Source organism: Mobula birostris, chromosome 6, assembly GCF_030028105.1.
Source record: "Mobula birostris isolate sMobBir1 chromosome 6, sMobBir1.hap1, whole genome shotgun sequence".
In the NCBI taxonomy this organism is placed as follows: domain Eukaryota; kingdom Metazoa; phylum Chordata; class Chondrichthyes; order Myliobatiformes; family Myliobatidae; genus Mobula; species Mobula birostris.
This window is the reverse complement of record NC_092375.1, coordinates 24,875,139-25,019,317: the sequence shown is the minus strand read 5'-3', so window position 1 is coordinate 25,019,317 and position 144,179 is coordinate 24,875,139. Positions and strand designations below refer to the sequence as shown.

Here is a 144,179-nt window from a genome sequence, read left to right as displayed (position 1 = left end):
CAGTTTTGGTCCCCTAATCTGAGGAAAGACATCCTTGCCATAGAGGGAGTACAAAGAAGGTTCATCAGATAGATTCCTGGGATGGCAGGATTTTCATATGATGAAAGACTGGATCGACTAGGCTTATACTCGCTGGAATTTAGAAGATTGAAGAGGGATCTTATTGAAACGTATAAAATTCTAAAGGGATTGGACAGACTAGGTGCAGGAAGATTGTTCCCAATGTTGGAGGAGTCCAGAACGAGGGTTAAAGTTTAAGGATAAAGGGGAAGCCTTTTAGGACCGAGATGAGGAAAAACTTCTTCACACAGAGAGTGGTGAATCTGTGGAATTCTCTACCACAGGAAACAGTTGAGGCCAGTTCATTGGCTATATTTAAGAGGGAGTTAGGTATGGCCCTTGTGGCTAAAGGGATCAGGGGATATGGAGAGAAGGCAGGTATAGGATTCTGAGTTGGATGATCAGCCATGATCATACTGAGTGGCGGTGCAGGCTCAAAGGGCCAAATGGCCTATTCCTGCACCTATTTTCTATGTTTCTACGTTTCTATCTGGTTTGTCCCTGCATCTTTCTTAAATATAGACCCTACAGTCCTGATGAAGGGTCTCAGCCTGACACGTCGACTGTTTACTCCTTTCCATAGATGCTGCCTGGCCAGCTGAGTTCCTCCAGGATTTTGTGTGTGTTGCTTGGATTTCCAGCATCTACAGATACTCTTGTTTGCTGTTAAAGTATTCTGGTTAGACCATAGTTTTTATTCTGTCTTGTGGTCTAACGAGAATTTTGTATTATTTCAGCATTACTCCCATGCTTTTATAGTCAGTATTTCTGATGTCCAGAAGGCCATCATCTTTTCTGTTTGCTTTGTTATATACCCCTAGGGTTCATTTTTTCTGTGGACTATCACTTTAAAACGCTGAAAGAATGAGACTGTCTTTTGGACACTGCTGGATTTCTGCCAACTGCAAAATTGCTTGGTTACTATGGTGACAGAGGTGGAGTTATTTGATGGACAATGAATGTTTCTGGTTTCTCACGGCTTGTTTTGAATAAACAAGGCCAGATGATCTTCATACGGACACACACACAGAGAGTTGAGATGGTTTCAACCATGGGAAGACACCAGTGACAGGGGGGGTCGCTGGTTTAAACTTTCAGTAGCCCAAAGGGGTGAGTTGAGATCGATCCAGAGTATTGATAAACGACTCTCACAAAGTACTGCAACTAGAAGAAGGTTGCAGAGAAAGAGGCAGAAAGAGAAAGGTTTAAAACTGAAGAAACCTAGTGATAAAGATATCACTGTTTGGGCTCCCTTCTAAATAGCCCATAAGGGTGAGTTTGTTTCCATCTGAATACGAAAGTGTGACTGTCACATAGTCAATCCACAGGAGTGGGTTCTCTGGTGAGGAGAAAGCCTTGTGAATGCCACATGTGTATTTCCCCTTTGTCTGGATGTGGTAGTTCACTGGAAGAAGGCACCCCTGTGGCAAATCACTGTTGGAGTTATTTCGTATGTCATGGAACTGGGTAAGTGGCTATCACGTTGTGCGTGATTGGGGTATCCTTGTGGAATCTACCGGTGTGTCGACCCTTGCCATATTTAGAAACAATGACAACTTCTGGAATTTACTCTGTATTCTATAAAAAAAAACAGAACAATAAACTGCCTGGGGCTTTGACGTGTGGGGTGAGTCATGTCAACATCCTCCTGACTGCAAAACATTGGGCCAATTTCAACACCTCTCATTCTTAAGTAATTATTTTAAATCAAGCTGACTCCTCTACTGCAGTAAAATCAGCCTTGTCAAATGCATTTTTAAAATATAGATGGATTAGCGAGGGCTACTGAGGTGACTTTAAACTAGAATGGTTGGGGGGTGGGAATCAAATTAAGGAGGCTAGGCGTGAGGAGGTTAGTTCACAACAGGGGGATGGGAACCAGTGCAGAGAGACAGGGGGGTGTAAAGTGAGGGTAGAAGCAAAAAGTACTAAGGAGAGGAGTAAAAGTGGCAGGCCGACAAATCCAGGGCAAGCATTAAAAAGGACCACTTTTCAACATAATTGTATAAGGGCTAAGAGAGTTGTAAAAGAGCGCCTGAAGGCTTTGTGTGTCAATGCAAGGAGCATTTGTAATAAGGTGGATGAATTGAAAGTGCAGATTGTTATTAATGATTATGATATAGTTGGGATCACAGAGACATGGCTCCAGGGTGACCAAGGATGGGAGCTCAACGTTCAGGGATATTCAATATTCAGGAGGGATAGACATGAAGGGAGGGGAGGTGGGGTGGCGTTGCTGGTTAAAGAAGAGACTAACACAATAGAAAGGAAGGACATAAGCCGGGAAGATGTGGAATCGATATGGGTAGAGCTGCGTAACACTAAGGGGCAGAAGACGCTGGTGGGAGTTGTGTACAGGCCACTTAACAGTAGTAGTGAGGTCGGAGATGGTATTAAACAGGAAATTAGAAATGTGTGCAATAAAGGAACAGCAGTTATAATGGGTGACTTCAATCTACATGTAGATTGGGTGAACCAAATTGGTAAAGGTGCTGAGGAAGAGGATTTCTTGGAATGTATGCGGGATGGTTTTTTGAACCAACATGTTGAGGAACCAACTAGAGAGCAGGCTATTCTGGACTGGGTTTTGAGCAATGAGGAAGGGTTAATTAGCAATCTTGTCGTGAGAAGCCCCTTGGGTAAGAGTGACCATAATATGGTGGAATTCTTCATTAAGATGGAGAGTGACATAGTTAATTCAGAAACAAAGGTTCTGAACTTAAAGAGGGGTAACTTTGAAGGTATGAGACGTGAATTAGCTAAGATAGACTGGCAAACGACACTTAAAGGATTGACGGAGGATATGCAATGGCAAGCATTTAAAGGTTGCATGGATGAACTACAACAATTGTTCATCCCAGTTTGGCAAAAGAATAAATCAAGGAAGGTAGTGCACCCGTGGCTGACAAGAGAAATTAGGGATAGTATCAATTCCAAAGAAGCAACATACAAATTAGCCAGAGAAAGTGGCTCACCTGAGGACTGGGAGAAATTCAGAGTTCAGCAGAGGAGGACAAAGGGCTGACAAGAGAAATTAGGGATAGTATCAATTCCAAAGAAGCAGCATACAAATTAGCCAGAGAAAGTGGCTCACCTGAGGACTGGGAGAAATTCAGAGTTCAGCAGAGGAGGACAAAGGGCTTAATTAGGAAGGGGAAAAAAGATTATGAGAGAAAACTGGCAGGGAACATAAAAACTGACTGTAAAAGCTTTTATAGGTATGTAAAAAGGAAAAGACTGGTAAAGACAAATGTAGGTCCCCTACAGACAGAAACAGGTGAATTGATTATGGGGAGCAAGGACATGGCTGACCAATTGAATAATTGCTTTGGTTCTGTCTTCACTAAGGAGGACATAAATAATCTCCCAGAAATAGTAGGGGACAGAGGGTCCAGTGAGATGGAGGAACTGAGCGAAATACTTGTTAGTAGGGAAGTGGTGTTAGGTAAATTGAAGGGATTAAAGGCAGATAAATCCCCAGGGCCAGATGGTCTGCATCCTAGAGTGCTTAAGGAAGTAGCCCAAGAAATAGTGGATGCATTAGTGATAATTTTTCAAAACTCGTCAGATTCTGGACTAGTTCCTGAGGATTGGAGGGTGGCTAATGTAACCCCACTTTTTAAAAAAGGAGGGAGAGAGAAACCGGGGAATTATAGACTGGTTAGCCTAACGTCGGTGGTGGGGAAACTGCTGGAGTCAGTTACCAAAGATGTGATAACAGCACATTTGCAAAGCGGTGAAATCATCGGACAAAGTCAACATGGATTTGTGAAAGGAAAATCATGTCTGACGAAACTCATTGAATTTTTTGAGGATGTAACTAGTAGAGTGGATAGGGGAGAACCAGTGGATGTGGTATATTTGGATTTTCAAAAGGCTTTTGACAAGGTCCCACACAGGAGATTAGTGTGCAAACTTAAAGCACATGGTATTGGGGGTAAAGTATTGATGTGGATGGAGAATTGGTTAGCAGACAGGAAGCAAAGAGTGGGAATAAACAGGACCTTTTCAGAATGGCAGGCGGTGACTAGTGGGGTACCGCAAGGCTCAGTGCTGGGACCCCAGTTGTTTAGAATATATATTAATGACTTGGATGAGGGAATTAAATGCAGCATCTCCAAGTTTGCGGATGACACGAAGCTGGGTGGCAGTGTTAGCTGTGAGGAGGATGCTAAGAGGATGCAGAGTGACTTGGATAGGTTGGGTGAGTGGGCAAATTCATGGCAGGTGCAATTTAATGTGGATAAATGTGAAGTTATCCACTTTGGTGGCAAAAATAGGAAAACAGATTATTATCTGAATGGTGGCCGATTAGGAAAAGGGGACGTGCAACGAGACCTGGGTGTCACTATACACCAGTCATTGAAAGTGGGCATGCAGGTACAGCAGGCGGTGAAAAAGGCGAATGGTATGCTGGCATTCATAGCAAGAGGATTCGAGTACAGGAGCAGGGAGGTACTACTGCAGTTGTACAAGACCTTGGTGAGACCACACTTGGAGTATTGTGTGCAGTTTTGGTCCCCTAATCTGAGGAAAGACATCCTTGCCATAGAGGGAGTACAAAGAAGGTTCACCAGATAGATTCCTGGGATGGCAGGACTTTCATATGAAGAAAGACTGGATGAACTGGGCTTGTACTCGTTGGAATTTAGAAGATTGAGGGGGGATCTGATTGAAACGTATAAAATCCTAAAGGGATTGGACAGGCTAGATGCAGGAAGATTGTTCCCGATGTTGGGGAAGTCCAGAACAAGGGGTCACAGTTTGAGGATAAAGGGGAAGCCTTTTAGGACCGAGATTAGGAAAAACTTCTTCACTCAGAGAGTGGTGAATCTGTGGAATTCTCTGCCACGGGAAGCAGTTGAGGCCAGTACATTGGCTATATTTAAGAGGGAGTTAGATATGGCCCTTGTGGCTACGGGGATCAGGGGGTATGGAGGGAAGGCTGGGGCGGGGTTCTGAGTTGGATGATCAGCCATGATCATAATAAATGGCGGTGCAGGCTCGAAGGGCCGAATGGCCTACTCCTGCACTTATTTTCTATGTTTTTATGTTTCTATAACACTTAAAGCTTTCACTTCATTCATTTTGTAAAAATTTTTAAAAATCAGGTTAGTGAAACTTAATATGCTTTTTTCAAAGCTATCTAGTTGGCCACAGTTAACTCAAACCTCCCTTGAGTGCCTGTTACTTTTTCCAATGAGATTTCCTCTCAGTTTAATAAACTCAAGAGTGTACACTCTCATTAGCAAAGCTGCCATTCCTAGAACACAGATAGTGAACCTTTGCTACACCCTGTTTCTTGGAAAAGGGAGAATTAAAACAAAACGGGATGAGTGGCGGATAAGTTTAAATGGGTGATTGATGTACCATTAGTGTGTTCTTTCACCATGACTCCATGACACCAGTGCTGTGCACACTGCTCCACTCCCCAACACAATTGCACTAAGAATCCTTTACTCTTTATACCAATCCTCTTATAATGACTGCTAACATAACATTCACCTTCCTGTTCTCCTGTTACATCCACTCACTTTCAGTGACGTGTGCACAAGGACACCCAGCTTCCTTTGAACATTAGTATCATCCAGTCTCTAACTGTTTGCACAATACTCTGTATTTCTGTTTTGTGCACTAAAATAGATGACCTCACATTTTTCCACATTATAATGCATATTCTCATGCAAGCCACTCTACATCACATCAATACTCACAATCTCACCTTATTTTGTATCAATAAGAAAATTAGAAATTTGATATTTTGCCTTTTAGTCATTCACATAGATTGTGAAAAGCTGGAGTTCACATGCTCCGTGCGATATAACACTAGTCACAGACTGCAAATCTGAAGGGGCTCTGTTTATTCCCATTCTTTGCTTTCTATTCAATAATCAATATTCAATCCATATCAGCGCATTTCCTCCAATTCCATATTGTCCAGACTGTTTACCGACATCTTGTGTGGGACTATATCAAAATCCTCCAAGAATCTACATTCACTGCTTCTCCTTTATCTATTCTACTAAACATATCCCCAAAAGCATTTCAGTAGATTTAACAACATGATTTTCCTTTCTTAAATTCACACTGATTCTGGTCAGTTCCATTATAGTCAATTTGGCAAACATTTAATCTGGTTCCTTACTGGTTCAGGAATTTATATTCCCACAGTATGACTGTATCCTGCCAGGATATAAAAAGAGATTCTGAATAGGACATACACAAAATAAAACTTACAGAAAACTGCGGCGGTTAACATGATCCATTGTGGTATCGTGCATCCCATAGTGAAAAGGGCTGACTTCAGATTGTGATTTTTCTTACTATCTGAATGCCCAGAGCATCAGGCTTTCTTTGAAAAGTCTCTGAGCGACTTTTGTGTCTGTGTTGAGAGCTCTGAAGGTGTTCTTTAATAATGCAGGTTGGGAGGAAGTGACTGCATATGTCATGGACAAAGGTGCAAAACCAGTTTTCATCTTCTTGTGGATTATTTATAAATGGTTTCCCAATTTAAATATGAGTTCAAGAGCTGTCCTTTCAGATTTTTTTTTCTTCTGCATCAATGAATGCACAAATAATAAGCTGAACATTCATTGTAAACATATCCTTTGTAATAAATCTAAGTACAACTGCATTGGGACAATTGCTGGGGTTATCATTCCAACATATTGTGCTTGAAGTGGAGGTTGTTAGGTTCCTGATTAGTAAAGGCAACAAAGGTTACGAGGAGAAGACAGGATAATGGACTTGAGAGGGATAATAAATCAGCCATGATGGAATGGCAGAGCAGACTTTATGGGACGTATGGCCCAATTCTGCTTCTAAGTCTTATGGTCTATAGTCAAAATGAAGCTGATGTATAGATAGTGACCTGAGAATGGTGATAATTATCGCCACATTTTCTAAGTCTTACATGGCAATTCAAAGTAATCTAAAGATTATACACCACCTCATGCATCAACTGGAGGGAGAGCTGATACATTTCTTTTGAATGAGCCCCCGCAGAAAAAAAACCATCTCCAGCCTGGATCTAGGCCACCAGCACCTCCAGGTCGAGACTTTCCTCATTGCCTCTGGGCCTCTAGGTTCCCCTTTCCCAACCACCGCTCCCTAACCCCATGTCTCTCAGGTTCCACCATTACCTCCTGGGTTCTCGGAGCCTCTATCTTCCTCCCACCCCACCTTCCCTGAACATCCTAACCCTATCCCCTTCTCTGATGCCTCGAAATCTTGCCCCTTCAATCCCAGCTCTAATCCATAGGACCATAAGACCATAAGACAAAGGAGCAGAAGTAGGCCATTCGGCCCATTGAGTCTGCTCCGCCATTTTATCATGAGCTGATCCATTTTCTCCTATTTAGTCCCACTGCCCCGCCTTCTCACCATAACCTTTGATGCCCTGGCTACTCAGATACCTATCAATCTCTGCCTTAAATACACCCAATGACTTGGCCTCCACTGCTGCCCGTGGCAACAAATTCCATAGATTCACCACCCTCTGACTAAAAAAATTTTTTCGCATTTCTGTTCTGAAAGGGCGCCCTTCAATCCTGAAGTCATGCCTTCTCGTACTAGACTCCCCCATCATGGGAAACAACTTTGCCACATCCACTCTGTCCATGCCTTTTAACATTGGAAATGTTCCTATGAGGTCTTCCCTCATTCTTCTAATCCCTGCCATGTCTTCAACATTCCCAATGACCTTCCCCACTAACATGGGGTGTTGTCTCATAGAAACATAGAAACATAGAAAATAGGTGCAGGAGTAGGCCATTCGGCCCTTCGAGCCTGCACCGTCATTCAGTATGATCATGGCTGATCATCCGATTCAGAACCCTGTACCAGCCTTCCCTCCATATCTCTGATCCCTTTAGCCACAAGGGCTATATCTAACTCCCTCTTAAATATAGCCAATGAACTGGCCTCAACTGTTTCCTGTGGCAGAGAATTCCACAGATTCATCACTCTCTGTGTGAAGAAGTTTTTCCTAATCTCGGTCCTAAAAGGCTTCCACTTTATCCTCAAACTGTGACCCCTCGTTCTGGACTTCCCCAACATTGGGAACAATCTTCCTGCATCTAGCCTGTCCAATCCTTTTAGGATTTTATACGTTTCAATCAGATCCCCCCTCAATCTTCTAAATTCCAACGAGTATAAGCCTAGTTCATCCAGTCTTTCATCATATGAAAGTCCTGCCATCCCAGGAATCAATCTGGTGAACCTTCTTTGTACTCAACAAGGGTCTTACCTTTGTTCCCCTTCACCCACACCTCAGTGAGTTCCATGACTACCACGGTGCCTAGCTCTTCTTACATCGCCTCTGCCTCCAAGCCCACTTCTTTGGCAAGAATACACCACCTTGGACTGATGACCCCTTGGCCCATCTCCAACCTCCTTCTCTTCTTGGACATCCCACTCGGGTTCTTTGCCTGTCCCAGATCGTTACATCTCTAATTACTGATGAGACAGCAACAGCACTCCTCACTGCTCCTCAAACCTACCCCTTGAAGAGGACTCCTCTCTGGACCATCAGAAAACTGACTTCAAATTCATCTCTGACCTCATCAATTCCGGAGAACTCCCATCCACTGCCACCAAACTCATAGTCCCCTTACCCCACACTGCTCTCTTCTACCTCCTAAACAATATCCCCAATCTTGACTGTCCAGGTAAGCCCATTGTCTCTGCCTGCTCCTGCCATTCTATCCTCTTTGAATCAGTCTCTTCTCACCTACATCTGTGACACTTCTCATGGTCTTGATCTCCTCCCTTAGCCCTGACCGCCTCATTTTCATCATGGATGTCCAGTCCCTATACAATTCTATACCCCATCAAGAAGATCTTAAAACTCTCTGCTTCTTTCTCAATAAAAAAAAGCAGTTCCATTCTTCCACCAGCCTCCTCCATCTGGCAGAACTAGTCCTCACCTTCAACAGTTTCTCCTTCGGTTCCTCCCACATTCTGCAGACTCAAGTGGTAGTGATGGGCACTCACATGGGCCCCAGATATGTCTGCCTTTTCATTGGTTATGTAGAACAGTCCATATCCCAAGCCTTCCCCAGTAATTCTCCCCAACTCTTCTTCCACTACATTGTTGACTGCATTGGTGCTGATAAAGAGAAGATTAGCCTTACTTGTTACATACACATTAAAACATGCAGTGAAATGAGTCTGAGGGTATGCTGGGGGCAGTCCACCCGCTTCAAGCGCCAACATAACATGCCCAGAACTTACTAACCCTAACCAGTACACCTTTGAAATGTGGAAGGAAACCAAAGCACCCAAAGGAAACCCACACAATCACAGGGAGAACATATGATCTCCTTATAGACAGCGGTGGGAATTGACCCCCAATTACTGGCACTGTAAAGCAGTGTGCTAATGATGCTTTTCCCCAGTGAGTCAAGATAATGTCCAGATTTTTCAATCCGCTACACAGTGCACCATTTTAGGCTCCTAAAATCTGCACAATAATAGGAAAAACAGCCAGCAATTCTGCCAGCCAAAGCTGAAAAATTTGTCATAAATATCGGCTCAGATCTATTTCTACAGTCATACTGCATGAAAACTCATCCATGACAATAATGTAACCCCCGACTTAGCCCATGAACCTCTAAACTTCTCTTATCCATGTACATATCTAAATGCCTTTCAAATATTGCAAATGTGCTTGCCTCAACATTTAAAAGGCAGCTCCTTCCAAAATTGGGTGGCGCTGGTTTCGTTTCTTTAGAAATAGGCAGGGGGAGGAGAGAATTGTATAAGCAGCTTTTACATTAATGACTGTGGTTTAAAACACCAACTTTATACCAGCTCTCAAGAGCAAATAGGGTTGAGGCAATAAATATTGGTTGTGCTAGCAAAGTCTCATTCCATAAGTGTATAAAAGTAGTGAAATGACTCATACACTCAGTGGCCACTTTATTAGGTACACTGGCAGGCCTGCTCATTAAAGCAAATATCTGAGGGGAGGGAGCATGAGGGGAAACCTCTTCACTTAGAGGGTCATGAGAGTGTAGAATGAGCTGCCAGCACAAGTGCTGCATACAAGCTCGATTTCAAGGTTCAACAGAAGTTTGGATAGGTACATGGATGGAAGGGGTATGGAGGGCTATGGTCCCAGTGCAGGTCGATAGGTGTAGGCAGTTTAAATGGTTCAACACAGACTAGATGGGCCAAAGGGCCTATATCTGTGCTGTACTTTTCTATGACTCTGTCTAATCAGCCAATCACGTGGCAGCAACTCAACGCATAAAAGCATACAACATGGTCAAGCGGTTCAGTTGTCATTCATACCAACCATCAGAATGGGGAAGAAATATGACCTAAGTGACTTTGACCGTAGAATGATTGTTGCTGCCAGTCGGGGTGGTTTGAATATCTCAGAAACTATTAATCTTCTGAGGTTCCCATGCACAACAGTCTCTGGAGCTTATGGAGAATAGTGTGCAAAACAAAAACCATTCCGTGATTGGCAGTTCGGTGGAGAATTGTCTTCTTATTGAGCTATGAAGAGGATGCATCATAGATATATAGAATTACAAGATTGATACCTGGATCAAGTATTAAATTATAAATATACAAACCTGGGTTGTACTCACTGAAAAGTAAGGGCAATTGGGATGAAGTTTTAAAGATATTGAGAAGTATAAAGAGAGAATCTACTTGTGCTGGCTCGACGTCAGCCTGATCTTCAAACTAGGATTTCTTGGGGTAAGGTGATGAAATTCTTCTGCAAGTAAGTGTGTTGATCTCCAACAATAGCTAATATTTTATTAGTTAAGTTAAAATCTGAAATTCAAAGATTTTTATCGATCAAAGGTATTTAGAGATGGACATATACAAAATTAAGACGGCCATGAACAGAGTAATTAGAAATAAAGAACTGCACGTGTTGGAAATCTGAGATAAAAACAGAATATGTGGAAATATTCAGCATGTCAGGCAGCATCTGTGGTGAGAAAACATAGAGCAGTACAGGAGCAGGCTCTTTGCCCTACACTGCCTGTGCCAAACACAATGTTGATTTAAACTAACTAACTTCTGCTTGTACATGATGCATATCCCTCCATTCTCTGTATATTCATGCATCCCTCTAAAACTCCACTATCATATCTATTTACTTCACTATTCCTGACACCCCATTCCAAACTTCCGGCACTCTCAATGACTCTGTAGATAGATTGAGCGAGTAAGTGAAATCGCGGCATATAAAGTTTAATGTGCGAATGTGCAAGATTGTACTCTTTGTCGGAGAAACCAAGAAGCTGGTTGCCTAATTGGAAAGAGACTGCAAATCAGTAAAGAGTTGAGAAAATTAGGTGCTATTGTGTATGAATCACAGAGAGGTGCAGCAGATGATTAAGAGATCAAATAGCAAAGGATAGAGTTAAATAATAAGGAAGCTTTAATATAAAACAATACATGTTGGTGAGTCACAACTGCAGTACTGTACAATTTAAATCTGATTAACAAAGGATATTGTAACATTAGTGTTAGTTCACAAGAGATTCCCCAAGATTAATTACCTGGAATATGAAACCAAACTGATTGAGTAAATATTTCTTGGAATTTACACTTAGTAGCTACTTTATTAGGTACCCCCTGTACCTAATGAAGTGGTCACTGAGTGTATGTTTGTGGTCTTCTGCTACTGTTGTGCATTCAGAGGTGCTCTTCTGCACATCATTGTTGTGATACATAGTTATTTCAGTTACTGTCGCCTTCCTGTCAGCTTGAACCAGTCCGACCATTCTCCTTTGACCTTTCTCGTTAACAAGGCATTTTCACCCGCAGAACTGCTGCTCACCGAATGCCATTGTTTTTGTTTCTTGCACCGTTCTCTGTGAACCCTAGAGAATGTTCTGTGCAAAAATCCCAGGAGTTGCTGAGATACTCAAACCACCTTGTCTGGCACCAACCATCATTCCATGGTCAAAAATCACTTCGATCACATTTTTTCCCATTCAGATTTTTGGATCTGAGCAACAACTGAACCTCTTGACCACTTTGCATGCTTTTATGCTTTGAGTTGGTGCCACATGATTGGCTGATTAGATAACTGTATTAACAAGCAAGTGTGTAGGTGTACCTAATAAAGTTGCCACTGAGTGTAGAATAATGAGAAGCAATTGCAAAAAAGAACACTAGGTCCTGAGGGGGTATGCTGGTTGCTGTTGAAATATTTTGGCTGGTGGGAGAGTCTCCAGAGAGAGGATATTATTTTCAAATAAGCAGTCAACAGTTTACAACCAGGGTGCATAGAAAATTCTTCTCATGGAGAAGTTTTGGAACTCTTTGCCACAGAGAAGTGTGACGGACAGCTCATTGAAAGAATTTTGAATGGAGGTAAGGTATATTTTTGAACAATCAGGCATATTGAGGGCTGTGGAGATCTGGCACAGTGGAGAAGCTGAAGCCTGGGGCAGATCAGTCAAGATCCTACTGACAAACAAATAAAACAACAGACGCCAAATCTAATTCAAGTTCAAGTTTAATTATCATTCACACATACAAGAATATAGACAAATGAAACAGCTTTCCTCTGGAGCCAAGGTGCCAAACACATTACCAACAGCACATAGCACACAGCAGAAATAGCAACCTATGGTCATGATTACAGAAAAACAATCAGTCACAGAGAAAAATATATAATAACATAGCCCAAGTCCCTGAGTGGCATGACCTGTAAATTGATGGTAAGTTGCACTGGACTAGCTTGTTCTTCCACTAGAGGGCTGCACTGGCAGGAGAGGCCATCCCCCAACATACTGCAGATTCCCGTGCACCCATTGAGGCCTATGCTATCTGCCATAGCGCCTTTGGCATCTCCTCCACTGAGCAACTGCAGCAGGCGACCCCGCAGTGAGGTCCTTGTCCTCGCCACAACTGAGGCAAAGCAGTTCCCCCAACTTCAATCTTGCTAATGAGCCAGTGAACCAGACTTGCAATATTCTACATCTTTAATGACGGACAGGTCTTGCGATCATCGTAAAAATGACCAGTACAATCACTTCACTCAACTTCACCCGCCCCATCACTGTACTGCACTCATTTTGAAGGACTGTTCATCTATATTCTTGATATTTATTGCTTATTTATTTTTTTCTCTTTCCTTTTGTATTTGTATAATTTGTTGATTTTTTTGCACATTGATCATTGTCCATCTTGTTGGGCATAGACTTTCAGTGTTTCTATTGTTTTTCTTGTATTTACTATTATTTCCCATGAGAAATGAATTTCAGGGTTGTATAATGGTGACATTTTGTACTTTGATAATAAATTTATTTTGAACTTTGAACTTTGAACTTTGAGATGGTCTTTCTTCACTGATTCGAAAAGTACCTGTCCGATGCCCATACAACTGGGTTGGGTGCAAGGTTGGATCGCTCTAGACGCTGACAGAAGTTGAGGCCCTGGCAGAGGAGATTTGGTTCCCGTACAAATGTCTCTGTGCAAGGTTGAATTACTCTGGGTGCTGAGCTGATCTGAAGAGCTTTAGAGGGGCCTTGGTCTGTGTGGCAAAATCTGGGCCCCTGGACGGCATCAGACATCCCACCTCTCCCGGAAGTTCCGGGAGTCTCCCCCATATGAATAGTGTGCCCCTGATGCCCGCAAATTATATACAATATCACGGAAATCAATTTTTTTGAGAGCGAGCAAGAGAAAGCACGAGAGCAACCATGAGAGAGAGAGTGAGAGCAAGCAAGCGAGTGAGAGAGAAAGCAAGCGAGAGCGCGCGAGCGAGAGAGCAAGAGAGAGCATGAGAGATAAAGCAAGAGAGAGAGCGTGAGAGAGCAAGAGAGAAGGCAAGCAAGAGCGTGAGCGAGCAAGAGAGAAAGCAAGTGAGAGTGCTTGACAGCGCGCGAGCGACCACGAGAGAGAGAGAGAGCAAGCGAGGGCGTGCCATGGCAGAGTGTTCCAAAAAAAATATGAAATGTACATCACCCCAGACTACCCTAAAGTGTACCCCTGCCTAATAAGGGTCAAAATAATGACAGTGTTGTTCGCTGCACTATTTGCAACAGTGACTTTTCTATTGCCCATGGTGGGTTAAGACTGTAAAAGACGTGTTGAGGTGAGTTTAACAGGTGTCATTCGTTCATTAGCATAGCTAACGTTATTTAAACTAGCTGGCCGGCTGCTAAGGAGCTACTCTATTGCAGACATCCCACCTCTCCCGGAAGTCTCCCGCAAATTGATGCTGCTACCTCCCTGAAATGAGTTTTTGCAGGGTGGGATGTCTGCAGCATGGTCTAGGCCTGGAGCCTTTTGCTGCTGCCCGGTCCTAGTGTGAGGAATGATTCGCTGTTCAGACAATTTAAACACCAGCCCAGATTGGAGGCAAGAGCCATTTCTCTCACATTCCATGATCCTCACTCCTTTCTCCAGGGCGCCAGAGCATTTTGCTTTTCTGTTGTTTGGTCAATTTAAATGCTGGCACAGATAGACTGAAAAGACAGGGTGTTATGATCCAGGGCAAGAGCCAATTTCCCTCATTCTCCATGATGTTCACTTTTCTCCCCATATTGCTGAGACTATAAAGGATGCCCTGGCTGCTGTGCTCCATGGTGCTAGTGTCATGGACAGGTAAGCAAGGTTTTGGGCCTACTCCAGCTGCTCTGGGGTTCAGATCTGAGGACTCAGTTTTGGTTCAGAGTATTGTTGTTTGTTTCAATTGTTTGCATGATTTGTGTTTTCTTTGTTCTTTCTCTTGCACATTGGGTGTTATCTTTTACTTTTTTTCTTTAATTGGGTTCTTTCAGGTTTCTTGCTTTTTGGCTGCCTGTGAGCAAACACATTTCAAAGTTGTATAATTTATATATTCTTTGAGAATAAATGTACTTGAATCCTGAAACTATTGCCACAAGCCAACAGTCCCACTTCACTGATGTGTTCTTTGATCATTGATTTGCACTTCACTTTCCCAACATTTACGGTCCCATTGACAAACAACATGCGTTACTAATGGGGATGAATCAAAAAATATATGGAAAGTACTTTTATAAACTTTTGTCACCTGGACAAATTTTGACTACCATCCAATTACAGAAATCCCCTTTTGGTTGTCTCCACCAATCTGCACTTTAGAATGCACTTTTTTAAAACTTTTCTAATTCTGATATGATAACCCTATCTCTCTTCACTGATTTTCCCTGACATGCTGACATTTCCTGCTTTTACTTCAGTTGTCTGCAATCTGCAGTTTTCTTTTTGCATTTCAATTAAAATGCCTTTATATTAGCTTAACCCTCATGCTGGCTGGCAGCAATATTGGACTAAATGCATTTCCTTATGCTCATGAAAACATCTCTTCTTAGCTGCATGCTTTAAGTGAAACTGGAAAATTTGTTCTTCAGTTGCCCCTCACACGGAAACTTCACTCAGGTGAATCAAAGCATAAATCTATGACATTTTTCCTCACTCTTACATATTCCGTTACTGTTAGGTTTCTGTTTGCATGTCCTCACCTTGACATTCTCTTGCACACCAGAACAGAAAGAAACTCATAATGTTCATAAACATAAGATTCTGCAGATGCTAGAAATCTCAAACAGCACACACAAAATACTGGAGGATAAAGTCATAAAGAAATAAAAGCTGGAATACGAAGGTAAGTTAGCCAATAATATTAAAGAGGAGACCAAAAGTTTCTTCAGATACATGAAGTGTGAAAGAGAGATGGGAGTGGATATCGGAACACAGATAATGATGCTGGAGAGGGGATTAATGGGGACAAGGAAATAGCGAATGAACTAATTGAGTAATTTGCATCAGTCTTCAAGAGAATAGCAGCATGCTGGAAGTTCAAAATTCTAAGGGGAAGATGTGTGTGATGTTGTCATTCCCCAGGGAGAAGGTTTTAGAAGCAAAGAAACACAGAAAACCTACAGCACAATACAGGCCCTTCGGCCCACAAAGCTGTGCTGAACGTGTCCCTACCTTAGAACTACCTAGGCTTTAACCATAGCCCTCTATTTTTCTAAGCTCCATGTAGCCATCCTGGAGTCTCTTCAAAGATCCTATCGTTTCCGCCTCCACCACCCCTGCTGGCAGTCCATTCTACGCACTCACCACTCTCTGCGTAAAAAAAACTTACCCCAACATCTCCTCTGTGCCTACTTCCAAGCACCTTAAAACTATGCCCCCTCGTGCTAGCCATTTCAGCCCTGGGGAAAAGCCTCTGACTATCCACACGTCAATGCCTCTCATTATCTTGCACACCTCTATCAGGCCACCTCTCAACCTCTGTCGCTCCAAGGAGAAAAGGCCGAGTTCACTCAACCTATTCCCATAAGGCATGCTCCCCAATCCAGGCAACATCTTTGTAAATCTTCTCTGCACCCTTTCCACGTCCTTCCTGTAGTGAAGCGAAGCACAGTACTCCAAGTGGGGTCTGATCAGGGTCCTATATAGCTGCAACATTACCTCTCTGCTCTTAAACTCAATCCCACGATTGATGAAGGCCAACGCACCGAATGCCTTCTTAACCACAGAGTCAACCTGCGTAGCAGCTTTGAGTGTCCTATGGACTCAGACCCCAAGATCCCGCTGATTCTCCACACTGCCAAGAGTCTTACCATTTGGGAAACTGAAAGGTCTGAAGGTAGATAAATTGACAGGATCAGATGATATTCACCCCAAGATTCCGAACAAAGTGGCCAAAGAATATGGAGGAATTAGTAATGAGCTTTCAAGAATCAATTGATTCTGGCATGGTTCAGCAATATTGCAAATGTCACTCCACTCTTCAAGAAGGGAGAAAGGCAGAGGATAAGAAATTATTGGCCGGTTAGTCTGAGTTCAGTGCTTGGGGAGATGTTGGAGTCGATTATTAAGGATGAGCTCTCGGGATACTTGCAGGCACATAAAAAATGGGGCATAGTCAGCATGGTTTACTCAAGGGAAAATCTTGCCAGACAAATCTGTTGGAATTCTTTGAAGAAATAAAAAGCAGGATAGACAAGGTAGAATTAATAGATGTTGTTTACTTGGATTTTCAAAAGGCCTTTGACAAAGTGCCACACATGAGGCTGCTGAACAAGCTACGAACCCATGGTATTGCAAGAAATATACCAACATGGATACTGCAGTGTCCGATTGGTAGAAAGCAGAGAGTGGGAACAAAGGGAGCCTTTTCTGGTTGGTTGCCACAGGGGTCTGTGTTGGGATTGCTTGTTTTTACATTTTATGTCAATGACTTGGATGAAAGAATTGATGGCTTTGTGGCGAGGTTTGCAGATGATACAAAGATGCTACAAATGGACTCAGACAGATTAGGAGAATGGACAAATGGAATGCAGTATCGGGAAGAGTGTGGTTATGTACTTTGGCAAATGAACGTGCTTGGCTATGCCTGTACCAGCTTGAGCCGAGAAAAACAATAAAGATAACAACAATAAAAAGTGATCAATATCAAGAACATGGCATGAAGAGTCCTTGAAAGACAGTCAATAGGCTGTGGGAACAGATTAATGATGGGCAAGTGAAGCTGTGTGAAGTTATCCTCTATGGCTCAACAGCCTGATGGTTGAAGGTAGCTGTTCCTGAACCTGGTGGTGTGGGTCATTGTTAAAAAATGCTGCTGATTGCCACGTTCCAGGCTGCTGAAGGATGCATTGAAACCTGTAGCAGTGAGAAGAGAGCATGGCCTGGAAGGTGGGGGCCACAGATGATGGATATTGCCTTCCTGTGACGGTGCTCCATGTAGATGTGCTCAATGGTGAGGAGGGCTTCACCTGTGATGGACTGGGCCACATCCACTCCTTTCTGTTGGATTTTCCTTACAATCACATTGGTGTTTCCATATCAGACCGTGATGCAACCAGGCAATATACTCTCCACCACACATCTATAGAAGTTTGTCAAAGTTTTAGGTAACATGTCAAATCTTTGCGAACTTCTAAGAAAGTAGAGGTGCTGCCGTGCTTTCTTTGTAATGGCACTTACAGTACATGGTGGACCTAGGACAGATCTTCTGAAATGATAACACCGAGGAACTTGAAGTTGGTGACCCTCTCCACCACTGATCTCTCAATGAGCCGATGAGAACTAGATCATGGAGCTCTAGTTTTCCCTGCCTGAAGTCAATAATCTCCTTGGTCTTGTTGACATTGAGAGAGAGGTTGCTCTTGTGACAGTACTCAGCCCGAGTTTTAATCTCCCTCCTACAGGCTGATTTGTCACCAGCTTTGATTCAACAATAATAGTGGTGTTGTAGGCAAATTTGAGCTGTCATAAATATAAAGCAAATAGAGCAGGGAGCTAAGCGCACAGCCTTGAGGTGCGCCTGCGTTGCTGGAGTTTATTAAGGTGGTATTGCTGCCAATTCAAACTGACTGGGGTCTGCAAGTGAGGACATGAAGGATCCAGTATTGAGTCCTAGGACTTGAAGTTTATTGATTAGTTTTGAAGGATGAATGCCAAGCTGTAGTTAATAAAGGGCATCCTGACGTATGCATCTTCGCTGGCCAGGTGTTCCAAGGTTGAGTGAAGAGCCTATGAAATGGCATCTGACCTGTTGTTTGACAGTAGGCAAATTGGAGTGGATCCAGGTCATTTCTCATGTAGGGGTTGATATGCTTCATTACCAATCTCTCAAAGCAATTCATCACAGATGATATAATTACCATAATCCATGATTTGCACTTCACTTTCCCACAATCTACAGTCCCATTGACAAACTATGTGCATTTCTATTACATCTTTAATGTAGCAAAACTTCCCAAGTGTTGCACTGGAGTGTCAATCAGATGTAAATTAACAGTAAGTTCTATAAAGGCATTTTAAGGCAGATGCAAAAAAAAACCTCGTAAAAGATGAAGATTTTTAATGGAGACATAGCAAAAAATGTATGGAAAGTACTTTTATAAACTTCTGTCACCTGGACAATTTTTGAAGACTACCCTATTACAGAAATCCCCTTTTTGTCGTCTCCACCCATCAGCAATTTAGAATGCACTTTTCTTAAACTTTTCTAATTCTGATACGTTAACCCTATCTCTCTTCACTGATTTTCCCTGACATGCTAAGTATCACCAACATTTCCTGCTTTTACTTCAGTTGTCTGCAATCTGCAGTTTTCTTTTTGCATTTCAATTAAAATGCCTTCATATTAGCTTAACCCTCATGCTGGCGGGCAGGAATCTTGAACTAAATACATTTCCTAATGCTCATAAATACATCTCTTCTTAACCGCATGCTTTAAGTGAAAGTGGGAAATTTGTTTTGGTTTAGCCCCTCGCAATAAAACTCTCAGCTTTGAACTTCATTCAGCTGAATCAAAGCATAAATCCGTGACATATTTTGCCTCCCTTTTACATATTGCGTAAGTGTTGAGATTTTGTTTGCATGTCCTTATGTTGACATTCTCTTGCACACCATAACATAAAGAAACTCATAATGATCATAGACATGAGATTCTGCAGATGCTGGAAATCTTGAGCACCACACACAAAATGCTGGAGGATCTCGCCAAGTCAAGCAGCATCTATGGAGGGGAATAAACAATCAACATTTCAGGCCAAGACCCTTCATTGGGACTGGAAAGGAATGGGACAGAAGCCACAATGAGGACGAGGGAGGGGGAGGAGTGCAAACTGGCAGCTGGTAGGTGAGTCTAGGTCAGGAGGGTGAAGACAGCTTAAAGTAAAGGAACCCTTAGGGACCAGTGATCATAATCTTTTTGAGATTATGAGGGCGCGCAGTCCTCTTTTATTGTCATTTAGTAATGCATGCATTAAGAAATAATACAATGCTCCTCCAGTGTGATATCACAGAAACACAAGATAGACCAAGACTGAAAAACTGACAAAAAAACAAATAATTATAACATATAGTTACAACAGTGCAAGTAATACCGTAACTTGATGAAGAACAGGCCATGGGCACAGTAAAAAGTTCAAATTCTCTTGAAAGTCCCATCATCTCACGCAGACGGGAGAAGGAAGAAAACTCTCCCTGCCATGAGCTTCCAGCGCCGCAGACTTGACGATGCAGCATCCTGGAAGCACCCGACCACAGTCCGACTCTGAGTCGTCTGAAAACTTCGAGCCTCCGACCTGCTCTCTGACACCAAGCACCAAGCATCATCTCTGCCAAGCGCTTCGACCCCAGCCCCGACTGCCAGCAACAGGCAAAGCCAAGGATTTGGGGCCTTCCCCTCCGGAGATTCTCGATCGCACAGTAGCAGCGGCAGCGAACAGGGCATTTCAGAAGTTTCTCCAGATGTTCCTCAGTGCTTCTCACGTCTGTCTCCATCAAATCGGAATTGTGCACGGCCCCTATTTAACAAATACGATATCATTTCACCAGAGAGCTGCACGCGCGCTGCGTCGCGCCGCCATCTTCTTCTCCTGCTTAGAATTCGCCCTGCAATTTCAAAAGGAGAAGCTAATGTCAGATGTATCAGTATTACAATAGAGTAAAGAGAATTACAGAGGCATGAGTGGAGCTGACCAAAACTGATTAGAAAAGAACACCGGCAGGGATGACGGTAGAGCAGCAATGGCTGAAATTTCTGGATGCAATACAGAAGGCACAGGATATATACGACCCAAAGAGGAAGAAGTATTTTAAAGGCAAGATGACATAACTGTGGCTAACAAGAGAGTCAAAGCCAATATAAAAGCCAAAGAGGGGGCATGCATTCAAGCAAAATTGGTGGGAATTCAGAGGTTTGGGAAGCTTCTAAACAGAATGCAACTAAAAAAGTCATAAAGAAATAAAAGCTGGAATACGAAGGTAAGTTAGCCAATACTATTAAAGAGGATACCAAAAGTTTCTTCAGATACATAAAGTGTGAAAGAGAGATGGGAGTGGATATCAGAACACAGATAATGATGCTGGAGAGGAGAGTAATGGGGACAAGGAAATAGCGAATGAACTAATTGAGTATTTTGCATCAGCCTTCACTGTGCAAGACACTAGCAGCATGCCAGAAGATCAAAAGTGAAAGGGGAAGAAGTGTATTGTGCCAACTATGTAACCTACTCTGGAAACTGCCTGGAATTTCCCTAGTGCACAGCACTCTATTTTACGAAGCTCCATGTACCTATCTAAGAGTCCCTTAAAAGATCCTATTGTATCTGTGTCTACCACCACCACCGGCAGTGCATCCCACACACCCACCACTCTATGTAAAAACACTTACCTCTGACATCCCCTTTGTACCTACCTCCAAGCACCTTAAAACTATGCCCCCTAATGTTAGCCATTTGAGCCATGGGAAAAAGCCTCTGACTATCCACACGATCAATGCTTCTCATCGTCTTATACACCTCTGTCAGGTCACCTGTCATCCTCCTTCGCTCCAAGGAGAAAAGGCCCGATTCACTCAATTTATTCTCAAAAGGCATGCTCTCCAATCCAGACAACATCCTTGTAAATCTTCTTTGTATTCTCTCTATAGTATCCACATCCTTCCTATAGTAAGGTGACCAGAACTGAACACAGTACTCCAAGTGGTTCTAACTAAAATCTTATATAACTTTAACATTATCTCACAGTGCTTGAACTCAATCCCATGGTTGATGAGGGCCATCACACCACATGCCTTCTTAACAACACTGTCAACCTGCGCAGCAGCTTTGAGTGTCCTATGGACACAGACTCCAAGATTTTGGTGATCCTTCTACATTGCCAAGAGTCTTATAATCTGTCTTCAAATTTGACCTACCAAAATGAACGAGTTCACATTAATCAGGGTTGAATTCCTTCTGCCACCTCTCAGCCCAGTTCTGCATCCTATCGATGTCCCACTATAAACTTTGACAACCCTCCAGACTATCCACTACACCCCAAACTTTTGTGTCATCAGCAAATTTACTAACCCACCCTTCTACTTCCTCATCCATGTATAAAAATCACAAAGAGGAGGGGTCCCAGGATAGATCCCTGCAGAACACCACTGGTCACCATCCTCCATGCATCTACAATCACCCTTTACCTTCTGTGGGCAAGCTAACTCTGGATCCACAAAGCAAGGTCTCCTTGGATCCCATGCCTCATTACTTTTGATTGAGCCTCGCATGGGGAATCTTATCAAATGCCTTACTGAAATCCATATACACAACATCCACTGCTCTACCTTCATCAGTGTGTTTTGTTATATCCTCAAAGATTTCAAAGAGGCTTGTAAGGCACAACTTGCCCTTGACAAAGCATGCTGACTATCCCTAATCAGATTATGTCTCTCTAAATGCTCATAAATCATACCTCTCAGGATCTTCTCCAACAACTTTCCCAGTACTGAAGTAAGACTCACTGGTCTATAATTGCCTGGGTTAACTCTCTTCCTTTCTTGAACAAAGGAACAACATTTACAACCTTCCAATCCTCTGGCACTTCTTTATTGTTGATGCAAAGATCATCACCAGAGGTTCAGCAATCTCCTCCCTTGCTTCCCACAGTAGCCTGTGGTACATCTCATCTGGTCCTGGTGACTTATCTAACTTAATACCTTTCAAAAGCTCCAGCACATCCTCTTTCTTAATGTCTATACACTTAAGCATTTCAGTCTGCTGTAAGTCATCCAGACAATTGGTAAGGTATATACCCCAAGATTCTGAAAAAGTGGCTGAAGAGATTATGGAGGAATTGGTAATGAGCTTTCAAGAATCAATTGATCCTGGAATGGTTCTGGAGGAATGGAATATTGCAAACATCACTCCACTCTTCAAGAAGGGAGAAAGGCATAAGAAAGAAATCTACAGGCCAGTTAGTCTGACCTCAGAGGTTGGGAAGATGGAGTCGATTACTAAGGATGAGGTCTCAGGGTACTTGGACACACATGATAAAATAAGCAGTAGTCAGAATGATTTCTTCAAGAGAAAATCTTGCCAGACAAACCTGCTGGAGCTTTGAAGAAATAACAAGCACAAGTAGACAAAGGAGAAACTGTCGATGTGGTGTACTTGGACTTTCAAAGGGGTTTGACAAGATGCCACACATGAGGCTGCTTAACAAGCTATGGATAAAGCTGTGACTGATTGACAGGAGGCAAAGTGTAGGAACAAAGGGAGCCTTTTCTGGTTGGCTGCCAGTGATTGGTCGTGGTCCACAGGGGTCTGTGTTGGGATCGCTTCTTTTTACATTTTATGTCAATGACTTGGATAAGGGAATTGATGGCTTTGTGGCAAAGTTTTCGGATGATACAAGGATACATGGAAGCACAGGTAACTTTGAGCAAGTAGAGAGGCTACAAAAGGACTTAGACAGATTAGGAGAATGGGCAAAGAAATGGCAGATGGAATGCAGTATTGGGAAGTGTGTGGTCATGTAGTTTGGTAGCAGAAATAAAAGGTAGACTATTTTCTAAATGGAGAGAAAATTCAAAAATCTGAGGTGCAAAGGGACTTGGGAGTCCTTGTAATGCAACCATGAGGAAATCTGCAGATGCTGGAAATTCAAGCAACACACATAGAAGTTGCTGGTGAACGCAGCAGGCCAGGCAGCATCTCTAGGAAGAGGTACAGTCGACGTTTCGGGCCGAGACCCTTCGTCAGGACTACCTGCCTGCTGCGTTCACCAGCAACTTTTATGTGTTTTGCTTGGGAGTCCTTGTGTAGGATTTCCTAAAGGTTAATTTGCAGGTTTAATCGGTGGTGAGGAAGGCAAATGTGATGTTAGCATTCCTTTCAAGTGGACTAAAATATAAAAGCAAGAATGTGATGATGAGGTTTTATAAAGCACTGGTGAGGCCTCGCTAGAGTATTGTGAGCAGTTTGGCCCCCTTATCTAAGAAATGATGTGCTGACATTGGAGAGGAGGTTAATGAAAATTATTCCAGCACTGAAAGACTTATCATATGAAGAGTGTTTGATGGCTCTGGGGCTGTACTCATTGGAATTTAGAAGAATGACGGGTACCTCACTGAAAGTTGAAAGGACTCAGTGGGGCGGATGTGGAGAGGATGTTTCCTACAGTAGGGGAATTTAAGACCAGCTGACACAGCTTCATAATAGAGGGGCGTTCTTTAAGAAAGTTGCTGGCACAATATTTAAAACAGCAGAATACGAATAGTGTTATACCTGTAATTAAGGAAGGGGATACATTAGTGTCATCATCTAAAGAAATAAACAAAGTCTTTCAACAGTTCTATGAACATCTATATGCATCACCATTTAACCATGACCAGGAGGAGCTGAATCAGTTTTTTGCTAACATAAAATTGCCTACATTATCCCCACAACAAGCTGAGTCCTTGGATGCCCCAATTACTGAGGATGAGGTCAGACGGGCTAATGCGGCTATGAAAATGGGGAAATCTCCAGGTTTGGATGGCTTCCCAGCTGAATATTATAAGAAATTTCTGGACATATTGGCTCCTATTCTAACAAAAATCTATTCAGAAGCATTTAATTTGGAATGTTTACCTAATACATTTAATGAAGCATTAATATCGTTGATCCAAAAAAAAGACAGAGATGCAATAGATCCTTCCAATTATAGGCCTATAAGTTTAAATAACGTGGACTGTAAGATACTGACTAAAATACTGGCTTCGTGATTAGAGAAAGTATTGTAATCTATAATTAATACTGACCAGGTTGGCTTCATTAAAGGCAGATCCCCAACTGACAATTTAAGGAGATTATTGCACTTAACATGGCTGAACTCCTCAAGTAGTGTCCCAGTTGCTGCCATCTCCCTGGATGCCGGAAAGGCCTTTGACAGGGTTGAGTGGAGATTTTTAACCACAACCTTGTCATTCTTTGGGTTTAGCTCTATCTTTAAATCATGGATTAGAACTTTGTATAAAAACCCTAAGGCTGCAGTTATTACAAATGGTATCATATCCTCAATTTTCAACATTTCAAGGGGTACATGCCAAGGCTGCCCCCTGTTCCCACTGTTATTTACGATTTTTTTGGAACCGTTGGCAATCATAATTAGAGCAGATCCAAATATTAGAGGGGTGAAGGGAGGCAGAAAGGAGCATAAGCTGACGATATTTTATTACTGATTAGTGACCCTCCTAATTCCTTACCCCCACTAATGAAAGCAATTCAATTATATTTTGAGGTATCTGGTTATAAAATCAACTGCAATAAATCTGAGGCTATGCCAATGTCAAAATTGTGTTATTCAAATTCAGTATCTCAGTTTAATTTCAGATGGGTGCCAGTTGGAATGAAGTATCTAGGGGTCAAACTCAGTCAGAATTTGGATGAAATTATCACTTTATATTAAGATCCATTATTGAGTAGGATAAGAAATAATCTGGATAAGTGGGGGGAAATGAGACTGTCACTCTGGGGTAAAGTCAATGTAGTTAAAATGGTCATAGCACCTCAGTTTAACTATCTTTCTCTGATGCTTCCTTTAAATATATCAAATTTGATCTACAAGCAATACAACAAAATGATCAGTGATTTTCTATGGGATAAGAAGAAGCCCAGAATTAAAATGAGTAAGATGTGTATGTCCAGGGACATGGGTGGGCTCAGTCTACCAGACGTTAGGGCATATAAATTATCCTTTGAAATGACCAAATTAGCTAAGCATTGGGACAGGGCTGATGTTGATTTAGATTGGGTAATTATAGAACGGAACCTGACTGCACCACATTCTCCCCTCAACATCCTCTCACAACATGTGGAAAACAAGACTAATCTAAATCCGATACTGTTTCACTCAAGGAGTGTGTGGAGCACTTCATAAAGCCTGTAGAATGTCACATTTAAACCAGTTATACTCCTCGCTCTGGAATAACCCTGAGATATGCATTGGGAAAAGAATGGTGTACTGGAAAGAGTGGAAGATTAAAGGTGTAAATACAGTCGGTGATCTCGATGACAATGGGGTTTTTATGTCATATGTGGATTTGCAGAGGAAATATAACTTTGTAGATAAAGGGAATTTTTGGAATTATTTACAAATAAGACATTGTATTAGTAGCATATTCAAGAACGATGACCCACAAAATAACTCTTTAATTGAATATTTTACATTAGCACAGGAAGTTCATGAAGCATCAGTGTTTTACAAAATGTTCAAGCACTCTGTGGGCGAATCGTGTAACAATCTCAAAGCAGTATGGCAGAAGGATCTTGGAAGCGCTTTGAAGACAATGAGTGGTCAAATATTTTATCAAATGTGGGTAGACATATTAGGGAAGCAAGAGGGAAATTTATTCAATATAAGATAGTACACAGATATTATTGGACACCAACTAGACTGTACAAAATGGGGAATCATAATTTATGCTGGAAATGTAGAAATGAGGTGGGCACATATTTTCTCATGATTTGGGAGTGTTCCATGGTTCATTCATTTCAGTGTAAAGTTCTCAATCTGTTGGGGAATTGATTGGGTTCCACACTGCCCTTGTGCCCACGGCTTTGTCTCCTGGGTGATAGGACAATGATACCTAATGTAAACAATGACACATTTACTATTTTAAAGATGGGTCTCATCACAGTTGCAAGAATTATATTGCAAAACTAGAAAAAAACCCAGATATCCCACTGTGAAGGAATGGACTGAGGAAATGATTAAGGTTTCATCATATGAACACAAGTTGGGAAGAATTAACAGTGAGGGAAAAGTGCAAGACACGTGGGATCAATTTTGTTTGTATGTTAATTTAAACTTAAATTAGAACTTCTTTCTGTCTCTAAGTTTTATTTGTTTTCCTGTCATGGGATAGCTGTGTAAATATGCTGTATTGTATCTGCTGTATGATATGCTGTGCTGCTTTGTTAAATAAGAATAAATAATAATAAAAATTTGAATTAAAAAAAGAATGGTGATGAGGAAAAGTTTCTTTAGCCAGAGAGTGGTGAACCTGTGGACTGCAATGCCAGAGGCGGCTGTGGAGGCCAAGTCATTGGGTATATTTAAAGCAGAGATTGATGGATTCTTGATTAGTTGGGTCATGAAGGGAAAGGGAAGAAGGCAGAAGATGGCACTGAATGGGCAAATGGATCAGCCATGATGAAACACCAGAGCAGAACTGATGGACTAAATGGCCTAGTTCTGCTCCTATATCTTGTGGTCTTATGTTCTTAAGTATGAAGCTTGGAGGGATAGATGGAAGAAGTAGAGGATTGAATGAGAAGAAATCTAATAGGAGAAGACAATGGATCATGGAAGAAAGGGAGAGAGGAGGGTAACCAGGAGGTGGTTAATGAGATTGAAGATACCCAGACAGAATATGAGGCATTGCTCTTCCAACCTGAGCATGACCTCATCATGGGATTAGAGAAGGCCGTGGACAGACATGTCAGAATTTTCTCACTCCTCCCTTTTTTTCTTATTTTCCAGGTTCATCTCAACTTTACTGCAATGTGGCACAGCCAACAGCATTACTGTGTTAATCACAGAATTATTTTCCTTTGTAACACATTTGCAACAGCCTTTCGAGATTCACTTGATTCTGACTTGGTCTCAGTGGACTGGAAGATTGCAAATGTCACTCCACTCTTTAGCAAGGGGGGAAGACAAAAGAGAGGAAACTATAGGCCAGTTAGCCTAACCTCAGTGTTTGGGAAAGTGTTGGAGTCTGTTATTAAGGATGAGGTTTCGGGGTATTTCGAGACTAATGATAAAATAAGTCAAAGTCAGCATGGTTTCTGTAAAGATAAATCTTGTGTGACAAATCTGTTAGAGTTCTTTGACGAAGTAACAAGCAGGGTGGACAAAGGAGAGGTGGTGGATGTCATTTACTTGGATTTTCAGAAGCTGTTTGATAAGGTTCCTCACATGATGTTGCTTAAAAAGATAAAGTCATATAGTGTTATAGGAAATATACTGGCATAGATAGAGGAATGGCTGACAGGCAGGAGGCAGCGAATGGGAATAAAGGGGGCCTTTTCTGGTTGCTGCCAGTGACTAGTGGTGTTCCTCAGGGGTCAGTAATGGGTCTGCTATTTTTCACATTGTTTGTCAATGACTTACATATGGAAGTGATAGCTTTGTGGCACAGTGTGCGGGATGACACAAAGACAGGTGGGGGGATAGGTAGTGCTGAGGAAGCAATGTGAACGCTGCAGGAATTGGAAGAATAGGCAAAAAAGTGGCAGATGGAATACAGTTTTGGGAAATGTATGATAATATATTTTGGTAAAAGAAACAATAGTGAGGACTATTATCTAAATGGGGAGAAAATTCAAACATCTGCAAAGGGACTGAGGAGTCCTCGTGGAAGACACCTAGAAGATTAAGGACGTTGGTGTTTCCATACCAAACCGTGATGCAACCAGGCAATATACACACCACCACGCATCTATAGAAGTTTGTCAAAGTTTTAGATAACATGTCAAATCTTTGCAAACTTCTATGAAAGTAGAGGTGCTACCGTGCTTTCTTTGTAATGACACTTACAGTACATGGTGGACCTAGGACAGATCTTCTGAAATGATAACACCGAGGAATTTAAAGTTGCTGACCCTATCCACCCTGATTTCTCAAAGAGCCAAATGAGAACTGGCTCATGGACCTCTGGTTTCCTCCTCCTGAAGTCAATAATCTCCTTGGTCTTGTTGACATTGAGAGAGGTTGTTGTTGTGACAATGCTCTGTCAGATTTTCAGTCTCCCTCCTATGTTGGAGGAGAAGATTAGGAACGTCAATGGCACCTAATGGTGACTCCTTTGCCTGCATCTTCGGAAATAGCTCTATTTCTATCTTTAATATCTATTTTTTTCCTTTTCGGGGTTATTTTGAAGACCCTGACCTGAAGCTACACGCTGACTTCAGTTCTTTGTGGGAATGGGACCCACTCTCGGGGTTTCACAACTGGCCATTATTCGACATGCCAAGGACACGGCCTAAGAGCTTAGCTTGCCTTCGGAGTTCCGAGATCTCATGGCTCTGGAGACGGGCGGATCGAAGGTCGGCGTCCCAGAAAGAGATCAGTGTGTCGTGGGAACTGGAAGTTCTATGGCTGTGTGCCCAGAGACCTGAGATCTTTGGGCACGGAACTCAGAAAACGCGATGCAACGAAGTTTTAATATCATAAACCAATGAGTTGTTTGTTATGTCTCCCCGCTCATTATGAAACAGAGACACCTCTTTCTCCCTTATTAGGGAGAGAGGCTGTGTACGTCAAATACCAGGTGAACAAGTAGTTTTTGGGGTACTGCAAGTCTGTGTCTTTGCTGTTGCTTTGCTGCATGCTTCAGTACTCGGTGGTGGGTGCCAATGCATGTTTTTTTTGCTAGTGGGGGACGGGGGATCGTTGCCTGCTGCCGCTTACGTGCGAGAGGGAGAGGAGCTGGGGGGGGCGTACTTTGGGGTTCTAACATTTTACTGTCATTCATTCTTTGGGGCAGTCCTCCATTTTCGTGGATGGTTGCGAAGAGAAAGCATTTCAGGGTGTATATTGTATACATTTCTGTAACATTAAATGTACCTTTGAAACCTATATACTGATTCGGCACCATCTTTGATTCAGACAATGATAGTGGTATTGTGGGCAAATTTAAATATGGCATGGGAGCTGTGCTTAACCTCACTGTCGTAAATATAAAACAAGTAGAGCAGATCACTAAGCACACAGCCTTGAGGTGCGCCTGCACTGGTGGAGTTTGTCGAGGAGATACTGTTGCCAGTTCAAATTGACTCAGGTCTGTGAGTGAGAAAATAGATGATCCAGTTGCCCAAGGAGTTATTGAGGCCTAGGACATGAAGTTTATTGATTAGTTTTGAGAGGATGAATACCAAGCTGTAGTTAATAAAGGGCATAACCTTCGCTGTCCAGATGTTCCAGGATTGAGTGAAGAGCCAATGAAATGGTATCTGCTGTTGACCAGTTGTGACGGTAGGCAAATTACGATTATGATTATGAGGACACGCAGTCCCCTTTTATTGTCGTTTAGTAATACATGCATTAAGAAATGATAAAAATGTTTTTCCAGAATGATATCACGAAAACACATGACAAACCCACTTAAAAACTAACAAAAACCACATAATTACAACATATAGCTACAACAGTGCAAAGCAATTGCAGTGGATCCAAGGTGCTTCTCATGTAGGAGTTGATATGCTTCATCACCAATCTCTCAAAACATTTCATCACAGAGGATGTAATTACTGTGTATAAGTAACCTTAATGATCATCAGGGGAAGCTCCTACCATAGTGGGAAAAAGACAGTCACCATCTCTTTGCAGACTGTAGAAAGCTCGGAGAGTGTAGGAAAAGATGCATGGCCGCTTACCTCAGTCCATTCCAAGCACCTATGTATCTGAGCTCCGATCTATGGTCTGCTCTCAGGATTACACACCAAAGCAGACATCAATTGCTGCTGGAAGATCACCAACTCTTGTGAAAGTTAGCTTTCCATCTGCCTGAAACCTGTTGCTTTTCCAAGACAGTGATATGTCTGTTAGAGAATGCACACTCCAGGCTGTGGAACTACGTGCTGAAGAATGCATTCAAAGGTGGCGTAGCCAATGCTGAGGCTCTGTGAGGGAGAACCACAGTCCACTACAGGACATTGATGAGGAAACCCCTGAAATATTGAAAGGGTAATTTGCTGCCTGGGCCATAAGAGTGGCAATGGCCTTATTTTTGCCAAGTTTATTCCACTGAATGTAATGACCATGTATATAAAAATTGTGCACTGACATTTCTTTGTATGTACTGTATATCTAAAATTAAACAAGCACCTCCTATACAACAGGATGGTCACCCTATGGATTAATGGCAGGAAGATCCATCAGTACATTTGTCATTAGCAACTCTGAATGAGGGGTTGCATGACATGTCGAAACTTGAAATGGATGGGTTACAGCAGCAGAAGACCATAGTCATATGCAGCATCTACAGTTACAATCAAGCACAAACAGCCACAAGTTTTCATGGTGCATCAGAAGTTGTCCTGGAGCCACATTTCTGCAAGAACAAGCACACAGCAGTTCCTCATCTTGGGCTGGGTCCACCGCAGACATGGGCAATCCAGCTTGACTTCCAGGGAGACAGCACCACTGAGGGGAGAGCCAGCCTGCAGGGACCAGCCCACAGCCCAGCACGGGGGGATTTCAGAAGTAAGCTTTTTACACGGAGTGGCAGTTATGTGGAATACTCAGCCAGGAGTGATGGTAGAGCCAGATACCTGAGAAGCATTTAAGAAACTCTTAGACAGGCACATGGATGATAGAAAATGGAGGGCTATGGAGGAGGGAAGGGTTAGATTCATCTTAGGGTAGGCTAGAAAGTTGGCACAACATCATGGGCTGAAGAGCTTATAATGTACTGCGATGCTCCATGTTTTACATCCTGAGTTAGTTTCTTCTTCAATCCCTTATGCCTTCCTCCAATTACCCGAAAATTACATCCCTCATATTCGCCATTTCAACCCGGAATATTTGTACAAAATCTGAAAACACAGGGGATTCTGCACTACCCAGGACATGCTTCTTCTCATTGTTACCATCAGGAAGGAGGTGCAGAAGCCCGAAGGCACACTCTCAGTGATTCAAGAACAGATTCTTCCTCTCTGCCGTCTGATTTCTAAATGGGCGTTGGACTCATGAACGCTACTTCACTTTTTTTATTTTAGTTTTTCTTTGCTACTTATCTTAATTTAACAATTTAATATGTGTACTTATTGTAATTCAGTTTTTTTCTATATTGAATTGTACTGCTGCTGCAAAGTTAACAAATTTCCTGCCATATACTGTTGATATTAAACCTGGTTCTGATTCTGACAAAATACTGGAGAAACTCAGCAGGTCAGGCAGCACCTATGGAGGGGAATAAACAGTCAACGTTTCTGGCCGAGACCCTTTATCAGTCCTTATGAGGAGCTTCAGCCCAAATCATCCACTATTTTTTTTTGAGTAAGTTTATAAACAAGATGCAGGAACAGAAAATGTAAAACTAGTGCAATGAATTATGAATTTTGGGTGTGTTCAGACCGCTGCTGAAAAAGATGATTTACGCTGGACAATGAAACGAATGGTATAATAGATTCACTTCAGGTTCCTCCAGCGTTTTGTGTGTGTTGTTCACTTCAGGTAAAGCTGCCTAAACCCCAGAAGATGCAAAAGGAACAGTTCTGAGCATGGTGGATTACATAGTGACAGTATATCACCAGGGAGCAAGTAGATGGGACTCGGAGTCACTTCTTCCGGGGAGTCATATACAAATATTGGAAACAAATAAGCTTGTTAATGTAATAGAGCATATTTATCTTCCCAACTGCTTGGAATTGTGAGAATGCTCTGAGTTTAAGTGTTAAAGCTTTAATTCATTGAGGAAACATATTCATTAATTTTGATGTTCTGGCATTTTCTTAACAAAAATCCTCTTTTTAATTATTTGCTGAGCCTGAGTCTTCCAAAATGGTAATGAACGGACAGGAATGGAAACTTTCCTGTTTCAAGGAATGCAAATGTATGTTGTTGAAAAAGTATTGGTTTCCAAAATGTAAATAAACAAAGATCTCTGCCAAGTGCAGATTGGGCCATATGCTACAAATGTTGGGTTACTGGGTGTTGGCAATAGGTATTTTTCGATATGTTCATCCTGAAAACTTGTTGGTTTAAAATGGAATAAAATGACGTTTTTCAACAAAGGGAGTTGTGGAATAATAGTTAAAGATTATTGGGCGATTATCGGAAACAGTTGATTCTATATTGAATCCTGAAGGCACCATTTTTCCTCAGGAAAAGGCGAGGTTGTGTCCTGCAACCTTATATTGAGTTCATTAGAAAAAAGTGAAAGGCCCCGACAGCTGAGAATGGGAGCAGGATGGAAAGTTAAAGTGATAGGCAACTGAAAACTCTATGTTACTCTTCCTCTGATTGCAAAACCCTGTTGGGTATTGGTAACACAAAATACTGTACTGTGTCTGGTTCATTAGTTCAGCAGTGAGCCGGATGGCAGAGGAGCCATGTGGTCTCAGGTCGTTTTGCAGATCAGGCCCTCATGCTGCAGTGTCACCTGTTGGACCCACCCAGGCCAGAGCCGGTGTGAGAGAGGACAGGCATAATGGGTGTGCTGGATTTCGTGCTGGGCCATGGGCTGGCCCCTGCAGGCCAGCTCTCCCCTCAGTGGTGCTCTCTCCCTGGAAGTCAAGCTGGATTGCTCATGTCTATGGCGGACCCATTAGTGCACATGTGCCGGTCGTGCATGCTGCCTGTTACAGCCGTTCCAATCAGTATTCTTACTTTTTAACACGTTATTTTTTTGTAATTTTTTTTCCACGGTAACACGTTGAAGCTGCACCCTCCCTAACATGCTGGTAGAGAGAGTTTTATTTGGGTTTTTAGCGCTGGAAATAGTTACATTCCGACACGTCTCATTAGCGGGGCAGAAGCATGGTCGCATTGTTTATTCCAGGGACCAGCTGATTGAGCTTCTGCCGGCCGGTTTAGCGAGCAGAGCGGCGGACACCCCTGCTGAAATCTGGAGGAAAACACACAGAGGATGCAGAGGGGGATCACAAAGTCGAGGAAAGAGGACCAGGTCGAGACAACAGAGACTTATGGAGAGGAGGAGTTCGGTGGGTAATAAAATGGACAAGTTCACAGCGCTAGCCAGGTGTCAAAGAACATTTCGGGAGTGCAATGTTATGTGTTTCACTGGAACGGGGCTGCACAAGGACAAACCCGATCAAAACTTTTCCATGGACGGCTTCCAGACTGTTTGGGCTAACCGGAAGTGCACTGGGAGCGGTAAGCGTAAAGGAGTTAGGTGCTTACTGTTCTGGTTAACAACAGATGGTGCAATCCGGGTCATATTACGATCGAGGAACGTGTTTGTAGACCGGATATTGAACTTTTTACTGTTGGACTTTGGTCATATTTCACCGAGATACAACACTGGGCAGCACGGGAGGTCGTTCCTGCCTGTGGCCATCGAACTTGCAGCTCCTCCCGTGGAGGGTCAGACACCCTGAGCCAAAAGACTGGTCCTGGACTTATTTTCCATCTGGCATAGTTTGCATTTTGCTGTTTGATTGTTTGTGGTTTTTGTATTGCTATATTTATGCTCTATTCTTGGTTGGTGCGGCTGTAACGAAACCCAATTTCCCTCGGGATCAATAAAGTATATCTATCTATCAATCTATCTATCTATGTGCTGCGTGCTTGTTCTTGCAGAAACGTGGCTCCAGGACAACTTCTGATGCACCATGAAAACTTGTGGCCGTTTATGCTTGATTGTAACTGTATGTGCTGCATATGACTATGGTCTTCTGCTGCTGTAACCCATCCATTTCAAGTTACGACATGTCATGCATTCAGAAATGATCTTCTGTACACCACTGTAGTAATGCACATTGTGTTACTTTCACCTTCCTGTTCAGCTTGAACCCATATGGCCATTCTCCTCTGACCTCTCCCATTAACAAGCCTTTTTTTTTATCCACAGAACTGTTGCTCGCCAGATATTTTTTTCACTCTATATTCTGTAAACTCTGGCGAGAGTTGTGTGTCTGGAGATAGTTTGCTGACGACATCATTGTTGTGGGCTGTATCAAAGGGGTGATGAATCAGCACACAGGAGAAAGACTGAAAACTTGGCTGAGTGGTGTAATAACAACAACCTCTCACTCAATGTCAATAAGACCAGGGAACTGATAGTAAACTTGAGGAGAGGGAAACCAGAGGTTCATGAGCCAGTAATCATCGGGGGAGCAGAGGTGGAGAGGGTCAGTAACTTTAAATTCCTGAGTGTCACTATCTCAGGGGACCTGTTCTGGACCCATCATATAAATATTACTGCAAAGAAAGCACCACAGTGCCTCTACTTCCTAGGAGTCTGCAGAGGTTTGGCATGTCACATGCTCCAAATGCTCATATATCCTGTCTTTAAGAATTCTTTCCAAATGATTGCCACCTCTGATGTAAGACTCAGTGCTCTGTAATTCCCAGGGTTATCCCTGCTACCTTTCTTGAACAAAGGAATAAGTTCAAGTTTAATTGCTATTCAACCATAAACATGTAACAGCATTCCTCTGGGTCCAAGGTGGATAACACAGTACATATAATCACACATTGCACATATAGTTACGATAGCTCATACAATCACAAAAGAAGAAACAATAATAATAATTATAATAAAAGTAAGGGAGAAGACGGTGGCACGACGACAGTGTGCGCGGCCTCTCCGGTGATGAATATCTGTTAACTGTCAAGTAGGGGACCGTGCACAATTCTGATTTGATGGAGACAGATGTGAGTGCACAGTGGAACATCTGGAAAACTTCTGAAATGTCTGCTTTGCTACTGCTGCTGCTGTGTGGAAACCAGAGTCTCTGGAGCTGAAGGCCTCAAAATCCTCGGCTTTGCGTGTTTCAGCGGCCGGGGAGAGGTCGAAGGCGCTCGGCAGAGGATGGCGCTCGGGAGGCTGTATCGGAGAGGCTGCTCGGAAGCTCAGAGTTTTCGAACGGATGGACTCAGGGTCGGCTGTGGTTGGCTGCTTCCAAGGTATCGGCAAGTCGACGGTGCCTGGAGGTTTATGGCAGGGAGTTTCTCCCTTTTGACGCTGCTATCGGAGACTCGGGAGTCGATCGACTCGGGACTTTGAGACTATTTTTTTTACTGTGCCTATGGACTGTTCTTCATCAAATTATGGTATTGCTTTGCACTGCTGTAACTATATGTTATAATTATGTGGTTTTGTCAGTATTGGTCTTTGGTCTGTCTTGATTTTTGTGATACAGTATCACGCTGGAGAAACATTGTATCATTTCTTAATGCATGTATGCATTTCTAAATGACAATAAAAGAGGACAGAGTGTTCTCATAATCTAATCTAAAAAAATAATATTAACCCAAGCTCCTAGGTGGCATGGCCTGAAGTTTGATGGTGCTTGAGATGTTGTCCTGGAGCCATGTTTCTGTAGAACAAATATGCAGCAGTTCTCATTACATACTGGTGTAGCTGAAGATGAACACAATCCAGCTTGTCTGTATTTGCCGCCCTCCAGTTTTCTGGTATTACTCCTGTGGCAAGTGAGGAAGCAAAGATCAACGACAATGGGGCAGCAGTCTCGTCCCTTACTTCCTGCAGTAAGCTGGAATGTAAACATTTAGCTGATCCTGAGGCCACTCAGATCTAGGCTACAGCTTGGAGTGCACACCCGTGCACACAGACACACACAGTTGCATCATTTACTGCACCTGGGGTTGAGCTGAATGCAGTATGATCCTCCTGACATTTGTCCATGTGCAGATGCTTATGTTTCACCCTAGCATGAATTTCAGTTCCCGACAACATAGACCAGACTAATCTTCCAGCTTCTTGACCTTCATAACACAGAGCTGTATACACACCATTGATCACCCAGGAAGATTTTCTTATTGCATGAAGTCACCTGTTTCTCAAGGAAACAAAATCTTCCAGCCTTACCTGCTAGTGGTTTAAACATGGCACCAAACTACCAAAGTGATTGATTGACTTTTAAATTACTCAAGAGGATGCAGGGAGATACCTAAACTTACACAGGTTATACAAGCATTCAGCTTTTATTCAAAGAATATTTTATTTTATTTTTACACTGTAGGCTATAATGATCCGGAATGCTTTGAGACGAAGATGGTAGCAGTTTCAACAATAGTTTACAAAAGAGATTTGGATAAATACCTGAAAGGGGATTGCACGCAGGGCTGTGGGGCAAATGGCTCTTTGTGTGCAGTAACGTTTAATGGCCCATCCACCACGGTGCTGTAAAATCACCCCAAATGAAGTCTGAACAGACCAGTAGCAGGAGCACACCACATGCAAGGACAGATTTGAAACTGGTGGGGAAGGGTTCCTAGAGTTTTGGTTGAGAGAACTGGCTTGAGGTATAGACTGAATGGGTGGAAATTGGTGGGGTCCAGCGGTTGCTTGGTAGCTGTTGTCATTGGGCTCAGGATTTGTTCATAAGGCTAGGAGATGTATTCTTTGCTTACAGGTTATCTGGAACAAGTGTAACCTGAAATCCAGCCAACACAGCCATAAAAGAGAAAGAAGAAAAGAGAAAGAGACACTTATGTTTCTATAGGATTTGTCAAAATACTAGGATGCTTTTGAGTACTTTTGTCACTGTTATACCCACAGATAGCATAGTCAGGTGATTAATTTTGCAACATGAACTGGAGTTAAATGTTGGTCAAGATATTGATTAGAGCAGAGATCTGAAAGCTTGGTCAAAGACTTTAAATGAGTCGAGAGGGACAAAGATCCACAAGTTTATTGAGATAAAATGATAGGCCATGTAGTATTGAATGATGGAGCAGGCTCAGATATAGCTACTCCCACTACCGTTCTATGTTGACGAGGGACTTACACAATTTAGGACTTAGTAACAGTCTTTTGTATTGTGGGGCTCATGATGAGGATGTGGGTATCCCTAATCTGGCTGCACAAGTCCCCAATGAAATTATTAGAAAGTTAGAAACCTTTAGGTGTGCTCGCGACACATATTTATTGAGATACAGTGCGGTATAGGCTCTTCTAGCCCTTTAAGCCACACCGCCCGTCAATCCTCCAATTTCATCCTAGCCTAATGACCAATTGAGCTCCAACCAGTACATCTTTTGGATTGTGGGAGGAAACTAAGTCACCAGGAGGAAATCCATATGGTCACATGCAAAACTTGCAAACTCCTTTCCGGCAGTGGCAGCAATTGAACCCAGGTCACTTGCACTGTAAAGTGTTGTCCTAACCACTAAACTACTGTACCACCCCACAACCAGTAAATATACAGGAATTCACTTAGAGAATAAAATTTCCAGGGATAAGGGATTGTAATATCTGAGCGACCATTGCAAAAGGACATTTGATACACCCTTTTATGGCATGAGTAACAACAGGGTTGGGATTAATGTTACCTGGAGGGAGGAAGAATTCTTCCAATGGGGGAGCCTCTCAATGCAGGGAACTGCTGTTGCTTATTTAAAGGGAGATGCACCAATGAATGGGTTTAGAAGTTCAGGTTATTTTACAATGAGTTGAAGAGAGGTGAGTGTACGACTGTCAATGGTGAAGCAAGGAAAATGAAAGTCGGCACTGTATACAGGGCCAGGATTGCTGGAGTACAGTACAGAAATCCAATAAAGCAGTAGTGACGGGGAGAGGGAAGGTTTATCTGAATCCCTTTGTCCAAAACCACACTGAGAGAGGAGGATAACTGATAGGGTTTTCTACAACAGTCCTGGTCATGGCGTCCTTCCCGCATCATCCTGGTTACTGTTCCTACACGGTCAGTAGTTGTCGAAAGGCTGGTAGTCCGGACCAGTGGGCTGAGCAGAGAGGCTGCGGCCCCACCGGGTGTACACGGTCATCAGAACCGCAGATATCACCACAAGCGTCAGGCAGAGGAGAATTCCGAGGCCCACCACTGCCTTCAGTGCCACGATATTTTCATCCAACTCCACCACAGGTCTACCTTCTGTTGGAAGATGAAAACACAGATATCTTCAGCAGTTCAATAACACAGATATCAGATATCATTATGGACTAGAAAACTGTCCTTGAAGTAATAATGAGTTTACTGGGGCTACAGCGATGTATATATCAACGGTACAAGACTAGCATGGAATCAACACTTGGTTTGCGTGTGATAGTGGGAAGATTTTAAATATGGATTTGTTTGAACGTCCTGATTTTTCTCTGATCTTTAACATGTAAAATGTGTGTAGTGCTGGGCATAGGCAGACCTCTCCAGCGAAAGCATCTCCAAATGATGCCTGCTGTACCTTGTTTAGTCAAATGCTTCATTTCCACCAGAACTTTTCTCTAGTGACTTCATTAACACAACAACAATTCCAAATCTTTTTCCTCTTTTTCCCCATATAACAACAATAAACCAATTCCAATGGAAGCTCCTGCAGTTCCAGTCCAAGCACATTATTGCTGTGTCATGTCAGCATAATGTTTGACAGCAGCTCTTGCACATCAAGCCTGATATAATTGTATGGAGTTAGATGGAATCCTACTGAAGAAGTACATACTCCCTCAATTACGCCAAACAACGTACATCTCATTTTCTGACTGGCATTGGCGGCAGATGCCTTGGACTATTTTAGCAGCATTAAGTATCTAACTTGATCTGACAGCAAAGGTCATCATTGTCCTGCACTGTGTTCTGCCTTTCATTGGAATGTTTGCTTTGGGCAAAACAGCTTCTGACCCTTGGAAATCCACCATCACTTACCATTGCTGTATCTGCGATACAGGGGCCCGAGTGACACAGTCCTCTTTGCAACAACTTCAGCATCCTTGATCAAATGAGAGTCGCTGCATGACTGGTTAAAAAAGACAAACATAAAATTAATGAGAAGCAGCTCAGCTCCATTTGGGGAGCTTACCTCTATCTAGGACAGGTAGCATAAATGGGTAAGTATTCCCTCCACCACAGATGTACCATGGTCAAAGTATCCACAAATACACTGTGGCCATTTGCCACGACTACTCTGACAGCTCCTCCCAGACGCATAATCCTATCCACATTAGCATAGCACTAATACAGTGCCAGCGACACAGATTAAATCCCACCGCTGTCTGTAAGGAGTTTGTACGTTCTCCCCATGCCCATGTGTTTCCTTTGACTGTGCCGATTTCCTCCCACATTCCAAAGACGTGCAGGTTAGGTTTAGTGAATTGTGGGGCATGTTATGTTGGTGATGGAAGTGTAGTTGACACTTGCAGGCTGCCCAGCACAACTCTTGCCGATTTGATTTGAGACAAATGATGCATTTCACTGTATATTTCCAAGTACATTCGACAAATAAAGCTAAGGGGAGGGGAGGGGAGGAGAAGATGGCTGCGCGACGAAGCATGCTCGGCCGCTCCGAAATGATATCGTATTTGTTAAGTAGGTACCGTGCACAATCCCAATTGATGGAGATGGACGTGAGAAGCACAGAGGAACATCTGGAGAAACTTCTGAAATGCCTGCTTTGCTGCCATTGCTACTGTGAGATCGAGGATCTCCGGAGGGGAAGGCCCCAAATCCTCGGCTTTACCTATTGCCTGTTGCCGGGGCCGGGGTTGAAGCGCTCAGCAGAGATGGTGCTCGGTGTCAGAGGGCTGGTTGGAGGCTCGAAGTTTTCGGACGGACTCAAGAGTCGGCTGTGGTCGGGTGCTTCCAGGGTGCTGCATTGGCAAGTTTGTGGAGCTGGAAGCTTGTGGCAGGAAAAAAGTTTCTCTTCCTTCTACCGTCTGCGTGAGATGATGGGACTTTCGAGAGACTTTAAGACTTTTTTACCATGCCCATGGTCTGTTCCTTATCAAATTACAGTATTGCTCTGCACTGTTGAAACTATACGTTATAATTATGTGGTTTTTGTCAGTTTTTTTAGTCTTGGTTTGTCTTGTGTTTCTGTGATATCATTCTGGAGGAACATTGTATCATTTCTTAATGCATGCATTTCTAAATGACAATAAAAGAGGACTGCATATCCTCATAATCTAATCTAATCTAATCTTTAAAAAGATTAGATAGATAAATAAATACATTGATAAAAATAATTGCAAACGTACATAAATAAATGAACAAACAATCAGGCACAAGGACAAGGACAAGGACAGCAGGTACCTATGGCCTTAGCTATGGTTTCTCCCAAAGCCCCCTACAACTCTGACTGGAAATATATTATGAAAAGGGTAGAGGGGTGGGATTAGTGTGTTTCTTCAGAGCCTCTGGAGGTTTGTTGGACAGACTACCCTGCCAAAATTCTTTGACAATGATTGGCATCCATTTCACTAGTTTAATGCTTCACATTTCAACTTAGGTGCAAGAAGAAGAAGAATGCACTGCAGCAACACACCAAGCTGACTTCAACAGCCCCGCTAAATCTGCAGCTTTTCTTATTTCCAAGCACTTCTGGGGTCTGGAGTTGGAAATGGCGAGGAGAATCCAACACTTTCTTTGAAGAATATTAGTGAAAAGGTATGAATTTAAAAGTGCAAGCTGCTTGCCAAGTCAATTTTTTTTGGCATATGTACAACTACACGTATGTTCTTATGTATTCAAATTGCCAAGCCCAGTCATGATGCAACCAGTCAGGATTCTTTCAACATTCATCTGTAGAAGTTTGTTAGAGTGACATGTCAAATCTCAATTTTCTTCTCTGCTCCTCATTAGTGAGACTAGCTATGTTAGTCCCAGACTACTTAAATAATCTAAATTGAATTCTGTGAATGCAGTGGGATTTAAATTCATATCTTTAGTTTCTTTAGTCCAGACCTCTGAATTAATCGTCCATGTATTTAACTGTTCTGCTGCCACTCTCAAGTATGAAGATTTTCACGTGGAGAAGAACTCACTTTTGGATAGTAACTTCTATATCCAAAGGCTGTTCAGAGCCATTGACTTACTTTTGAAATCTTATCACATTTATACAGCTGCCAATTTACACCCAAGGCCCCTCAAGGAGTGATGAGTGGATTATAGTCTAGAAAATCAGCTGCTGAGGGAAGGATTTGTCCAGGGTCAATACGAGGAATGACAGCAACCACCTCATTATTGGTCCTCTGAAGTAAATTCGGTACCACCCAAGACTCAAATGGGCCAAAATTGTCCAAATGACAGGTGTGGTTTCAAAACAATCAAGCCCCAGTCTACGATAGCAACTGAGCAGCAAACATCAACTAATTCTAGTCTAACTTGGAGGCAAGATTGTGTATATTGTTCAACTGCAAGTAAAAGGCAATTTGATATTTCCAGAACGTGATCCCATGCAAAGAAATGGCCCAAGGAAACAAAGAACTAGACTTACCAGCTGGCAAATAGATCCATTTGCTTCCAAGCAGACATGAGTCTGGCAGTGTATATAGACAAAAGGCATGCTAATGAATGAAAATATTTTCAGAGTAAAATTTGCACTAGCGGAGTTTCCATTTTCAGACATTTTTATCTGTGATCCTGGAACTGGGCATCTGAAATGGGAAAAGGCAAGAGAATGTGTTTGGAATTAAGCAATTAAAATTTGTTAAATAAGACTCAGTGTTGGGCCTGGACCTCAGTTATTTAGCAAATTCATAAGTTCTGCAAGGGTGAAGAGGAGGAATTGCATCTTGTTATTTTTCATTGAAGAATAAATCACCTTGACATACAGGGATGAGAAAAGTCTTATCTACACCACCTGGTATGTGCCAAGTGGACTGATTACTGTGGCCATAAAATGATCCTATTTGCTCTCATTGCATAGAAGGAAAATAATAGATATTCCCTCCCATCAACATTATATTGATGATGTTCCCTGAACAGACAACCTGGATGGATGATTTAGTCAAAAAAGGGATCTGACATAGTTAGTCCTGACGAAGGGTCTCGGCCTGAAATGTCGACTGTACCTCTTCCTACAGATGCTGCCTGGCCTGCTGCGTTCACCAGCAACTTTGATGTGTGTTGCTGACATAGTTTAAGTCTTCCCCCAAAGGAGGAATATTGACAGTCCACACACACACTCACAAACTATCCGTTGGGCAAAATGCCCAACAGTCCACCTGTCCATCTGAATAATACTGCAAGGGACCTTTCCTGCACCAAGCAGGAGTAACTACCTTCAAGCTAGAAGAAGATGACTAGATCAGAACACAATAAATAAATTACATTTCAGAACATGAATTCAAACCTTGATTTAATAGATAAAAGGTAACCTTTGGTTTAATGTGGTCTTTCATATTAGTATACAAAACAGGCTACCTGGCATAATTTGAGCATTCCCCCATCTCCCATCCCAAACCTCAGCCAATATCATCCAATAATATCCATCTCTCTGTACACTTTTTGGCATCTGTCTCTTACCCTTTTTTGATAATACTGTGCAAAGAGTCGCTAGTTGTGTTGTTGCTTAGTGTTGCCCAGCACTCCGCGAGGACCAACTTGGCTCTGTTGTCTGATGTATCAATCGAAACTTGTATGGACACTTCATCGTCAGGATCTAGAAGAGGGTTCTCCAATAATGTTTGGTTCTGACTGAAGGTTTCAATGCTGGCTGTGTAGTTTCCAATTCCCTCCAGGCTCATGCTAATCCTCCTTGAAGCAGATAGTAAATTGTTAGGAGTCTACAAGTGAATATGAACTTTTTAAAAAGTGTTCTGGTTCTAAATTAATGTATGAAGTCAGCTGTATTTCAAAAGGACCACGAGGTAAAGGAGGTAAAGTCAAATTGACGCAAATCAAACTTGGCCTTAAGTTAGGAGCATTTCCTTCAGATGCCTTCAGTGATATTCTTACAATAATAAATGGATGGAATTAAATACAAAAAGGTGGAAGTTCAACCTGATTGGATATTGCTAAACATGGAGTTTATGAAAGACCGCTTTGAAATTTGAAGTCCATTGAACAAATACAATCGATATTACATCGAGCCATAGAGTCAGAGAACTTGACAATATGGAGAACAGACCCTTCAACACAACTGATCCATGCCAAATGAGTTCTCTAACTGAGAGAGCACCAGTTACAGTACCTGTATTTGGTCTATAACATATTCTATCCATGTACCTATCTAATTGTCTTTTAAACATTCTAAGTGCTTACTACAGATGATAAGGTTCTACTTTGGCTGTTTTGAGGATCTATCGCAGCTACTTATTGACTGTAGCTTTGTCTTCAATGCCATAATTCCAAGCAAACTCAATTCCAAACCACCAAACCTGACACTCAACAACTCGTTTGAAACTTGATCCTTAATTTCCTGATCAATAGATCATAATCTATAAAGATTAGTAGCAACACCTCCGCTATGATTATCCTCTACACTCATGCCCCACAAGACTGTGTCCTCTACTCAACTACCTGTACACTTACGACTGCAAAAGAGGTCAGGCATAATTTGTGTAAAGAAAAACCTTGTGTAAATAGCTTAGGTTTGTGATTTCCCATTTTACTCTACACGTAGTGCATGACCTGTTGAGTATTTCTACCACTGTGTTTCAATTAGGAAGATGGCGTCATTATGGACCAAATGCAAATAACTAGGAGTACTTTATACTTTATACATTATTGTCGCCAAACAATTGATACTAGAACATACAATCATCACAGCGATATTTGATTCTGTGCTTCCCACTCCCTGGATTACAAATCGATAGTAAATATTAAAAATTTAAATTATAAATCATAAATAGAAAGTAGAAAAATGGAAAGTAAGGTAGTGCAAAAAAACCGAGAGGCAGGTCTGGATATTTGGAGGGTACGGCCCAGATCCAGGTCAGGATCCGTTCAGCAGTCTTATCACAGTTGGAAAGAAGCTGTTCCCAAATCTGGCCGTACGAGTCTTCAAGCTCCTGAGCCTTCTCCCAGAGGGAAGAGGGATGAAAAGTGTGTTGGCTGGGTGGGTCATGTCCTTGATTATCCTGGCAGCACTGCTCCGACAGCGTGCGGTGTAAAGTGAGTCCAAGGACAGGAGATTGGTTTGAGCGATGTGCTGCGCCGTGTTCACGATCTTCTGCAGCTTCTTCCAGTCTTGGACAGGACAACTTCCATACCAGGTTGTGATGCACCCTAGAAGAATGCTTTCTACGGTGCATCTATAAAATTTAGTGAGGGCTTTAGGGGACAGGCCAAGTTTCTTTAGTTTTCACAGGAAGTAAAAGCACTGGTGGGCCTTCTTGGCAGTGGACTCTGCTTGGTTGGACCAAATCAGATCATTTGTGATATTGACCCCGAGAAACTTAAAGCTTTTGACCTGTTCCACTTGCGCACCACCGACGTAAATTGGGCCGTGCGGTCTGCTACTCCTTCTGAAGTCAACAACAAATTCCTTCGTCTTGCTGACGTTGAGGGATAGGTTATTGTCTTCGCACCATGCCACCTGGTTCTTAATTTCCTCTCTGTACTCAACCCATCATTACCCGAGTTACGGCCTAAAATTGTTGTGTCATCAGCAAACTTATATATTGAGATCGATGGAAACTTGGCTACATAATCATGGGTGTACAGTGAGTACAGCAGGGTGCTGGGTACACAGCCTTGTGGGGCACCAGTGCTCAGAGTGATTGTAGAGGAGAGCTTGTCCCCTATTTTTACAGCCTGGGTCCTGTCTGTGAGGAAGTTGAAGATCCAGCTGCAGATCTGAGTGCTAAGGCCCAGGTTCCGGGGCTTAGGAATCAGTTTATTTGGATTGATGGTATTAAAGGCAGAGCTGTAGTCAATGAAAAGGAGCCTTATGTATGTGTCTTTATTCTCCAGGTGTTCAAAGGAGGAACGTAGGGCCAGAGAGATGGCATCTGCCATTGACCTGTTGCTCCAGTGGCGAATTGCACAGCGTCGAGGTTGACCGGTAGGCTGTGGTTGATGTGTGCCATAACCAATCCCTCGAAGCACTTCATAGCAATTGATGTCAGAGCCACAGGTCGATAGTACCGATAAGCATAATGTTCACATTGCTATAATGACAAGCATGTACTATAATGAGAGACTGGACAAACCTGGGTCGTTTTCTCTGGAGCAGCAGGGGCTGGGGGCAGATCTGATAGAGGTTTACAAGATTATGAGAGGCATAGAAAGAGGAGATAGACAGTATCTTTGTCCTAGCATAGTAACATCTAATACAGGTGGAGTACCTCTTATCCAAAAAGCTTGGGGCTAGAAGTGTTTCCGATTTCAGATTTTGGAATATATAATGAGAATAGATTGGGATCACCATCATTTCCAACTCTGAATTTATGCACTACCGGTCTTACACTTGTTCATCACACGTATGTACTGATTCAACTGTTTGGTGTGTTAGATTTTCATCGGCGACTATCTTGGCAAACTCATCAATGAATCTCCCTGCTGCTTTGTGATCAGCAGACCCATTATCACCACAGATCTTTACAAATTTAATGCGGTGCCTTCTCCTAAATTTCTGCAATCAGCCTGCTGAATATTCACAATTACATTCAGTTTTCAGGCCTAAAACTCTATACCTTAGCAGCCAGTTATTTAATTCTAATGGGTAAAGCAGCAAAAGCAAAACTGGAGATGACTTTAACAAACCAGTCGAGATGGGGGTTTTGCTGAAAGGTAAACTCAGTTGGAATAAGTAGCCTACATCATTCACAAATGTCCTGGCATGTTGTAATGTCTTCTTCTGTGTGTCCAGCTAGTTTGGATTAGATGGGATGCCAGAGCAAAGAATACTGTAAGTTACAAGCTGTGTGCCGAGTCAAATTTTGGATTACTGTGACTCTTGACACCGTTAGTGAAAGACTCATAGAACACCACTGCCCTTCAGCCCATCTAGTCTGTGACAAACCATCATTCTGCCTAGTCCCAACAATCTGCACCCAGACCACCACGCCTCTCTCATCCATCTACCTATCCAAATTTCTCTTTAATATTGAAATTGAATTTGCTAGCAGTTCATTCCACATTCTCACCACTCTCTAAGTGACGACTTTAAATGAAGTTTGTGGAATACAGCACTTCCAACATGACTTATTAAGTTGTTAAGCAATCAAATGGACCGGCACAATGGCTCTGGGGAATTTTCTAGATAATCCCAACTCTCAAAGAAAAAAGAAATGAACCAAAACGGCTAATCCTGGAAATATTCAGCAGGTCAGATCACACCTATGAGGAGAGGAACAGAGTCAGCAACTCAGGAGGGGAGCCTTTTGACAGAGTTGGAAAGCAGACAAAAGAAGCTTGCTGAGCTCCAGGGAAGGAGGATGTCTCTGACTGGGTGTAAACATGTTAACCATGGAGATAAACTATAAACAGTTACGTGATCAACAAGTGAGTGATAACAGAGATTGGGAACGCACACAAAGGAATGTGGGAGTTACAAAATGTAGAGCAGGAGAACAAGCCCAACAGGTCAGGAACTACATTTCATTTTCCATCTGGAAATGCAGCAGCCTTTTCAATCCATTTTGAATTGTAAAACTTCAGGTATTTGACTTTTCAGTCTGAATCAATCATACATCTGTGATATTAGTTGATAATTTTTTCACCTCAACCCCTCCTCCACACTTTTTTCTTTTGTTTTCTTTCTGGGAGAGAAAGACATGCTGGGCCTAACCTGTTGAACATTTCACAGCTCCATTCTGTTTTTAAAAAGGTAAACACGAGGAATTCTGCAGATGTTGGAAATTCAAGCAACACACATCAAGGTTGCTGGTGAACACAGCAGGCCAGGCAGCATCTCTAGGAAGAGGTACGTCCTGACGAAGGGTCTCGGCCCGAAATGTCGACTGTACCTAGAGATGCTGCCTGGCCTGCTGCGTTCACCAGCAACTTTGATGTGTGTTGCTCCATTCTGATACCTGGATGATGCCCACTCTCTCAGTGTTGCTGTTCATTCACACCCAAGTAACCTGTTTACAGTTTATCCCCATGGTCATCCTAGTTTCACACTATCAGAGACATCATGCCCTATCAGAGACCATGAGCTGGCTGGTGGGGGTTAGGGCTCAGTCTTCCTGGTCCCAGAAAATGGTGGATACAGCCCAGTCCATCACAGACGAAGCCCTCACATTTACATGTATATTTACAGTGATTGAATGGCATTTTGACCAATCAGCTAGAAAGGATGTCGTGTTAATCCGGCCTACCAGTGACGTGACTGAAGTCACGCTGCCTGATAGGATAGGGACACCTGGACAGGTGGGGCCATGGCCAGTCCATATCTTTAGAGAAGGGGGGAATGTAGCTGAGGGTGAAGACTTCAAAGACAAGTTCTTCTCTTTTCTGCGAACTGGGGGAAAGGAGTTGTCTGAGGTGAAAGGTCTAGTGGACCCTGCAGCTGTTGAGTTAAGTTCTGAGCTGGTTTCGGCTATTACATCACTGGCTGATAAATGCCAAGATGCACCTGCGGAGAGCCACAGTTATCATAGGTGGAGAATATTCTCTGGAGTCAAGCCCACACTCAATGGGGAAGAAGAATATGAGGCCTGGGATGAGCAGATATCTCAGTTAGTGTATGAATGGCAGTGCTCAGATAATATGAAAAAACAGATAGTGGTGGAGTTTACGGGGGCTGGTGGCTGATATAGTGAGGTTCCTAAAGGTAAAAAGCCCGTTAGCCATGTCATTGACACAAACAATGCATTTCCCTTTGTGTTTCAAAGTACTGCACATGTGACAAATAAAGCAAATCTTTATTAATTGGAGACATGACAGTTTTTACCTGCCTGTTTGTACTCCTCTCCTCCCCTTACCTTTTTATTCTGGCTTCTGACCTCTCTCCTTCTAGTCTTGATGAAGGGTCTGGGCCCAAAACGTTAACTGTTTCTCCTCTCCTTAGGTACTGCCTCACCTGCTGAGTTCCTCCAGCATTTGTGCGTGATGAATAATATTATGGCAATTTATGATCTGTTGTCGTCTTTTCATCTAAGCTTCATGGAATTAAAGCCAATAAGCAAGCCTAAATTTAACACGAGTCCCTCAAATCAGATTGAAACAGGACACCTTACCCATTTGGAGCATAGCCATCAGGAAGCAAGAGGCTATTGTCAAATGTGCAATTTACAGGGACCTCGAGATTATCACCAGCAGAGACTGTACGTGAAACAATGTTCTGTAGTGTCGTTTTCACCACTGTGTGAGTGTCGTTCTGGAATAAATAAGCACAGTGATCAAACAGTTTCCCAGAAATTAAAGAATATCACTTCATTTAACACATTTGCGGAAATTAAATGTCAAAAGGCACAGTGGGAGAATTGTCACAGGGAATTTGATACCAACTTTTATAAGTGGAACAGATGTTCAATGGTTGAATCAAAAGGACATGATATAATCCAAGGAGCAGGGAATTTTAGGGGAATGGATTCTGGCATGTAGACGCTAAAGATCTGCAGCATGGATATTGGTGGTGGAACTAGGAATGTGCTAAATACCAGAATTATAGAAATCACAGGTTTTATAGCCCGTTAGCTGAACTGCTTGGAGACCAGAACAATGATAAGAATCTTGTTGAATTTCACACACATTCCAAACCAGCAACAATGTGATCCTACGCTTAGTCCCACAGTTAAAGAGGGTGCTGTGGTAGCCTGGTGGACTGACCTCTACCTTGCTGAGGCCCATCAGCAACTGTCAGACACCTCCTCTTACTTACTTCTTGAACAGGACCCCACTAAGGATCACCAGGCCATTGCCTCCTACACCATCACTGACCTAATTAGCTCTGGGGATCTCCCATCCGCTGCCACCAAACTCATTGGTCCCGCACTTCGCACCTCCAGTTTCTACCTCATACCCAAGATCCACAAACCCGCTTGTCCAGATAGACCCATTGTTTCAGGTTGTTCCTACCCCGCTGAACTCATATCTGCAGACCTCAACTCCGTTTTATACCCGCGGTTCAGTCTGTTCCTACCTATATCCATGACACTTCACATGCTCTGGATCTTTACAATGATTAAGTTCCCTGGCCTCCGTCATCTTATTTTCACTGTGGATGTCCAGTCCCTATACCTCCCCACCCACCCCCCATCCCCACCAGGAAGGCCTCAAAGCTCTCCGTTTCTTTCTGGACACCAGACCCAACCAGTTCCCCTCCACCACCACTTTCCTCCGCCTAGCTGAACTTGTCCTCACTCTCAATAGTTTCTCTTTTGTCTCCTCCCACTTCCTTCAAAAGGAAAGATGTAGCCGTGGGCTCTCACATGGGGCCAGCTATGCCTGTTTGTCGGCTACGTGGAACAGTCTATGTTCCAAGCCTACTCTAATGTCTGTCCCCTACTTTCCCTATGCTACATCGACGACTCCATTGGTGCTGCTTCCTGCACCCATGCGGAACTCATTGACTTCATCAACTTTGCCTCCAACTTCCACCCTACCCTCAAATTTACCTGGTCCATTTCCAACCCTCCCCTTTCTCAATCTCACTGTCACTGTCTCTGGAGACAGCTTATCTACTGATGTCTGTTATAAACCCATGGACTCTCATAGCAACCTGGACTATACCTCTTTCCACCCTGTTACTTGTAAAAGCACCACCACCTTCTCTCAATTTCTCTGTCTCCACTGCATCTGCTCTCAGGATGAGGCTTTTCATTTTAGAATGAAGGAGATGTCTTCCCTTGTCAAAGAAAGGGGCTTCCTTTCCTCTATCATTAAGGCTGCACTCAACTGCATCTCTTCCATTTCATGCACATCTGCTCTTATCCCATCCTCCGGTCACCCTACCAGGGATAGGGTTCCTCTTGTCCTCACCTACTATCCCACCAACCTCCGCATCCAGCACATATCTCTCTACGACTTCCGCCATCTCCAACGGGGTCTCACCACCAAGCACATCTTTCCCCCCTCCCCGCTTACTGCTTTCTGCAGGGATCGCTCCCTATGCGACTCTGTTGTCCTTTCGTCCCTCCCCACTGATCTCTCTGCTGGCACTTTTCTTTGCGCGCGGATGAAGGGCTACACCTGCCCCTACACCTCCACCCTCACTACCATTCAGGGTCCCAAATAGTCCTTCCAAGTGAGGTGATCCTTCACCTGTGAATCAGTTGGGATCATGTACTGTGTCCAGTGCTCCCAGTGTTGCCTGCTGTATATCGGAGAGACCCGACGTAGATTGGGAGACTATTTTGCTGAGCAGCTACGCTCCATCCGCCAGAACAAACGGGATCTCCCAGTGGTCACCCATTTTAATTCCACTTTCCATACCCGTTCTGATATGTCAATCCATGGCCTCCTCTACTGACACGATGAGGCCGCACTCAGGTTGGAGGAGCAACACCTTATATTCCGTCTGGATAGCCTCCAACCTGATGGCATGAACATCGAGTTCTCAAACTCCTAGTAATGGCCCCCATGCCCCTTTCCTTCACCATTCCCCATCCCCTTTTTCCTCTCTCACCTTATCTCCTTGCCTGCCCATCGCCTCCCCCTGGTGCTCCTCCCCCCTTTTCTTTTTTCCACGGCCTTCTGTCCTCTTCTATCAGACTCCCCCTTCTCCAGCTCTGTATCTCTTTCACCAATCAACTTCCTAGCTCTTTATTTCATCCCTCCCCCTCCAGGTTTCACCCATCACCTTGTACTTCTCTCTTTCCCGCCCCCAACTTTTAAATCTACTCCATTTTTTTTCTCCAGTCCTGCTGAAGGGTCTCGGCCCAAAATGTCGACTGTACGTTTTTTCCTTAGATGCTGCCTGGCACACTGAGTTCCTCCAGCATTTTGTTTGTGTTGCTTGGATTTCCAGCATCTGTATATTTTCTCTTGTTTGTGATTTGACTACGTTTGGTCTTATTCTCTCCCATTGTCTCATCTGTTCTGAATGAAGATTTTTAGCTCTGCCCATATCTGAATCTATGGAAAATTAACATTAGCAGATGTCAAAGAGAAGTTGAACCTTTGAATCTCCTTTTGGTTCCTTGACCAGTGACTACCATTGATGCCTTCTGCTCAAGTGGAGGCTGTAAGCCTGATTATGAATTTTAGATCATAATCAAGGATCAACTTTATTCACCAGATGCATTCTCGTGTTAGGAATTGTTACAGTATGTTGGCACAACATGCGACAGAAATAACAATATTCAACAATTATAAAGAATCACATCAAAATAATTATACATAAAATAGTCAATAAAGTTTGAGGTTAAAGGACAGATATGGAATAAAGTATGCATGAATAAATAAACACCAGCATGTATTTAAAATGTAAACAGCATTATAAAAGTGACTTAAATGTCTACAATGCAGTGTAGTCACAGGGGTAATAGATAGAATAGAGTGGGGTTGGGGGGAAGGTTGATCAGATTTTTAAGCTGTCATTAAGTTTTTGTTTTAATAGTGCTACAGTGCTTTCCAGAAGGGAGTTTTTGGATAAGGCAGTTTGCATGGTGCGTAGTGTCCACAATGATTTTTCCTGACCTTTTCTAATGACCTAAGTTTCCATGTACAGTATTGTGAGTGGATGCTGGACTGAAGTAAACAGTAGTGGCTGATGTGAGGATGTTCGCTAGGATGGCAGAAAAATATTTGTCAATGTAGAGATTACTTTGTGAAACTGGTAGTGACTACTAGACTTCTGTGCAAACTCAGTTTAACGTCAAATTCCCAAGCTGCTCCTGTGAATCATTCATTGCAATGTCAACATTATCAGACATGAATTCAATTATCAATTAAACCTGCAGCTAAATTCTTTGAAAATCGTGTTTGCAATTCCATAGAGATCCAAATGATTATGCAAGTGTTCTAAAGCATAAGCACTGCTTAGAAAACTTTATAGCCCAAACAAAATGTACTTTAATGCATGTTGTTTGTAATTTCAGAAAATGGAATATTCCAAAATCAAGGGAATTATGTTTTAAATGTTTGCTTTTGATACTTCACTTTCTATTTAGATTGAATGTATGTTTTATCTTCAGTTAATACTCTATCAAAAGATTTTGAAAATAAGTTTAAATCTACTTTTCCTTCCTATTATCGGTCTGAGAATTCTTCAATCTGGTTTGATACTTGTAGAGTGGGATGTCACAACATTTTCTTGAATTTTGCTAATAATAACGGATATTTCAAAAAGGGGAAATTCTCAATTTGATATCTTAGGGCCAAAAGGTTTTCTAAGCAGTATTTATGGCTTAAAAAATGATTCAATATTTAGACCATAAGAATTAGGCCATTTGGCCCATTGTGTCTGCTCCGCCATTCAATCATGCCTGATCCTTTTGTTTTATTTACTTGGATCTCAGGTCATCAATAACAAAATTTTCAGTTACAGAGATAAATAGACCTTGTCAAAAGACTTTCATCAAGAACCACCAGCAAGGGATATTACTTTGCCACTTAAATCAGTTCCTTAGCTCTTGTTGACATATAAGGTCTGATTTTCAGCAAATACCAAGGGAAAACTGTCTTTAGCACTTACATTTGAAATTTGAGTTCCACACTCAGTCCATCCGACCTTCAGGACAACGTGGGTCAAGTTTCCAAAGCTGCCATTGCAGTGCGTGTTGCCCAGGTAGAGTGACGAAACTGGTATGTGCCTTGCTTCCAGAAATGATCGCTCCATTATGACAGAGATCTCATGGAGGTTACAGTTTACCATGATTGATTCAGCAGCTGCTACAGTAGTGACAGGGCTGGCCACCATGGGTTCTAGGTTGAACGTTGGAAGGGGACATAGAAAATTAAAGATGCCTAGCAGAAGTATTTACACAGATATCACGTCAACTTCAAGCCTGGTTATGTTGTATGGAAATAGGTTGGCAATCTTCAAAGGCCTGGTGGTGTACCACGGAGATGGTGATGGATCCTTTGCTTATTTTATATATATTAATAATTTGGATAAGAATGAGTTTGCAAATGACACCAGTATCAGACGTGTAGTGGACACTGAAGCTTGTCTAGGATTACTACCACAAAGGAGGACAAGGGAATGGCAGACAACTGCAAAGCGATATATTTTGGGATTGTGGACTTCGTGAAGGGTAAGACGAAGGAACACATACCAATCCTCATAGAGGGATCAGAAGTGGAGAGAGTGAGCAGTTTTAAGTTCCTGGGTGTCAAGATCTCTGAGGATCTAACCTGGTCCCAACATATGGATGTAATTATAAAGAAGGCAAGACAGTGGCTATACTTTATTAGGAGTTTGAAGAGATTTGGCATGTCAACAAATACACTCAAAAACTTCTATGGAGAGTATTCTGACAGGCTGCATCACTGTCTGGTATTGGGGAGAGGAAGCTACTGCACAGGACTGAAAGAAGCTGCAGAAAGTTGTAAATCTAGTCAGCTCCATCTTGTGTACTAGCCTACAAAGGACCCAGGACATCTTCAGGGAGCTGTGTTTCAGAAAGGCAGCATCCATTATTAAGGATCTCCAGTACCCAGGGCATGCCCTTTTCTCACTGGTAGGAGATACAGGTAGAAGATACAGAAGCCTGAAGGCACACACTCAGCGATTCAGGAACAGCTTCTTCCCCTCCGCCATCTGATTCCTAAATGGACATTGAATCCTTGGACATTACCTCACTTTTTTAATATACAGTATTTCTGTTTTTTGCACTTTTTAAAAGTCTATTCAATATACGTATACCCTAATTGATTTACTTGTTTATTTATCATTATTATTTTTTTTCTATATTACAAATTGCACTGAACTGCTGCTGCTAAATTAACAAATTTCACATCACATGCCAGTGATAATAAAACTGATTCTGATTCTGAAGTTAAAAGGACCTGGTACAAGACAGAGAAGGAGATGCAGGGAATTTTAGGGAAATATTTCCAGAGTGTAGACTGTAGAGATCTGCAGCTTGGAGACCACTGGTGGAACTAGGAATGTGTTAAATATCAGAATTATAAAAATCACAAGTTTTATAAGACATTTTTAAGATGGTAGGAGCCTATTGGGTGAACTGCTTGTGGGCCAGAACCATGATGAGAAATGTGTTGGATTTCCCACACAATTCAAGCCAGCAGCAAAGTGTGTCAAAGCTTTGTATATTCTCTCCCATTGTCTCATCTGGGCACAGTGAATGGCAGGGCCCTGGGAGTGCTGCACAAAGAGGCCTTGGAGATCAAGTACATTGTTCCTTCTAAATAAGGTCGGTGAATAAGGTGGGCAACATGCTTGCCTTCATTGGCCAAGGCACTGGCATCGATCCCAAGTTTGGATGCTGTTGTTGTGGAGTTTTCCTGATCTCCCTGTGACCACATAGATTTCCTTTCACATTCCAGCATTTTTGTTAGTATATTAATTAAACGGTGAGAATTAGCCTTAATGTTTTGGTGCGTAATGCAGTCCCATTAAAAGTCCATCTGGGTTCAATAACTTCCACCAAGGGAGGAAGGAAGTTATTAAGAATAACTTGCAGGCAAATTAATGGTATGGATTGCTCTGAACTAGTCTATTAAACTTGATTGGATGAAATATATACCCTTACGCCAGAGACCAGTGTTAGTGGCATTGGAAAGGTCTATATAAACTGGACAGATTTTAACAACCATGATCCGAGGATATCTAAACCACAGAGATCTAAAAATTAATCTAGTATTTAAAAAGCGACCTTAATGGCGCTGCAGATGAGTTCAAAGATGGAACATATTGTAACACAAAAGTATCAAATAGGATCATCTCAAATTAGAGAGAACCTAATCATCTGCCTTTGATATTTCATGATACTAACATCACTGACCAATGTCCTGAAGGTTACCATTCATCAAGAACTCGATTGCACCAGCCACATTAATACTGTGGCTGTGAGAACAGGACAAAGGCAGGGTGTTCGATACTGACTAAATCACTTCCCAACATCCTATAGCATTTACATGAGCCAGAAGTCAGGAGCCAGACTGAATAACCTCCAAATGCCAGGATGTGTGCAGGCCGACAACACTCGAGAATCTTGCCACCATCCAAGGCAAAGTAGCTTGCCTGATTGCCACCCCTCCTCCCTCCAGCACCCTAGGCATTTCCATACTCATTCCCTTCACCGTCAACACATCACAGTCACCCTGCACTGATTTTGGTCACCCATACTACCCATAACACCATAAGACATAGGAGCAAAATTAGGCTATTCGGCCCATCAAATCTGCTCCATCATTTCAACATGGTTGAACCATTCCTCTCTCAACCCCATTCTCCCTGCACCATCTTCCAAATGGTGACTTCTATCACCAAAAGCTATGGCAGCAGCACTGAAAAACACTAGTATTGGCAGCTTCCTCCTACTCTGTTACATGGTACGGCCTAGAAATCATGGAATAATACAAGCTGGAAACAGGCCCTTTGGACATCTGGTCATGCCAACCACAGCATCTTCTCTGCTAGTTCCAGCTGCCCCTTTCATTCCATTACCCTCCAAGCACCTCTCTTCCAACTACCTATCCAATTGCCTCTTAAATGTTGCAAATGTATCCACCTTGGCTTCTTCCGGGTACACACCATCCTCTGTGCAAAGAATTCACTTCTCTTGTCTCTTTTACATCTCTCCCCTGTTCTCTTGCATCTACATTCTAGAGAGATGGACTTCTAAACTCTAGGGGAAAAGATGATGACCATCCATCTTATCCATACTCTATGTGGTTTCATAAACTTCAGTGAGGTCACCCTTCATTCTCCTGTGCTCCAGGGAATGAAGATCCAGCGTGGCCAATTTCTCCCTTTAACTCAGGCTCTCTAGTCCGGGCGACATCCTCATAAATCTATTCCGCATCCTCTCTAGTTGACAATACCTTTTCTAAAACAGAGTGACCTGAACTCTAAACAATACTCCAAATGTGGCCTCACCAATGACTTACAACTGCTATCCTTTCATGAACTAAAGTCTTGTAACGCTCTGCTCAAGAGCACTGTGAGTACAGCTCCCCACCCATTTCTTTCAGGGACATTCAGGGATGGAAAATAAAAGCTGCTCTTGCCAATGATGCTCAGGCACTGAAAAGAATATTAATCTTTAAAATAATTCACAAGGCAGAAACTGATGAACAATTTCCCCTCTCACAGCTGAGTAAAGTAGTCAACTTCAGTTGAAAGTGGTGATCAATAGCAGGGAAATTAAAATAAAACTGAAAGCCATATGTTTTTATTAACTTCTTTGAGGTCTCCCCTTAATCCCCTATGCTCCCGGGAATGAAGATACAGTATGGCCAACCTCTCCCAATAAAACAGGCCCTCTAATCCAGGGAACATCTCATAAATGTATCAGACGGATTTCCTGAAAGTTATTAAACCTGATGGATATTCAATGCCGATATTTGAGCTTCATGGATGACATTTCCAATACAAGCATTTAATTGCTGATTTAATTAATCACTAAGGGAAGGTGTAACACCTGCTCAGCTCCCCACCCCCCAATCAGGTTCACATGAAGACAAAGGAGCGTGTTCAGGTCGGTCATATGAGCAGTTGGTTCACATCACAGGTCCTGGTTATGCCACTGATGCCAGGCAGACTGTCTCTGAAAAGGTTTGCTAATGGCTGGGGTCACCGGTCTTGTGAGGATATCACCCAGATGAAGGCAATGGAAAAAAATTGCCAAGTGCAATCATGGTCATAAGACTATGATCATCTACATGATACGACATGCATGGCACTTGATGATGACGGTGATGGTGATGACTTAATCACATAAATTATGCATCAACTATCATGTGGGATGTGGCATCATGTTGTTACATCAATGGACTTCTGTGTAGTGGTCAAAGTGTAGTCTGCCTGCAATTATAAACAAAATGAAATGGCCATTTAGAAGTTAGAGAATCTCACTGTTTCTGGATTAAAAGATTTACCTCCACAGATTCTACCAGGGTGAGCAGGGTTGGCATCCACAAAACCATCAGAGCAACTGCAAGTGTAGGACCCCTCTGTGTTGATACACTTGGCATTGAATGAACAGTCGTTGTCTTCCAGTGAGGCACATTCATTGTAATCTATGTTAAAAAGAAGGCAAAAGGAAAATGATTACCAATTGTGCTCTTACACCTATAAAGTTATAGAAATAAATCTCTAGTCACAACAATGGTGGAAATACAGTGGAATTACATAGATTGTACTGAAATCAAGCTTAATCTGAGGGAAATTCATACCTCTGTGGATAGATCCCTATGTAGCCCCACGGCAAGCCTCAGGGTCGCTCAACTCACTGTCGTCTAGGGAAACAGCCCTCGGCCCCGCCAAACTGGGTAATTAAGTTTGTGTGGATGCTGTGTGATGTACCCCACCCCGCCAAATAACAGACCATATACGATTAAATGAATTTCAGTTTATAGATATTACTGGAACTATATAATTAATAGAGATAAAATATAAAAGGAAAATAAAAGGCGCCACACTTATCAAAGTTCAATCTCTTCATGCACAACAGTTGGAGCTCTAGTAATGATCCTCTCTTCACCATTCGATCCCCTCTGACCACCTCGACCTGCCGCCTGGGACCAACCACGGTGGTCGACCAGACGCTCCACACGAGTCTGTCTCTGTCTCCTCTCCTCACCGAAGACCCTGGACCGCGGATTCCTGCTCGGGGTCCGACCCTGTTAGCCGGCTCACAGCATCTTGCCCATTCTCCCTCTCTCCATCGCGCCTTCTCCCTAAAAACCCGCGCATCACAATAGCTTACAGACACACTAGAAGGAATAACATCTATCCCAATTGGTTTGTTCGCTCTCTTATCAATAATATAACCCAAACAAACTGCTAGCGGGAGAACTTTCTCAGCAGTTAACAGAACAAAGAAGCCATTTTAATTATAACATAACAAAGAAGCCATTTTAATTAGCCTACGCAGTAACATAAAAGAAGAAACCCCTTACACTTAAATTGACCTATGGGTTAAGATCGATTTGTGAGGTTATTTCCCTATCAAGGGAGCAAAATGGTTTCTAAATCAATTCCAGGACATCAGAGAACAGGTTTTCCCTTTCTCCACCATTGATGCTGCTTTCTCCTGCATCTCCTCCATTTCCAAGACTTCTTCACTGACCCCATCTTCTTGCTGCCTTAACAGTGATAGAGTTCTCTTGTCCTTACCTACCACCACATGAGCCTCCACACCCAACACATTGTTCTCCACCATCTCCATACACATCACCAAACACATCTTTATCTCCTCACTCTCCACAGGGATCACTCCCTCCGGGATTCCCTTGTCCAGTTATCCCTACCAGCACTTCCCTACAAGCAGCCACCTCCTCCCTCACTTCCATTCAGAGCCCCAAACAGTCCTTTCAGGTGAGGCACCATTTCACCTGCAAATCTGTTGAAGTTGGCTGTTGTGTCCAATGTTTGCGATATGGCCTCCTCTATAGGTAGGATCCATTGTAAATTGGGTGGTTGCTCCGCTACAGCCACCAAAAGTGGAACTTCCCAGAGGCCCAACATTTAATAAGGTTTCCCATTCCTGTTCCACATGGTGGTCAATAGCCTCCTCATGTGTCACGATGTGGCCACTCTCAGTTTTGAGGATCTGTACCTTCATCTGGTAGCCACCAACCTGATGACATGCATATCGATTTCTCCTTCCAGTAAAAAAAAATCCTTCCCCCCCCTTCCCTCTTCTTCTATTCCCCAGTCTGGCCTCTTACCTCTTCTCTACCAGCCTATCATCTTGCCTTCATGCCCCTTTCTCCTATGGTCCATTCTCCTCTCCTCTCAGATTCCTTCAACTTCAGTCCTTTTTTTATAACCTTTCCTACCCACCAGGCTTCACCTTCTAGCTATCCTTCCTCCCCTCCCCCCACCTTCTTATTCTGGCATCTTTCCCCATCCTTTCCAGTCCTGAAGAAGGATCTTGGCCTGAAACATCAAAAGTTTGTTCATTTTCATGGACCTTGCCTGACCTGCTAATCTCTTCCAGCATTTTGTATATGTATTCCAAATCCTAGGCCAAAATGCCTTCAAAGAAGCACTTCAGCTGTCTGGATTGTCACAGAGGGAACGGTTTTCATTCCTGGAAAACCAAAAAAAATCATAGAAATCAAATGAGAATCACTACTGGCTGGAAAACTAGTTTCCCAGCCAGAGATTCAGTGATAAGATCAGCAACTGAGATCATTTGGATTGTTTTCTATTATCTCTTTACGACTGTAAATATTTTGTATGGTATGTGGTTGGAGAGATTTTGGAGTTGATTGTTAAGGATGTTGTTTGGGGGTACCTGGAGGTACGTGATAAAATAAGCTGTAGTCAGCATGGTTTCCTCAAGGGAAAATCTTGCCTGACAAATCTGTTCGAATTCTTTGAAGAGATAACAAAGAGGATGGACACAGGAGATTTGGTTGATGTTGTATACTTGGATTTTCAGAAGGCCTTTGACAAGGCACCATGCATGAGGCTGCTTAACAAGCTATGAACCCATGGAATTACAGGAAAGATTCTGGCATGGATAAAGCAGTTTCTGATTGGCAGAAGGCAAACAGTGGGAATAAAGGGATCCTTTCCTGGTTGGCTGCCAGTGATTAGTGGTGTTCTACAGGGTTCTGTGTTGCGACTGATTCTTTTTACGTTAAATGTCAATGATTTAGATGATGGAATTGATGGCTTTGTTGCAAAGTTGCAGAAGATAGGAAGATAGGTGGAAGGACAGATAGATTTGAGGAAGTAGAGGGGCTACAGAAGGACTTAGACAGATTAGGAGAATGGGAAAAAAAATGGCTGATGCAATATTGTGCTGGGAAGTGTATGGTTATGCACTGTGGCAGAAGAAATCAAAGGGTTAACTAGTTTCTAAATAGTTCAAAAAATTGAGGGGCAAAAGGCCTTGGGAGTCCTTGTGCAGGATTCCCTAAAGGCTGAGTCTGTAGTGAAGAAGGCAAATGCAATGTTAGCATTCATTTCAAGAGGACTAGAATATAAAAGCAAAGCTGTAACGTTGAGACTTTATAAAGCACTGGTGTATTGTGAATGGTTTTGGGCCTCTTATCTTAGAAAAAATGTACTGAAGCTGGAGAAGGTTCAAAGAAGTTGCACAAAAATGATTCCAGATTTGAACGTCTTGTCATATGAAGAGCATTTGATGGCTCTAGGCCTATATTCACTAGAATTCAGAAGAATGAGGGGTGACCCCATTAAAACCTAATGAAATGTGAAAGAGTTGATAGAGTGGATGTGGAGAAGATGTGTCCTATGGTAGGAAAGTCTAAGACCAGAGAACACAACCTCCGATTAGAGGGATGCCCTTTTAGAACAGAGATGAGGGGGAACTTCTTTAGCCGAAGAGTGGTGAATCTGTGGAATTCTTTGCCACAGGCAGCTGTGCAGATCAAGTCCTTTTGTATATTTAAGGCAGAGGTTGATAGATTATTGATTGATTGGGGCAGGAAGGGATACAGGGAGAAGGCAGCAGATTGGGGCTGAGGGGAATGTTGGATCAACCATGATGAAATGGCACAGCAGACTCAATAGACCAAATGGCCTAATTCTGCTCCTATAATTTATGGTCTTATGGTATGTAATTTCTTCATTAGTTGGGAGATTGAGTTCAAGAGACATGATGTAATGCTGCAGCTCTCTATAACCCTGGATAGACCACACTTGGAGTGTTGTGTTCAGTTCCAGTCATCCCATTACAACTTTAAAGAGGATGCAGAGGAGATTCACTAGGACACTGCCTGGAACAGAGAGATTGCCTTATGAGGATAGGTTGAGTGAGCTAGGGCTTTTCTCTTTGGAGCGAAGGAGGATGAGAGGTGACTTGATAGAGGCATATAAGTTGATAAGAGGCGTGGATAGGCAGTGACTTTATCCCAGGGCAGATGTTTCTAATATAAGATGGCATAAAGTATAGGTGGAGGATGTTAGAGCTAGTTTTTTATTTACACAGAGAGTGGTCGGTCCATGGAATGTGCTGCCAGGAATGGTGGTAGAGGCAGATACATTACGACATTTAAGATACTCTTACATAGGCTCATGGATAAAAGAAAAGTGGAGGGCTCTTTGGGAGGGAACAGTTAGAAAGATCTTGGACTAGTTTAGAAGGTCAGCACTACACTGTGGGCCAAAGGCCCTGTACAGTGCTACACTGTCCTATGTTCCATCTACTCAGGTCACTAGACAGGATCTCTGCCAATAATTTCACTTGTGCATTCATTTCAGTTGATATTTTGTTTGTAAACTTAATAACAGATTTGTTTATAATTAACATAGTAACCAGGGTATTGTCAGTGTTCCCACTGCCATATCCCAGATTAATATGTCATGAAAGCATATTGTCAATTTGCTCATCACAAGACTAACTACTGCACAATTTTCCCCTTGTTTCCTGAACTACAAGAAGGCATGCATATCAAAAGTACTTAATTGACTGCAACATCCTGAGGGATGTCCTAATTTCACAATATAAAATGTGGGATATAAAAAAAACAAAAAAATTTCTTTCCTTTCTGTTGCAGTGAATGCTGTGGAGGCAAGCTGGATCTTGCTTTGAGTAGTCCAATCACACAAAACAAAATGCAGCATTTGATTGGTCCATCATATAAATGACTCACCTACAATAATAAAAGTTGTTTCACGTACAGGAAGATGAATTAATGAAGCTACAAATGGAATGGAGAGGTAGTGATTCAGTTCTAGGCACAGGTAATTGACACCAAACAGGCATCAGGTTAAGATTCTGTGTCCCAATTTGGCACCTCATCCTCACAGTTTAATGAAATGTTATCTCACCACAGATGCTGTCTGACACACTGACTATTTTCTGTTTCTTTCTGATTACCAACATTTGCTATTTTCTGCTTTTCAATTACCTGAAATCCCTGTGCTGTCAGGGTCAAAAATAAAATCTGTGTCATCCTCTAACGAAGCCACAAGTTCCGAGACAATTTTGGAAATATTTGTCGCCAGGTCTTCATCAAGGACCACTTGAAACTCCACATTCACACTTCCTTCTTGAAGTGATTTAATCACAATCTTCAATTTTTCAGAAGTTAAAAGGTTGGCAGTGTATTTGGGTAAAGATTTCAAGATCTGCAATCATAAATAAAATACTTTGATTCCAAAATCAATATTTTCTGCACTCCTACAAGTCTAGAATGTGGCCAATATAAATTCAAGTTTAAGTTTAATTGTCATTCAACCATACATGAATACCTATGAATACAGCCAAATGAAACAGCATTACTCTGGGGCCAAGGTACAAAACACAGTACCAACAGTCACACACAGGACAAGGCACATATAGCACATATAAGATTCAAATAAAATACAGTCAGACAAAAATATATAGTCCAAAACCCTATGAGTGTTGCAGAAATCTGAAATCAAACTCAATACAGCCTGTTGTCTGATGAGCGAACTTTGCTGGGCAACAGTGACTCCTGATTGGATGCTGCCACACCACCTCCAGTGGAGTGCCCTGACTCCAATGCCTCTTTCCTGGCTGTAAGCAGGTGACACTGAGGCTTGAGGACTAGTTCTTCCTTCGACCGATGCCACACACCTCCCCTGCCGTCTGCCCCAGCCGTCCGCCAATATATCAGTGAATCGGACTTGTAGCATTCCACATTAATAATGCCCAGCAGGATCTTGCAATCGCAAGAAAAGCAACTCATGGGATGGTTCTTAGTATTCAGTAGGGTCTTGCAATTATAGAAAATACATTTTAAAAAGCCAATAACTCCTTTGGCTGACCCCGTAGAAGCTATAGTGTCTGATCACACCACCGTGCTTTTGGAATCCCAATGAGACCGTGCTAAATTGTTTGACATATCATCTTCGCTTTCTGGTCTGCATTTATTATTCAATCAATTGATTATTTCATCATAACAACCTTGTGAGAGCTTGCTAAGTACAGATTGCCTATCCTACTTACTCAATGCACGTAATTAACTTTCTTGAAGGACACCCTTGAAGTGATTGGACTTCATTCTCTGTAAAGCTCTTCGAGAAGCCCTGTGGCTATCGGCCCAATCTCTTCCATCACTGCAATTGGGAATAGAGCTACACACATCAAAGTTGCTGGTGAACGCAGCAGGCCAAGCAGCATCTGCAGAATTCCTTTTGTTTAGGAATAGAGCTGTTCTTTTTCAGTCTGTTATCTGAAATAGTCTTTGCCAGTGAGGCCCAGCATGATAGTGAATGTGTTCAACTTCAAATTTATTGTCTTTCAACCGTATACATGTATACCACCAAATGAAACAATATTCCTCTGGACCAAGAGGAACAACACAGTTTATATAACACATAAAGTAAAATTACCCCAAGTAAATTAACAAATAATAAAATATATTCCAGGAGATTAACGTTTAGCATATGGTCCATTTACGGCACTTCATATGAAATGAGCCCTAGGTGGTGGCAGGGAGTTCAGTAGTCTTACAGCCTGGGGAAGAGGCTGTTTTCCACCCTAACAGTCTTTGCCCTAATGCTACGATACCGCCTGTCTGATGGTAGGGGTTCAAAGAGACTGTGGGATGGATGGGAGGGATCCTTTACAATGCTAAGGGCCCTGCACATAAAGTACTTCTTATAAATATCTCAAATAGGTGGTGCCCAGTTCCAGCTCATACCAATTCCACCTATTCATCCTGTATCCTCTGCTCAGTCTTCTAAAGAGAGTGCTAATTGGTATCAAGCTACCTGTAGCAGATGCTTCATCTCACTAATCATCCTTCTTCTGAGGTTAAACCTATAGTGTATTCAGAATATGAAAAAAGAAAATTCTTGTTTTCATACAGAATCTTTCATAACTTCAAGATGATAAAGTGCAAGTACAACAATTGAAGTACTATTGTAATGAGGTCAATTAATTATGGTCTCAAAAAGACTAGAAATCCAATAAGTGACCATAATAGTTTCAGCGATTTTGCGTGACGGATAAATTGGAAAATCCACATTGCACTTAATTCAGAAAGTGCCACAAGATCCTTTAAATCGACAAGAGAGGAAGGAACAAGACATCAGTCTGAGCCCAACTACAGAAACCTTTGGCCTGTCATGACTGCAGCAAACATCCACCTACATTAATCCTACTTTCCTTTCCACTTGCATCCCCATTAATTTCACCCCCACTCCCATTCTTCTGACACCCACCTTCACTAGAGAGAATTTGCAGTAATCAAACAGCACCTCTTTAGAAAGTGGGAGGAAAATAGAACTCCAGGGGTAGTGGGCACAGAGAAAACATGCAAACTCCACACTGGCAGTAAAAAGCAAATCCAGTACCAACAGACAACACTGCTGCAAATTGTCAGCATACCTGTGCAATGAATTGCTCCGTAAAGGCCTTGAACTGGTTGCTGCTGCTGTTTCTCCATCCTTCGTTGAATAGCAAGTTTATTATTCTCGCTCTTCCTTCCAAGATATGCGCAGCTGTAGTTTGGCACAAAAGTCAGTAAGTACTAGCAGTGCGGGCTCTCAGTTTACACTGGTTAGTTAAACAGAACATACAGTATGGTGAACAGTGAGGGAATGGATTTGGGGAACACAAAGGCAATAAGAGGATCCTCAAAAGCACACCTATAGGTTCAGAGTCAGAATCAGGCTCATTCTCACTGTCTTACTGTATACGATGTGAAATGTGGTGTTTTGTGGCAGCAATACAGAGCAAAGGCAAAAAAATTACTGTAACTTACAAAATAAGTTCATCGTGCAAATGAAATGGAATAACGGGTTAGCATTAATGGAGCGTACAGAAATCTAGTGGTGAGGGGAGAGAGCTGTTTCTGAATCATTTAGCCTGAGTTATCAGACTTCTGTGCCTCCTCCCTGATGGTAGAACGAGGAGAGGGCCCTTAGTGATGGACAGAGCCTTCCTGAGGCACTTCCGCTTAAAGATGTCCTCGATGGTAGGGAGGGCATCTCCAGTGTTGGAGGTGCCTGAGCCTACAACACTCTGCAGCCTCATGCAATCCTGTGCATCACAGGCTCCTTACCAGGCTGTGATGCCATCAGTCGGAATGCTTGCCACAGAACAGCTACAGAAATTTGCAAGTATTTTTGCTGTCATACCAAATCTCCTCAAACTCGTATGTCTTTCTCGTGACCGGCATGTCTTTCTCGTGACTGTATCGTTATGTTGAGCCCTGGACAGATTCTTGGGGTTGTTGACAGCCAGAAACTTGAAGCTATTCATCCTTTGTATCACATCAGAATGGGTAGATGAGGTCATTCAGGGAGAAAACAACTTGGGCTAAGGTCAGAGAAGGTCATGTGGAACTGTGTGGCACTAATTCAGCCAATCAGAGAGAGAAGTGTGTGTATTTCTGGTCTCAACAGTACAATAAGCGATGCAATAGAACTAGAGAGGGTACAATGAAGAAAGATGCAAGCAAAGATTTACTAGATTCTGGTTTCCTTTTTTAGAAACAAAAAGGCTGAGGGGGAAATTAATTGAGATATAATACATTCTAATTATGAGAAGTTCAGATTGCATCAATGAAAATTACTTATTTCTCCAAGGGAGGTGGAGGGGCAGGTATTTTTGAGCAAGCAGGGAGGCTGCACAACGGCTTAGTCAGATTAGGAGAATGGGCAAAGAAGTGGCAGATAGAATACTGTGTCAGAAAGTGAATGGTCATGCACTTTGGTAAAAGCATTAAAAGCATAAAGTATTGCCGAAACAGGAGAAAATTCACAAATCTGACATGCAAAAGGACTTGGGAGTCCTTGTGCAGGATGCCCTAAAGGTTAATTTGCAGATTGAGGTGGTGGTAAGAAAAGTAAGTGCAATGTCAGCATTCATTTTGAGAAGGCTAGAATATAAAAGCAAGGATGTAATGTTGAGGCTTTGTATTGTACTGGTGAGGCCTCACTTGGAGTATTGTGAGCCGTTTTGGGCCCCTTATCTAAGAAAGGATGTACTGACATTGGAGAGGGTTCACAGGAGGTTGACAAGAATGATTTTGGAAAAGAAAGGTTTATCGTATGAGAAGCATTTGGTGACTCTGAGCCTGTTGTTGTTGTTCATTTTCACATCTGATGGTGCATCAGGCGGCATTTTTTGCCATTTCCTCAGCATTTGCCTTGCACAGATAGGAAGTGTGCAAGGAGCCAGCTGGATTCAAACCTGGGACCATTGCTTGGCCTCTAAGTCCAGTGCTGATGCCACTACACCACCAGCCAGCTGACCTGGGCTGAACCCAACTGAATTTAGAAAAATGAGGGGGAGATGGATTTCATTGAAACCTATCAAATGTTGAAAGGCCTTGATCGAGTAGATGTAAAGAGGATGAAGAGGATGTTTCCTATGGTGGAGTTGTCTACGACCAGAGGGCACAGCCTCAGGATAGAGGGATGTCCATCTATAATGAGAGGAGGAGGAACGTCTTTAGCTAGAGGGCCGTGAATCTGCGGAATTCGTTGCCACAGGTGGTTGTAAAGGCCAGGTCATTGGGTGTACTTAAGTTGAGGTTGATAGGTTCTTAGGTGAAAATGGGTACAGGGAAAAGGCAAAAGAATGGGGTTGAAGGTGAAATGCATCAGGTGGAGCAAACTCAATAGGCCGAATGGCCTAATTCTGCTCCTGTTTTATGGTCTTAGGAATGGAAATTAGTGACAATTGGGTTCAGTGATTGAGGGAAGGGATTTATGGAGAAATAATGGAGAGATATCCGAAGGACCTTCAAAACAACAATCTGTTGGAATAACTTAGTATCCTGATGTAGGGTTCTGATCTGAAAGGTCAACAATGCCTTTCTGCCCACAGATACTACTCAACCCATTGAGTCCTCCCAGCAGATAGTTTGTTACTGCAGATTCCAGCATTTGCAGTCTCATGTCTCCGAAGTATCATTGAAGTTTGGAACTCACTGTAGGAAAGGGTAGTGAAGAGGGAAGCCACCATATCTGAAATCTATCCATCCCTGATTTTCAATACGACTTTGCCTGTAGAGAAGCATGTTGAATGTCTCAATGGGTTTCTCAGACTGTTATGGCCACAATGCACTAAATTGCCTCATTCTGTGGCACAAATGTCTACATGATTAGATCTGTCAAGATGTGGAAACCTAAGTGTTCTGATCAAAGAAAGTTAAAACTTTTGGTTTAATTCATTGGACCGAAGTCAGCCTAAAGTGAGACTGAACAAAAGCATAGCTATTTATGAACCAAAGGACTGTTTCCAAACCTACACAATTTCTCCCAAGTATGAAGGAACTAGAATTGAAAATTTTAAAAATGCAGACATTGGGTTGTATCTCTGGCAAAAAAAAGAATGAAGATCTGGAATGGCAATCCATCCTCACTGAATGAGTCTTCTGCTCATGACCTTGAATATCAGAATACAATCAGAAAAGATATTTAAGGAATTGGAAGGACAAAGAAATAATAACAGAGAAAACAATTCTATGGGAACGTAACACTTTATACCTGTTTTGATTTCTTGTACTTTGGCTTTGCCCTCTGTCCCACAGAGCCAAGAGACAACTCTCACAGTGTACAACATTCCTGCCTCCAAGTCTGACACGGTCCAGCTTTGTTCCTTGGTCTTTGCTTCAACCACTAGCTGTTCATCCTTCCACAGTTGTACAAGAAACTCTTGGTTGATTGCAGCATCGGCTTCCCAAATGACCTTTAGACTGTTGCTCGTGACATTAAGAACAATGACGCTTTTGATCAATGAAGGAACTAGAGGAAAAGTGGAAAGTGGTTTATTATTATCACAGGTCCTGAGATACAGGAAAAAGCTTTAGTCTGCATGTCTTCCAGACAGATCACTCCATACATTGAGGTAGCACAAGATGAATCATAACCGATCAATCATGCAGTGAATCGATTGGACCTCCTACGTGCAGAGGACTCTCTCTCGTTTGGGTGCGGACTTTTGAATGAGCACATTTTTCCATCTTGGTGTGCCCAGTTCATCACTCCTGCATTGAATGTTGACCAGTTTGTACTGTTACTAATATAACACAGTAAAAACATGTAATCATACCATTCTGCTGTCATCCTTGCTCCACACAAAAGGGGAAAGAAAGCAGAATGCGGAATATAGTTTTACAGTAACAGGGAAGGTGAAGTGCAGGTAGACAAAGTGCATGGGCCATGGATGACAAGGTAGTCTAGGAGAACAAGAGTTCTTTATTATCAGACAAAGAGGCCGGTTCAGGAGTCAGGATAGAAATATCCTTGAGCCTGGTGGTTTGTGTCCTCAAGCTTTCGTGGCTTCTGCCGATAGGAGAGGGGAGGAGAGTGAATGACTGGGATGGGAGGGGTCCTTGATTGTGATGGCATCTTTCCCGAGGCAGTGGGAAGGAGAGGAGACTGGCTTGTGTGATAGCAGAGCATGTTTACTGAAGTTAAAATTTATAATTGAAGATTTTTTAAAAATTCTCTAATAATTTATCTTAAGTTACAGCACCATGAAACATATTCAAATCTAAGTAATGGAAAAGAGCTGAGCTTACCACAAGTTGTAGATCTTTGTGTGGAAGGTGAAGTAAATGTTTGCACAGAACTGGACATGAACACATCCAAGTCATCAGATAAGGACATTCCTGTCACAGTCTTGGTTGGACTAAGAGCTGAAAAACCAGGAAGGCGATTAGTTCTGCAGCTCTAACATACAGTACAATTAGAGTCATAGAGGGTGGATAGAACATGTCATCCAGATACCTAATTTATGCTCCCTCCCAAACAGATCCTTTACTTCCAGTGAAAGGAAGGTCAACAAGCCCAAAGAGAACATCAAAATCAACCTGAAGAAATTCAACTTTACATCTAAAATGGAGGGAGACATTGCACTCAATAGATACACCTGGAGAAAATCCATTCTAGAGGGAGCAGTGCTACATGAGAACTTCCACTGTACTACAGAGAACAAGCAGCAGGTGCAAAAAGAGAAACTGTGTAACCAAAAGACCCAAAAATATAAATTTCATTAGTGATCTGGTACTTATAAAAACAAATTAAACACAGAAATGAAAATCAAACCCTGCAGGTGCTGGGGGTCTGAAGAAGAAGAAGTACTGAAAACACGCAGTAGGTCTGGAATGTGAAACAGAATTAACATATCAAGTCAAAAAACTGCCTCGAATTCCTTTCTGCCCGAAGTTCTGCAGCATTGACGTTCCTTTGTTTTCTCTCCAACTATCCACACCACATTACAAGTTCAGTCCTTTGTTTGTGGAGCTATTAATTTCCCTCCATTGATCTATCAACCAAATTGCCTCTAAGGATTATCCCACAGCAGCCCTGAGCACAGTGGATCAGAGATGCTCACCTTGTTCCACCTATCCTCCTCTCTGCAGGTTAAGACTAACCTGCTTTCTCACTTTTCCAGTTCAGGTTTAGAACATTAACTCAGCATTTCTCCCCCAGACATGCTTCCTGAACATTTTCAGAACAGCATTTTGCTCATTTCAAAATGATGACCATTGAATCAATTAGATCCCTTCATTGGTCTGTATATGATTCGAGACAAAATGTAGTTGATGGTCTCATACCCTCTGACCTGATAGACCATTCAGTTTAGCAATGGCCATTAGGTTGAAACAGAAGGACCACCTGGTATTGACCTTGGCACTTGTAAAACTCCTCTTCAAAAACATCAGCAAACAGGTATCAAATCCATATTCACCATACCACCTTCATCAATGTGCTTTGACACATCCTCAAAGAATTTATTTAGGTTCATGAGGCATGACCTGCCCCTCACAAATCTACGCTAATCAGGCTATGCTCCTCCAAATACTCATAAATCCTGTCTCTAAGAATCCTCTCCAAGAATTTACCCACCACTGAAGTATGACTCTCGGGTCTGTAGTTTCCAGGATTATCCCCACTCCCTCTCTTGAACAAAGGACTAACATTTGCCATCCTCCAACCATCTGGCACTGCTCCTATGGCCAACGAGGATGCAAAGATCATCGCTATGGCACAGTAACCTTTTCCCTCATTTTCTGTAGCAATATGGGGTATACACCATCAGGCCTTGGGAATATATCTATCTTAATGTTGTAAATGTTCTAGTATATCCTCTTTCTTAACATCCACATGTTCAAGCATATCAGCCTGTTTTACACTGACCTCATGGTCTCACAGATGAGCAATGAAGCAAAGCATTCATTAAGGACCTCCCCTAGCTCCTCTGACTCCTGGCAGATGCTTCCTCCATTATCCCTCATCAGTCCTACACTCACTCTGGCCATCCTCCAGTTCCTCACATACATGTAAAACATTCAGTGGTTTTTCCTTAATCCTACTCACCAAGGCCTTCTCATGCCTACTAGCTCTTCTAAGTCCATTCTTCAGCTCCTTCCTGACTACACTGTAACTCTCTAGGGCCCCACCTGATCCTTGCTTCTCAAACAGTAAGAAAATTTTTTTCTTCCTCTTGACTAGATGTTGCACATCTCTTGTCAACAATGGTTCCTTCACCATACCATCCTTTCCCATCTTCAGTGGGTCAAAACTATCCAGAACTGCCAGAAAGTGCTCCCTAAACAACCTTCACATTTTTGTTGTCCATTTTCCTGAGGACAACTATTCCCAATTTATGCTCCCCAATTCCTACCTAATCCTATTATGGTTCACCCTCCCTTAATTAAATACTTTTCCATACCATCTGCTCCTACCTCTCTCCAAGGCTATATGTGAAGCTACTTTGCTTTCCTTACTAAAGAGCTACAAGCTGTTCTAGATGTCAACTCGGTTCTTCTATAAAGCAGTAAGGAAAAGACAACAAACACTGCATGAACCAGCAATACTCAAATCACTAGGAAAATTAATAAATCTATATAAAAAAGTCCCATGGACAAGTTATTTGTGACAAAACCTGTGCTGCCAATCTGAGCTCCCCGGTTAATGACGCATCAGGTTTAAAACCAATATTTTTAAATGGCCGAGCAAGCACTTTGACATTGTTGGTTATCGATACCAAGAGAGGAGGACAGCCTCACCTCATCACCTATGGCAGAAAGCAATTCAGCATTGAACTGACCAAGCCCTGAAGATCTGGGTCAGTAATGAAGGGTGACTGTGTCACCATTGCAGATAATCAAACAATCAATGTTTTGGGACTCAAAACTTGACTGTTTGCAAGTTACATTTGTTTCAATGAGGTTGATTCAAATCTGGTTTCTGAGATGGCCTAGCCAAGCAGTTTTGTTCAAAGGTGATTATTGCTGGTCTTGAGTGAATGATTAAAATGAATCACAATCCAGTGTTATTACCTGTTCTCACATTCGTCTCTGCAGTAATGCTGTCTTGCTCACATACTCTGGACACCACAGTTACGATGTACTCAGTCCCAGGCTCGAGTCCTGATGCAACCCACTCCAGTTCCTGTGTCTCTGTCTCACGTACAATGATATTACCCTTCCGCACCTGCACCACATACGTCTGCTCTTCGATTGTGTCCGCTGTCCAAGTGACTTGAAAGCCACCACTGGTGACGCTGGATACAGCCAAGTCGGTGACCGCAGATGGAGCTGCAAATTAAAGAACTGGTTAATGTAGTGCCCTATTGGAACAACATTTATTGCCCATTCCCGACAGTTAGGATGCAGCAAGACCATAAAACATGGAGCCCCTAGAGTCTGCCCTACCATTTCATCATGGCTGATTTATTATCCATCTCAATCCCATTCTCCTGCCTTCTCTGCGTAACCTTTGATGTCATCAGTCACTGAAAGCAAGCATGCAAGTACAGCAAGCGGTGAAGAAAGCTAATGGCATGCTGGCCTTCATAACAAGGGGAATTGAGTATAAGAGCAAAGAGGTCCTTCTGCAGCTGTTCAGGGCCCTGGTGAGACCACACCTGGAGTACTGTGTGCAGTTTTGGTCTCCAAATTTGAGGAAGGACATTCTTGCTATTGAGGGAGTGCAGTGTAGGTTCACAAGGTTAATTCCCGGGATGGTGGGACTGTCATATGTCAAAAGATTGGAGTGACTGGGCTTGTATACTCTGGAATTTAGAAGGCTGAGAGGGGATCTTATTGAAACATATAAGATTATTAAGGGATTGGACATGCTGCAGGCAGGAAGCATGTTCTCGTTGATGGGTGAGTCCAGAACCAGAGGCCACAGTTTAAGAATTAGGGGTAGGCCATTTAGAACGGAGTTGAGGAAAAACTTTTTCACCCAGAGAGTGGTGGATATATGGAATGCTCTGCCCCAGAAGACTGTGGAGGCCAAGTCTCTGGATGCTTTCAAAAAAGAGATGGATAGAGCTCTTAAAGATAGTGGATTCAAAGGTTATGGGGATAAGGCAGGAACTGGATACTGATTGTGGATGATCAGCCATGATCACAGTGAATGGCGGTGCTGGCTCGAAGGGCCGAATGGCCTACTCCTGCACCAATTGTCTATTGTCTATTGTCTATTGTCTTGACTGGTCAAGAACCCATCAACCTCCACTTTAAATATACCCAATGGTTTGGCCTCCGCAGACGTCTGTGGCAATGAATTCCACAGATTCACCACCCTCTGGTTAAAGAAATTCCTCTACGTCTCTGTTCTTTAGGATGCCCTTCTATGCTGAATCTATGCCTTCTGGTGCTAGACTCTGCTACTCAGGGAAACAGCCTCTTCACATCCACTCCATATCAGCCTTTCAATATTGAATAGGTTTCAATGAGACCCCCCACCCATTCTCCTTAACTCAAGCGCAGGCACAGAGCCATCAAATGGTCTCATACATTAACCCTGGGAATATCCTCATGAACCTCCTCTGGACCCTCTCCAATGCCAGCACATCCTTTCTTAGATAAGGGTGTGGCCCAAAACTGCTCACAGCACTCCAAGCAACCTCATCATCATCATCAGGTGCCTTGCCCAGTTTGAGCTTTCACTGCCATGGCCCACACACTCCTGTTTCGGGTCAAGTGGATCAATTCATTGGTATTCATTTCCAGTTCGCTGGCTGCTGTCTCCATCATCATTTGTCTTTGCCTTCCTTTTGCTTTCTTCCCTTCAATCTTTCCCATAATTACCATGCATTCGAACTCCCCTTTCCTAATCACAGGTCCAAGCAACACACAAACAAAATGCAGGAAGAACTAAGCAAGCCAGGCAATATCTATAGAAATGAATAAAGAGTCGATGTTTTGGGTCAAGACCTTTCATCAGGACTGAAGAAAAAAGAAGAGAAGACAAAGTCAGAAGGTGGGGAGGGGAGGAAGAAATACGAGGTAGTAGGTGACATGTTGGAATGGGAATGGGAATGGGAAAGGGAAGTGGAATTAAAATGGGTGTCCACTGGGAGATCCCACTTGTTCTGGAGGACGGAGCATAGGTGCTCATGAAACGGTCTCCTAATCTATGTCAGGTCACACTGACATACAGGAGGCCACACCGTGAGCACCTGATACAGTGTATGACCCCCAACAGACTCACAGGTGAAGTGTCACCTCACCTGGAAGGACCGTTCGGGGCCCTGAATGGTAGTGAGGGAGGAGGAGTAGGAGCAGGTATAGCACTTGTTCCGTTTGAAAGAGTGTCAGAAGGGAGATCAGTGGGGAGGGACGAATGGACAAGCGTGTCGCATAGGGAGTGATCCCTGTGCAAAAGCAGGAAGTGGGGGGGGTGGAGGGAAAGATGTTTTTAGGTGGCCTCTTGTTCTCACCCACCACCCTACTAGCCTCCGCATCCAGCACATAATTCTCCATTAAGTTCCGCCATCTTCAACAGGATCCCACTTCCAAGCACATCTTTCCACCCCCCCCGACTTTCCACAACCATCGCTCCCTACACAATTCCTTTGTCCGCTCATTCCTCATCACTGATCTCCCTCCTACCACTTATCCTTGCAAGCGCAACAAGTGCTTCACCTGTCCCTACACCTCCTCCCTCACTACCATTCAGGGTCCTAAACAGTCCTTCCAGGTGAGACGACACTTAACCTGTGAGTCTGCCGGGGTCATATACTGTATCCAATGCTCCTGGTGTGTCCTCCTGGTCAGTCCACGGCTTCCCCTACTGCCGCAGTGAGGTCACACTCAAGTTGGAGGAGCAACACCTATTTTGTCTGGGTTCCCTCCAACTTGATGGCACGAACATCAATTTCTCGAACATCCAGTAATGGCCCCCGCCTTCACCATTCCCCATTCCCATTTCCCTCTCTCACCTTATCTCCTCACCTGCCCATCACCTCCCTCTGGTGCTCCTCCCCTTTCCCTTCCTTCCATGGCCTTCTGTCCTCTCCAGTCAGATCCCCCCCTTTTCCAACCCTTTATCTCTCTCACCAATTGACTTGCCACCTCTTTATTTCACCCCTCCTCTCCCAGTTTCATCTGTCACCTGCTACTTTGTATTTCTTCCTCCCTTCCACCCCACCTTCTTACTCTGATCTCATCTTTTTTCTCCAGTCCTGACGAAGGGGCTCAGCATCGACTGTTTACTCTTTTCCATAGATGCTGAATGGCCTGCTGAGCTCCTCCAGCATTTTGTGTGTGCTGCTCGGATTTCCAGCATCTGCAGGTTTTCTCTTGCTCGCAGTACACCAAGTGCAGTCTGACCAATGCTTTATAAAACCTCAGCGTTACCTCCTTGTCCTCTTGAAATGAATGCCAACATTCTATTTGCCTTCCTTAGCACCCACTCAACCTGCAAATTATCCTTAGGGAATTCTGCACAAGGACTCCCAAGTCCTTTTGCAGTAGTGAAGTGAGTTAGTTTCCTTAATTTGTTTAAGAGAAGGCCAGATTTATTACCCATTCCAATTTAACGTGTGACAATGGGGACATTTTCCTTCAGATATAGATAAAGCATTCCTATTGAAGACAAAGGAATGCTTGTATGGGTCCTGTGCAAACAGTGTTGACGTATGCAGAAATTTAATCCAATGGTGATAAGTAATTAAATTTATCTCAGATTACAGAAAGATTTAAGCTTTCTAAGAGCACCAAATGACCGACAGCAACCTTGAGATAAGAAACCACAACTTGCATAGCAACATTTTGGTATTGCATAGAAAGTGGTTAGCTCTGGAATGCACTGCCAGTGATAGTGGCGGAAGCAGCCGTTTTCAAAGTATTCAAAGGGGAGATGGATAAGTACTCAAAAGGAAAATAAAAATCAGCAAGTTTCTGGGGAGAGGGCAGGAGAGTGGGTTTCATTAATTGCTTAGAACTAAAACACACACTGGGCTTGCCAAATGGCCTCTTTGTATGCTGTTACTTTCCTGTGATATCTGTGAATGATGCAGGTTCCTTAAGTTTGTCATGACCGTGGGTGTTAATGGGGATAAACTCCCACTACCTATTAAATACTCCCAATGGCATGCATCTCAAATAGCCTCTGACAACCAGTCCAGTTCCTGGCCTTCATGTGTGGCTTAGTACAGAGCCTGGTGGAACAGTTTCTACTGACAGGAGATTGGACAAAGCTGGGTTACTGGTGCCTTAAAACCAGTCACTTCGGGCAGATGGGGCTCATCAGCCGTGGCTGGCAACTCATCTAGGAGAAAGAAAGCTCTGAGCTCAAACCTCCACTGCCTTCTGGCTATAGCCACACATGGGGGAGGCTTCAAGAGTAAACCCCAAGGATAAAGTCCAGAGCTGGCATCCATAAAGCAATCCTACTTTGATTTCATTGGATGACTGGCCTGTGCCTGCAACACTGCTGGTGCCAAACTATATTGGTCTCTGCCACTTCTGTGCATTCATCATCAGCGTGGAGAGGGGGAGCCTGTTGCATGGGCAACATCTTGCTCTCCATATCGTACTATCCTGGCTTGCATATCTAGATAGCTAGGATGCAACATCCATAGTTGACCTCTTCCAACGGAGGCCTCAAAAATGTGAATTATGCATGCATGGGTTTCCTAAAGCTGCCTCCAGGCAATAACAGCAAATCCTGTGACTAGAGGTGTGCCACAGGGATCATAGCTGGGTCCATTGTTATTTGTCATCTATATCAATGATCTGGATGATAACGTGGTAAACTGGATCAGCAAATTTGCTGATGATATAAAGAGTGGAGGTGTAGTAGACAGTGAGGAAGGTTTTCAAAGCTTGCAGAGGGATTTGGACCAGCTGGAAAAATGGGCTGAAAAATGGCAGATGGAGTTTAATACTGACAAGTGTGAGGTATTGCATGTTGGAAGGACAAACCAAGGTAGAACATACAGGGTAAATGGTAAGGCACTGAGGAGTGCAGTAGAACAGAAGGATCTGGGAATACAGATACAAAATTCCCTAAAAGTGGTGTCACAGGTAGCTAGGGTCGTAAAGAGAGCTTTTGGTACATTGGCCTTTATTAATCAAAGTATTGAGTACAAGAGCTGGAATGTTATGATGAGGTTGTATAAGGCATTGGTGAGGCCGAATCTGGAGTATTGTGTTCAGTTTTGGTCACCGAATTACAGGAATGATATTAATAAGATTGAAAGAGTGCAGAGAAGGTTTACAAGGATGTTGCCGGGACTGGAGAAACTCAGTTACAGAGAAAGGTTGAATTAGTTAGGACTTTATTCCCTGGAGCGTAGAAGAATGAGGGGAGATTTGATAGAGGTATATAAAATTATGATGGGTATAGATAGAGTGAATGCAAGCAGGCTTTTTCCACTGAGGCAAGGGGAGAAAAAAACCAGAGGACATGGGTTAAGGGTGAGGGGGAAAAAATTTAAAGGGAACATTATGGGGGGGGCTTCTTCACACAGGGAGTGGTGGGAGTGTGGAATGAGCTACCAGATGAGGTGGTAAATGCGGGTTCTTTTTTAACATTTGTGACAAGAATACACATAGATTAAGATGTAGCTGGCCTGGGCTGGCACCAGTGGGATCAGCAGTTGGTCTGCCACCTGTCTTCGGGAGAGAGAGAGATAAGGAAAACAATGGAGCAGCATTTGGAGATGTTAATGAAGGGGAAGGAGAGCTGTCAAGATCGGCTCCCCCTTTGAACCCTGAACTGTTTGAAGTGATGGGCAGGCGATACCCCAGCAGGGGGATAAAAAGGGACAGGTTCGCTAAGGCAGGACACACACGGCACCCGAGGTAACAAGACCCGGGGAGCGGTGCGTCTCTCACAAGTCGGTGGGAAGTACCGGGCCATAGACGCACAGGGTGGAAAGGCACGATCGGCGGGAACCTGGTGTGTGTCCACCCTTGCCTGGGTGCCAGGTTCACCGCAGGGAAACAATCGTATCTGGAAACGGAGGGGTCACGGTCGGTGACCTCAGATGACATCACAAAGGACTCGCCCGAAAGCTGACTGCGAAGGTCTGTGTGGAAGCCTTGAATATTCATTCGTTTTGCTCTCTCTCTCCTTCCCCCCACTGTCCATCACCACGGCAGCGATTACTGCGAACTGAACTGAACTAAATTGAACTGAACTTTGCGTCACTTTGAAACTGGTCATTTACCCCAGACAACGATAGAGCTTGATTGATCCTGTTATCTTAATTCTGTGTACATGTATGTTTATCATTGCTGAACTGTTGCATTCATTATTCTTTTGATTAGAGTACTGTGTTGCTTGTTTCTTTAATAAAACTTTCTTAGTTCTAGTAATCCAGACTCCAACTGAGTGATCCATTTCTGCTGGTTTGGCAACCCAGTTACGGGGTACGTAACACATTTAAGAATAAATTGGACAGATACATGGGTGGGAGGTGTATGGAGGGATATGGTCCGTGTGCAGGTCAGTGGGACTAGGCAGAAAATGGTTCGGCACAGCCAAGAAGGGCCAAAAGGCCTGCTTCTGTGCTGTAGCTTTTCTATGGTTTCTATACAGGCAACTTCACCACCATTACCACTGTAAAAAAGGTGAGCCACAGTACCAACATACCAACATAAACACAAGAGATTCTGCAGATGCTGGAAAACCAGAGCAACACACACAAGATGCTGGAGGAACTCAGTGAGTCAGGAGGCATCTATGGAGAGGAAAATACAGTTGATATTTCAGGTTGAGACGCTTCCTGAGGTCCTGACTTGCTGAGTTCCTCCAGCGTTTTGTGTGTGCTATTCTACAGCAACAATTATTATTCTCAAAACTAGCAAATGTTGTCACATCAGCACACACACAAAATGCTGGAGGAACTCAGCAGGCCAGGCAGTGCAGTACAGTACAGTTGAAGTTTCGGGCTGAGACCCTTCAGTAGGGCTGTTATCACATGACATTTTGAAGTTATTCTGTTTACATCTCAAAATCTAATAACACAAAAGCACACACAACTCCAGCACACTGTTACGCAATCAAAGAGAATCCATGCACCAGTGAAATTGATATGAAGAGACATACAGCATAAGGGCATGTCCGGATATGGAAAGTCCGTTGCAAATCCCGGCCTATTCAAGTAGACAGTCATTGGAGAGACAAAATCCATGGAAGACCGTTTTGATCTGATGTTTGTGGTTTCTGCTGAGCGAAAACATGAAGATTTACCATTCATTCCAAGGCAGGTGAGGGCAGACAAGGAGATTGGAATCAACCACGTTAACATTTATCGGGCTTGCACCCAATTCCTGACCACGGCATATTTATGAACATTCACACTTTTACCACCAGACAAGTTCAAGGGTCGTGCAAAAATACACAAATCCCATAAGTATGTAAAAAAAAACTTCATTTTAGCCATTCTATTATGTTATGCATAACTACGAATTTTACCTACCCCAGCCTGAACATAATTACTTAAAGTGTAAAACAGTCAATTACAGCTGAGGTAAGAAGAAGCAGGGCAGTGCAGATTAGATTGCCCTCTCACTGACTTTGTGGACATTTGGGCAGCCAGTTCAAAGATTCATTTCGTTATCAAAGTATGCATGTAGAATACAACTCTGAGATCCCTCTTCTCCAGCTAGCCATGAAATACACACAAGCTATGACTTTTCTCTTTGGAGTGAAGGAGGATGAGTGGTGACTTGATAAGGGTGTACAATACGCTAAGAGGCATAGATCTAGTGGATAGACAAAGATTGTTCTCCCCCCCCCAGGTGGAAATAGCTAATATGAGGGAGCAAAATCTGAGGGAAATTTTGAGGAAAGGTGGGGGGGGATTGTTAGAGGCAAGGTTTTTTTTAGAGTGTGGTGGGTGCAGATACATTAGGGACAGTTAAGAGACACTTAGACAGGCACATGGATAAAAGAGAAAATGGTGGTCTCCGTAGGATGAAATGGTCAGCTTGATCTTGAAGAATGTTAAAAGGCTGGCACAACGTTGTGGACTGAAGAGTCTGCAGTGTGCTGTAACATTCTATGTTCTAAGACTGTGTACGTTTGAGCAGCTGTTTTGCTTCTTGCAGCTCGTGATTTGTTTGTTTCGGATGAGAAGTGCTAATGCTGGGAGAAGGGAGGTTTTGTATGAGCCAGGCAGTGCAATAGAAACGTTAGCACAAAAATCCATGATACTACAGGAGGTGCTCAACCTATTTGTGGCCTGGCTGCTTAAAAATGAAATTTAAAGTAATCCCACTCCCTAGTTCTTGGTGCATAACACTGCAAATTATAACTGGCCAAATTCTCACAGTTGTGTTTTTTTTAAATCACGAGAAAGTCTGCAGATTCCAAAGCAAATGCTGGAGGAACTCAGCAAGTCAGGCAGCATCTATGGAAATAAATAAATTCTGCCCGATTTACTGAGTTCCTCCAGCATTTTGTGTGTGTTGCTTTTTTTTAATGTTGTTAAGACCTTTTTCCAGCACTTTGTTCAGGCATTTTTTCCCATTGCTATAGTTCCCTCATCCTCAAATTATAACTCCTCAAATGCTCACAAAGATACATTTTACAAAGATGGTAAGAGTTTCTTCCATCACCACCCTTTCAGGCAACCTTTCCAAGTTTTCTCATCATGACAGCATGCTCATACAATCTCTGCTCTTGTGCTATCAAAATCACAAATGATTATTTATTGCCCATTTAAACACCTTGTCAACGTGACTCAGCCCAGCAATGACTCATCGCATGCTCATAAACAGAAATTGTCCAATTAGCACATTGAAGACTTTGATAATGAGATTGCCAATTTGAGATTAACAGCAAATTATGGTGAACTAAATTCCATTTAATAACAATACCTGTTTTTACATTCAGTTCAGTAGCAATGCCATCTTGCTCACAAGACCTCGAGGCAATGCTCACAGTGTATTCAGTTCCAGGTTCCAGCTCTGATATTGTTAAACCCAGCTCCAGAGTTTCTGTTTCCTTCAGAACACTGTCATCCTTTAACAACTGGACAACAAATATCTGCTCTTCATAGTTATCTGTTGTCCAGGTAATGTGAAAGCTCTTCGTGGTGATATTAAAAACTGTCAAGTTTATAATGGACGATGGAGTTGCTGTAAAGATAAAAGGAAAGTTATTCCGTGACGTTAACAAATACCTGCCTGTCGGGAACGGAATGCATTTGAAAGAATACTATGAAAATATTTGAAGGCCTGCCTATAACTTTCCCCTAGAGAACAAACAGATAATTGCATCTCAAGTTATTGTAACAACACTAAGGCTACGTCCACACTAGACCGGATAAATACGTAACCGAAGCTTTTTCTCTTTGTTTTGACCCTCCTTCCACACTGAAATGGCGTTTTCCTCCCCCAAAAACAGAGCTTTTCAAAAATGGTCTCCAGAGAGAATAAATCCGAAAACGCCTAATGGCCGGTGTAGTGTGTACGGGGTAACCGGCTCTTTTTTAAAAACTCTGTCATGACGTGCCGGACCAGATGGTGGCGGCAGCGCGGCATTTCATTGTTTTCTTGAACACAACCTCCAACACCACAACAACAATGGCGGACGGCATCATGCGTGTGTTGTTTACTTTATTGTCTACGTTAGTTTCAACCCCCCACGCAACCTAACAATTTCAGAACAGACGGCAACGAGACTGAAGCCAGAAGAGTTAGAAATGTACTCACCAAATACTTTGACCCATAACTTACTGAATAAATAAGTATCCTGTCGCGTCCTTTTCAGGGCAGTTAGTCCACCTTTGGTCTCCACCTGGCACTCAGCTCTCACCTGTGGCTCCCCGTAGCTGTTTGCATGCCCCAGGCAACGGCTTCGACAAGCCGGCTAAACCAGGTGAAGGTAGCCGACAGGTCTCAAACCCTCGGTGAGAGAGGAAGTTGTCTATCCCAGCATGTGAAGACAGACTCTGGCAGATTGAGCGGACGAGACCAATGGAAGGTCCAACGGTCAAGAAGGCGGTCTCTGCAAGCGTCGTGGAACGTGTAGAGCAGGACAAGACACAGAAGACGTCCTGGTCATCCACTGCGCCTAGTCCCATCTCCAGCCATCTCGACTCTGTCTTGCCACTGGACCCAGATCGGAATTGGGAAGAGAGAGTGAGGCTGACGCTGCGCAACTCTCCCTCACTTAAATCCAAATTATGCGCTAGTCTCGACACCATCATTATGGTGTCGAGGTCCTCATCGATGTCAACGATGGACGAACAACAAACAAATAAGCATACTCACTTTGCCCTGTTTTCTGTCCTTGCTTGTATGGAGGTGGTTTACCTATTTATGCAAGTACTTCTCTGACAATAGATGTGTAACAGCCTAATGTAACATTGTATGGAAATACAAGATAACACTGATGCAGATACGTTTTATACACTTAACAAGGTGCTTTATTAATGTATTGCTTGTGCAAACATTCAATAGATGCAATTGTCACTACTTCCAAAATGTCACTTTTAAGTAGTAGCTTATGTTTGGCATAGACGTGAAAATGTTAAGGCCAAAAATGGAAAATTGTAAGTTTCTCTTTTACTCAGGTAAAAATGAAATCACTTTTGCCCGGTAACTCGTTTTATTGCACATGTTAAATACAGCAAAATAATACAGAAAGACATGGCAAAAGCAAAGGCAAACAAATGAGGTAACAGCAAATTTCACTTTTGCCCAGTAACAAACCTTATTACATTTAGTTGTAGCTGTCGTCCCTTTCACCGGTGAAGAGACTATGGCTGTAGGAAGTGTTTCCAGGGTAATCCTTCTGTGGGAGTGGGGAAGATGTTGGTGGGGCCACCGGGGGGGTCTGTGTGTCTGTATGTGTAGCTATTGTAGTGGCTGTGAGGCTGGTATTGTGGTGGTGAAAAGTACTGGGGGGAGGCATCATATTCCTCATCATTGCAAATTTGCAAATCCCTCTGCAACAGAGTTAGTCAGTTTTTCAATGATCGTCATCAGCCGGGTCATACTGTCCGTGAACTCCCTATTGGTTGCCTCCATATGCTCCAATATTTGTTTTTTAGTTTTAAGTCCTCCTGCACAAGAGCCAACAGCTGTCCATCGTCTGGCAATTTCCTTTTAAGTTTTTCTAGTCTGTAACTGGACAAACGTGCACCAAGTCTTTCACGGCAAGATTCCACACCAAACATGTTGCGGCCATCACCTGTTGCTTGGTCCAAACTGTCGGAGTTGGGCATACACGTTGAAGCGGGTGAATTCTGTAGATGTATCCTGCGCATGCCCAGTAGGAGGAGATTCGCCCAAATATCCGTTTTAACGTGGATGGAGGTATTTTCAAAAACGCCTAGTGTGGACGCCTATTGTTTTTACGCAAAACTGACGTTTTCAAAATTATCCAGTCTAGTGTGGATGCAGCATAATTGACAGCTAGTCAAAAATTACACCGTGGAGAATACAAAAAAATATAATTTTGCAACAATAAGTCAGCAAGTATAAATAAACGCCTTTTGTAGGATAACTATGTAGGGTGACCGACTAGCGTTTGGGAAGAAGAGATGCCCTCTGACCTCAGAGACACAACGATAATCGCCCTCTACAAAAATAAAAGTTCAAGGAATGACTGCAGGAACTACAGAGGCATCTCACTACTTTCCATTGCCGGAAAAATCCTCGCCCACATCATCCTCAACAGACTGATTCCAACAGTGTCAGAACAGAACCTTTCTGAGTCGCAATGCGGCTTTCGTCCCGAACGCAGCACCGTTGACGTGATCTTCGCAGTGAGACAGATACAGGGGAAATGCCTGGAACAGAGCATGACATTATACTCTGTTTTCATTGATCTGACGAAGGCGTTTGACATGGTCAACAGAAACTCACTGTGGATCATCCTTAGAAAGCTTGGCTGCCCGCAGAAATTCACTACACTCCGGAACTGCGTCTGCTTCTGTGGCTCAGAAGAGCAGGGGGAAGAAGAGGAGTGCGGCAGTGATAGAGGATTCACTGTTTCGGGGGGAGCAGACAGCAGATTCTGTGGATGTGAAAGAGGCACCCAAATGGTATGTTGTCTCCCAGATGCCATGGTCAGAGATGTCTCAGATATGGCCCACAGCATTCGAAACAGGGAGGCTAAGCAGCCAAAGGTCATGGTACATGTTGATTCCCTTTGACATAGGCAGGAAAAGGTATGAGGTTCCTAACATAGAATATCAGGATTTAGGTAGAAAGTTGAAAAGCAGCACCTCAAGGGTTGTAATCTCCTGAACTGCTGCCCATGTCATGCGTTGTGATGTAAGAATAGGATGATTTGGAAGGTGAACGTGTGGCTGAGGAACTGATTGAGGGTGCAGGGAAAGAAGATCAGTGCCTCTGCTTCCTCAGAAGGCTAAGGAAATTCTACATCTCCCCATTGATCCTCACCAATTTTTATTGATGCACCAGGGAAAGCATCCCATCCAGATGTTTCACAGACAGCATCCTATTCCAGCTGCGCCCAAGACCACAAGAAATTGCAGGAAGTTGTTGACACATCTCAGCACATCGCAGAAACCAGCTTCCCATGTGTATACTCTGTCTATACTTCCCTTTGACTTTGTAAAGCAACCAACATAATCAAAGACCCTCCGCTCCCCAGACGTTCTCTCCTTCTCCCTCTCTCATCATGCAGAAGACACAAAGACTAAAAATATGAACCAGCAGGCTCAAGGACATTTTCTATCCCACTGTCAGAAGATTTGTGAACAGACTTTAAGACAACAATGAACCCTTGACCTCACAATCTACCTAATCACAGCCTTTGCATCTTATTGTCCACCCACACTGCACTTTATCTGTGATTGTAACTGTAGCAATATATTCTGTATTCTGGTATTATTTTCCCAATGTACTTATGTTTTGAAAGTACCTGTACGAAAACCATGCAAAACAAAGTTTTTCTTCTGGACTTTGGTCCATGTGGCAGTAATAAACCAACTAGCAGATCAACGGCAAGATAGTTGATTGTTAAAGGTCTCCTCTAATGACCCCAGCATGCCACTCAGATTATGGGAAAATTTAGAGTGGGCAATAAAATATTCTATTTGCATAAAAGTCTACTAAACTAATCCCTTTTGCCTACACAAATGGATCCATACAAGTGTGTGTGTGTGTGTGTCTATTTTCCTAAGCTCCATGTACCTATCCAAAAGTCTCTTAAAAGACCCTATTGTATCCGCCTCCACCACCATTGCTGGCAGCCCATTCCATACACTCACCACTCTCTGAGTAAAAAACTTACCCCTGACATCTCCTCTGTACCTACTCCCCAGCACCTTAAACCTGTGTCCTCTTGTGGCAACCATTTCAGCCCTGGGGAAAAAAACCTCTGACTATCCACATGATCAATGCCTCTCATCATCTTACACCCCTATCAGGTCACCTCTCATCCTCCATCACTCCAAGGAGAAAAGGCCGAGTTCACTCAAGCTATTCTCATAAGGCATGCTCCCCAATCCAGGCAGCATCCTTGTAAACCTCCTCTGCATCCTTTCTATGGTTTCCACATCCTTCCTGGAGTGAGGTGACCAGAAATGAGCACACTGCTCCAAGTGGGGTCTGACCATAGAGCTAAACGAAACAATGTTCTTCTGGAACCAAGGTGAAAATCACAGTACATGTATCCCATATAGCACATAAAATAAGATTATACAATAATATCAACAGAAAATAAAATAATTCTGTAGATGCACAGATTAACATATTGACATAATGTACACATACAACATATAGTTAAGTATAGTTTTATACATGTATTATGTATGGTATGTATGTGTGTACACACATATATTGTATAATTATGTTTTATATACACACACACATACATCTTCCTATTTATGCAGCACAATCTTATTTCTTGATTAAATTATGTCCAGCATTCAACTCTCCAGCATTTTATTGATTGAGATTAACCTGCTTTATTTAGGTTAGCACGCAAGTCCTTTATTTTTATACCGGGGTGTTATAATAGTTTTGTGAAAGGCGGATTGTTGACTGAGAGCAGGTTTAGCTCTGAGAGTGGTGGCAAGGTTATCAATCAATGAGTATATAGAGAGCAAACCTTTGATAAACAGCTTTTTGCGAACTTCAATGGCCTCAGATTACACTGACGTTTTTATGTTCAATATCACTGCACCACCCCAAAGGGAAGGCAAATCAAGAAACTAGATTTCTACTGAAGATCTCTGAAGTAATAATAGCTCTGACCTTTAAAGAATTATTCCTCCACATTTCTATCGAACACATTCATTTTCTAAGTTTTTGATTTTCAGAGTAAATTTATTATCAAGGTACATATATGTCACCATATACACCCCTGAGATTCATTTTCTTCATGCATACTCAATAAATCCACAATAGAATGATAACCATAATAGAATCAATGAAACACTGCACCAACTTAGGCATTCAACCAATGTGCAAAATTGGTTGAATTTGTTATCTTTTGTGCAAAAGACAACAAACTGTGCAAATGCAGAAGGAAAGAAAAAAAAATAAAAACATATCTAGAACATCAGATGAAGCATCCTTAAAAATAAGTTGTGGCCATCCATTGTCAGCCATAGTTGGTGTGTAAGCTCTAGTGCGGATTGTGGACAAGAACTCCCTACGTAAATAGAATGGATGGTATTTGATCCTCACGTGTTTAAGGTTGGGGGAACACAAGTTTGACAAAACTACCACATCGGAGCACTACCGAGAGTTTATCATGAAACACATCTTTTGCCATAACTAAATCAACAGTTCAGTCCATCCTATGCATTGAGAAGCCTTCAGGTCTGATTGCCGCATCTGGTGTGCTGGGAGTAAGCCATGTCTCGGTCAAGCATAGAACACAACAATCTCTGATTTCACTTCAATACAGCAAGCTTTCCCTCAGGTGCTCCAATTCTGTGCTGCAGCGACTGCACATTTGTTAACAAGATTCTGGGTAGAGGGGGTCTTATTTCTCTATATTTCAGCCTGGCTTAGAGCACCACCCCACCCCCCTCACCCAGCCTTGCATCTGGTCATGGCGATGAACTTTCATCCACTTAAAGGTGCTGTACCTGCCTGCTTCAGAGTTAAGTCTGATGAATCCTTCAGAAAGTTGTGAAATCTGTAGTTCATTAAGTTGATTTAAAAGTCCATTGTTCAAAGGGAAATTTCATGCTGCAAATTCCAGTGAGAGTAATTCAAAAGAGACATGTTTAGAAGTATTGTATGTACCCTGCAGAATGTCACCTTGATTCATGTAAAAAATTACACCTTATTTATAGGAAAATACAGGTTGGTATTTGATGTGATAGTATTAAATACAGCTCTGACTTGAATTGGAATGCAAAAAGTGCATGCACAGAGAAACTGGAGCAAAAACAGAAGATGCAGAAAACGTAAACACGAGGAAATCTGCAGATGCTGGAACTTCAAGCAACACACACAAAAAATGCTGGTGAACGCAGCAGGCCAGGCAGCATCTATAGAAAGAGGTACAGTCGACGTTCTGGGCCGAGACCCTTTGTCAGGACTAACTGAAAGAAGAGATAGTAAGAGATTTGGAAGTGGGAGGGGGAGGGGGAGATCCGAAATGATAGGAGAAGACAGGAGGGGGAAGGATGGATCTTAGAGCTGGAAGGTTGATTGTCAAAAGGGATACGAGGCTGGAGAAGGGAGAGGATCATGGGACGGGAGGCCTAGGGAGAAAGAAAGGGAGAGGGAAGCCCAGAGGATGGGCAAGGAGTATAGTGAGAGGGGCAGAGTGAGAAAAAAGAGAGAAAATTTTTTACACATAATAATTAATTAATATATAGATAACTAACAGATGGGGTGCAAAGAGGAGGTGGCGCATTAACGGAAGTTAGAGAAGTCAATGTTCATGCCATCAGGTTGGAGGCTACCCAGATGGACTATAAGGTGTTGTTCCTCCAACCTGAGATGCAGAAAACACACACTATCTGTGAAAATTGAAGCATTTCAGGCTAACCGTGGACTCTGAGAAGCAGAAACTGTATTGTATCCACCTTTGCCATGTTATATTTACTACATGCTAATGTCTAATTAGATCACCTGCACACAAAAAACTATGGAATTCAATAAAATCCACTATGAAATTATTAGGATAGCTTGCCTTACACCTACAATTAAGCATTAAAGTGAGACACACAAAGCACTGGAGGAACTCAGTCATGCAGCTTCTATGGAGGGAAGTGGACAATTGGTGTTTTGGGTCAAGACCCTTCACAAGAAAAAGGATAGAGGAGTCCAGAGCCAGATATTGCAGCCGGCAGCACCAGAGGAGACAGGCTGAAAACCAAACTGCAGTTAACGAAGAGATAAAAGGGAGAACAGAAAGTTCAAAGAAAATTTATTATCAAAGTATACATATGTCATCATATATAAACCTAAGATTCATTTTCTTGTGGGCATTCACAGCGAAGAAGAAGAAGAAGAAGGAAATAAACATCGAGAATATGAAATGAAGAGATTTCAAAATTGAGTCCATAGGCTGTGGGAACAGTTCAGAATTTGGGTGAGTTCAGTTCTGTTCAAGAGCCTGATGATTGAGCAGTAATAACTGGTGGTGTGAGCCCTGAGTTTCCTGTACCTTCCTCCTCTTGCCAGCAGCAAGAAGTGAGCACAGCCGGGATGGTGGGAGACCTTGATATTGGTTGCTGCTTTCCTGCAACAGTGCTCCGTATAGATATGCTCAATGGTGGGGAAGGTTTTATTTGTGATAGACCGGGCCATATCCACTACTTTTTGCAGGCTCTTCCATACAAGGGCAATGTTGTTTCCATACCAGGCCATGATGCAACTAGTCAATATACTCTTCACATGCATCTATAGCAGTTTGTCAAAGATTTAGATGACATGCCAAATCTTCGCAAACTTCTAAAGAAATAGAGGCACTGCCGTGCTTTCTTTGCAATGGCACTTATGTGCTGGACTCTGGACAGGTCTTCTGAAATAATAACTCCAAGGAATTTAAAGTTGCTGACCCTCGCCAGCCCTAATCCCCCCAATGAGGACTGGCTGATGGACCCCTGGTTTCCTCCTCCTGAAGTCAATAATCATCTCCTTGGTCTTGCTGACACCGAGTGAGAGGTTGCTGTTGTGACACCGCTCAGCCGGATTTTCAATCTCCCTCCTATGTGCTGAGTCGTCACCAACTTGGATTCGGCCAACGACAGTGGTGTTGTAAGCAAACTTAAGGAGGGCATGGGAGCTGTGCTTAGCCACACAGTCATAACTCCAAAGCGAACAGAAAAGGAGTTAAACACACCGCTTTGTGGTGCACCTGTGCTGATGGAGATTGTGGAGGAAATGTTAATGCCAATCCCAACTGACTAGTGTTTGCGGCTCAGAAAGGGAACTAGAGCAGCACGTAAAATAAATAAGGCAACTAAAGGTGTTTACCCTGAAGATATTCATAATAATTTATGCCCAAAGATTGCCCGAGGGACAATGAAAACTGAGGCAAAAAGAAACCTGAGGTGCAATAACAGAAACGTTCAATGTAGGTCCACCTTGTGGCTGCAGTTCCAGCATCAGTAGTAAATGTTTATAGCAGACTTCTTCCAGTGTCCTTATTAACATCACAATCACCTTGACTCAGAGTTTACAAGACACAGATTGTGCTCGGGAAGCCCATTTAAGCTATACTACTGATCTGGTATCTGAAACAACTTCTAAACCACGTTGAAATTATTTGGAGACACAAGAGGCTGTAGATTCTAGAATGAAGGGGGGAAGAAAACTGCAGGGGGATCTCAGCTGGTCAAACAGCACCCGTGGAGACAAGATTTCAGGTCAGTCCTGACTCAAGTTCTCAACCCGAAAAGTCAATCATCCCTTTGCCTTCACAAAAGTTCCTTGACCCACTGGGTTCTTCTGAGTTTGTTTTTTATCCCGCTCTGAAATTATTCAGTTACAATGAATTATCTGAATCCCAATAATTTCCAATGCTCTTGTTCTCAGGTGAACAGGATTGCTGAGAATATCCATTACAATACCTTATAACACATTGTATTGTTAATGTCTGCTGTTCCATTAAGCCTCCCATCAATATCCAAAAGTTATCTTGACTACAGTGTCAATATAAGAAAATACTTAAATATTGTCAGAATAGAAAGTGTTTAACACTTACAGCATGGGGGATCTTCTGCATATGCAAAGCCCAGGGGGAATCCAGATGTGTTTGGATAGATGGTCATTGTAGATACAACAGCAGTACTAGTCTGTTGCGAACCGGATGTGTAGCTGAGAGCATCCAATAGGGCCTCTGTCAATGAAAATAAATAGGTACATATGAGTTACAAACACTAGCCTAATAAAGGTTTACCATCGAGCACTTTCATTAGTTACATATGATTTACTAAAATTAGCATACAGCATTCTGGCACTAAAATGAATTTCATCCCAGAGATAAAAGTTCAGGTCTCTAAAGATAATTACTTTTGATTTTTGATCTACATTCACTAGTCCAGTTGGTACGCTAGCCCTCAGGTAAAACAATCTCAGTATGTCTTCCACTTCATTTCCTTGCTACCCCAGCTTCTCTGAAGTACCTCCACTGTGGAAGTCATGTAATCCCATGGAATACATAAGGAAGATTGATATACTTCAGCCTCCATCTCCAATGAGCATTTCATCCAAATCCACGCATCTCAAACCCATGCCATCAAGATTCAAGATTCAAAGATTCTAAGCACATTTATTATCAAAGAATATATAAATTATAGACCTTGAAACTTGTCTGCTTACAGGCAGCCACAAAGCAAGAAACTCAAATAACCCACTTTTAAAAAAGAACAAAAACCACTGCACAGAGAAAGAGAAAAAAAAACACATCTTACAGACAACAGAAACAAGCCAACAGCATTCCAAACCAGACTGAGTCCCAGATCCACCCCCAGAGCAGCCTGAGTAGGCCCAAGCCAACCAGTGGTGCAGAAACACACTGTAGCCGGATCACTTCACAACCTCAGTGATGCAGAGAAGGAATGTACATTCGCAGGACAGCAAGTGAAACCAGCCCAACCTTCTCCTCCATTCCCAACACTCGGGCTTCCAGTCCACCTGGGCCGACATTTAAATTGTCCAATCACCAAGTAGTGCCACGTTCAAGGACCCGGATCCAGGCATCCCAATACACCTGGGTCGCCCTGGCCAAAGCCACTCTCGATCTCACCAAATCTGCTCAGTGCTTGACGCAATCCAACTTCACACCCGGATTAGGTAGATAGGCAACGACTCCTCTCCAAATCGTTCACTCCATCACCAGCAGCGATACAAACTCCATCTCCATCTGCAGCTTGACCACGCTGCATCTCACAATGCCCCATCGTGGCTCATCCCCTGAAACAGCCTCACCTCCACCTACCTCCTCACTGTCTACAGCGATAGTTCACCACAGTACACTTTATCAAAGATGTTTTAAGTGATGTTTTTAGTCAGATCTTTTGCCTTATGATTTACCAGTAAACTGTCACACATCTTCGGTAGCCATATCTTAAACCAAAAGCACCTGGGCAACCTCTTCCAGTTCGTCACCTCTTCTCATGTCTCTTTTTTGCTTTACAAGGTGGCTGGGGTCAGGTCAGAGTCTATGATCTACACCTGCGCTCAGACTACATTCTTCACAGGCAGTGGGTTCTCACTCTCGGAACTCGCCGAGCAGCCTGGTGTTTCGGCACCTCCAGGAACAGCCAGAAAGTCACGTGCGTTCCCGTAGATGACCCAGTTCCTCACCGATGTCACCAAATGAAGCGTGGCAGGATATTGAGACATCGAGACAGCAGGCACAGCTGCTGGAGGCCTCTGCGCTCGAGCGACCTCTCTCTCTCCCTCTCTCTCTCTCTCTCTCTCTCTCTCTCTCTCAATGGGGAGTATATCTGCTGGTTCTCGAGTCAGGGGAGCTCGAATAAGTGACGCTGCAAGATTGTAACCCTGAAACAGCAAGCTATTGGCCTCCCCTCTCACTGAGGCAGGAGCAATGTCTCATTAGTGAGAGGGAGAGTCTGTCTGGGATGTCAAAGTGTTGGGGTGGACAGTAGTTTTTGATGGACTCTAGGACATGATCTTTGGGGGCTTTACTATTGCTTGTATGGTGGTTGGGGGGGTTGCTAGTTGATGCTTTCTCTGCTGCTTGTGTGTGAGAGAGGGGAGGGGCTTTGGGGGTCTAATGATTTCACTCATACATTATTTGGACTTTTTGTTCTGTTTCATGGATGTCTGTGAAGTGTAAGTATTTCAGATTGTATGCTGTGTACATTCTCTGACATTAAATTGAACCAATAAAATTCCATGTTTAAAATTGTAAATACCTGTATCTAGTTCATCCCACATTTTCCTTTACCCAATGAAGAGCAATTTGTCTCCTAGAGTCTCCCATCACAACTACGCTGCAATCACATTTTTCACTCTGATCTGAATTTTCTCCAGCACACAGTCCATTTAAAAGTACAGAGCTCAAGATGATAGATATGCCATAACTTAAATCGGTGAAGATTTTTCCCTTGTTGAGTTATTTCTTATAATGTTTTAAAATGATTATAATGCTCCTCAAACAAATACCAGGGGAAAATCATTAGAAGCAACATACATAAAAGTTGCTGGTGAATGCAGCAGGCCAGGCAGCATCTCTAGGAAGAGGTACAGTCAACGTTTTGGGCCGAGACCCTTTGTCAGGACTAACTGACGGAAGAGTTAGTAAGAGATTTGAAAGTGGGAGGGGGAGGGGGAGATCTGAAATGATAGGAGAAGACGGGAGAGGGAGGGATGGAGCCAAGAGCTGGACAGATGATAGGCAAAAGGGATATGAGAGGATCATGGGACTGGAGGTCCGGGGAGAAAGACGGGGGTGGGGGGAACCCAGAGGATGGGCAAGGGGTATAGTGAGAGGGACAGAGGGAGAAAAAGGACAGAGAGAAAAATAAATAAATAAATAAATAAATAATAAAAAATATCTCCCAGGATCTCCCAGTCCCACACATTTTAATTCCACATCCCATTCCCATTCTGATATGTCTATCCACGGCCTCCTCTACTGTCAAGATGAAGCCACACTCAGGTTGGAGGAACAACACCTTATATTCCGTCTGGGTAGCCTCCAACCTGATGGCATGAACAATGACTTCTCTAGCTTCCATTAATGCCCCACCTCCCCTTCATACCTCATTCATTATTTATTTATTATTTTATTATTTTCTCTCTCTCTCTCTCTCCCTCTCTCTCCTTTTTCTCCCTCTGTCCCTCTCACTATACTCCTTGCCCATCCTCTGGACTTCCCCCCTCCCCCGTTCTTTCTCCCTAGGCCTCCTGTCCCATGATCCTTTCATATCCCTTTTGCCAATCACCTGTCCAGCTCTTGGCTCCATTTCTTCCTCCCCCCTGTCTTCTCCTATCACTTTGGATCTCCGCCTCCCCCTCCCACTTTCAAATCTCTTATTATCTCTTCTTTCAGTTAGTCCTGGCGAAGGGTCTGGGCCCGAAATATCGACTGTACCTCTTCTTATAGATGTTGCCTGGCCTGCTGCATTCACCAGCAATTTTTATGTGTGTTGCTTGAAATTCCAGCATCTGCAGATTTCCCCGTGTTTGCGTGGGAAAATCATTACAGAGGTTTTCCGTTAAAAGGGACATGTGTCCGCCCATGCATGACAAGGGAATCCCAGTAAGGAGTCCTGGATCCGGACAGCTGGCCCGTATCCCAGTATGGTGCATTTCCAATTGAATTAAGCTTCTCCATTGAAAAAAAAACTGCTCCAAGATTCCATTCTCTTTGGTAAGACTGCAATTTTCTAACTTCATGCAATATTTCTTTTGAAAATGGATATACACTGCATGGTTATGGGACTGAGTGACCAGAAAACGCTGATGGCTATTAAATATTCTGTGCGTGGCAATTCCACCTCCTTAGTGAGATGTTGGACTGCAGAGGTGCTCGGCAGCTCGGACTTACTGCGCACACCGTTGCCTGCTGCAGACCTCCATAAGTGACGCCGTAGGAAGAGGTGCACCAAAAAAAAAACAAAAAGGGGGGAAAGTACCGGAATCCGGGAACGACTTAGGTCAAAGCCCTTAAGGCCGGTTCTCCCTTTGTTCTTACTGGCAAACATCTGCTCACTTGAAGATAAACTGGACTACCTGCGCCCGAGACTGAACCACTGAGAGGAAAACATCTGCGCGCTCATTATCGCAGAGTCATGGCTTTGTGAATACACCCGAGACGCGGCCATCAGCGTGTTTCGGGCTAACCAGGATCCAGGATCATGATCCTTCTTTTAGATCGGGAGATGCGGCAGCTGTCAGGGAAGCAAGAACTGTGTTTTCCTGCTCCATCAGGAAGGCAAAATGGGAGCATCTGCAGAGCAGTTACAGCCACTTCTGCGATACCAGAGACACGAGGCGCATGTGGCCCTGGCCGGAGTCAACCCACGCAAAGCTGCAGAGCCCAATAATGTACCAGGACTGGTTCTGAAAGACTGCTCAGCCCAGTTGACAAAGGTGCTGACAGATATACTCAACATCTCTCTGGAACAATCCATTATCTCCTTGGTTTAAAAGGTAGCAACCATCATTCCAGTGCCAAAGAAGGCGACAGCAACCTGTCTAAATGACGATTGTCAACTGGCATAACAACAACCATTATGAAATGCTTTGAGTGGCTGTTCATGGAGCACATTAAAGCCTTTCCAGTTTGCTTATTGCTCAGATCGATTCGCAGATGATGCAGTAGCCTCTGCCCTCCACTCTGTCCTGTCCCACCTGGAAATTTGGGTCTCATATGCCAGACTGCTGTTTATAGACTTCATATCAGTGTTCAACACCATCATACCCCAGAAACTGGTGGGGAAATTGTCCTCGCTGGGTCTCAACATCTCCCTCTGCAATTGGATACTGGACTTCTTAACAGTAAGACCACAGTCAGCCCGTGTGGGCAGCAACATCTTTCGTTCCATTAAACTGAGCATTGGCGCTCCCCAAGGCTGTGTGCTCAACCCACTGTTGATGCATGACTGTGTAGCAGGATTCAGCTCAAACCGTGTCATCAAGTTTGGCCTCATCAAGAACAATGACGAGACAGAGTATGGAGAGGAAGTGGAGCAACTGGTGGATATGTGTGAGAAGAACAACCTAAGCCTGAATGTAGAGAAGACAGAAGAAATCATTTTGGACCTCAGGAAGATGCAGACAAACCATCCTGCCCTGCGAATATGAGGATCCTCCATAGACAGAGTTAAGTGCACCGAGTTTCTGGGAGTTCACACTATGGATGACCTCACCTGGTCCCTTAATATCACTCCCTAAACAGGAAGCACAACAGCACCTTCACTTCCTAAGAAGACTGAGCCAAGCAAAGTTCCCACCACCCCACTACATCCCCCCACCCCCCCCCCCCCCGTCTTACCTGCGTTTTACAGGAGCACCATTGAGAGTGTCTGGACAAGTTGCATCTCCTTCTGGTATTGGAGGAGTCCAGCATTGGACCAAAAGTCCCTACAAAAGACTCTGAGAATAGCTGGGAGGATCATAGGGATCTCCCTACCATCCACTGGGGACATTTATCAGGAGCACTGTGTACGCAATGCCCTTAATATTGTTAAGGATCCCACCCATCCAGCATCCTCTTTGACTTTCTACCATCAGGTAGGAGACTACGATGCATAAAAACAAGAATGGTCAGGATGAGAAACAGTTTCTTCCCCAAAGCTACTAGGCTTCTGAACTCCTGGCCAAATCGTATTCAAAGTGTCACTGGTTAATCTGTTCCGTACCTTACAATATTTAATATTAATGTACTTTAGTTTGTTATTTATGTGTGATTCATCTGTAGATTTTATCCTCACCTTCATAAGTTACCATGTGTTATGTGGCTTATGAGTACTATGGTGCTTTACATTTTGGTTTGAAGAAACGTCTTGTTTCTATATACATTTACATGGTTATATATGTTTTATATATATATGTTTATAGTTAAATGACAATAAACCTGACTTGAGAGGTTCTATATTACAGATGGGATAGAACAGATGTCAAGTGCTGAATGGGCCTCTATACTATAAGACTCAATTCAATTTATATCATCAATTTACATTAACCCCAATCACACTTTGAGTAGGATCTGTGCCTGAAGCTACCTTATTAGATGTGTATGTGAATTGTGACTTAGTTGACAGAACTTTCACATTTGAACCAAGATGTTCCAGGCTTAAGTCACACTCCCGAAACTGAAACACGGAAATCTCGGCTGATACTCCAGTCCTGTATTCAGGTACCATTGGAATTACCATCTTCTGGATAATTTCTAAAAAGAGCTCTATATTTTCTCTGACAAGTAGATAGAAAATATTCCCATGATGTCATTTTAATCTCGAGCAATTGAGTTCTATTGGGTATCACGAATGATACTTACACTTCAAATCTAATGCTTCTAAATAAAATGTTTTTTATTTTATTTAGAGATTCAACACAGATCAAGCCCTACACCCCCCACCCCCACCGCAATGAGCCACACTGCCCAGAAACCCACCTATTTAACCACAGCCTAATCACAGGCCAATTTACAATGACCAATTAACCTACTAACCATTACATCTTTGGAGTGTAGGAGGAAACCAGAGCACCTGGAGGAGACCCACGCTGTCACATGAAATGCATGTAAACTCCTTCCAGACAGCACTGGAAATGAACTCCAAATTCCGATGTCCCAAGCTGTAGTAGTGTCATGCTAAATGCTGTGCCCCGTGGCACCCATTTTGGCACATAAAGCACTCAGTGCCAGCCTTCCAACAACGTTGTGATTCTTCATCATGCAAAGAACTGCCCCTCCAAAGAATGTAGAATAAAATAATATCCAACAAACACAGGTAATAAGGTTGAAAGAAAATAAAGTAATGCAGTCTTTATGAAAGAATATGTCAGATGATTGAATGTCAAATATAGTTTTGATGATTATTTAAAATCTGGTATGATTTGCCTATTACCAGAACAGAGCAAGGTGAGCTGCCTCAATGACTATTGCTCAGGGGCACTCACATCTACTTTGTGCTTTGAGAGGCTGATCACAGCCAGAATCGACTCCTGTCTAAGTAAGGCCCTAGACTACTTCAATTTGCCTATCGGCTCAAGATGTCTACAGCAGATGCAATCTCACTGGCTCCCCACTCAGCCTCTCTCAGTTCTTCCATCTCTGCCATATCTGCATATGGGATGAGGCTTTTCATTCCAGAGCACTGAGATGTATACTTTCTTCAAAGAAAGGGGTTTCCCTTCCTCCACCATCAACACTACCCTCATCTGCAGCTCTTCCACTTCATTCATGTCTGTCCCCATCCTGCTGCCACCCCACCAGTGATAGATTCCTCTTGCGTCCGTGTCTAGCACGTAATTCTCCATTAAGTTCCACCATCTCCAATGGGATCCCACCTCCAAGCACACATTTCCCTCCTCCTCAACCCCCACTTTCCACTTTCAGCAGGGATCGCTCCCTACACAATTTTCTTGTCCACTCATTCTTCCCCACTGATATCCCTCCTGGCACTTATCCTTGCAAACAGAACAATTGCTATACCTACCCCTACACCTCTTCCCTCACTACCATTCAGGGCCCTAAACAGTCCTTCCAAGTGAGGCCGCACTTCACCTGGAGGTCTGGTGAGGTCATCTACTGTATTCGGTGCTCCTGGTGTGGCCTCCTGTATATTGGTGAGACCCAACGTAGATTGAGAGTCCACTTTGCCAAGCACCTTCAGTCTACCCACCACAAAAAGTGGGATCTCCTGGTGGCCACCCATTTCCCTATTCCAACATGTCAGTCCATAGCTTCCTCTACGGCCACATTGAGTCCACACTCAGGTTGGAGGAGCAATACCTTATATTTCATCTGGGTAGCCTCCAATCTGATAGCATAATATTAGTTTCTCGAATTTCTGGTATTTACCCACCCTTCTTTCCTTCACCAATCCCCATTCCTGTCTTCCTCTGTCATCTTATCTCCTTATCTGCACACCACCCCTCTCTGGTCCTCCTCCCTCTTTCTTTCCTTCCATTGTCTTCTGTCTTCTATTAGATTACCCCTTCTCCAATACTTTATCTCTTTCACTAATCAACTTCCCAGCTTTTTACTTCACTCCCTCTCTTCCCCAATAGTTTCGCATATCACTTGACACCTTGTACTTCTTCCTCCCTTCCCCCCAACTCCTTACTCTGATTTCTCCCCTTTCTTTCCAGTCCTGATGAAGGCTCTCAGCTCAAAACATCGACTGTTTACTCTTTGCCTGGCCTACTGAGTTTCTCCAGCATTTTGTGTGTGGTGCTTTAGATTTCCAGCATCTGCAGGTTTCCTCTTGTTTGTGAACTTAATCTTAATGTCCATTTTCCTATAAACGTTAATAAAAATATAATAATCACATATTTAGGTTAAAAGTTGATGTAGCATTGATTGCCATTTGTCAAAGAGTTTCAAACCTGGACCATGTGCTGAAGTGTTTTCTACCTTCCCTAAATAGCTGTAATTACTTAAGGTCATGACTTCTTGTCTTGGACCTTCCCAATCAGCAAAACTATTTGTCTGATTCAGTCAATCTTGTAAAATTCAATCAAACTATCCTTTCACTTGGGAAATTACAAGGAATTCAACCAAACTTCATGCAGTCTCTTCTCCCCATTTAATCCTAAGAGCCCAGGTATCAACCTGGTGAATCTCTGTTGTTCTTCAATTTAAGACTAGAACACAGAACACAGAATAGTGGAGCACAGCACAGGCCCTTTGGCCCACAATATTATGCTGACCTTATAATCTACTCCAACTCTTCCGTCCCACATACCCTCCATTTCCTTTGATAAATGTACCCATCTGAGAGTTCCCATCTTTTGAGTGTCCCTAATGTATCATCAGCCCAGCCTGTTCCAGACACCCACCACTCTGTGTAAAAAAACCTAACTCTGACACCCCTCTTATACTTTCTACCAATCACCTTAAAGTTATGCCCTCTTCAATTAGCCATTTCTGCCTTGGGAATAAGGTGCTGGCTGTCTACTCTAGCAACATTTCTTATCATTTTATACACCTCTAGCAAGTCAATTCTCATCCTACTTTTCTCCAAAGAGGAAATTCCTAGCTTGCTTAACCCTACTTCATAAAATATGCTCTCTAATCCAGGCAGCATCTTGGTAAATCTTCTCTGAACCCTGTCTAAACCTTCCACATCCATTCTATAATGAAGTGACCGGAGATGAACAGAATACTCCAAGAGTAGTCTAACTAGACTTTTGTAGAGCCGCAACATTACCTCCATAAGAGCATATGACATTTAGCCCATTGAGTCTGCTCTGCCAATTCAACATGACTGATCCATTTTCCCTCTGAACTCCATTCTCCTGCCTTTTCCCTGTAATCTTTCACACCCTAACTAATCTAGGGCCTCTCAGTCTCTGCCTTAAATACACCCAACGACTTGGCAACAAATTCCACAGATTCACCACTATCTGGCTAAAGAAATTCCTCCTCATCTCCATTGTAAGTAGTCGAACCCTCTATTCTCAGGCTGTGCCCCCTGATCCTAGATTCTCCCACTGTAGGAAACATCCAGTCATCTAGGTCTTTCAACATTTGATAGGTTTCAATGAGATCTTCTCACATTCTTCTAAACTCCAAAAAGTGCAGACACAAAGCCATCAAATGCTCCTATGATAAGCCTTTTATTCCCAGAATCGTTCTTATGGACCACCTCTGAACCCTCTCTAATATCAGTACACCTTTTCTTAGATAAGGGGCCCTAAAAGCTCGCAATACTCCAAGTGAGGCCTCACCAATAGCTTATAAGGCTTCAGCATTACGTTCTTTCTTTTATACTGTAGTGGACGTTAAATGAATGCCAATGTTTCATTTGCCTTCCTTACCACTTACTCAACCTGCAGGTTAACCAGGGAATCCTGCATAAGAAATCCCAAGTCCCTTTGCAACTCAGATTTTTCCTCCTCATTTAGAAAATAGTTTACACTTTTATTCCTTCTCCCAAAGTGCATGACCATATACTTCATGACAGTGTATTCCATCTGCCACTTCTTTTCCCATTCTCCTAATCTGTCTATGTCCTTCTGCAGCTGCCCTAGTTCCTCAACACTATCTTCCCTTCCTTCTATCTTTGTATTATCTGCAAGTTTGGCCACAAAGCCATCATTGACCAAATCATTTACGTAATATAAAAAAGTGATCCCAACACCAATTCACCAGTGGAACAACACAATTCACCAGTAGCCAACCAGAAAAGACTGCACTTTTTGTCTCCTGCCAATTGGCCAATCTTCTATCCATGCTAGTATCTTTCCTGTAATACCATAGGCTTTTATTGTGTTAAGCAGCCTCATGTGCAGCACCTTGTCAAAGACCTTCTGAAAATCCAAGTATACAACATCCACTGATCCTCCTTTATGTATCCTACTTGTTATTTCCTCAAAAAATTCCAACAGATTTATCAGGCAAGATTTACCTTCAAGGAAACCATGCTGATTTTGCCCTATTTTATACGTGCCTCCAAGTACCCTGAAACCTCACACTTAACAGCCAACTCCAACATCTTCCCAACCACTGAGTCAGCCTAACAGTCTAACTTCTTGAAGAGTAGAACGACAATTACAATTTTGCAGTCCCCAAAAACTATGCCAGAATATAGTGATTCTTGAAAGATCATTACTAATGCCTCCACGTGGCTCTTGAAATTAATCCCTGACTAATGAAGGCCATCCCAACAAATGCCTTCTAAACCACCTTATTGCACTGTAACTTTTGCTGTGGGCTCCAGTATCCCTCTGTATCTGCATACTGCTAAGAATCCTGCCATCAACCCTGTGCTCTGCTTTCAAGTGTGACCTTCCGTAGTAAATCACTTCACACTTTTCCGGATTGAACTTCATCTGCCACTTCTCAGCCCAGCTCTCTACCTTACTAACGTTCTGTTGTAACCTGTGATGACCTTCTACGCAATTCACAACAGCACCAACCTTTGTGTCATCTGCAAATTTACTAACCCACTCTTCCACTCCCACATCCGAGTCATTTATCAAAATCACAAAGGACAGGGGTTCCAGAACAGATTCCTGTGGATCGTCACTCAGACATCCCACCCTGCAAAAACTCATTTCAGGGAGATAGCACCACCATTTCATGGAGGTAGCAACTCCGCCCCCCGCAACCCCATATCCCCCCCCGCCCCCCCCCCCCCGTCAACCTCCAAGGGCGCATGTATACGGGACATTTAATTATGAAGGAACACAACAATTTATTTGACACATATTGAAACTATTTATACACACACACACACACATATATATTCCTTGTTGAGTATTTTGTTGGCAATTTCAATGCTAATGCAAATAGCTTTTCTATTTCTTTTGCAAACTTTCCTTGTTCTGTGATGTGGCTCTGCTGAAAAGAACTGTGAAATACTTGAGCAGCCTTCCCTGTGATTAGCCTCCCTAATGTGTTGTGGTCCCTAAAAGAAATAAAAGCATAAGGTGTATCCTTATTATATTGTCTTATGTAATACTTTGTTTAGTGATTTTATCTAATCTGTAAACCAATCTGTAATCCATAAACTGGGTTATGCAGAAAATGTGCCATTAAAATACTGTATGTACTTATATATTATCATGGATTCGTTTTTTAATTCTATTACAACTTTAAGCATGTCTACAGGGAGCTTGGCCTCATCACGTAGGACATCAATAGAGTAGCTCCTTAGCAGCTAGCCAGCTAGTTTAAATAATGTTAGCCATGCTAATGAACAAATGACACCTATTAAACTCAGCTCAACATGTCTTTTACAGTCCTAACCCACCATGGGCAATAGAAAAGTCACTGTTGCAAACAGTGCAGCGAGCAACACTGTCATTATTTTTGACCCCTATTAGGCAGGGGTACACTTTAGTGCAGTCTGGAGTGATGTGCATTTTATATTTTCTTTTTTTGAAACACTTTGCCATGGCAGTGCAGGACACTAAACTGAATTGATGGAGAGACAGAGGTTGACTGTAAAGCTCGCCCACAGAGAAAACTGATAGGTCTGCTTAGCACAAAGAGGGACCAATCAGGATTCTTGCTCTCGCTCCCATTCTCGCTCTCCCTCACCCTCTCATTTCCGGGATATTGTATATAATTTCCAGGCATCAGGGAGCTGCTATTAATATGCAGGAGACTCCCGGAACATCCGGGAGAGATGGGATGTCTGCATCACTGGTCACCGACCTCCATGTTGAATACTAATATATTCTTCCTTGAATGTGGTACCAGAAAGGTACACTTAGCTCCAGGAATGGTTTAACCAGATTTCGTACAGCTGTAATATTATTCCCACCCACCCTGTACTCAAGTAGATGTTTCCCAATTCTTTTGCTTCTACCTGTTTTTAAAGTCACTTCTGTGGCAGAACTCTCCTCTTCGCAGGCTCGGGAGGTTACGCTTACAGTGTACTCAGCCTCAGGTTCCAAACCCAACACTGTCCATTCCAGCTCCAGAGTCTCCATTTCCTTCACAATGCTCTCATTCCTCAACACCTGAATATTAAATGTCTGATCTTCGTACGTGTCTGTTGTCCACGTCAGGTGGAAACTGCCGGTGGTCACATTGGAAACAGTTAAGTTTATCACCGGTGTAGGATCTATTGGAAACGTGTTATTGAAAAAAAAGGTGAATAGCAAACAATTGTATATTAATCCAAGTGAGAACTCCTAGACACTTATACACGACAGGGATTCAATCAAGCATTCATACCACAGCATTATTGGTTAATACTAGTATTCATATAAAATTATTTTATCTATTGCTTTTTCTGGCATGCATTAGAATTGTGCAAGAGTTTTTAAACAAAAGGAAAAAGATTACTGAAAATTGGCAAAGGGTAAGAATAAGATGAAGAGAACTTTTTGCAGTTTAAAAGGTTGCAATGACATGGATTCCAGTATCATAACTGAGAAAGAATGAAGTTCTCTGCTTAAAACAGAAGATATTTCACAGATTTGATTTTCTCATGATATGGTTCATATATCAGATTAGATGAATAGCCTAACCAAATATGAAAAGGGAGTGGGGGATGTAAGTGACCAGTGATGTTCCAACCAGCTTGATGGAATAAATTTACAGAAAATTTTACTGAGACTTCCACATAAGAGAATGCTTGACCAACATTTAAATAAATAAAGCCATCAGCTCTTGCTCTTGTCAACCCCCGAAACCCAGATTCTAATGAAAATCCAATTAGCAGCAATACTTTGCAGCTACAAACAATTGCTTGTGCTGGGGGAGATTTGGGGCAAAGTTTTACAAATTGAGAAAGGGTCTAAGAGAGTAGCCCATATATACTGATATAGTTCAAAATTTAAAGGGGCAAGTGTCAGTACATACTTCACATGAACGGACTTTAGGAGGAATATTGACATTGATACCCTTGTACTGCTTTGAACGGGCTTGAAGTTTGGTGTGCATTAGATTTTTTGGGGAGTTCTCTTCATTAATTGTTGCAACTTTGTTGACATTTCTGGAGAAATATTTTTTTGTATGTGCAGTGGAAAATCAAGAGAAGCCCAAGTAAATTAAACTGTCAGTTATTACAGCTACTGTGTGACCAGGGACTGACTTTCATAAAAACTCTGCTGCACAGAATTTGGACATTTACCGTATTCTATACTGTCTTTTTGAAAAAGCACAATCCAATTAGTTCTATCTTTCCCCCAAAACCCCACAAAGTTATTTTCCTTTCTTGATATTGTGTCCAAGTCCCTGTTGTCATATTAACAAATTGGCTTTTGATATTTTCTTCCGGGAATGCACCCCACAGGACAGATAGAGTACACGAGCAGAGTAAACATACAGAGACATAGGAGACAACAAATACTGGGATCTGGAGTTAAAAGCAAGCTGATGGAGGAACTCGTTGGGTAAAAGTACAACTATTACATACAACATGGAGGAACGTCCGAATAGGGAAAGCCAGGTGAGAATGTAGAGCTGTTCAGATAGACGGCTACTGTTGAAATAGCTCCAATGCTGGAACGTGTTGAAGTCTCTATAGAAGCTGGTCCATAAATGATGGTACCTGTTTGGAAATAACAAATGACTGTAAGCTAATGATAGCAAATAATGAAAGCTGACTCAACTCCAGACTTGAGCATTCCAACATATTCCAAGCCACAGTGTTGTTTTACTCTCTGGAAACCAAGTCATCCAAACTCCTTCAGTCTTTGTATTGCTTCAAACATTCATTACTCCTGTACTTGCGAACCTGCAGTATGTGGGCCCCCAGTTAAGGAAAACCTCAAATTAAAACCCCAGTGCTCTCATTTCTTCCGATCTCTTGATGCCATCAGGCCCACAACCCTCAGAACTAACACTTCCTCTTTGAATGGAATTGTTTTCAGATAGCATGTCCCAAGTTCTAGAGCAGTCTTCCCAAAAGGCATCTCTCTACTTCTCCTTTCCCCTTCCAGTCAATCCTAATACCTTCTCCTTTCCCAAGCCTACAGTAATTTCCCTAATGTGACCTGGAAACTATTGATGATACCATCATGAGGCAATAAGAAACATATTGCTACGTTAAAAAAAGTTCGGAATAAATGGAGGTTGTTGAGATTATAGAGGAGCTATATACATTCAAACAGTTCAAATTAATATCAGAGAATGTATACAAGTATACAATCTGAAATTCTTACTCTTCACAGACATCCACGAAACAAGGAACCCCATAGAACATCAGAACACCGAAGCCCCTCCCCCATCACATAAGCAGGGGCCTATTTACTTACCACATGGAAGTAGGAGATTTAAGCCTTTCTAGTTTATGCTAGTTTACCCATTCCCCCACTAATTTTCCCATATTCTAATTAACACCTCCAGATTCTACCACTCACCTACAAGCAAGAGTCAATGGACAGTGGACAATCAGTCTGCAAGCCTGTGATAGCATGATAGCATCCATTAAGAAGGTCCTTGGCCATCTGGAACATCCTGCGCTTCATCACTGCAATCAGGGATGAGGTACAGGAGCCTTAAGACCCACACTCAACATTTCAGGAACAACTTCTTCCCTCTGCCACCAGATTTCTATATGGTCCAAGAACTCATGAAAACTAACTCATATTCCTCATTTGCATGAATTATTTATTATTGTAACTTATTGTAATTTGTCATGCCTGCATTGTACTGCTACCACAAAACAACAAAGTTCACATCTTTCTGCATGTCGGTGACAATCAACCTGATACTGATTTTTGAGATGTGGGAGGGAAATGTAGTGGTCACAGTTAGAAGGTGCAGATTCCCACTGGGGCTGCATCAGGAATCCGGTTTGAAACTTTCTCACTACAGCTGTGAAGGAGCAGCTCGTCCAGCTGTCCCTTTCAGCCACTGTGTGCTTGGATAATCTATAAAGAAACTGGATTATGACTTAAAATAACTTTGGCTGAAAATTCTTCAAATATATTTCATTTTTAGCATTATTTGCAAAAGGTAAACGGTTCTCAAGGGCAATTAAATGCTGTCCAGCCTGAGGCCCACACCCTTGAGTGAGTACAGAAGTCTGTTCCCCAGGATGGAAAATGCAGATCTCACAATTTTGAGTACAAAAGGCATTTTAAAATCTAGATAAAATGCAACGGAAGTGAAAGAAATTGATATCTATCAGATTATACATTCAGTGGCCACTTAATTAGGCACACCAGTACACCTGCTGTTGACGCAAAATCTAATCAGCCAATCATGTGCCAGCAACTCAATGCACAAAAGCATGCAGACATGGTCGAGAGGTTTAGTTGTTGCTCAGACCAAACATCAGAATGGGGGAAGTGACTTTGTGCTCTAAGTGACTTTGACCATGGAATGATTGTTAGTGCCAGACAGGGTGGTTCGAGTACCTCAGAAATGCTGATCTCCTGGGATGTGCACACACAACAGTCTCTAGAGTTTAGAGAATGGTGCAGAAAACAAAAAAACATCCAATGATGTGGTCAAAGATATCTTGTTAATGAGAAAGCCATGCTAATCAACATCCCTTTGATTCCTTTTCTCTTAATCTACACTCTGGGTGGTTTTACAGCAGCTAATTTATCTACTAGAACATATTGCACACAGGAAGAAACGAGAGTAAAACTGGTGAAAGCCCACAAGATCACAGAGAGAATGCAAAAACCCACACGGACAGCACCAGATATTAAAGTTGAACCTGGATCTCTTGAGCTATGAGGCTGCACCACTATACACTAACCACTGTACCACTACCCCCTGACATACACCCAACTGGGCTGTCGTGATCTTGACCCAATATCTCATTATAACCATTACTTTCGTGGTCTTGCACTGAAGTTTCAGCCAAAATTCTAGCAGCACAGTAGCATAGTGCTGAGTGCAATGCTTCACAGTACAGAAAAGGTGGTTTAAAGTGTTTACAGTGCAGTGACAGAGGTATAGATAGAGGAAGGTGGGATTGTCTGGAATCTGGTTGATCAGTTTAACAACCTCGGGGAAGAAACTTTCAAAATGGCATGAAGATTTTGTTTTAGTAACCCTATAGCACTTTCCAGAATGGAGCTTTTGGAAAAGGCAGCTTGCTGGGTGGGAGGTGTCCACAATGATGTTTCCTGCCCACTTCTTTGTCCTGCAGCCAATGACCTTCTCTGCTGACCTGAGAGTTTGCTGTAGTTTTCGTATATTGGGAAAGGATGCTGTATCAAATTGTGTTACATTTCCACAGAGCTCCATTACAATTACCCAGAAACATTTTCCAGCTGTTGTACTTTTACCTGTTTTCACTCTGAGCTTCGTGACAGTGCTGTCTTCTTCATGGGCTCTGCAGACAATGCTCAAGGTGTACTCAGTCTCCGGCTCCAGCCCTGACACGCTCCACTCCATTTCCAAGGTCTCTGCTTTACTCACAATGCTGTCATTTTTCAGGAGTTGCACAATAAATGTCTGCCCATAGGAGACCTCCGTCGCCCAAGTCACCAGGAAACTGGTGCCAGTGATCTCAGAGACAGTCAGGTTACTTACTGGAGAAGGAGCTGTCAGGGAAACAAATTAGAGAATGGCAGTCAATATAACTCAGCTAACTGATCAATAAGACCATAAGATACAGGAGCAGGATTCAGCCCATCGCGTCTGATTTATCAAACCCCTCAACCAAATCCTCCTGCCTTTTCCTCATAACCTTTGACATATTTACTAATCAAAACCTATCAACCACCCAATGACTTGTGGTCCATAGCCATCTGTGGCAATGAATTCCGCAGATTCACCACCCTCTGGCTTAAGAAATTCCTCCTCACCTCTGTTCTAAAGGGATGTCTTTGTATTCTGATCTGTGTCTTCTGGTCCTAGACTCCTCCCACTGTAGGAATGCAAGGCTTATATATCTCCCATTTTAATAATTGCCATTAGGAGCATATATTCACAAAAACGTACCTGGGAAAATATAGAGCTGAGCAGGAGTAAGATTCCCTCAAGCAATTATGACGAGAAGCAAAAGATGCCTCCCATCCTGCCTTAAAAAGTAGAATTTAATTACTTCCCAATTCACACACTATAAGGAATATCCAGCAGCCTGTAGGTGCTCAGATTATTAGTGGTTTTACCTGTAATTACTTTCAGCTCATTGGGTGTGCTTTCTTGTCCACAGTCTCTGGATACAACACTAATGATGTACTCAGTGCTGGGTTCCAGTCCCGAAGTGCTCCACTCCATTTCTTGTGACACAGTCTCATTCACTATGCTCTTGCCTTTTAACACCTGAACAATATATATCTGCTGCTTCGCAGTATCTGTGCTCCATGTCCCTTGAAAGCCTCTGCTAGTAACATTGGAAATGGTCAAATTGACAGCTGGGTAAGGACCTGTTCAAAAATGTGATAATGCATTAGTACATGACCAAAATATACCTGCAAGATTACCCCAGCTGAAAAAATATGACACACTTCACTGTATGTTTCAATATATAAATAATAAATGAATCTTGAATCTTGCAGGAAGGTAATTTATTATGAAAAAATGCAGTCATTATTGTATGGAATATTAGTAGTTTCAAGCAACCACTGGAGAAATAGTTTTAAACTGTGGTATGAATCTGTGGCTGTAGCCTTCAAGACCTAGGAAACTCCTCATTTCTGTGGCGTTTTCTGGTTTGCGAGCTTCCAATACTGCTCACACTCTCTCCTCAGTTGGTCCAATGCCTTTCGGCGACAAGAGAATTCCCATGTAAACTAGTCTGTCCATGTTGAACTGATGTTTCTCCAGGTTCAGTGTCAGTCCACACTCTGCGAGACACTTTATGACAGCGTGCAGTCTCTCATCCTGTGGTTTTTGGTTATGTGCATGTACAATCACATTGTCTGAGATGTTCTCAGCTCCTTCAATTCCAGCTAAGGCATTGCCCCCCATCCCAGTTTCACTCTGCCCCCTCCCCCAGCTGCCTATCACCTCCCTCATGGTTCCGACTCCTTCTACTACCCATTGTGTTTTCCCTTATTCCTTCTTCACCTTTCCTGCCTATCCCTTCCCTGCTTCCCCTCCCCCACCCCTTGATCTTTCCCCTTACTGGTTTTTCATCTGAAACCTACCAGCCTTCTCTTCCCACCCTCCCCCCACCTTCCTTATAGGGCCTCCGCCCCTTCCCTCTTCAGTCCTGACGAAGGGTTCCAGCCCGAAAGGTTGACTGATGGTTTCCACGGATGCTGCCCGACCTGCTGACTTCCTCCAGCGTGTTGTGAGTGTTGCTATCTCATGCTGGTACTGCTCACTAGCTGATGGCATTCCAGATATCAGACTCTTGCACCTGTACACCACATGATGCACAGCAAATACGATTATCCCTCTAGATTCTGGAGTTTGTTCTCGCTGGCGATAGCCCCATTTCAAGTCTAGTTTGCTGAACACCATTCATGCCCTGTAATATCTCATCTACAGTTGGAATGGGATGTCTCTCACTCACAATTGCTTCATTTGCCCTTCTCATGTCTCGGCACATTCTGATGTCCTTGTCGGGTTTTGGTAAAATGACTACCAGGTTAACCCAAGGAGTTAGGCCTTAATAATGTCCATTTTCATTAGCTGTTCAATTTTTTTTCTCAATAGCTTCCCTTAAGTTATAAGATATACATCTGTGGCTGAGCCACAGGTTTTACCTTTGGATCAATGTACAGATGATCTGCTTAGTTTCAGCTTTCCTACCCTGTCAAACACGTATGCATACTGCAGCTTAAGTGACGCATTAACATCAGTCACTACTGACACATTTCCTCCAATCTTTAACACACCCAGTTTTGTAGCTGTTTCTCTACCTAGGTATGGTTCACCATTGCCTTTTATCATGATAAACTCTGACTGGTCTGTTCTGTTTCCAAAATTTCTTTCACATTGAAACACCCCCTCGATCTCCAGTGACGTGTTGGATGAATATGGGTTCAGCTTCCTCTTCTGCTTTGAATATATGAATTGCACTTTATCTTCTCTGACAAGCTTTTCCCGCACATTTTCACCCAGTAAATTACTTCTGGCTCCTGATTCTACTAATATGCACAGATTTGCACCCCCTACACGAAAAGTAATTTTTTCAGATGACTCTGTTACATTAACAACAAACGTAAATTCTTTCTGTTCATCCTCAACGTTGTTCACTTATTGAGTCTTTAATCCTTTTGTCTGGCACATTTTTGCAAAGTGGTCCTTTCCAGTGCATTTTCTGCATGTCTGTCCACGAGCTGGGCACATTGAGTCTCTGCCCAGGTGATCTGCTGTGCTTCCACAGCTGTAGAGTTTCTTTTCATTTGTATTGGTAGACTTTCTTTTTCCCCTCTATCTTTTTGCCGTGTGTTGTGTCCTCACAGTGTGAAACATGGCGCACAGTCTCTGACTGGCTCCCTTGGAGTGACATGGCTGACAACTGTTCCTCTACTTTTTCACATTTTGCCGCTATTTCCAGTGTGTGGGCAAGCGTTAGATCCTGCATATTCTCCACTGGTTTTCTCCGCACATAGACTGAGTTACATTTTCCCACCATGGCATTCCTGACTTGTTTGTCTGTCTCCAATTGAAAATTACAGTCTTTTGCTGCCTGCCGAAGATGAGTAGAGAATTGGTGAAACGGTTCACCTTGCTTTTGGGCAGCTGATGAAAATACTGCCGGGCAAATGTTGTGCTGACCTGGGGAACAAAGTAAGCATTCAGCACATCCACTGCTGCCGCGTAGTCTGTGACTTGTCCCATGTTTGGTAGTGTTGAGAATATATCCTGCACATCTCTTCCTGCAAGGTGCAAAAGTAACGTTCTTCGTATTATCTGTTGCGTTATTGTTCATTATCAGTCCTTTACCATTGGCATAAAGTTCAAATGAGTTGAGCCACCATGTCTATCTCGGACCTAGTGTAGCTGGCTCCATAAAACATTGGAGGTATTGAATCCCACATTTCTCTATTCTCATCAACTAATGTTAAATCTACTTTCAAAATCCCATTTGATTAGGTAGCGCATATATCATGACTCAACGTTTCATGCTCTGATTGTGTCTTTATTTCCCATTCTCGCTTTCATGTTCCCACACATCACGTGTTGTTCTGCCCCAGACTGATGACAACATCACCATACTTGACAAGTGTCAAACTACATTAATTGACCTTACCATTTCAATACGTCACAATTGATAGGACAGGCAACCACCAGTAGTGTTCGTAGTGTTCAAATTTGTTCTGTTTTCATTTAAATACATAATGTGTTATTTAGGTACATAGTAGTTCGTCTTTTTTATAACTTCTCAACTATTTCCATGAAACTTTGACTAACTGGGGTAGCCACTTAATTGGGTCAAAATGGACTGATCATGATGGGTCCTATTTAACCAGAATCCACTGCGTGTGTGTGTGTGTGTGTGTGTGTGTGTGTGTGTATATATATATATATACACACACACATTCACTTACATAATTATTTATTTATCTATTTATTTGTACGTGTGTGTATGAGGATGTTCTACGAGTCTGTGGTGGCCAGTGCTATCATGTTTGCTGTTGTGTGCTGGGTCAGCAGGCTGAGGGTGACAGACACCAACAGGATCAACAAACTCATTCATAAGGCCAGCGATGTTCTGGGGATGGAACTGGTCTCTCTCACGGTGGTGCCTGAAAAGAGGATGCTGTCTAAGTTGCATGCCATCTTGGTCAATGTCTCCCATCCACTACATAATGTACTGGGTGGGCACAGGAGTACATTCAGCCAGAGACTCATTCCTCCGAGATGCAGCACAGAGCGTCATAGGAAATCATTCCTGCCTGTGGCTATCAAACTTTACAACTCCTCCCTTGGAGGGTCAGACATCCTGAGCCAAAAGGCTGGTCCTGGACTTATTTCGTAATTTACTGGCATAATTTACATATTACTATTTAACTATTTATGGTTCTATTACTATTTATTATTTATGGAGCAACTGTAATGAAAACCAATTTCCCCCGGGATTAATAAAGTATGACTATGACTAAATATCTTATTGTAACTTATAGTGTTCTTTATTATGTAATACACTATACTGCTGCCACTAAACAACAAATTTCACAACTTATCTCAGTGATAGTAAACCTGATTCTGATTTGCTTTTTCCAACTTCCCCACTACGTTGCATGGATCTTGAAGACTTTGTTACACAAATGCAGGTCTCTTTCTCTTGCATGATAAATGAAGCAAGTTTGAGTGACAGGGTGCATGTGGTGTGATGCAGACCAACAATGCTCCCAACCCACACGGTGAGCCATCAGTGAAAGACTTGCAGCCAAGGCGCATAGACGCCCTTTGAGTAACAGGACAGAGCAGTCTCCAGGATATTCTTGCACTGGAATGGGCCCATCTTCCTGGCTGATCTAGTGAGAGGAAGAGCAGAGTTTCTTCTGCCAGGATGCAGAGATCAGCGACAAGGCAAGGATAGAGCTGCTGTTTGAGAGTAGGTGGTGGTTAGCAAGCCTTTTGACTGCTGCAGTCTAGAGGATTCCCAAAGAACTGCTAGAAAGGGAGTTGCAGGATATTTGAATTGAATTGAATTGACTTTATTTCTTCCAACCTTCATGATGAGTAAAAAATCTTTACCTTACATCTCCATCTAAATGTGCAATGTACAATTTATAGTAATTTGTAATAAATAGTATGTACGAAAGACAGCCAATAGATTAGATTAGATTAGATTATGAGGACACGCAGTCCTCTTTTATTGTCATTTAGTAATGCATGCATTAAGAAATGATACAATATTCCTTCGGTGTGATATCACAAAACACAGGACAGACCAAGACTGAAAAAACTAACAAAACCACATAATTATAACATATAGTTACAGCAGTGCAACAATACCATAACTTGAAGAACAGTCCATGGTACAGTAAAACAGCTCAAAGTTTCTCGAAAGTCCCACATCTCCTGCAGACGGGAGAAGGAAGAAAACTCTCCCTGCCATGCCCGACCACAGTCTGACTCTGAGTCGTCCGAAAACTTCGAGCCTCCGATCAGCCCTCCGACACCGAATACCGAGCACCATCTCTATCCGAACGATTCGACCTCAGTCTCGGTCGCCAGCAGCAGGCAAAGCTGGGGATTTTGAGGCCTTCCCTCTGGAAGATTCTCGATCGCACAGTTACAGCGGCAGCAAACTGCGGTTTCAGAAATTTCTCCAGATGTTCCTCTGTGCTTTCACGTCTGTCTCCATCAAATCAGAATTGTCCACGGCCCCTATTTAATGGATACGATATCATTTTCACCAGAGAGCTGCGCGCGCACGGCGCACTGCTATTGCCTTCTTCCGCCGGAATATAGCATAGAAATACAATTGTATCAGTGTGAATTAATCTGTCTGATGGACTGGTGGAAGAAGCTGTCCTGGAGCCTGTTGGTCCTGGCATTTATGCTGCAGTATTGTTTCCCGGATGGTAGCAGCTGAAACAGTTTGTGGTTGGGGTGACCGAGGTGTACGTTTGCTACCGTTCTCTTCAACATTTTAGAAGGTACAGGTCATTGGTTTTTCTGCTTGGGGCTCACTTCTACCCACACAATAGAATGCAGCATTCTACGCTGTCTCCCTCCACCATCCCAATAACACCGTGTGACCTGTCAATTATGTTCAGTAACCAGCCGTAATCCTTTCTCCAGATCAGTTGTGAAACCCAGCCATTCAAATCAGCCATAATCCTAGAATCCACCGCCCTGATAACAGAGCGTAAGCTTTCAATTACCTTTGGACAAATCCTCAGGCTCATTGACCAGACATATCTGGAGCACCAAAACCCTCAGATTCCCAGCTTAGACTTATCATTGAACCTCTGCTGGTGAACACATCCTTCATTTACACTTCAAGTCTCTTACTGCGTGAAATGTATTGAAACAGAATTACATCTCCCCAATCAGCAGCAAGGAATTGGCATGGAGAAAATTCGCCTATACCGTACTTAAACACAACAGATGCTGGAAATCTTGAGTGTAATCAATTGAGCAAGGAAGGTATACAGTAATGTACATATTACATTAATAACTAATCACACAGAGACATCTTCATTTAAAATCATGGCAGTGTAGCGATTAGCACAACACTTCACCATACAGACAACTTGAGTTCAATTCCCACTGCTGCGTGTAAGGAGTTTGTACGTTCTCCCCACGACCGCGTGGGTTTCCTCCACTTTCATCCCACAGTCCAAAAACATGTGGGTTGGTAGGTTAAGTTACTGCTTGTAAATTGTCCTGTGATTAGGCTAGGATTAAATCAGGAGATTGCTGGGCAGCATGGCTCAAAGGGCCGGAAGGGCCTATTCCACGCTGTAACTCAAGAAATAATAAAATAAATAGATAATAAATGTGTGACTTACAGAGAGCATGAGCGTGAAGTGGAAGTGGGATTTGATTGTCAAGCATCTCATGCCTGCACCATGTTCAACCTTTGTGGTGAGACTCCTTCACTTTCATAGTCTGCCGAGCCCCATCTCATTATATCAGCCATTTTGCTTTGACTCTTTAGCATGGTTTTAAACTTACCTTTGTTAAAGCAGTTTGAAAACAATGAGTACTTTCCTGACAATACACTCAAAGCATGATTGCAACCTTCAAGTCTTTGCCAAAGGGCTAACTGTTGACAGCAAACAGTATTAATTAAACGATAAAGTATGTAGCCACAATGAGGATCACATACCACAGTGAGGAGCTTCTGAATATGGAAAACTGGCTGGAAATTCAAGGCCATTCACATAGGTGACCATTGCAGAGGGAAATACAGTAGAAGATTGTTCCTTAGCACTTGTAGGAGTTAGCACAGTGGTCGTACTTTCTGTCAAAAAGAGAAGTAATTTTTGTGTTTAGAATGTGGCTATTGCACATCCATCATTGTACTGGGAGGACAATGGTGGATTTTATTTTGAACTGCAGATGGCAGCAGTTTAATACCTTGAGCTGCAAATATAGGCAAATAAATAGTGGTCTATTAATATACCCTCCGTGGCCACTTTATCATGTACGCCTGCTTGTTAATGCAAATATTTAATCAGCCAGTTATGTAGCAGCAACTCAGTGCATAAAAGTGTGCAGACATGGTCCAAAGGTTTAGTTGGTTTGCAGACTAAACATCAGAATGGGGGAAAAATGTGATCTGGGGGAAAAATGTGATCTAGGAGACTTTGTCTGTGGAATGAATGTTAGTGCCAAAGGGGTGGTTTGAGAATTTCAGACACTGCTGACTCCTGAGTTTACAGAGATTGGTCGGGAAAACAAAAACACTCATTAGTGGCATTTCTGTGGGCAAAAACGCCATGTTAAGGAGGGAGGTCAGGGGAGAATGGCCGGACTGGTTCAAGCTGACAGGAAGGCGACAGTAACTCAAATAAACAATGCTACAACTGTGGTGTGCAGACGACCATCTCTGAACGCATGACATGCCAAACCTTGAAGTGGATGGGCTGCAGCAGCAGAAGACGACAATCTCAGTGGCCACTTTGTTAGGTACAGGAAGTAACTCATAATCTCATGTTTAAGAGTAACTTGTGTTTGCAAATCATAATGTGGCCAGTGTGTGTCTATACATCATTTCACTGTAGTCATGATTGATCAGTCTATTAAGAAAAAAAAAACATCTGAAGTTTCAGACCTCATCATTATCTGTTTAACCAACTGAGCATTTGAGGACACCCGGATACACCTGTTTCATATTTAATCTGCGTATTGATAGTTGACTAAAGTTAATCTCTGTGAGCAAGTGTACTTGAGTGTCTCTGTCCGGGTGGATTCAAATCCACACCTTCCAGTCTAACTAGCCTTCAGTCTTGGTGCAGGAGTAACGAAATAGTCACCTAGGTTCATTCCAGCAGTATTAAAAAAAAACAAATATGGACTGTTTAATAACAGGAAGATGGGTTTCAGTCTGCAGGACCCAATAACTAAGGGACAGGAATCCCAAATCCAAGGGCCAATAACCAGAACTTGGTTTCTTGGGCTCTATTCATAAAGGTCGAAGGGAGAGAAACAGTGGGTGTCCTAGAAATGAGCCTTGATCAGTTCCTTCCTATTGCAAACAAACATAATTGCGTGCCCTGGTCTACTTTTAAAATGGTTCAACTCTGAGGAATACCTTCACAGAATCTACCAGGCCAGGCTGGATGCATATCTCTGTAATTTTCGCTGCAGATACATGTATAGGATCCCACGTTGTTCTTACACTTTGCATGAGGCGAGCAGTCATTGTAAGTAGGAGAGGTGCATTCATTAACATCTGAAGGGACAGAAATGTATTAGCTAAGTAACACAATAGAATGTTAGTCTTACTACTAATTAAATATGACTAGCAAATGCGCACACATAAACGCATGTATACACCACACACACAATCAATCACAACCACCAGACAGAGGACGGTTGATCCTGGAGAGTATATAACAAAATAATCAGATTCTTATCATTGATTCCAGTAGAATTAAAAGAAATAAATCAAGATAGTTAATATAGTAAAATAACATTAGTATTAAATAAATCAAAAATCAGAACCCCTCTTTCTGTGCTATGACTGCAACACTAAGCATGTGGTAGAATTGTATCAGGCTTTATTGCCAAGTTCACTGTTTATATTCATAGTTGGGGAATGGCCAGCTGAGCCAGCTACGGCAACCAAACACCAGCACAGGACAAGCCCTCAGGCAAAAAAAAATGTGTGGCTGAGGGGTTGGAGCAGGGGGCGGGGATTCAGATTTCTGGATCATTGAGACCTCTTCTGGGGCAGGTGTGACCTGTACAAAAAGGATGGGTTGCATTTGAATCCAATGGGGACAAATATCCTGGCGGGAAGGTTTGCTAAAGCTATTGGGGAGAGTTTAAACTAGAATTGCCGGGGGGTGGGAACGGAACTGAAGTGACGGAGGAAAGGGAGGTTGGCTCACGAATAGAGAAAGTTTGCAGACAGTGCAAAAGGGAGGATAGGCAGCTGATAGAGAAGGGACGCGCTCAGAACGATGGTTTGAGGTGTGTCTATTTTAATGCAAGGACTATTATGAATAAAGCCGATGAGCTTAGAGCGTGGGTCAGCACTTGGAGCTATGATGTTGTGGCCATTACAGAGACTTGGATGGTGAAGGTGCAGGAATGGCTACTTCAAGTGCCAGGCTTTAAGATGTTTCAGAAAGGATAGGGAGGGAGGTAAAAGAGGTGAGGGCATGGCACTGTTGATCAAAGATAGTGTCACGGCTGCAGAAAAGGAGGAAGTCGTGGAGGAGTTGCCTACGGAGTCTCTGTGTGCGGAAGTTAAGAATAGGAAGGAGTCAATAACTCTGCTGGGTGTTTTTTATAGACCAGCCAATAGTGACAGGGACATCAAGAAGCAGATAGGGAGAGAGATTCTGGAAAGGTGCAATAATAACAGGGTTGTTGTGGTGGCAGATTTTAATTTCCCAAATATTGATTAGCATCTCCCTAGAGTGAGGAATTTAGATGGGGTAGAATTTGTTAGATGTGTTCAGGAAGGTTTCTTGACACAATATGTAGATAAACCTACAAGAGGAGAGGCTGCACTTGATCTGGTATTGGGAAATTAACCTGGTCAGGTGTCAGGTCTTTCAGTGGGAGAGCATTTTGGAGATAGTGATCACAACTCTATCTCCTTTACCATAGCATTGGAGAGGGATGGGAACAGACAAGTTAGGGAAATGTTTAATTGGAGTAAGGGGAAACATGGGGAAACAGGGAAAGAATGGCAGGGTACAAGATCCATGGTGCACAAAGGCTGTTGTAAATCTAGTCAAGAAGAAAAGAAGAGCTTACAAAAGGTTCAAAAAACTAGGTAATGATAGGAATCTAGAAGATTATAAGGCTAGTAGGAAGGAGCTTAAGAATGAAATTAAGAGAGCCAGAAGGGGCCATGAGAAGGCCTTGGCAGACAAGATTAAGGAAAACTCCAAGGCATTCTACAAGTATGTGAAGAGCAAGAGGATAAGACAAGAGAGAATAGGACCAATCAAGTGTGAGAGCGGAAAAGTGTGTATGGAATCGGAGGAAATAGCAGAGGTACTTAATGAATACTTTGCTTTAGTATTCACTATGGAAAAGGATCTTGGCGATTGTAGGGATGACTTACAGCGGACTGAAAAGCTTCAGCATGTAGATATTAAGGAAGAGGAGGTGCTGGAGCTTTCGGAAAGCATCAAGTTGGATAAGTCACCAGGACTGGACAGAATGTACCCCAGGCTACTCTGAGAAGCGAGGGAGGAGATTGCTGAGCCTCTGGCGATGATCTTTAAATCAATGAAGACGGGAGAGCTTCTGGAGGATTGGAGGTTTGCGGATGTTGTTCCTTTATTCAAGAAAGGGAGTAGAAAATTATAGGAAATTATAGACTAGTGAGTCTTACTTCAGTGGTTGGTAAGTTGATGAAGAACCTGAGAGACAGGATTTGTGAACATTTGGAGAGGTACAATATGATTGGGAATAGTCAGCATGGCTTTGTCAAAGGCAGGTTGTGCCTTACGAGCCTAATTGAATTTTTTGAGAATGTGACTAAACACATTGATGAAGGTAGAGCAGTAGATGTAGTGTATATAGATTTTAGCAAGGCATTTGATAAGGTACCCCATGAAAGGCTAATTGAGAAAGTAAGGAGGCATGGGATCCAAGGGGACATTGCTTTGTGTATCCAGAACTGACTTGCCCACAGAAGGCAAATAGTGATTGTAGATGGGTCATATTCTGCATGGAGGCCAGTGACCAGTGACCAGTGACCAGTGGTGTGCCTCAGGGATCTGTTCTGGGATGCCTACTCTTTGTGATCTTTATAAATGACCTGGATGAGTAAGTGGAGTGATAGGTTAGTAAATTTGCTGATGACACAAACGTCGGGGGTGTTGTGGATAGTGTGGAGGGCTGTCAGAGGTTACAACGGGGCATTGATAGGATACAAAACTGGGCTGAGAAGTGGCAGATGGAGTTTAACCCAGATAAGTGTGAGGTGGTTCATTTTGGTAGGTCAAATATGATGGTAGAATACAGCATTAATGGTAAGACTCTTGGCAGTGTGGAGGATCAGAGGGATCTTGGGGTCTGAGTCCATAGGACACTCAAAGCTGCTGCGCAGGTTGACTCTGTGGTTAAGAAAACGTACGGTGCATTGGCCTTCATCAATCGTGGGATTGAGTTTAAGAGCCGAGAGGTAATGTTGCAGCTTTATAGGATGCTGGTCAGACCCCACTTGGAGTACTGTGCTCATTTCTGGTCGTCTCACTACAGGAAGGATGCGGAAACCATAGAAAGTGCGCAGAGGAGATTTACAAGGATGTTGCCTGGATTGGGCAGCATGCCTTATGAGAATAGGTTGAGTGAACTCGGCCTTTTCTCCTTGGAGCAACGGAGGATGAGAGATGACCTGATAGAGGTGTTCAAGACAATGAGAGGCATTGATCATGTGGATAGACAATAGACAATAGACAATAGGTGCAGAAGTAGACCATTCGGCCCTTCGAGCCTGCACCACCATTCTGAGATCATGGCTGATCATCTACTATCAATACCCGGTTCCTGCCTTGTCCCCATAACCCTTGATTCCCCTATCCATAAGATACCTATCTAGCTCCTTCTTGAAAGCATCCAGAGAATTGGCCTCCACTGCCTTCTGAGGCAGTGCGCTCCACACCTCCACAACTCTCTGGGAGAAGAAGTTCCTCCTCAACTCTGTCCTAAATGACCTACCCCTTATTCTTAAACCATGCCCTCTGGTACTGGGCTCTCCCAGCATCTGGAACATATTTCCTGCCTCTATCTTGTCCAATCCCTTAATAATCTTATATGTCTCAATCGGATCCCCCCTCAATCTCCTTAATTCCAGCATGTACAAGCCCAGTCTCTCTAACCTCTCTGCGTAAGACAGTCCGGACATCCCAGGAATTAACCTAGTGAACCTACGCTGCACCTTCTCCACAGCCAGGATGTCCTTCCTTAACCCTGGAGACCAAGACTGCACACAATATTCCAGGTGCGGTCTCACCAGGGCCCTGTACAAATGTAAAAGTATTTCCTTGCTTTTGTACTCAATTCCCTTTGTAAAAAGGCCAACATTCCATTAGCCTTCTTCGCTGCCTGCTGCACTTGCTCATTCACCTTCAGAGACTGATGAACAAGTACTCCTAGATCTCTTTGTATTTCTCCCTTACCTAACTCCACAACGTTCAGATAATGATCTGCCTTCCTGTTCTTGCTCCCAAAGTGAATAACCTCACACTTATTCACATTAAATGCCATTTGCCAAGTTTCTGCCCACTCACCCAGCCTATCCAAGTCACCTTGAATTCTCCTAACATCCTCATCACATGTCACACTGCCACCCAGCTTAGTATCATCAGCAAACTTGCTGATGTTATTCACAATGCCTTCCTCTAAATCATTGACGTAAATCGTAAACAGCTGTGGTCCCAATACCGAGCCCTGTGGCACCCTACTAGTCACGACCTGCCATTCCGAGAAACACCCATTCACTGCTACCCTTTGCTTTCTATATGCCAACCAGTTTTCTATCCATGTCAATATCCTCCCCCCAATGCCATGAGCTCTGACTTTACCCACCAATCTCCTATGTGGTACTTTATCAAATGCCTTCTGAAAGTCAAGGTAACCACATCCACTGGATCTCCCACGTCTATCTTCCTGGTTACATCCTCGAAAAACTCCAATAGATTAGTCAAGCATGATTTGCCCTTGGTAAATCCATGCTGGTTCGGCCCAATCCTATCACTGCTATCAAGATATGCCGCTATTTCATCTTTAGTAATGGACTCCAGCATCTTCCCCACTACGGATGTTAGGCTAACAGGGTGATAGTTCTCTGTTTTCTCCCTTCCTCTTTTCTTAAAAAGTGGGATAACATTAGCCATTTGCCAATCCTCAGGAACTGATCCTGAATCTAAGGAACATTGGAAAATGATCACCAATGCATCCGCAATTTCCAGAGCCACCTCCTTTAGTACCCTAGGATGCAGACCATCTGGACCTGGGGATTTGTTAGCCTTCAGTCCCATCAGTCTACTCATCATCGTTTCCTTCCTAATGTCAATATGTTTCAGTTCCTCTGTTACCCTATGCCCTTGGCCCATCCATACATCTGGGAGATTGCTTGTGTCTTCCCTAGTGAAGACAGATCCAAAGTACTTATTAAATTCGTCTGCCATTTCTCTGTTTCCCATAACAATTTCTCCCAATTCATTCTTCAAGGGCCCAACATTGTTCTTAACTATCTTCCTTCTCTTCACATACCTAAAAAAACTTTTGCTATCCTCCTTTATATTCCTAGCTAGCTTGCGTTCATACCTCATTTTTTCTCCCCGTATAGCCTTTTTAGTTAAGTTCTGTTGCTCCTTAAAAATTTCCCAATCATCCGTCTTCCCACTCACCTTAGCTCTGTTATACTGCTTTTTTAATGCTATGCTATCTCTGACTTCCTTTGTCAACCACTGTGGCCACTTTCCCCTCTTTGAATCCTTCCTTCTCCGGGGGATGAACTGATTTTGCACCTTGTGCATTATTCCCAAGAATACCTGCCATTGCTGTTCCACTGCCTTTTCTGCTAGGATATCCGACCAGTCAACTTTGGCCAGCTTCTCCCTCATGGCTCCATAGTCTCCTTTGTTCAACAGCAATACTGACACTTCCGATCTGCCCTTATCCCTCTCAACTTGCAGATAAAAACTTATCATATTATGGTCACTACCTCCTAATGGCTCCTTTACTTCAAGATCACTTATCAAATCCTGTTCATTGCACAACACTAAATCCAGAATAGCCTTATCCCTGGTCGGCTCTCGTACAAGCTGCTCCAAAAATGCATCCCGTAGACACTCTACAAGCTCCCTATCCTGGGGTCCAGTACCAACCTGATTTTCCCAGTTCACCTGCATGTTGAAATCCCCCAAAACTACTGCGACATTTCCTTTGCCACATGCCATTGTTAACTCCCTATTCAACTTTCACCCAATATCCATGCTACTGTTTGGGAGCCTGTAGATAACACCCATTAGGGTCTTTTTGCCCTTACTGTTCCTCAGTTCTATCCACACTGACTCTACTTCTCCTGATTCTATATCCCCCCCTTGCAAGGGACTGAATCTCATTCCTCACCAACAGGGCCACCCCACCCCCTCTGCCCACCTTTCTGTCCCTTTTCCCCAGTCAGAGGCTTTTCCCTGGCGCTGAAATGGCTAGCATGAGAGGGCATAGTTTTAAGGTGCTTGGAAGTAGGTACAGAGGAGATGTCAGGGATAAGTTTTTTTACGCAGAAGGTGGTGCGTGTGTAGAATGGGATGCTGGCGGTGGTGGTGAAGGCAGAAACGATAGGGTATTTTAAGAGACTGCTGGATAGCTACATAGAGCTTAGAAAAATAGAGGGCTATAGGTAAAGCCTCAGTAGTTCTAAGGTAGGGACATGTTCGGAACAGCTTTGTGAACTGAAGGGCCTGTATTGTGCTGTAAGTCTTTTACGTTTCTATGTTCTAAGATTGTCTTTCATTTTCCCTGAGAGAAAACAGGGGTGGCGTCACAAAACAAAAATTCAAGTGAAAGCTGTGCTCAACCTGAAATGAAACAGAAAATGCCAGTAAGGCCTTTCGTATGAGGCAGAAAAAGAACAATAGTTAATGCTTTAAATAGAAATATATTTATTTATTAAATAATTAGCACTATATAGATCGGAATTACATTGCTATCCTTGACCTCACCCTATCAAAGAGAATCCCTTTGTCCGCTTCATCATCCCCACCCACACACACGCACTCTTTCTGCATTTTTCTCCCAGTTTGTTTACTCACTTTCTCAGTGCCAATGAACAGTCTTTGATCCATAGAAATAATTCCACTTCTCTTTCTACTGATGTTGCCTGACCTGTTTTCAGCAGGTTCTACCTTCCTTTGGGGCAATTTGGTTCAATTTTTATGAATTGAAACTTCAGGTGAGGTGCACGTAAAATTTGGCATTGTTTGAAAAGACAAGGCTACAATCCCCTACCTTCCATCTTACAAATGCACCCAAGACAGATGAACAGATGAGATTTTGCAAATTAGGTAATTGAAGGAAAAAGCTTTAAATCTAAATTTTGGTTTTTAAAATGCAGCACTTTGTAATTGCTTCAAGGTTTTCTAGGCCATGCACGAGCTACAACTGAGAGAGCAGGTGCCCCAACCTATGCCCAGGGTTACTGAAAAATCAAGGAAACTTCACAGTAAGAGCAATTGGTTCAATGACTGTCATATTTGCACTAACAACTCAAGAGACCAAGCTTACCAAGCCTGCGTCCATCTTTAGCATACTTTCAAGAGATCAGTAACACCAAGGCATTCCAAGCCATTCTACACATACATCAAAAGCAAAGGGATAAGTAGGAAGAGGGTAGGGCCACTCAAGGATAAAGGAGGGAACATGTTCTTGGAGGCATGGGATGTGGGAGAGGTCGTAAATCATGGGTTCCAAACTGGGGTCCACGGACCCCTCAGTTAATGGTAGGGGTCCATGGCATAAAAAAGGGTTGGGAACCCCTGCCTAAATGAATACCCTGTGACACTATTTACCACAGAGAAGCATGTAGTGGAATGCGTTAATATGTTATGGCACTTTAACATAAAAGAAGAGGTAATCTTGAACAATACTATTGTGGATAAGCCCCCAGGGCCTGATGGGATATAGCCTAGGTTATTGACTGACTCAAGCAATGAGATTGCTGGGGACCAAGAACTTAACCCTAACCATAAGTGCAGTCCCCAAGGACTGGAGAGTGATCAATATTGTTCCTTTGTTCAGGAAGGGATAATTGTGGTAATTATAGACTGCTGTGTCTCATGCCAATGGAAGCTGTTGGAAAGGATTCTTAGGGACACAATTTATGAATATTTGAAAGACCACAACACAATTATGGAGAGTCAGCATGGACAAGTCATGTCTTACTTACTTGATTTATTTTTTTGATGAGGTGATACGAGGGGTGATTGATAAGTTCATGGCCTAAGGTAGAAGGAGTCAATTTTAGAAAACCTAGCACACTTATTTTTCCTACATTTACACACTTAGCCCAGCTGTATAACTCATCTCCTTCTACCACAGGCCACAAACTTATCCATCACCCCTGCTGCGGACCACCTGGAGGCCCAAGGCGCTCTCGTTACATGTATGTGCAGTTCAACTCTTTGAGTGAAAGTGCAGAAAGTTTGAAGTTAATAACTCATCTCTTTCTACATTGGGCCACAAACTTATCAATCACCCCTGCTGAGGACCACTTTCGGAGGTCCAAGACACCGACTTTGACAAAGAAGGGATCCGTATGCCCCACGCCCTCTGGACTAAGTGAGTAAATGTTGGAAAAATAAATGTGTTAGGTTTTCTAAAATTGACTCCTTCTATCTTAGGCCACAAACCCATCAATCACCCCTCATAAATGTGATCGAAGGTGGTGCTGTGGCTGATACTACATGAACTTTACTAAGGCATTTGACAGGGTCCATCATGGTTGGTGTCCAGTTGATGAAAATGTATGGGATCCAGGATGAACCGACCATTTATACTTTATGCTTTACTGTCGCCAAACAATTGATGATTGATACAATCATCATAGCAATATTTGATTCTGCGCTTCCTGCTCCCTGGATTACAAATCGATAGTAAATATTAAAAATTTAAATTATAAATCATAAATAGAAAATAGAAAAATGGGAAGTAAGGTAGTGCAAAGAAACCGAGAGGCAGGTCCGGATATTTGGAGGGTACGGCCCAGATCCGGGTCAGGATCCATTCAGCAGTCTTATCACAGTTGGAAAGAAGCTGTTCCCAAATCTGGCCGTACGAGTCTTCAAGCTCCTGAACCTGCTCCCGGAGGGAAGAGGGACGAAATGTGTGTTGGCTGGGTGGGTTGTATCTTTGATTATCCTGGCAGCACTGCTCCGACAGCGTGCGGTGTAAAGTGAGTCCAAGGACAGAAGATTGGTTTGTGTGATGTGCTGCGCTGTGTTCACGATCTTTTGCAGCTTCTTCTGGTCTTGGACAGGACAACTTCCATACCAGGTTGTGATGCACCCTAGAAGAATGCTTTCTACGTGCATCTATAAAAATTAGTGAGGGTTTTAGGGGACAGGCCAAATTTCTGTAGTTTTCTCGGAAGTAAAGGCGCTGGTGGGCCTTCTTGACAGTGGACTCTGTTTGGTTGGACCAAGTCAGGTCATTTGTGATATTGACCCCGAGGAACTTAAAGCTTTTGACCTGTTCCACTTGCGCACCACTGATGTAAATTGGGTCGTGCGGTCTGCTACTCCTTCTGAAGTCAACAACAAATTCCTTCGTCTTGCTGACTTTGAGGGATAGGTTATTGTCTTCTCACCATGCCACCTGGTTCTTAATTTCCTCTCTGTACTCAAACCCATCATTACCCGAGATATGGCCTATAATTGTTGTGTCATCAGCAAACTTATATATTGAGTTTGGTGGAAACTTGGCTACACAATCACGGCTGTACAGTGAGTACAGCAGGGTGCTGAGTACACAGCCTTGTGGGGCACCAGTGCTCAGAGTGATTGTAGAGGAGAGCTTGTCCCCTATTTTTACAGCCTGAGTCCTGTCTGTGAGGAAGTTGAAGATCCAGCTGCAGATCTGAGTGCTAAGGCCCAGGTTCCAGAGCTTAGGAATCAGTTTATTTGGAATGATGGTATTAAAGGCAGAGCTGTAGTCAATGAAAAGGAGCCTTACGTATATGTCTTTATTCTCCAGGTGTTCTAAGGAGAAATGTAGGGCCAGAGAGGTGGCATCTGCCGTTGACCTGTTGCTCCAGTAGGCGAATTGCACAGCGTCGAGGTTGACTGGTAGGCTGTGGTTGATGTGTGCCATAACCAATCTCTCGAAGCACTTCATAGCAATTGATGTCAGAGCCACAGGTCAATAGTCATTCAGGCATGCCACCTTGCTCTTCTTCGGCACTGGGATTATTGTTGCCTTCTTAAAACACGAGGGAATCTTAGACTGAAGCAAGGAGCAGTTGAAGATGTCAGCAAACACTCCAGCTAGCTCGTTTGCACAGGCCCGGAGAACCCAGGGATGCCATCTGGGCCCGTCGCCTTCCTTGGATTTATCTTCAGGAAGGCCCTTCTAATGTCCTCCTCGGTGACGATGAATCTCGATGTCACCAGGTCCGGTTCATCCGGAGGGAGCGGGACGTTCCTCTTCTGTTCGAATCTTGCATAGAATACGTTAAGTTGGTCAGGAAGAGAAGCGCCACAGTTATTGATATTCCCAGCCTTTTCTTTGCTGCCCAGTGATCTCATTTAGACCCTGCCATAGTCTACTGGCATCCCTCTGGTTAGCCTGGGCTTCCAACTTGGCTCAATATTGCCTCTTGGTGCCCTTAATGGTTTTCCGGAGTTCATGCCTGGATTCCGTGTAGCGACTGGTATCCCCGGACCTAAAAGCCGCAGCTCTAGCCTTTAAAAGGGATTTGACCTCATAATTCATCCAAGGTTTCCGGTTAGGGAATACCCGGATTGTCTTGCGAGACACACAGTCCTCCGTGCTTTTCCAAATAAAGTCCGTGACAGCTGAGGCATACTCATTGAGGTTAGCTGCCGAGTCCTTGAATACTAACCGGTCCTCCGATTCAAAGCAGTCACGGACATTTGAATTCAGAATTGACTTTCCCACAGGAGACAGAGGAGAGTGGTTGATAGGACTTATTCTGGCTGGAGGTCTGCGATTAGTGGTGCTCCAAGGGTATCTATAACAGGACCTCTACTGTTTACAGCAATGTATAAGTGATTTGGATGAAAATATGGATGGGTAGGTTCGTAAACTCACAGACAACATGAAGATTGGCAGCATTGTGGGGACTGCAAAAATTGCCAAAGGTACAGTGGTATATATTGTAGATCATTACAGCAGAAAAAAAATGGTAGATGAAGTTTTGCCAAGCGTGATGTGTTGCACTTTGGCAGATCAAATCTAAGGGGATAGTACACAGTTAATGGCAAGACCCTGATAGGGTGGGAAAGAAGTATATGGCATATTTGCCATTATTACACTTGGTTTTAAGATCGAGAGTCAGGCAATTATGTTGCAGTTTTATAAAACTCTTGTTAGCTGGTTGAATACTGTATTTAGTTCTGGTCAGCCCATTATAGGAAGGATGTGAAGGCTTTGGAGAGGGTTCAGAAGAGGTTTACCAGGCTGCATCCTAGATTAGAGGGAATGTGTTATGCAGAGTGTTTGGACAAACTTGGGTTGTTTTCTGCGGAGCGACAGTGGCTGAGGGGAGACAGGATAGAAGTTTATACTACAAGACCATGAGCAGTATAGAGAGATACCCAGTGTCTTTTTTCCATGGTCAAAATGTCTAATACTATGGTACATGTATTAAACCTGAGAGGAGTAAATTCAATGACCTGTTTTTGATGAAAATACAATAGAAGCATTTAGGAGGATTTTAGAAGATAATATGAATGCACATCATGAGCCCCACCCAGGGGTGGTACATTTGGCGGCATAACCAAGTTCTCAGACAGCTGGCATCAATCTTGGAACAGAGGCGAATCATCACAAATGCTCTCCCACAAACATCAGCAGGAAATGTCCACATCACACGATTTGTACCAGCAGGCCAACCTCCAGAGCACCATATAACATCAAAAGATGTAAGCATTCTGCAGCTTGCTCGGGATTGGAAAATGGACATGGACTTGGAAAAAAGCTTGTGTTTCCCCCAGACATTGCAGCTACAACACTCCGGCCAGACATGGTCCTGTGGTCTACAACAGCCAAGCTGGCTTATGTTGTGGAATTGACAGTACCGTGGGAAGATGGTGTCGAAGAAGCTTATGAGAGGAAAAAGACCAAGTACTCTGAACTGGCAACTGAAGCTGCCCAGAATGGCTGGAAGACCAAGATTTTCCCTGTGGAAGTGGGATGCAGGGGATTCGTTGCTACATCTACGACCAGTCTATTGAAGAAGATGGGGGTGAGGGATCACTCCCTCCAACAAGCAATCAAGTCCTTGTCAAATGCAGCAGAAGAAAGCAGCAACTGGATTTGGATTAAAAGGAAAGACAACAACTGGGCTGCAAGATGAAGACAGGAGGGTATGGAACTGAGGGGGTTGTATCTGGGACGCCAGGTAGCACCGTTGAGCCCTCTGGAAACGTCGTGGGCTTATCAAGGAAATGTCTAAGAAGGAGGGTGCCCACCTGATGACCCCGATGACGTACCTACCCTCCCTCCTTGCCACCACTCCAAACCCACTGCCAACATTGAGAGTGCCGACTTACCATTGGGGTTGAAACATCAAGTCCTAGTAGCTCTACTGTATAGAATAGGGGAACTGGACATAGTGTAGACAATAGGGATTAGTTTAGTTAGGCAATTAAATACTAGTTAACAAAATGACATGGACTGAAGGACCAGTTCCTGCACTGCACAGTACTGTACTCTATGTACCATTGGTTATTTTAATATTACATTATAACAATGCCATTTACCTCCAAGGAACTTAGGCTCCAAGTTCAATTATGTAAGTATCGACCACTTACCTGAAATGGAGGTGTTATTGTGATTGAATTCAAAGACAGAGCTGTTGTAAAGAGAGGAGATCAATGCAGAGGATGCATTCCAAATATTCAGCTGAATTCCTGGATCAATAACAATTTCAAAGTTCACCACAATACTCCCATTGCTGAGAGATTTTACACGGGCCAGAATTTTCCTGCTTTTGTACCATTGACGAATTGTTGGTGGAAGGGATTGTTCAACCTGAAATGAAAAAAGGTTATAAAATCTTTCATGGCTAGTCACTACTTCACTGTATGGAGCTGGCTGGCTTTTCTACATGCTGTTCCCAGAAAAGGAATTCAGACTCATTTTCACAATATTAACATGGTTTTTTTCCTCCTGAAATCCAGAGTGACTGAAGACACATTTCCCTCAGTTGAAAGATCAGTGAACCCCAGCTCATTCCACAACTCCATCCACTCCCACGAAGCATTTAAACTCATATGGAGCTTTCTTACCTCTTGGTGCCACAGCTGAAGGAATGTCCTAAACTGGCCACTGCTGGTGTTGCTGAGAGCTTCACTGAAATTATAGTTCTGGATTCTCACCTGGCCATTCAATAACAGTGCAGCTGTAAAGCATTGAAAAAGGGCGGTCCCGTTACCATTACTTCCAGCATCAAGTACCATTTACATTGTCCATGATTGACCAGTAGTCCCCTCCATCTTGGAACCAGGGTCTTCTACCTTCAATCCTACCTGAATTATCTGGATAATCCTGTTTTATCTCAGGTTAGACAGTTGTGAAAAGTCCCAATTGATAAACTTGGAGTAGAAGGTGATTCCTGATGCTAACAGGAGAGTTTGGAGACACCTCTGGTCACATAGCAAGTTGTACTGAGCTGTTAGCCAATCAGTCAGAGTGCCATTCCATCAGCCAATGAGCTGCTCCATGTCCTTCAATGCACTGCCTTACATTAATCTGCCCTGCTGTCCGCAATGGGCTTTGCTATAATCCAAAGATTCACACATTGGACTTTTACATTGTACTTGTGTCAGCCGGGAACTGTGTCACCAAGCTGCAGTGTTTCAGGCATGCCAGGTCATAAGATCATGAGACATATGAGCAGAATTAGGTCATTTGGCCCATCGAGTGAGCTCCACCATTCCATCATGGCTGGAGTTCCACCAGGCAAAGAGTTGGAGGTGAGGAGGGACAAAAATTTGCATCAGAGAAGGCAGGGGAGGCAATGTTTATATTCAGTGTCAATTCAAGGTCTCACAAGCAACCACAACAAACCAAATTCAGCATTACCGCATCTACTAAAATTTACCTAACAGTCAATTCAGCCAATCATGCCTGTACTGGTCAAAGTAGGGAGAATGAAAACCCAGCTAGGTGGTACCACAACAACCTCTTACTCAGTGTCAGCAATAGCAAAGGAGGAGAAAGATGGAGGCCCATGAGCCAGCTCTCTTTAGGGGACTGCAGGTGGAGAGGGCCACCAACTTCCAATTCATTGGCATTTACAGGTCGGAGGATATGTCCTGGGATCAGCACGTAAGTGTTATCATAAATAAGATGATTTCTGACTGTAGAAGTTTCTTTAAATTCGACATGTCACCAAAAACTTAGACAAATTTCTATAAAAGCACAATGGAGAGTATCCTGACTAGTCGCATTGCAGCCTGATATGGAAACAGCAATGCCCAGAATGAAACAGACTACAGAAAGTGCTGAATACAACCCATTCCACCACAACTGAAGCTCCTCCCTACCAATGAGTACATTTACTTGCAACAAGAAAGCAACATCATCATCAAAGACCCTCCCCACCCAGGCCCTGCTTCCTTCTCATTGTTACCGCCGGGCACAAGCTCCCACGCCTTCAGGTTCAGGAACACTTACTAACCTAAACCATCAGACTCTTGAACCGGCATGAATAACTTCAGTCACCATCACTCTGATCCGATTCTATGACTTACAAACTCACTTCAATGGACTCTTTACAACTCAAGTTCTCAATATTATTTTTATTTTTATCTGCACAGTTTGTGCAGATGTACAGATGTATCACTGACAGTATTCTAACTGGTTGCATCACCGTTTGGTATGGGGGGGGTGGGTGGGGGGGTCGTCTACTGCACAGGATCAAAATAAGCTGCAGGAAGTTGTCAGCGCAGTCAGCTCCCCATCATGGGCACTAGCCTTTGTAGTATCCAGGACACTTTCAAAGAGCGATGCTTCAAAAGAGGCAGCATCCATCATTAACGATCCATATTATCTATGAGAATGCCCTCTTCTTATTGCTACCATCAGGGAGGAGGTACAGAAGCCGGAAAGCACATACTCAACAATTCAGGAACAGCTTCTTCCCCTCTGCCATCCGATTTCAGAAAGGGCTCTGAACCCATGAACACTATCTCACTACCTCTTTTAATTTTTTATTTTTGCACTATTTATTTTTGAACAAATTGGGTCTTTATTCTTTGGAATGTAGAAGGTTAAGGGGGGACTTGATAGAGGTATTTAAAATTATGAGGGGGATAGACAGAGTTGACGTGGAGAGGCTTTTTCCATTGAGAGTGGGGGAGATTCAAGCAAAAGGACATGAGTTGAGAGTTAGGGGGCAAAAGTTTTTCGGGGTAACATGAGGGGGAACTTCTTTACTCAGAGAGTGGTAGCTGTGTGAAACGAGCTTCCAGCAGAAGTGGTTGAGGCAGGTTCGATGTTGTCATTTGAAGTTAAATTGGATAGATATATGGACAGGAAAGGTATGGAGGGTTATGGGCTGAGTGCAGGTTGGTGGGACTAGGTGAGAGTAAGAGTTCGGCATGGACCAGAAGGGCCAAGATGGCCTGTTTCCGTGCTGTAATTGTTATATGGTTTATTTAATATATACTTACCGTAAATCACTTTTTTCTCTATTATTTTGTATTACATTGCACTGCTGCTACAAAGTTAACAAATTTCACGACATGTGCCTATGATATTAAACCGGATTCTGATTTTTCTACACATAGCTTTTTGGTCAGTCTTTATTTATATAAAGTTTTAATTTGTGCCTTTTAAGTATGTGATGCTTTACTCTGGATTGATTCAGTCATTGTCCTATTATTGTTGTTAATCGAACTGGCCTGTATTTGTAAAGGTATCACATTTGAAATCATCCAATTCTTTGGCAAGTCTCCTGCAGTCAGGAGCAACTGAAAAGTAATATTCAGAAACTCCATAATCCCTTTCCTTACTTCTTCCAACAACCTGATTTGTATTTCTTCTGTGCCTTGCCTGGTAATTGATCCATTTTCAAAATTGTGGAGTATCCTTATCCCCAACACTTCTATTACAAGAGGTGTAGATTGTGCATCTTCATACCTTCTCTCCTCTCATTAAAAGCAAGGTAATTTTTTTTTATTTCAAAATATACTTTATTCAAAAATAAATATATACAATAAACCATTCAATAACTTTTCCTTCTTTACATACGTTTCCATTATACTCAGTAAAATATCCGTATTTATAGCCACCCACATGGCACTCCAGTAGTTCAGCTTACCATATCATTGTTGAGGGGTACACTCCCCGCCCACCGACCCCTCCCACTCCTACGGGTGGAGAAACCTATACTGTGGTCCTTCCCCACCGGGCCCTTGCGGTGGCTGCACCAAGTTTCAGTGCGTCCCTCAGCACGTACTCCTGCAGCCGAGAATGTGCCAGTCAGCAGCATTCTCCCACGGACACCTCCATGTGCTGGTAGATCATCAAGTTTCGGGCTGACCAAAGAGCGTCTTTCACCGAGTTGATGATCTGCCAGCAGCACTGGATGTTGGTCTCCGTGTGCGTCCCCGGGAACAGCCCGTAGATCAGAGAGTCCTCTGTTACGCAGCTGCCGGGGATGAAACGTGACACTAGCCCGTCCATCCTCCTCCACACCCTCTTTGTGAACTGGCAGTGTGCAAAGAGGTGGGTCACTGCAGTCCTCCCGTGGGCAGTGGGGTGCGGGGACGACATTCCGGGCGTACAGGAGGGCTCTGACTGGGAGGGCCCCTCTCACCGCCAGCCAGGCGAGGTCTTGGTGCCTGTTGGTGAGATCTGGCGATGAGGCATTTTGCCAGATGAACTGGACAGTCTGCTCAGGGAACCACCCCTCTGTGTCCATCACGTCCTTAGTGCACTGTGGGAATGTAATTGGAGACAAATAAGGCAAAATCAGCCCCAGTTGTTTACAGCAGTGCAGCCTTTAGGTCTGAATGAGGTGGGGCTAACTACTCAGCTCCATTCTGACTGAGACGGGGCTAACTACTCAGCTCCATTCTGAATGAGATGGGACTAACTACTCAGCTCCATTCTGAATGAGAAGGGCTAACTACTCAGCTCCATTCTGACTGAGACAGGGCTAACTACTCAGTTCCATTCTGAATGAGAAGGGTTAACTACTCAGCTCCATTCTAACTGAGACGGGGCTAACTACTCAGCTCCATTCTGAATGAGAAGGGTTAACTACTCAGCTCCATTCTGAATGAGCAGGGTTAACTACTCAGCTCCATTCTGAATGAGACGGGGCTAACTACTCAGCTCCATTCAGAATGAGAAGGGTTAACTACTCAGCTCCATTCTGAATGAGAAAGGTTAACTACTCAGCTCCATTCTGACTGAGATGGGGCTAACTACTCAGCTCCACTCTGTGTGCTGAGATTGGTATGAATATATTCAGCCAATTCTAATTATGATACACCTAATTTTTTTGGAAAGTTGTATATAAAGGCGTTTGATGAGGACAAAAATAGCTCTGCTAGGACACTGTCCAGAATGAAATGTTCCACTTGAAACACGACAGAACCACCATCATTTTAAGTGATGCATCAGAGGCTGTTTCAGTCATAGACAAGAAACAATCTTTTACAGGTAGGAAGGTACCAAAGAAAGAACATCTGGAAGCCTGCAGATAATTGTAGTGACCAAGCCTATAAATGTTCTCTCAGACAATATGCTTACCTGTTTTTACTTTAATCTCTTGGGTAAAGCTGTTTCCACAAGATCGCCAGTAAATTTCCACAGTGTATAAGACCGCAGGCTCCAAATCCGGCACCGTCCAATTCATTTCTTGTGTCTCTGTTTCAATCACCATGCTGCCCTCTCTCAGCACCCGCACCGTAACCGTTTGGTTCTTGCTGGCATCTCGTGCCAAAATGACTGTGAAACTGACGCCAGTCACATTGATGATGGTCAGGTTTGTAACTGGAACAGGAGCTGTTGAGAGCATGTCAGGTTAGCACAACAAGAACACAACTACGTCCCACTCACCTTTACTGCGTACGATTATCATAAGACATAGGAGCAGAATTAGGCCATTGGGCCATCAGATCTATTCCATCACTCAATCATGGTTACCATGGGAATCACTACACTGCTTAGACGTAACTCAAGATGAATGAAGTATAAGAGACAATTACTGAGCACATTGAAGGTAGAGGTGTGAGTTGGGAGCAGTCAGCACCTATTTCTATAAGCTTTATAAAACTTACAAAAGAAATAGTTGATAATGGGGACAATAACAAGTAGAAATGATTGCTTTAAGGTTTTAGAGTTTTGTCATAGATGTTTATGTAGTGCCTTAAATTTAGTAAAATTCTACCAGAGTATGTCTAACTTTGTATGACCAAGTCAAATCAAAGGATATTGAATGAGCAAAGTGATAGATTATAAGGACTGAAGAAGAGCTGAGATGTTTAGGAGGTATACAAAATTATGAGGAATATCAATAGTGTAAATGCAAGCACACTTTTTCTACTGAGGTTGGGTGAGACTGGAACTAAAGGTCATAGGTCAAGGGTGAAAGGTTGTGAAATATTAAAGGGGAGCCAGAGGGGGAGCTTCTTCGCTCAGAGGCTAGGGCACTTGTAGAATACACAGAGTACAGAGTGCCAGTGGAAGTGGTAGATTTGGGTTCAATTGCAACAGTTAAGCGAAGTTTGGATAACTAAAGAATAGGAGGGGTATGGTGGATTGGGCTCCAGGTGCGGATCAATGGCACAGACTAAGTGAGTCGAAAGGCCTGTTTTTGTGCTGTAATGCTCTATGGCTCTGACTTTATGAGAATAATTGAAGAGGTTAAAATCTGAGAAGCTGCAGGAATGATGGATCATTTGAAATCAAGGGGCCAGGACCGAAGGAACACTGAAATTTCAGAGGACGGGTAAGATTTTCATTGCACCTGTGCATACATATGCTTGTGCATATGACAATAAACTCAGCTTTGATGTCAGGCAGCCAGAAAAGGTTACCTGGACAGAAAGGTGCAGAATGCATGCAGCTTCGAGGTGGAGCGAGGCCAGAATCCAAAACATGGCAACAAACCCTAGGGGAGGGGTGGTGAACCTTTTTCAGAGCATGTGCTCAAATTGACGATAACCTTCAAAAAAAATTCTCTCGTGTGGCACCACAAACAAGAGAAAATCTGTAGATGCTGGAAATCCAAGCAACACACACAAAATGTTGGAGGACCTCAGCAGGCCAAAACATCGACTGTACTCTTTTCCTAGATGCTGCCTGGCCTGTTGAGTTCCTCCAGCATTTTGTGTGTGCTGCATTCATGTGCCATAATAATCTTGAGTAGTGATTATCGTTGATTAACAAATTAGTAACAACAATGATGGAGCTTTATAAGGATAAAGGCTGAGTCTGCTGCTTATTTACATGTGTTGGTTGCTTTACTATTATGTAATAAAAGTATAACAGAGATAGGTTGAAATAAATGAAGCATTTTAGAAAACCTGTTCAGAAATTAATATTGATATTTTAAAAGGACATTTGAAAAATAACGTCATTTCTCAATAGTGTTGTTATTGTAACCATTTACTGTCCAATTACTGACGTGTGCACCAGGTCCGCAAGGATCTCAAATGAATCATTTAACGTCACATGTTCTTGCAGTCACCTAGCTGGCGCCAGGTCGGTGTGAGATGTGTCCTGTCATTGTGTTGTAATGGAATTATTCACGCCTTCGTTTGGCAGTAAAGAAAATCCCTAAGTATCCCTTCATTATGGGTGGAGTTAAAAGGACTGAGCATTTGCCAGCAACACTTTTGCACATGCCCTTTTGGACATGCTTGTCAAATGCCTGTCACCCGGCCCTGGGTAATGGGTAAAAAGGACATGGGACAACCTTTGACCTTTGCATAGTTTTACACTAGCTCAGGTTTGTAAAGGATGCATACTCATGGGAGAAACATGACATATTTCAATAAAATGAAGTTAATCAGCAGAATGAAAATAGACTTCCGAGAACAAGTCCAAACCTACAGACTTCATTGCAGACACGGCTACAGACTGGAGCTGCAATTGCAGCAAAAATGCACTAGTTCCATGGTGCTTGTTAAGTTACCATGTAAGAAGCAATAACAAAGATCTTTTCAGAGACACTCAAGAAAAATTTAAGGCTGGCATCAGAAATACAGTAGTTATGCACTGACCTAACAAAAGTAATTTATTTATTGAAATATAGTGCAGAATAGGCCCTTCCAGCCCTTTGAGATGCACTGCCCGGCAATGCCCAATCTAATACTAGCCTAATCACAGGACAATTCACAATGACCAATCAACCTACCGACCAGTACGTCTTTGGACACTGGGAGGAAACTGGAGAAAACTCATGTTGTCTTGGCGGGAACAAACTATAAACTTCTTACAGGCAGTGGCCGCAATTGGGCCCTGGTCAGTGGTACTGCATTATGCTAGCCACTGTGCTATCGTGCTGCCCAGATAGTGGTGATTATGCCTAGAGGTCGGTCGTATAATAACGGGAAAGCACAATTTAGTGGTAATCTTTTAAAAAAAATTCCAGATAAGCTTAGAAATGTGGAGTTCTTCACCTCAAGTATTGTCTCAAGAAAATAAGAAGCTAGAAAGTAGCTTAAACGTGTTGAACTTCCGTTACTGCCCCTCCTCCCCTTCTTACCCCATTCTTTATTTATTTATTTATTATTATTTTTTTCCCCCTTTCCTTCTCTTTTTTCTCCCTCTGTCCCTCTCACTATATCTTCCCCTGGTGCTCCCCTCCCCCTTCCTTTCCCCCTAGGCCTGCCATCCCATGATCGTCTCCCTTCTCCAGCCTCGTATCCCTTTTGCCAATCAACTTTCCAGCTCTTAGCTCCATCCCTCCCCCTCCTGTCTTCTCCTATCATTTTGGATCTCCCCCTCCCCTTCCCACTTTAAAATCTATTACTATCTCTTCTTTCAGTTAGCCCTGACAACGGGTCTTGGCCCGAAACGTCGACTGTCCCTCTTCCTAGAGATGCTGCCTGGCCTGCTGTGTTCACCAGCATTTTGCGTGTCTTGCTTAAACATGTTGAAGTTTGGATGAAGCATGAATTCAATTAGCATGAAGAAGTTAGTGCAATCTGACAAGTTGTGTGACATGGTTGCACACTGAAGCTTTCAATTACCCTGATTTACTATGAGGACATCATGTTATGATCAACGTTCGGCATGGAATAACAGCAGAAGTTTACCATTGCTCGCTCTATTGAGAAAAAATATCCTATTCCTGCAAAGCAGTACCGAAGGGGAAGACATTTATAGTGGTGATCCAAGAGCAACTTTCTTAACTTTAATTATCTAACCTAAGGGACTAGATAAATCTATACCTGCTACCTATATTATGCAGAAGTTACAATGCGGATGATTAGACCATATGAACTGGATGGATCAGTTCATGTTAGTCATCATGAATCAATAAATGCCAGTCATTAAACAACAGAGACATGCATTGCAGATAGTTCTGCTAACGCACAGGTTCAATGAATGACATTCATACCTGCCTCTGGCAATATCCGGGAGGAGTTGCAAATTCACGCATGAGCGCATGGATTTCCTCGGGCTGCTGCAGTCCACTCTCACATACCAAAAATGTTGTGAATTGTTTGGTAACTGCAAATTGTCCCTTTAGTGTAGAGTAATTGTTAAACCCAGGGGAGATGGGTGGGGGGGGTGGTAATGAGGTGAATTGGTTTCAGTGGAGTTAATCCTCCAACAGGATCAAACCTTGTCGTAGGGTTTGGAGGCTAGCGTGCCTCAATTGACCCGGAGATCTAAATTGGCTGGAGTCAGGGCTTTATGCTTTGGCTCTTGGTAGGGTCACCCATGCCAAACAGGTACAAGGATTGAAGCCAGACAAACAGTGGTTCCCAGTCCTCCAGGTTCGAGAGTTCAGCTCAGGGCTAGAAGCCCTGACTGGTAAAAACAAAATTTTTGCGGAAACAGCAATGAAGATCCCTTCTACATCTGAGTGCAACGGAATTCCTGAGTCTCTACCTGGGACTTGCATGACTGACAGTAGAGAAAACCGAGAGGAAGCTGATGATGGAAGCCCTGAACACCACCAGAGATGGAAGACCTTCATTGCTGCCCTAAACACCAGCAGCGTAAGGGTGGAGTTAACAGGAACATGGACATAATAAAATGGGCGACAAAAGGATTAACGTAAAAATGCGCATGTTAGATGGATGAACCCTAAAAGGCATTACAGATAAGTGACAATATAGAGAAAGAACTAAGTTAATGAAGTGTGGCTCAGTGTGGCTCAAATGCTTAATGCAACTGGAAAATTAAGAGCAGTGGACTGAAACATGGACTGCCATTCCTTCCAACGGCCAGACTGCCAGACTCAGAATTGTGAGTGTGCTTTGAAACAATTACTGGAAAAATCTTGAGGGAAGAGAAGTACATACAACATGATGGAGGTTCAGCTGATGGGGTGTCAGGTGTTAATCTTTCTGGATCCATTATGATCGGAGCTGCAGTACTTGACATGGATTCAGGAATCAGAACTGCCGTGGTCGCTTCTGCAAAAATAACAGGGTTTTGTGAAAGATTAAGGTTTATATTTGCTGTGAAATGATGAAAAACAGCATCCAACATATCATTAGAAATTTAGCAGAGACTACAGAGCAAGGATCAGTTTAATCAGGCCTAGTTCTGAGCCTATAAGATACAGGAGCAGACTCAGGCCATTTGTCCCATCAAGTCTGCTCCACTATTCCATCAAGGCTGATTTAGATAGATAGATAGATACTTATTGATCCCAAAGGAAAGTACAATGTCACAGTAGCATTACAAGTGCACAGATATAAATATTAGAAGAGAAGTAGAAAGAATAAAAAATAGGTTACCACAAACAGTCTAACAGGAGGGGACCATCACTCCCCTGGCTATAGGTTGACTCCTTATAGAGCCTAATGGCCGAGGGTAAGAATGGCCTCTTCGCAGCAGCACAGTTGTCTTAGTCTTTTACTAAAAGTGCTCTGCTATTCAGCCAAGGTGGCATGCAGAGCGTGAGAAACATTGTCCAGAATTGACAGGATTTTCTGTAGCATCCTTTGTTCTACCACAGCCTCCAGTGTGTCCAATTTGACTATAACAGAGCCAGTTTTTCTAATCAGTTTATTGAGCCTGTTGGCATCACCCGTGTTGATGCCATCGCCCCAGCACACTGCTGCAAAGAAGATTGTACTGGTGACGACAGACATGGTAGAACTGGTAGAACTGGTAGAACATTTATTATCCCTATCAACCTTATTTTCCTACCCTCTCCCCATAATCTTGGATAAGCTTACTAATCAAGAACCTATCTGCCTTAAATATACCCAATGACTTGATCTCCAAGGTTGTTAGTTCCACAGATTCATCACCCTCTGGCTAAAGAAATTCCTCCTCATCTCTGTTCTATAGGGGCGTCCTTCTATTCTGAGACTGTGTCCTTTGGTCCGAGACTCCCACTATAGGAAATATCTTCTGTACATCCACTCTATCTAGGCCTTTCAATATTTGATAGATTTCAATGAAATCCCCCTCATTCTTCTAAACTCCAGTGAGTACAGGCTCAGAGCCATCAAACACTCCTCATGTGTTAACCCTTTGGGTCAATGGGTTGTAGATTCTCACACGCCAAGGCAACATTCTAGTGTAGGACCAAAGTGATGACTGTGAAGAGCTTCCCAGTATACATCCTCTCCTCCAATAAAGACCACCTAATCTCATTTCCAAAACCTCACCCATCTCTACCCCTGCCCCCGTTCGTCTGCTGCTAGATCTCTCACCAATGACTTCGTGAATTCATTGCTCTCTCAGCTCACCTCCCACTTTCTAACTTTCTTTCATCTGAATTAATTTAAAAGCAACTTCTTCAAGAGCACCCAGCATGCTGACAAACTCCAGCCATTGGCCTAGCAGCCAATTAGTTATTAAATTTCTGTTCAGGGTATCAATTGCCATTCCACTCCTACTCCTTAATCAAACTATAAACCATCACTGTTTCCCAACAGTCTAAACTCCTCCAGTCCTACATCACCTCTGAGATCTCAGCATTACCTTTCTGATCTCCTGTGATGCCCCATTTTAAACCTTTCTCCATTGTGGCCATGTCTTCAGCTGCCTTGAATCTAACCCCTGGCATTCTCTCCATCTCTTGGATCAACTTTCTAACATCTCCACATCTGGCTCAGAAACATACATTATTCAATAAGAAAGTAAATTTGTTGCTTAGCTCTGGATAATTTTTGGAGATTAGGTCCAATTTTTTGATGTTTCAGATTCTATGCTAGCCAGACTCTAGGGAATTTGAGACCCTATTAATTTTACAACAAAATTCTGCAGGAACTCAGCAGGTTAGGTAGCAATTAATTCATCATCTGAAGGGTCTTGGTCCGAAACGCCGATTGTTTATTTCCATCCATTGATGCTGCCTGACTTGCTGAGTTCCTTCAGCATTTCACGTGTGTTGTTCAAGATTTATAGCACCTTCAGAATTGCTTGTGACTTCATCAATTTTACATTTGATAGCAAGTGATCTATTTGCAACCTGTTTGTTGGAAGCCCTGAATATTTCCTCCTGCCTTTACAGAGTTCAATAGCTGCAGTGTGTGTCATCATAGAAATCCTCAGTAAAGACTAAGGCCATTCAGCCCATTATTTCCAGGCACTGCGATTTCTCAGTTTTCATCAGCCATACCCTTGGTCCGTGCTGTCTGGAAGGAGAAGGGCTAGAGTTGCATGGGAACAACATTACCGGCAGATCCTTCTACAAGTCACACTGTCCTGACTTTGGAACATATTCAGATTCCCTCACTGTCAGTGTGGCAGAGAGGAGTGTGTTTCCCCTCATACACTGTGAGGGTTTCATGAAGACAGTTCACTGCCACCTTCTCAACCCAATAAGGAGTAGGCAATAAAGGTTATCTATGCCATCATTACTCATATCACAAGTACGATTAAGAGAATCCTTAACACACTCTGAGCTTGGTTAGACATAAAGGAGAAACGTTTTCACTCTGGAGTTAACTGGAGGTACCATTACCTCTACAGTCTCTGCCTTGTCCAGAAGGATCTGTGTCAGTGAAGCCACTCTGACATTTGCAGTTGTGAGACCCATCTGTGTTTGAACAGGTGGCCCTTCGAGAACAGGAATTCAGCTCCTCATGTTCACATTCATTGATATCTGCAGAGAGATTATGGAACATAGAACATTACAACACAGCACGGGATCACTGGCCCATGATGCTGCGCATTATGTTAAGATTATGTTAAACCAATGCAAGAAATAAGTACATAAAAGACCAAAACTTTTTTAAAAAGATGGTATCACGTCTCACTGCTTTTATTGCAACTGAAATGCTCATTCCAATCAGAGAAGATAACAATAGAAATACCTACAGTTGATAGAACAAGGTTTCCTCTGCCAATTGTCATTCTTGTTCAGGCATTGGTTTCTTACCTACATCACCTTTCCATGTAAAGGGCAGAGAGGATCTAGAACTGTCATATCTAAAAAGCTCAGGAGACTGGGAATGAAATAAAAGTTCAAAACATAGACTGAGGCATTACTGAAAAGAAAACAGAAAGCACTGAAGATAATCAGCAGGTCAGTCAGCATCTGTGGTGAGAAAAACAGAAGTAATATTTCAATGTTTTGAAGATCCTTTATCAGGGGAACCAAACGACTTTTGTTTGACTAAGAGCATCAATGGACAAGGAACGCAAGAGGAGACAAATGGACTAGTGGTATGGACCAGCAGTGACCCAACTGAATAGCAGACTAAACATGAGGGAATGTAAACTATACCATTTATTTATTTACTGAAGTATTGCAGGAGGTAATTCAGCCCAACATATTCATACCAGCTCCCAGAATTACAATCCAATATTAACAACAGGTGATACTTGCCATTCAATGTTTTTTCTGTACCAGAACAGTTTTATTCTATCTCACATGCCCATCACCTTACTTTTTATACTTTTACTATTTATTTACATAAAGGGTAATTTACATTAGCCAATCAACCTATCAGTATGGCTTTGGTATATTGGAGCAAACTCAATGGAAACAGGAAGAAGATGCTGGCAGTAGCCATGCCCAAGGAAGAACACAGGCACCTCTACATCCTCAGAAAGCTAAGGAAATTTGTCATGTCCTCATTGATCCTCAACAATCTTTATAAGTGCACGACAGAAAGTATTTTATCTGGATACATCACAGTGATTGTTCTGCTCAGGACCACCAGAAACTGCAGAGAGTTCTGGACACAGATCAGTCCATCACTAACATCACACAACATCAACTCTATAGACTCCGTCTTCTCCTCTTGGGAAAGCAGTCATCACATCAAAGATCCTGCCTGCTCCAGACATTCTCCCTTCTTCCTTCTTCTGTCAGGAAGAAAATACCAAGGCTTGAAAACACACAGCACAAGGCTCATGGACAGCTTCTGTCACACTGCTAGAAGACTCTTGAATGGACCCTCTTGTAGGATAAAGATGAACTCTTGACCTCACAGCGATCGGGAACGCATTGGTAATCATTTTCCAATGTTCTATAGATTCAGGATCAGTTACTGTGGATTGGAGGGTAGCTAATGTTACCCCACTTTTTAAGAAAGGAGGGAGAGAGAAAACAGGCAATTATTGACCAGTTAGTCTGACATCAGTGGTGGGGAAGATGCTGGAGTCAATTATAAAAGATGAAATAGTGGCATATTTGGATAGCAGTAGCAGGATCAGTCAGCATGGATTTACAAAGGGGAAATCATGCTTGACAAATCTTCTGGAATTTTTTGAGGATGTTACTGTGAAAATGGACAAGGGAGAGCCAGTGGATGTAGTGTACCTGGACTTTCAGAAAGCCTTTGATAAGGTCCCACATAGGAGATTAGTGGGCAAAATTAGAGCGCATGGTATTGGGGGGTAGGGTACTGACAAGGATAGAAAATTGGTTGTCAGATAAGAAACAAAGAGTAGGGATTAACGGGTCCCTTTCAGAATGGCAGGCAGTGACTAGTGGGGTACCGCAAGGCTCGGTACTGGGACCGCAGCTATTTATAATATACATTAATGATTTAGATGAAGGGATTAAAGGTAACATTAACAAATTTTCAGATGACACAAAGCTGGGTGGCAGCGTGAAATGTGAGGAGGATGTTATGAGAATGCAGGGTGACTTGGACAGGTTGGGTGAGTAGGCAGATGCAGTTTAATGTGGATAAATGTGAGATTATCCACTTTGGTGGCAAGAACAGGAAGGCAGATTACTATCTGATTGGTGTCAAGTTAGGAAAAGGGGAAGTACAACGAGATCTAGGTGTCCTTGTTCATCAGTCACTGAAAGTAAGCATGCAGGTACAGCAGGCAGTGAAGAAAGCTAATGGCATGTTGGCCTTTGTAACAAGGAGAGTTGAGTATAGGAGCAAGGAGGTCCTTCTGTAGTTGTACAGGGCCCTGGTGAGAACACACCTGGAGTATTGCGTGCAGTTTTGGTCTCCAAATTCGAGGAAGGACATTCTTGCGATTGAGGGAGTGCAGCGTAGGTTCACAAGGTTAATTCCCGGGATGGCGGGACTGTCATATATTGAAAGATTGGAGCGATTGGGCTTGTATACACTGGAATTTAGAACGATGAGAGGGGATCTGATTGAAACATATAAGATTATTAAGGGATTGGACACGCTAGAGGAAGGAAACACACTCCCGATGTTGGGGGAGTCCAGAACCAAAGGCCACAGATTAAGAATAAGGGGTAGACAATTTAGAACGGAGTTGAGGAAAACCTTTTTCACCCAAAGAGTTGTGGATCTATGGAATGCTCTGCCTCAGAAGGCAGTGGAGGCCAATTCTCTGGATGCTTTCAAGAAAGAGTTAGGTAGAGCTCTTAAAGATAATGGAGTCAAGGGATATGGGGAGAAGGCAGGAATGGGGCACTGATTGTGGATGATCAGTCATGATCACAGTGAATGGCGGTGCTGGCTCAAAGGGCCGAATGGCCTACTCCTGCACCTATTGTCTATTTTCTATTGTCTATCCAGGACCATCACGGTTGTTGCACCTTATTGTCTACTCGTGTTGTATTTTCTCTCAAAACATAACTGTAACACTGCATTTTGCAATCTGTTATTGCTCTTCCCTTTACAATACCTTGACGTACAGTACTTACATTTTTGAATGATCTATATCAAAGGCATTCAAATCAAGTTTTTTCTCTATATCTCTGTACATATGACAGTAATAGAACAATTTACTATTCACCAGCGACATGGGTCACTGAGTCTATGAGGTAATCAGATATTTGTGTAAGATTGTGTAATGCTGAGATTGACGCATTTGTCAAACTGCATTTGGAACATGTGGAGCAGTTTTAGGCTCCTTATCTAAAAAAGGGTGAGAGAGAATAAAGGTTTGTGGAGACAGTGCTAAGAAGTGGATAAGATAGATTCTAGATTTAAGATTCAATATTCAAGGTTGTTTATTGTCATTCTTTAGTACATGATTGTAAAGGAGAATGAAATGACTGTTAATCTGGACCAATCCAGCATAGAAAAAACATAATAAGCATGAATAACACAATAAAAACACAAATATAAATACAAAACCAATCCTATAAAACACAATATACAAGTAACTTATGTACTGAACTAAGTACTTCACCACTGAGGTAGCTCTGGCTCATTACTATCATTAGAACATCCTCCAATCCTGAAAGCCTTTTAGATCTCAAGAGTTTTCTAATTATGGCTTCTTGTACATCCTATATTTCCATTGTGCCATCATTAGCAGCTAAAATCTTAGCTTTGGAATCCTGTCCTTAAAACCTTGTTAAAACATAATCTTAACCAATCATTTTGTTATCTGCCTATATAATTCTTTTTCTTGCTCTATTGTTGCTTTGTTGAATAACACATCTGAAAATTACCTTTTGCAAATGTTTCTTCAAAACATGAAGAATTGTGATCAAAATTTGGCTGTGCTGCAGTTTCTCTCTTACGTTTGGAAACAGCCTCATAATAAAGGGATATCTCTCCAGAATAGAGGGGAGAAGGTCAGAGGGTGATGAATACGTGGAATTCATTGCCAGGGAGGTCAGTGTATTTAACACAGAGATTGATGTGTTTTTGATTGATAAGGTGGTTATGGGTTTCAGGGAAAATGTGGGAGAATAGGGTTACAAGAAAAACAATCAGCCATGACTGAATGGCAGAGCAGACTCAATGAGTTCTATGGCTTCACAACCGTTAAGATTTTTTTTAAAAATACATTAAAAATAGGAGCAGGAGTGAAACATTCAGCCCTTTGATCTTGCTGACATTCCATATGATCTTTGTTGATCATCCAGTTTTCTGTGTTTTCTCTATCCCCCTTGATTCCCCTAGCCCAAGAACAATATCTAACACTTTGTTTAACATACCTACTGATATCTCCTTAACTATAATCTGTGATCGCTTTATTAGGTACCCCCTGTACCTAATAAAGTG

The 144,179-nt window shown here is 42.9% G+C and overlaps 1 protein-coding gene across 3 annotated transcripts; it reads right to left on the bottom strand.

The window, feature by feature from the left end:
* Positions 1 to 36,480: 36,480 nt before the first annotated feature.
* umodl1 (uromodulin-like 1) lies at positions 36,481 to 91,059 on the bottom strand. Of its 3 annotated transcripts, none has more exons than XM_072260041.1 (16): positions 90,843 to 91,059; positions 89,512 to 89,646; positions 80,235 to 80,495; positions 78,460 to 78,579; positions 71,448 to 71,705; positions 68,682 to 68,798; positions 67,645 to 67,902; positions 64,535 to 64,647; positions 62,085 to 62,304; positions 57,132 to 57,272; positions 52,759 to 52,988; positions 48,359 to 48,498; positions 42,756 to 42,986; positions 41,725 to 41,884; positions 39,159 to 39,249; positions 36,481 to 38,393 (listed from the first exon to the last, which is right to left on the bottom strand). In XM_072260041.1, the coding sequence occupies exons 2-16, from the start codon at positions 89,576 to 89,578 to the stop codon at positions 38,206 to 38,208; spliced, it is 2,595 nt and encodes an 864-aa protein (XP_072116142.1). In that variant the 5' UTR covers positions 89,579 to 89,646; positions 90,843 to 91,059; the 3' UTR covers positions 36,481 to 38,205. The 3 variants fall into 3 exon arrangements, with proteins under 3 accessions (XP_072116142.1, XP_072116144.1, XP_072116143.1); XM_072260043.1 differs by having other exon boundaries at positions 78,460 to 78,576; XM_072260042.1 differs by having other exon boundaries at positions 90,892 to 91,059.
* Between the last annotated feature and the right edge of the window lie 53,120 nt (positions 91,060 to 144,179).

Coding starts and splice junctions, on each gene's coding strand:
- umodl1 (XM_072260041.1), bottom strand. CDS start 89,578: ATGACCATCTATCCAAACACATCTGGATTCCCCCTGGGCTTTGCATAT. Junction 48,499..52,758: donor GTGGAACTCAAATTTCAAAT/GTAAGTGCTAAA, acceptor TATTTATTCCAG/AACGACACTCACACAGTGGT. Junction 42,987..48,358: donor GATGGCTATGCTCCAAATGG/GTAAGGTGTCCT, acceptor ATCTGCTTCAAG/GAGGATTAGCATGAGCCTGG.